Here is a 123,028-nt window from a genome sequence, read left to right as displayed (position 1 = left end):
TACCTGATTGGCTATCATATGCTTGTGCTTGTTCTGAAGATTATCAAGGAAATGGTTTTAGCTGTGTAAAAAAAGGCATGGCATTATTATACTTATTTTCTGCGCTTGGGGACCCAATTATATTGTTTTGTAGTTTTCAAGAACAAATTGTTTTGCTCCCAATAACAAATTCACGCAAAACCATAATACATGCCCATTGCTTTTCCACACTATTAACTTTGATGGAACAGAGAACAACCAAATCCAAACAAAAGACATATATCCAATGTATAAAAGTAAAGGTTATTCTGCTGCAATTTTTATGTATATTTATTTAAAGGTGTATGTCGAACCAATTCTCCTGTTTTGTTTATAAAAATGATTATAAAGCTAGTTAAATGACTTTCAAGTCGAATGTAAGCCATAATAACAATGATGTGTAGATAAAATATATATAAAATGTTGAAAACAATAACTAATAACTAATTAAATGACTTAACTGAGTCAGGGGCTCTCAGGTATTGTATATGTATATCAATTTTCTACTGGCTACAATGCTATTTTAATAAAATTATATTAAAATTGAGAGTAAGATCTTGTGAGCTCCACAACATCCCAAAGTCAGTGGACATTATTTGCTTTTGACTTCTTGTTTTGCGGTTTTGTTCTTGTGTTTGACTAGTAATATCTTAGAAATAAAAGAGAGTCTTTAGCAGAATGGCATATTTTTAAACAATTCTTCACTGATCCTTAAAATAATGTGTTTTTAAAACTACCATTTTAGAAAAGAAAAAAAGCAGCAAACAATACATCATCATCACTGGCAGTATTGTGACCATTATTTTATTGATAATAATTGTTGTATGCATTGTGAAATTCAAAAGACTGCAGAAAACGAAGTCTACAGAAAAATCACTTCCTGAACCTGTTTACACTGATCTTCCCTATGTTACCAATGCATCTGTGATTCACAACCCTGTTACTGATGAAGTATATGAAGATGTGAAAGAATCAATAGAGTTAAAGACACATTACACTGGTTAAGTACCTACTGAAGAAGATGTAACTTACTCTCAATTGACATCAAACAAGAATAAAAAGTCAGAATATTATGAAAACTGATAAAAGAAATTTATTCATGATTTTATATTTTAAAAATCTTTATTAGATAATGTACAGTTTGTACTAATTTTTTATTCTAAATCCTGTTTTTCACTTTTTTAAATAATATATTTTTTACATAGGAATACCTACATAGGAGTTTATAGAGTTTTAATTGTTAATGGTTATGATTATATGATCCTGAAAATATTACGTTTGTTGTTTTAAATGAATTGAGTTTTAAAATGTTTCATTGCTTGTGATTTTTATTCTTTAATATTGCGATTTTTAAAAGGGCTGTCCTTAAAAAATTATTTGTTTTAGTTGTGAATTTAAATTAGGTGTGTGTATTTCAAGTTTTGTTAAAACGTTTTGTTTAAGGTATTGGAAATATCAATTTAGCAAATAGTAGTGTGATACTAATATGTTTTGCCTTAAACTCTGTATCTTTATTTTTGTATGAAAATGTTATAATATCTTTTTTGTAAATTGTAGAAAAGTATGACTTAGATTATGAGAAAAAGAAGCTGTGATGGTGTATATATCTTTATTTATCTTTGCTACATACACTGTCATATCAGTGGCAGGTAGGTCTTTTTAGCTTATTTTAGAGTCAACCATGGGCATGCTTGTTTTCTTACTTTTTTAATATGATTCTTGTAAAATATACATTGTTAATTCTATTTAGTTCTATTTTTGTTCTATTTTTTTTAGCCTTAGTTGCGCCTAGTAATTTCAAAAATGAAAATCAAAGTCAAACAAGCCTTACATTTTCGTGGCAACTTCCATCACGTGCTGCTGGAATAAACATTAACAAGTATTACATAGAATGTTCTAGAAGAAATGACAATGAAATTATATGTGCAGAGTTTTCTGGAAATCTAAGGAGAGGAACAGTCCATGGACTAGCTGTATACAGCAGTTATTCTTGCAAGGTTAAATAGTGTTGCACTGAGTATTATTAATTTTTTCTGTTAAAACTGTGTTTGAACCTTTGTTATTAAAACCACATTGTGTGGAATTCTAGTTTATTAGAAGGTGAAAGGTTTCCACAACACGCCGTGCTTTTAGTTGCAGTGATATGTGATACATGTTGTTTAAAGTATGATTTTTTAGATACAAGCTACATCAACAGGAAATTGGAGTGCGTCAGTTATCCAAAAAACATTGAAAGGAGGTTGGTATGCTTTGTAATATAAATTCTCCTAAATTATGAAAATATATTTGAATTATTTTGTTAATTTTAGCACCATGTTTGCAACCACTTGGGATGGAAAATAATTTAATACCTGATGGTCGATTGACTCCATCTGTTGCTTCTTCAAGTGATATGCAGATTTCTTCTGTCAGATTAAACAGTCCTTCCAAGTGGTGCAGTAGAAACGCTTTCATACAGATTGATTTGGGAATAATTATAACAATTACCGGTCTTGCAATACAGGGTGATACACCAGGTGTGACAAATGTGAACATCACGTATGGTATAAAGAGTCCAAGTGATTTAGTTGAGTTGTGGGAGGAAAGTGAGGGACAAGTAATAAGGGTAAGTTATTTTTCAATTCCAGTTTTATTTGCTTATTTTCACGGAACATTCCTTCTGTTAGTTTGTTTATGTTATTCTATTTTAACAAGGCTTTAATAAAAACAATTAAATTAATCTTTGATGTTTAATGGCAGTGTTTAACATTTATAACCAAAGCTTCCAAAATCAATAATTGCCTTAGAGAATAATTAGGTGTTAAAAGAATTTTAATAACATTAATTGACAAAGTACAGTTGCAGCTGTTAAAATGTAAACTAACCAGGCTCGAAATGGAGAGTAATCATTAAAACAGGCAAATGTTGTCTTGGTTGATCTACGTAGCATAGGTTACACTGTGGACAACAAATTTCAACGCTCATGCTGCTTTATAAGAATTTTCTCCTGGTATTTTTTTTATGGGATTTAAAAATCTAGTGTAATGTTTCCTTGATGATTGGATTATAAAATGATTAATGATACTGATTGTCTTCTTTGCTTTTTTCTAAACATTTTGTGTATAAATTCATTGTAACCTTTTAAAACCTAATTACCTTAACATACGTTGTATTTACGTAAGATAACGATTAACCTATTACTTTTTTGTGCATATTTAATAGAACTTTGCATATCCTGCAAGTAAATACACAAAACGACATTGGTTTGAGCAGGATGCATTTACTGTTCGTCATATTCGTATTTCTCCAGTTGTAACAAACAAAGTTGTGTGTTTGAAAATTGAATTATATGGATGTGCAGAAAGTAAGTTATTGATTTTAATCCTCTACATTTGTTTCAGTTGTCTATTTCCACATACTGTTGACTTTTTTAAACATTTTTCATTTTAAAACAAAATATAGCCCTTTCCAATAAAAGCGAAACATTTCTAGATTGATAATAATAAAGACGAAGTAAACCAATGAATTACTAATATAATAAAAATAGTTAATTTTTGATTTTAATAGTAAAGATTGGATGATTATTACTCATATTGTTGAAGGGCTAGCATAGAAAATTAAATTAAATTAATTTTTTTCTCAAAGAAATCATTCACAATTGATCTTTTTGGTTTTTGTTTATGGGACATTTTTTTCAGACCATTTTTTTTTAAATTTATATGTATGAGCGTTGGTGAATGGATTTTTTTGATATATTTGATTTCTTCTTGTTTGTATATCGCTACTATTTATTTCTGTTTTTCTAAAATCTTGATTTTTGATTGTATTTAGCATGTTCATCTTCAATCCAGTCAATATTATACCCGAAAATCAATGGCACAACTTCGCTGTTGCCACCAAATATTTATTCTTCTCGATCATGGTGTTCATCTACTCAAGGATTTTTACGATATCAGTTTGGTATGAAGATTATGTTAACTGGTATGCTAGTTCAAACTAGTGAAGCAAAATCAATACCTAATTTTAAAGTGCGTTATGGAGATTCTGTGAAGTATTTAAACTTTGTTAAAAGAGGAAAATCTGAAAAGGTATGATGTCAGTTTTTGTAAGAAATGCCTTGGTTAAGATAACTTAGTGCATATTTGATTAGTTTTGGTATTTTTTATTTAACTAACTTTTTTATCAAATTAAATCTAAATTTTTTTTTTGCCTAGGTATGTTTTTTTTTTATTTTGTGAATGCTAACATTCCCATATAAGCAGCATTCGACATCCAGTTCCTAAAATATATAATGATATGTAATTCGAGTGAATTTGTGATTTTTTTGTGGTTTTGAAAAAAACCCGCCAGTATGTAAGTGATTAATATTTGTTGTGCCAGACCAATAAATTCTGTCGTGCTACTTTGCATCATGTTTGAACAATATGCATTAACCAATGCAATTAAGTTTCAATAGAGAAACTTAACAGTGTAACACTCTAAACATTTCCAATTTTGTTCTATTTCTCCATATATATATATATATATATATATATATATATATATATATATATATATATATATATATATATATATATATATATATATATATATATATATATATATATATATATATATATATATATATATATATATATATATATATATATATATATATATATATATATATATATATATATATATATATATATATATATATATATATATATATATATATATATATATATATATATATATATATATATATATATATATATATATATATATATATATATATATATATATATATATATATATATATATATATATATATATATGTATTACCCAAACAGTGAACAATTTATTTGATTTAGCAAAAAATCTGTTTTAATATTATTATTATTATTATCAGTATTGATCGTATGAAGAGTGTTACTTACCATTTTGTTCTTTAGCAGTTTATTGCAAACAGTGCAAATAATTCTGTAATTACACATTGGTTTGACATTCCAATAATATGCAGTATTATTGATATCATCCCTCAACAAGGTGGAGGATGTATGAAGATTGGTTTTACTGGTTGTTTAACAAGTTAGTTGTTTCTGATTAAATAGTTTAAATACACACACTTACAAATTGTATGGATTGTGGATATATAAAGTTTTATAAAATAAGCTCAAACTTCTAAATGCATTTTGTTATGTATAGAGCCTCCACGCCAACTATCTACTTATTACAGAAAGTACTGATGATAAATTTGAAGGGAAACTTTTTTGCTACTATTCTGTTTAGGTTGTATGAATAAACTTGGAGTTGAAAGTGGAAAACCAGGAATAACTTTATCTGCATCTAGTTCCTATTTAAATGGAGATAAAACTTTAAGAACAGCTAATCTGCCAGATAATGCTCGATTAAATAGTCTTAAATATGCCTGGGCAAGAGCAACTGGTAAGTTATTATTTCTTAAGTCACTTCATATTTGGAAGCTTTCTTTTTTTACCATACTTTTTTTGATACATTTTGTTGTTTGTTGTTGATTTTGTATTTCTGTGGTCAGTTTAGAGATCTTGGCAAACAACATCTTTATGTTTAAAATACATTTCAACAGACAAAATGTTTATACATTACATTACTTCTTACCCATTCTTGACAGATAATAATAACTAACATACCTGATTTGTTTTGTTAATTTTAAATTTTTGCTTTTAAATATTTCATGATGGCCAATTTATTTTTTATATACTTTTATATACTGTGTTTAGGTGATCCAAACGTTTGGCTTCAAGTGTGCTTTAACGATACAAAATACATTTTTGGAGTTGCTCTGCAAGGTCTGGGTTATATATGGAATGATAGAATAAAAACCTACAAAATAAAATATGGATATAAAAATGATTCTGTCATTTATGATTACAAAATAAATAATATCGAACATGTGAGTAATGTATTCTGGTTTTAAAGTGCTTAAACTTATTATTTTTTTTGCACAAGTGTATATTTGTTTTAGCCCTGTTTGGTATGGAGAGCTAAAAATAAATTGATTATGTATGTTATAGTGACAAAAGTCATCATATAATCGACCGGAATATTAGTAATTACAGAACTGAATATTTGAATTTTCTATTGTCATGACGTCATAGTTCATTTTGTTACTTGTCAATCCAATTTGTCTTGATTGTGTAGTTACTGATATTAATGCGCATAAATATACCAAGTGTTACTCCGTGACAGCTACCAAGGTTCTCAAATATCGATTTTTTAAAAGGGTTTGAATTCTAATCGATTTTCATTTTCTTCGCAGAGAAATTGTTTGTCTTCATAACACCTGTAAATGTTTCTGATAATATCTTACATTCTTATAGTACTTTTTTTATTGACTAGTACTGTAAATAGTTTTAAAAAAGATAAAAAATGAGAATTTCCAATATGTTACGTTATCACTTCCTGTGATGACATATCAACACAAACATTTTGTCACTAATTAAGTCACAACATATTGATGCTTCTTTGTGCCAAATTTCGCCAATAAAAACCAAACAGATCAAAAGTTACAGTCCGTGAGCAGTTTATGCCCCCATGCTTACATGAATCAAAACGCCCCATACCAAATAGGCTTAAAGAGTTCACTTGGTATAGTTTTGGTTATTCTCCAGGTATTCACAGGGAGCAACAATAGATACAAAACACAACTAGCTACTCTTCCAACTATGTTAAAAGCGAAGTGCGTTAGGTTGCATGAAATGGATTGTAATAATAAAGTAAATGATGATCAAGGATGTGGTGGAAGATTGGAGATTATGGGATGTGATGGAGGTTTGTGTTATATAGTTTATGCTATCTATTTCTATCGTTACATTCGTTTCTTGTGTTTTAACAAGTTTACAAAAATGTTTATTTTGAATATTTGTTTTGTATTTGAACCTGTTTTTAGTATAAGTATCATGTATATATTTTTTCAATCCGTATTATTTCGATTTTAATTATTTCTAAATAAAGAAACATTTGTATATGCATATGCCAGAATATTTACTAAATTAAAAAAATCGCAAAACAGGGGATTTATTGTCTAATCATGTTACAGCCACATGAGGCAGTAACAATTAATAATAGTACCTGTTTACCCCTGTTTGTCTTGCGTATGTCGTATCAATCAAAAAGAAAAAACCAAGTGATATATTATATATTTTGTAGTCGTTTTCTCTGAATTAATTCTAAAAAACGTATTTTATACGAAGCATGGTTGTTCTCTATCTTCCATTTTTGTGTTCTTGGGCAGTGGTTGCTATTTTTATGAAACATCTATCGCATTTCGAATATAATTCCAATCCATAATGTAAACAACAAAGTCTTGTCGAGTATAAAAAATTGGCGTTAGAAATATTTAAAAAAGAAAATCATTTGAAAATATAGAAAATTAATTGGAAATCTATCAGACATTTGTATACATTTTCAACCCAATCTCTTTCGAACGAAGTGAATTTAAGTAATAGAAGTAAAAAAACTGATTGGAATTTTCTTCTGAGAACGCTTAGCTACCTACTGAGAAAGCCAAAAAAAAGCAGGTGTGTTATGAAAAGTATCTTGTCGATAGACGAACTTAAGTTTCCAACGATTTTTTATTCCTTTTAACTTATATCTAATTTCTTGTAGTGTCTGAGCTTCAACAGGTTTGCTTTCGCACATTTTTAATAAGAACATACTCTAAAAAATGGGTCAAACGTTAGGATTATGTCAACACTTGATTGTTTGTTTTAAGTATGAACATTTGTATGATGCACAGATTTTGATATATCAAGTAAACTAAACCTCTTTATTCGTCCAAAGGAACAATTGATCCATTACACGTAGTAGAATTTTTCATTAGCAAATTATAGGAAGTTTTATTTTATTAGGGCGTTATATATTTTTAGGCCATAGTCAGGCTAAAAATATGTTTATAATAATAAGGATAATATTTCTCAACAAGTTAAAAATATTGAGGCTGAAACGAAAAAATACTACCTCTTATTTTGTTCTTCATTTTGCATTTTAATTTTGTTGTTTATTTTTTTTGTGTGTCAGTGGGTTTCACAAACTCAAATTCTGCGTTGTACATTTTTGAAACACTTTGGTCTACTTTACATAGATTTAATGAGAGATACAGTGGATTCTTCCACGGGTATACAGTTATTAATAATAATAATAATAATATCTCACAGAGCAAATCACCACTTTGCTGTGAAAGCACAAACTTTGCCTGTGGATTTTTACTGTTGAAGGACTAGTTTATTTTGCTTTTTAAAACTTCCTTTGAGTGAAGGAAGTTTTATAAAGTTTATAAATTCTATAAAACTGTTTGTCTTAAAACATTTTTATTAACATTTTTGTTGGCTTAAAACAAGCTATGACAATAATAAGTTTGATATTACTACACAAGAAAAAATCAGCGCAAGTTAATTTTTTTACTATTCCTTTTTACAAAGAGCCTAATTATATGACCTCTGAATGACTTATTTAAAAAAAAAAAATAGTGAAAAACGTGGCTAAACTTCTTTTCGGTACGAGTAATTACTTTTCACTGTGATCGATTTTGTTAACATTATTGTGTAGGATATTAGGTGGGATATATGTGAAGTATACCAAGCGACTTAGAAATACTTTTATAATTTCAATACTAAGGAAGTAATAGTAAAAAAAAAATCAACAAAGAGAATAGAACATGTCTTTAGTTGACATGAACAAAAAGTTGACGATACTGAGTTTCATACAGCTTCCCCTAGTTTAAAATGGTTTCTGAGTCAATGCTAAAGATTTTTTTTAAAAAAAAGAAATTCCAATTATCAGCAAGCAGAAATGATATCTAGAAAAAAACAATAAAGCAACAACCTGGCCTCTTTTTATACAAGTTTTACCTAAAGAAACTTGAAATAGATAAAATAATGCTAGTTTGTTTATTTCTACTTAGGTAGTAAGATGATTATTGTACATTTTGTTTGCAAATGTGACCTAAGATACCATGTTTCATTTTAAATCTTAGACAAAAATTTAGTTTAGGTTCATCTTCTTGACAAAATGAACTACCTAGCTATTTTTTAACACACTGAATACAGTGAGTACATTTCAAAACTATCCTATATGCATTTATGAACTTGCAAATATGGCTGACACACTTTATTGTTGTTCTTCCTTTCATGATATTTAGCTAATTGCATTTTCATATTTTTCATATATTTTTTAGAACACTATCAAAAATTACAATAATGTTTGAAAATCTTGTGTTCTAAAACAGGCGTTTGTATCTTTGTTTGTTGCTATAACCAATTTCTTGTTATATTTTCCCTTGAAAAATATTCAAAACTAGCAGTATGCTAGTGAAAAAGTCCACTGAATCTCTCATTGAATCATATAAAGGATACTAAAGTGTTGCAAAAACACAGAACACAGTAATTTGAATTTTTAAAAGTCACATCTGCATTATTCCAAAATACCTACTGAAACAAAGGTCTAAAAATATAAGCGGATAAAAAAAAAGATAATATTATTAAAAAAGCAAAATATCCAACGAAGTTAAAGTTGTCCAACAACCATTAGGTAAAAATTTTGCAGGAATTTATTTTGCGAATTTAGAAAATTACAATTTTTTAAAACGAATTTTTTGCTTTAAATTTTTCTTTGCAATCTAGAAGAAATAAAAATTTTGAGTAAAGTAAATTTGGAGTTCTTAAAATGAAATAAAAGACGGTTTCATTTTTTTAACATCTTCAAATAAATTTCTATCAAAATCCTCTTCGCAGTCTGAATCATCTAAATCTACTCTTGTGATTGTAAATATTCCTCATCTGGTGGTGATTGATCTGCTAATTCATCTCCACCAACAAGAGTTGAAAAGTGGGCAAATAAATCTAATTCTAATTTTTTTGCTTTTTTTTGTTACCTATCACCAACGCATGTGTTAATGTCAGATTCACGCATAAATTTAAATAAAAAGAAAATAGTGGAAATAGATCTAACTGGCTAATGAAATTGAGTATTTTATTCTCTAACTGATTTCGTATTTACCACTTTTTAGTTTAGTTTAGTTATGTTGTCTCGCTCACTAAAAAATGTACTTAAAAATGACCATGTGAAATCGCTGGGAGACTGGGCCCGAAAACGACGGAATTTTTTATATATTTGATGTATAGGGGGACGAGGCGCAGAAATTGTATAGAAATCCTCTATACTCTCCACCATGCTTAAAATACGTATTTTTAGAAATAAGCAATTTGCAAATGCAAAACTGCATTTACAGGTGGAACAGACAATATATCATGAATTTAATAAGAATTAAGCAGATAATTTTGTGTTCTTTTTTTTATATTTTTAAAAAGCCTTTTCTGTTTTAAGATTCATTCTTCAGGTGCGTAAGTTTGAGTGATAAAAGATCTTTCACATTATTTAGTTATCCCCAACAATAGTTTATAATACAAAATATAAAGATTTCAGCTTATACAACAGCTTGCAGTGAAGTCTGATTCTACAAAAATTTGTTCTTTCAGTATATATATTGCATGTGGTCTATTTCCACAAAAGTTTCCACAAAATTTCAAAAAACAGCATTTTGCAACACAAATAATGTAAACTGACAACCATACTATCCTTTCATAGTTTTTTTTAACCCAAAGTCATAAACCAACGTATGTAAATTTCCAATCAATTGTCAAAAACCCCATGTAAAAAATCTTGCATTTTACATATAGCCTGGCAAAAGTTTAACGAGATATAGGAAACAACACAATAAAAAGTAATTTAACACACACACTTTAAATTCTATAAAATTCGTTTCACTTGTCATATTGTGGTCGCCTTGTAAAGTTTATAGGAAATGTGAAAAAACGATTCTCTATGGACTTCAAAAAGTCTTTAAAAAATTTGTAGCTAGCTTGTTCCATCATAATCTGTGCTCAAAGAAGAAGAGAAATTTGACTATAAAGGTAGGTATAGATAGCTAAAAAAAAGAAATAACAACATAACTCATAGGTTAGAGCTAGCTAAGCTGCGGGATGGAGCCTTAAAGCTAACATTAGCTAGCAGCTAACAGTAGCTAAGCCACCCAGTTAAGTATAAAACTGGGGAGACTAAGCTTGGTCTATAGCTAGATACTTATGCTTATTAAAACACATTATTAAGAGAAACAAAAGTAATGTAAAAATGATAAAAGAGAGTTCAACAAGCCAAGGTTTTTCGTTTGTCCACCAAATTAGTTTGTTATCCAGCTAAACAGCTTTAGATAGCATTTTAGGATAAATACAGTAGTTATGCACCAGGGTTCAGGTAAAATATAAAACTTTAACAATTTGGAGCTTTAAGGGATTTTTTTTGAGAATGCGAATGTGATTCTCCTTGACAATTTCTAGTGTACTACATGAAAAAGTAACGCGTTGCTTCGACTACATAAAAACGTAACGTCTAAATATGTTAAAGTTATTACTTTTTCTAAATTCCAATCCACTTGACACTGTGTAGCAAGCATTTTCTACTTCTAACTTTACTTTACTACTTCTAACTCGACTCTTCAGTTTGGAAGTAACTTTTTGTGGCTTTTAATTTTATTTTTCTACTTCTACTTCTTTGCTTGCACTTTTCTTTCTCTGAATCACTTTTTGCACTTTTTTCAAGACGAAGGGACCATTCGTTTGTTGTTGTTTTGTTTTTTGTTCGAGGGTAAACATTTTTCATGAGTTAGCCATTAAAATTATTTCAGCAAATCTAGTTTCTTCATTTTGATCAAGTAAACAAAGTAAACCAGCAGGCAAAATAGACATACTTTTTTCGGTGACTTCAAAGAAGATGTTGGCTACATCAAAGGAAAATAAACACATTCACTTTACCTGTTACAGACAGACACACTCTCCGTATTATTATAAGAGATATGTTTGATATTATTGTTACAATATCAGCACAGGTTAAAATTGTTAATAATAACACTCTAGAACAAAGTGCTTAGCTGCTGCTAAGCTGCTAAACTCTTATTCAGTAACAATGGAATGATTTTTATTGTTATGTATTTTGTTAGCATTGTGAAGGGGTTGCAGTATTGTTATGTAATATGTGGAGTATACCCAGCGACCTATAGATACTTTTCAAATTTTTTAAAGTAAATTAGTGATGGTAAGAAAATCAACCATACAGAATAGGACAGAGTATTTTGTTGATGTGTACAAAAAGTTGTTTGATACCCTCAACCATACTGAATTTGTACCTTAGTTTAAATTTTTTTAAATTCCTAGTAGAGAATTTTTTTCTAAAAAAAAGAAATCAAAATTATTAGCAAGCAGAAAATAATAGCTGGGCATTATGCGTAAGTAGCTCAAAAATGGTAGTATGTTTCACCATGCATGGCATAGTTGATTTTATTTTTATCAAACAACGCAGGAACTATAGTTTTGCAGAAGTTATGTTTGATTTTCAATCCTATTTGCAAAATTAGATTCAACAAAATTGTATTTGAGCGATTAAAAATAAGTTTTTAAAAATAGGCACATGCTAATAAATCGCAAAAATTATTTTCATATATATTTAAGAAAACTATTAAAAATAGCTATAATATTTGAAAATTGTGTATTTAAAACGGGTCTTGGTACCATGTGTTTTGTTAAAAATAATTTCTTGTTATAGTTTTTCTATAACAAGAAATTATGCGAAATTGTGCGAAATACGTATTTATGAAAATACAAAACGGTTTTTGTATTTCTAAAGAACAGCAAATTCAAAGTTTTGAAACAGAACTGTAGATATAAAGAAGTCGATGTAGTTTGTTTAACAAATAATAAAACGAAATCACAGAAGACGAAAAGTCACTGTAGTTTGCTTGAAAGCTATAAAAACACGTCCATGGGCAGCTAAGAAGTCAATGTTGTTCACTTAAAAACTACCAATAAAGAATTATAGAATTGTGAAGTGTTGCTGTAATTTGCTTAAAAACTCTTCTTGAACCTTACTTTTTTTGCCATACTTTTAAAATAATGAGAATACGGCAGCAGAAAGCCTAAAAATTGCAAATATTGTTTTAAGGAAGGAAAACGTGGCTATGGGGAGCTTACAAATTGCCATATTTTATTGATTAATTAAAAAAAAGCAGGTTGTTATAAAATAACCAATATGCCCTGGAGAAATGATTTAGCCGGGAATTTTAAACCCACCATTGACAAAAGCATTGAAAAGTTCAAAGGGTATTATTTTAACTTGGAAAGAGAGCAAATGGTTGCTTGTGGGTATATTCTTTGAAATGTACGAGATTGTATTTGGTTGTAACAACTGCAACATACCAATACTTCATGTGTTTCTTACTTCTTCTTTCTTACTGTAACATCTTATATAATAATAGGAAGTGTTAGTGACGGTCATAGCGAATGTGTTTATTTTCTTTTGAAGTCGCCAAAATTTTCTTTAAAGTCACCGAAAAAATTATGTCCATTTTGCTACTCGGTTTTACTTTGTGTACATCACGTTATAAAAACGACTCAATTTGATTTGCTGAGATAAATTTATTGGCTAACTTTCAAAAACGGTGTCCTCTTGCCACCAAAAAAACACAAAAGAACAATCCCTTTGTCTTGAAAAAAGTTAATAAAATAGTTCAAAAAAGCATATTTAAAAAAAAGCGACCAAGTGAAGAAGTAGAAAGGTGAAGTTGAAAGTGAGAAGTGGAGCTAGAGGTAAAGTTAAAAGTAGAAAATAAAGGCTAGAGTTTAAATTGGATTTAAAATCAATAATAGTAAGAACTTTGATATTTTTAGACTTTTGGTTTTTATGCTGCTTGAGCAAGCAGACTTACATTTTCCAGGAAAAGCTTCTTAACAGCCTGCGTGACATTTATTATGCCTTATGGATGTTCTGTCATGTTATTTTCAGATAAACTTCCTAACGTTGTGATGACGAGAGTAAACAACAGCTTACAATGTGCAGCATATGGTACACATCCAAATATACAATGGAGTGTGAATAACAAAATCATCACAAATGATGGAAATTATACAATTGCTGACAAAAGAAACCAAAATGCAACTACATTATATAAATCATTGCTTACGTTTAAGAAGGATATTAACAATTTTTTAATGAAGTTTGGCAATTGCAATGTTAACGAAAATGGAATGTTTAAGTGTACCAAAGAATATGCATGTGCATATCAGTATATGTATCAAAATACTCTTGTTCCTGTAAAAACAACTGTTAATCTTACATGGTCATTCCCAGGTTTGACATCCTAGATATGCTTAGCTACCAAGAATAACTTATGATCAGGTTCCTACTAATGTGCTTCTTTCATATTTTTCCTATATTCTTATAATAAATATGCCTTATTTTTAGCCCTCAAGACATTTTCAGCTGCTCTTCAGAAAACAACTTCAATTACTTTTTCATGGATCCCAAACGAAAAGAAATATATAACAAAATATAAAATTCAGTGTTGTCGACTTAATTGTAGAGAAATGGTTGTTACATATGATATACCAAAGATAAACACATCTGCAACAGTTAATGAATTAACGTCTTATACAAGTTATGAATGCAAGGTAATTTGTTTTCATTCGTATTAGCATGTCTTATAAGAAAATTTAATTATTGATTTAGGTTGAAAAAATAAAAAAATACCATTCTAGTCAAGACTTTGCGTCACATGGCAGATATAGCGGTACAAGATAAATGTATTTTTATGAGAGTTTGTTAATTCTTTATTAGTTAAATAATTCAACATAGCAGTAGTGGTCTTATTGCCTTCATTTAGTGTTTTTGTACCTATTTTGAATATCAAAAATACAAAATATGCATACAAAGAAGTTTATTGACTTGAAAGTTAATATTGGTTTGTTTAAGATTTATCAGTGGTTAAAAACGTTCATATTCTCTGAAAATGTAGATACACAAATTGCCCAGATAAAAGAGACTATCCAAAATGTGATTCTGTGCTTTTAATTTATCTATGGCATTTCCCTTGTTTTGAGTAATACAAATGCACGGATTTGGATATTGAATATGTACTATATTCAATATCCAAATCCGTGCATTTGACAGAGGTCACTACTCTATTTATGGGTGTGATTCCATTAGCGCTTTTAATTTATCCCCCCCCCTCTCACCTTTCAAAAAGCTCACAGGCAGACATACAACAGTAATCCTAATTTTTCTTTGGTGTGACTGACAACACTTTAACAAATTTTGGTCTACCTAGATTTTTTTAAAAAAAACACAGAAAAACCTGGAAATCAGAAAATTTAGGAAAGCCAAAAATCTTTTTAACACAATCTGTTTTTTAAGAAGAAATATTTTTTAAAAATAGTTGTGGTTTACACAACAATCAGGCAAATTTAGTTAACTTGTACAACATTAACAGTTAGTGAGAAAATTTGCGCTTGTTAAGGTTATTAACATCAAACCCAGGTATTAAATTACGGAAAAAAGAAATTTCTGTTTTTTTAGGCCATTGGTGACATTATCAGGATTTAATTTCTGTATACCTTTGCTACCTATCAAAGTTAATTTTAAAACATGACAAAACAACATTTTATTAATTAAAATAAAAATATTGCACTAAGTTGTTTCAAAATCAGAATGCCAATGAAATTTATATTTAGGTGAAAATTTTCACTGCTTCAGGAGAGACATGGAGTGAGTCAGTTATAGCAACAACATCAAAAGGAGGTTTGTATTTTTTAAATTACTGCAGTTTTTTAAATGCAAAATTTCTTTTTTTTATTTCTTCAACTATGTTAAGGTCCATGCATGCAACCACTTGGAATGGAAAGCAATGTAATACCCGATGACAGATTGAAAACATCTATTTCTACTTCAAATAACGTAAATGTTTCTTTTGCTCGATTGAACAGTGCTTCCGAGTGGTGCAGTGAAAATGCTTTCATCCAGATTGATTTGGGAGGAATAATGACAATTACTGGTCTTGCAATACAAGGTGATACACCAGGTGTGCCAAATGTGAATATAAAGTATGGTGTAAAGAGTCCAAGTGATTTAGTTGATCTTTGGCAAGAAGAGATTGTGAATTACCGTAATGTTAAGAGGGTAAATCTAATCTTTTTATACTTTTATATGTGTGTTACTTATATTTCTAGCATAGCATTTTGTATATGTGGGTTAAAATGTTGTGTACCCTTAAAATTACTTAATTAAGTTAGCCTACCATTCTGAAAAAAAATTCCTTATGTGATTGAGCTCATATGTGCTCTTATTTTGAATCACTTTTTACTGCCCATGGAATTTATCTCTGGAAGTTGAAATGCACAGGAAACTACTCTTCTTGCTAATTAAAGATACTCTTCGATTAAAAATCAACTACCATTGTGACAAAAAATTCATATTTGTAACTAATTTCTATAAAATAAGTAAATAGTTATTTGTTTTCTTACCTAAAACCAACTGAACAACATCTCATTCTTGTTTACAAAAAGAGCATGTGATCTCTCGTTTCCATTGTTTATATGGATGGTGGATGATAGGCACTAACCTAAGGCTAAAATAATATATAGCGTGTGGCGTATTTACCCGTAGCGTGCCGAACTCACCAAAATAGATAAAACGTGGACTAGGTTTATACTTATATTATATGCTTAAAAATCTTACCCCCTGTATTGTGAAAGACCGTTTCAGGAGTGATAAGTATGAATATAAAGTATGATATAAAAGATCCAAGTGTTTTAGTTGAGTTGTGGGAGGAAAATCAGGGAAGTTTCATAAGGGTAAGTTAATTTTTAAATACCATTTTCATTTGGGTACTTGCACAATATAACATACTTTCTTTTATGTCAACAATTAATTCAGATGTATATTACAACCAAATCTTGGTATACGTTACAGAAAATAAAAAAAGATTAGTTTTGTGATGTCATTTGTGAACAGTGAACTAATTATTGTGTGCGCTCTACATGTTATAATCTTACTAGTCGATAAGGCCCGTGGAGAAATCCACTTAGGCAGATGGACAATGGAAAAATAGGTTGTAGAGGTTGAAACGCTGATTAAAATAATGTATAGGAAGATATTTTTTTGAGGAACACCAAAGGAGATATAAGAGTATAAAAATTGTGCTGACGTCAGCAAAGGCTCGTGAAAACACAAAATTGTTTTTAAAAATTTATATACCTGTTGCCTTCCTCGTATAGATTTTGAGACGTTGATCAAGAAAATGTATAGGATCATGTACTTTTGACAAACGGTTACGGAAATATTGTTGTTTAAAGGTTTTTTGATGACGTCATCAACCCATCCATTCCGAAACGGATTCGGAGACCCAGGTTTGGGAAACTTACCCAAATTGGTCTTAGGTGGTCCCTAGTGACCCATGCGGTAAAAAATCATTGACGTCACCACCTCGTTTCCAAGTTATTTGGCCTCAAAGTGTTAAGTGCACTGTAACAGCTTCATTAATTTAATATAGGATATTGACGTTAAAGTAGTGTTATTGACGTCGCGCCATAACCTGAGAAAATTTAACATAATAGACATGCATTTTTCGGTTACTTCAAAGAAAATTTCGGTAAGATCAAAGGAAAATGAACAAATCCACTTTGCCTATTACAGACACACGGAACTGGCGTATTATTATATAGATGTAAAATTTGGTACTTTGGTGATCTCGAAAGAGGAAAACTTAGACGTTGTTTAATGTTGTTCTTAAACATGCTGCTTAGCTATTCTGTATCCTCATTAGGAAGTAAGCTAGCATGTATTAGAATTTTAACTGCATCAATTAACAAAGTACAGTTGTAGCCATTAAAATGTAAACCAACCAGGCTCAAAAGTCGAGTGTGATCATTAAATCAGGCAAATGTTGTCTTAGTTGATCTATGTCAGGCAGGTTATATTGTGGACAACAAATTTTGTTGTCCACAAACTTTTCCTCTGAGTTTTAGTGACGACAGTGCTGTTTTTATTTATTTGTTTTATTTATTAATTTATATATATATTTATTTAGACATCTTCTTCATAACTTTTTTAAATGTATCTGTTACCTTTCCGTGGTATTTGATGGATATCATTATTCTCATATTCACAATTTACCTTTGATTCTCTGCCTCTTTCATTAGGTGTTTAAAAATCAAGGGGAATGTTTCTTTGATATTTGGATTCTAAAATAATAAAGGAAACTGCTTGTTTTGTAATGTCTTCTTCGCTTTTTTTCTAAATTGTAATGAAAAAAAATTTGGTTTGTCCTATATCTCATAAATTAACATGGGAGGCTAAGTTGGCTCACTTAGTCTACAGGGTTAACGATCCTGCTATACCTGATGTTACGAAGAAGCTATATAAGGGGTTTTCATGTCTATCTTTCTTGTTTCCGTGACTTTACATCCACGTTCATTACTCCACTGTCCTCAGGCTGGTCCTGACTTATGGCTGGTCCGAAGCAAATGGCTGGTCCAAAGTGACAACTACCCGTGTAAGGCTGAGTGTTGGAATCCCGTAACACATGTGGAAAGCTACTGCCAGGTTCACAAGTCCTGGCGCTCGGGTGGTTGTCTACTCATATGTATAGTTTTGTATTTGTTTATTTATTTTTATAGTAAATTCTTTGTTGTATTGTTGTCGTTATGTCTGTCTTCTGTTTTCATGTTGTCAGGTTTTGAGTTCTGACCGTTAGTTGTACGTATTGTATTGTGTAGAGAGGGTTGTTTGGTTCAATTACCTTGAATCTACAGATTATCCTTGCAAAAAGGGAGATCTTGCATTGCGTTTTGATCTTTAGAGGGTGTAACCTCTACAATTTTAACTTCAAGGATCGTTAGACCAGTTCCATCATCACAGCTTGCTGTCTTGTTATCTCAAAATTAATCCATATATCTTGCAAGTATGCTAGCATCAACTGTTATGATCTTATCGAATTTTTATGACCACATGTATCTACAGTTGTATTTTTAAAGGGAAAATTTTCCTAAATCCATACATTAATTACTATGACAAGAACTACTTTCCCAATATCTAAAATTAATTTTTTTTTTAAATAAACTTTTGCAATTTTATGATTTATATATAAGTTTCCACTGTAGTCGTAAACAGTTTATACTATTAGTACTTCAGGTAAATTTCTCATTGTTACCTTTATCAAATATATATATAAATATAAATTTATATTATCACAATTTTAAAAACAAATTCCAAGGGAATTAGTCCCTGCGGCTATTTAGGTGTCAGCGGGATGAAAAACCATCCTTTTCCTTAAAGTAAAAGAGGCTATAACTGTAATTTTGTTTGATGAAGTTTCACTATTATTATAGTTCCGTGTTTCTAAAATAAGCCATTTTTTAATGTTGTTGACAGCATATAAATTTTCACAATAAAAAATGTGCAGAAAACAATAAAAGCAATTTTTATTTTAAAACAAGTCAGGTAGATAAGACGTGTACTAGGTTGAGGACTAAATGTTTTATCAGGCCCAGATAAATTTGGCATGTGTTTTTTAAGTACAGTGCAAAATATTCAATCTAAATAAATTCTCTACAAACAATTTTACAGTTGTGTGTAGCACTGATAATGATAATATATTGAAAAGCTTTTGCTGATTTTTTAACTTGTTTTTAACTTGTTTGTTAAATTCGAGATTTTGGGGTTCGTCAAAAATATATTGATTAACCGGTTTTGTAAAAATTATAACAAAATATTGCACAAATTCGAATCTTTAAAATTAAGATACACATGTTTTGATCATGTAAAAATTTGTTTTAGACCAAATCGAATTGGAACGGATGAACAAGTTTGCAGGGTTAGTCAGTCAGCACATAAACAGTTTCAGGCAGCTTAAAACTAGGAAAAATTTAAGGCTTTGTATATTGTAAAATTTTACTATACTTTTGAGGATAGACGTGTAGCAATACACACATGCTAAGTTCACCTTTCGCAAATAATATAATAAAAAGTGAGACTTATATTTTTGGAGATAGTTGGATTTAAGCAAATAAAAAATTATTTATACTTGTAATAAAATAAAATAAAATCCTTTTTTTAAAAATTGTCAAAAAAAGGTTTTCCCTTGTGCAAAGAAATCACTAAAATATGACAATAAAAATGTTAGTTTGGTTAGATGGTAGTGGGTTTGGGTAGGTAAAACAAAAGAGTTGTAGATTATAAACAATATTATTGTAAAGATACATTAACCCCTTTTAACACACCTCAATATATCTGTGTCTGCGTTTGTTATTTTTCATGGGGTCCAGAATAACTCGCATTGTTTATTAGAGAAAGTTGTGATCATTCCAGGGAAAATAGCTGAGTCAGTTTTTTTCTGTATTTATATAATTGGTTATTTTCTTTATTATTGCAACCATTATCCAGGAAAAATGTAGACTGTATATTTATAGAACTTTGCATATCCTGGCAACAAATACACAAAACGGCATTGGTTTTATCAAAATGCATTCACAGCCCGTCATGTCCGCATTTACAAGGAGTCTAGCACAGCCGTGTGTATAAAAGTTGAATTATATGGATGTTCAGAGAGTAAGTAGTTTATTTTATTAACCTTCTGTGTTATAATGCCTTTGATTTGCATTCTTTTATGGTGCCAGGTTTCACAAAACCTAGAGATTTATTTTGCACACAGCTATAAATGCGGCTTGAGTACAGAATCCCTATCTGTATAATGATTTACTCGAATAAATACATAGGCAAACCAGGTGTTTGTTTTAGACTGAATTTTGGAAATTTTTTTAGACCTATAGAGTCTATATATAAATCATGGCTAACAGACAATTCTAGCTGATTTTTCCATACTCTATTTTGTTAGATGACAAGTACTTTATAAGTATTTTTTACATTGCAATTCTATTATATTGGCTTATTTTTGTTTTCTACATTTGCGGTCTTTATTTAGCATGTTCTTCTTCGATGAATCCAGACTTTAATCCAAAAATGAATGATACCACTACAGTGTTGTCACCAAACTTATATTCTTCTAATTCTTGGTGTTCATCAGCTGGAGAGTTCTTAAGATATGATTTTGGCATGGAGGTTACATTTACCGGTATACTTGTTCAAACTAATGCAACAAAACCTGTGCATAATTTTCAAGTGCGATTTGGTAGTAATTTGAAGTCTTTAAGTATTGTCAAAAGCGGAGCATCTAACAAGGTATAATATTTTTTGTAATGGTAACAGTTGTAAAATAATGAAAAAATGCAACTGTTATTCTTAAAAACTTCCTGAAAATATTTCGAATGTAATTGGCTAAGAGGACAGATTAAAATGGTGAAACAGGTGAAAACAAAAGGCTAAAACACTTATCGAAAGATTATCAATTGTTTTTTACTTCACAACATATCAAAGTTAAGGGGTTAATCAAGGAAAATGAATAGAATTAGCTAAGTTCTTATCAGTTTTGAGCTTTTAGTTTTAAGTTGTCACAAGACAGGTTAAATTATTGTTGTATGCGCTCCTTGAAATGCCTTGCGTTTTAACAAAATGTTTTGTTTTAAACATATATATTCAACTTAAAACGTTCAGATTATATTTTTCACATTATTCAACCTTTGCAGGTATTTTACTCTCCTGAAAGCTTGAAACCATATTGTACAAGACAAAGGGTGATAACTAGTACATAAGTTTGCTGTTAAAATTTTTGAACAACGTGTGAGAAATTGAGAGCATGACTAATATTTATACAACTAGCTTTTAAATGCGTAAATGTTATGTTATTCATCATTAACACCATTTTGAGGAGAAATCTATTAGTTTCTTCCTAACTTAGTCTACGTTGTAGAAAATTTAACAAGACCCAGTAAGTTGCTGATCCTGTTTGTGATTAAGTCTTTTTTAAATGATTTTTTTTTATTATGTTATGTTATATTTATGTTATATTTATGGCAGCTTAAAGCATAAAAACAGCTTGAAAAAATAATAATACTATTAATATGTCTTGACGTGCAAGCTTTATTGATACTGTATACAATTTTTTACTTCATATATCTGATGCAAGTAACATAAATCTCCTAAAAAACTTTTTAATTCTAAAATTGTTACATTTTTAGTTTGGCACTTATATGGCCTGAAAAAAACAATTTTAAATTTCTTATTAAATATAATTTGAATGAGAAATTATTGTTACAGCATACTTACCTTAAAATTAATATTTTACTCGGCAACAGGAGATCACTGACAGTCATATAAAAAGTCCTCTTGAGGGTGAACAACATGCATTTTTAAGAGCTATTTCCTTTTTTGAGAGTTCAAGTAAACAATTATAATATATTTTTTGAACTATACGTTGTTTCTACGACTATTTGTGAAGTACGCTGTACAAGATGAACCTGTTTTAAGGTTTTTCAGGACATAGGAGCGACACTTTTCATAATATTAATGTCAAGTTTTTTCGGAATTTAAGAGTTTTTATAATCCATATTACAATTTCAAGGATAACACTTCCTCTACTGTCTTTAGTAAAAATTGTAGAAGTAGACCTTATCAAGTCATAAATCATCATGACCTAGGTGAGAACTGCGCTACTATGATTATATTTTTTAGAAGTGTACATGTTTAGAACATATACATTTCATGCTACAGTCAATACAATTAAAAGAGTAATATTATAACCAAGAAATGACTTCTGATAAGAGAAAAATTGAAATAACATGAAAGGCTGCAATATCCATACAAATTAGAAGTTAAGCACAATAAAAAGAAATCTGCTGCAGAATTAATAACATTTTAAGAAATTTTAATTCCATAGATAATTAATAGGCCATGTATTTATCATTATTTATACACCACAATGTCTTCACACTTGCTAAGCCGTAGCATTACAGGTGTTATTGTAAAAGTGCTTCCTCTTTTATTAGAATCACAATAACTAAACTTATATATCTACAAAACAGTTAAACTTATTTATCTAACTTCTTTATATTTACATCCTGTCATGTGCTGTGGTTACTTATTAAAGCCCAAACTGCTCAAGTCATTTAAGGCCGAGCTTTCTCAATTTTGATTCATTTTCTTATATCTCGGCTTGTATTGACGTTATTCACTTGCGTTTTTTTTGCTGAAAAGATGCTTCTTTCAGATATTGTTTAATGTGGAGTATTATTAAATATCTTCTCTTATATCTGTCTGTTGGAATGATTTACCAAGGCATGTACAGTGCCATGTAATGGATTTAGGCACACTTTCCACTCGGTATAAGCACGTGAATTTGATTTCAAACGAACCGTACCATTCTAGAGCATCTATGGTTAGTCGATCGTCAGCAAAAGGCTTGCAGAAAAACGTTGTAAGCGAACCAACACCTTAAGGAAAAAAACCATGGAGCTTCATGCTTATACCGGTCTTCCAGTGGTTACAATCGTCCGGAATAAGCTTGGCAAAATTATTATGACGGGGTCACCAGACTTCAAAAAGCTGTTATTGGACGGAAACCCACTCGTTGAAGTAGGCCAGCAATTTGTACACAAGTGGGTGGATGAAAATCTATCATTACCGAAAGAGCTGCCAGAAGTAAAATCGGTGTCATCTCCCGTTGTAGATAAACTTCCGGAACAACTACGACATAGTATTCCTGGTGCTGCACAAGCTGTAAAAAATTTAGTCGCCGATTTTGTAGTGGAACAAGGATCAAGTAACGTGAGCACACTCTGGCCAGTGAAAAAAAGGCTACCACAGCCTGCGAAAAAACCTAAAAAGAAGGTGGCATTGGATTGTTCATCGTCAACCAAAACTAAAAGAACTTATGTGCGACAAGCCAAAAAAGTTGACGAAAAGAGGCCACCCTGCATTCCATTTCTACCAAAAAAAAAATTGCGAAAAATGATTGCTGCTTCACATCGTGTGAAAAAAATGGTGGGAACGTGCACACAACGAACGCTGGATAGAGTGTTGTATTTGTAGCAAATTGGTGTGCGACCGTTGCGCAAAGATAAAAAAAATGAGCAAAGAGAACATTGAAAAACTGAAATTTTATTGTGAAATTTGCAAAAAATTATAATATCATATCACGTCTTAACGTAGCTAGAACAGATAGTGGGTCTAAAAGTGCGGCAAATTTTGTGGATAAGAGTTAAAAAGTATACATAAGTAATACCTTGTTGAGACATATGCCCTACAATAGATATATATACTAGTAATTTGTTTTCGTCCTCAGACTTAGATTTACAATACAGTTTCCAATATTTTTTGTGATTTATTAATTAAAAAGACATAGCGTTAATCATTTTGCTCAACAAACTCTTTACGTTCCAGAAAAAAATCGACAAGTGGAGCGTGACTGTCCTTTAAATCATTTAGCAGACTTTGAAAATACTCCTGTGTGTGTTTGCATAAAATTCGCGAAATATAATTGGTTATGTACACTTTTATTGTTTCCTTTGTCTTCCTTCTCACGTCGTTGAGTTCTCTTCTTTCCTCTGGTGTAATATAAACTGCGTGCATCAACTGTTCGTTATTAACAAAAGTTTTTCGCAACCGTGTAAAATTGTTTTATTTTAGCCAGCTTAGTAAAATTAATCAACTCTTGGTCGAGTTGCTTTCTATCAATTGAAACTCTCCATTTGTTTATTTTGTTCGTAAGCTCGTTTGTGATGCCTGTACCCCGAAAAGGAAGAATTTTTAAAATCAACCATTTCGAAATGCTTTGATTTAGGCTCTTGAAGTAGGTCGTAATTTTGGCATACATTTTTCCACATATTTTCCGTTGGAACACCAGACTTCGCAATCCATCCTAAAATAAATTTTATTTTATCATGGGAGCTTTTTGAAAGAAAAGACATGAAATATAATTTTGTTACTTATGGAGAAGTACTTTTCGTAAACTGGTTTAACGTCTTCTTGAATTGTAAACATTTGCATGAGGAAGTGAAATTCTATCAACCGGTAGAATGGGTGCCGTCTTCCCAAAACATATCACTAAACTTGTAAACACCACCTTGGGCAACTTTATATTATTACGCTGTAATGCCATACGAAAATTAATAATAGCAAAGGTATAATTGGTAATCTGACTGCACAAGTAAATATAATTTGGACATGATTCCATTTCGCTTGTAAAACCTCGGAAACCCTCAACACTAAGTTCTGAACATTTGCATGTTTGCAGCTGTGCTCTGACGTACAAAACAATCAACACCCGTAGTGATCCCAAAAAAAAGATTAGCAATAACTCCCACGCCTGATGGTGATCTTTACATTTCTTTGCGACAAACTGTGCACTATCAGTTTTGTATCCCATTAGATGACATAGCTTGCTGAGATAGGGCTCCCAGTTTAATTCGCAGAAAGCTTTGATAGAATTCATTTCAATGTGCCCACCAACAGGTTTTAGTAAAACCCAGTCAAATTCCCGATAATAACCAACAAGTTCATTATGTTTGCTCATACTGTGTTTAACAAAAGTTTCCTTTTTGAAGTGAGACGTGTTACGGATTGAACAAGTGTATGTCTCCTTGATAATGTTAAAACACAATTGAAATGGTAGACCATCACATTCAACTATAAGCCATTGGCGTTTTTTACCACCATACCGTTCTATTCCAGCTTCCTTTCCAATTTTTCTCAAAACTTCTGTACACTTTTGGTATAAATTTGGATTAATGAATTAAAATTTGAATTAACCAACCGTAACTTGTGGAATTTCAGGTTGGTGATTTTATTTTATTTGCTCGTATCTCCTATTCGATTCCTCCGTAGGTTTCTTGTGAAGTTTCTTTGTTTCAACATCAATAAACGGAGGTTTTTTGTTTTGTGGTCTTAGAAGATTTCTTGACGGCTTTAGTTAACTGTAAATGACATATATCACATTTTCGTTTCGTTTTTTGTTAAGGTATCACCAATCCATTTTTTTCACAAGCAATACATATCAGGGATGATTGCCTTTCTATTTTTTCGTCAATAAAATCAGTAACCGATCCTTCTGTGGTTTTTTGTTCAGCTACAACTGATTTGATATTTTTGTCGATTATATGGTATAAGCTGTTGTAGTGTTCTTTGTGTAATTCTAAAAATACTGGATATTTTGCGTCGCTGATCTTTCTAACTAAAGATTTGTCTTCATACCATTGAACTGGTTTAAGATACATTTTTTCTTGAGGGTGACCTGATTTATCAAGAGATATCCATGTATGAGTTGTTATCACCAACAATTTTACTTTGTTTTCAACAGCAACATGCCAGGTCTTTCCAACTTTTTGATTATTATCAAAGGCATGACCTACATCACTGTCAGGTGGAATAACTGGTAAGCTTGCTAAATCTGTCAACCAATTGCTAATTGTGTCATACTGTTCACCACCTGTAGCAGCTCCATTCAGATCAACCACTTGTCTTGATCCTGCTTCGACGTAAGTTTGAAGATTTTTTAAAAAGCTAACAAGTAAACAATATTTCCATAATTGCGCTTGTAAATCCCCTCGATTACTCTTGAAAGAAGATAAACCTGTCTTTTGTTAGGATTAGCAGCTATTCCAAATATTGTTTTTAAATAGGTTACCAAATTTCTGTTACTTTCAACTAACCCTAACCCTAACCCTAAATGGAAAGTGTCATAACTGCTGAGATTGTTTATCTGTTTGTATTTACTATTTAATTCTGATGCATTCTTTTTTACTGCATGGTTTATTTTGTTCCCAACCAAAGAGGATATCAATGTGAGTCGTTCTTCAGTAATATCAGTGAATATTGTTTTAAAGAAATCGTCCAATTCACTATTGGTTTTAAGTTTCCGAAACGCGTCAATTGCATTTAAAAGAGGTCCGTTGTTATCATCTTCATCGTCGCATTTGGCGGATTCTTCTTGAGTGATAGTAATTCTACCTCGACCACGACCAGCCCTAGACACACGTTTCCTCTTTCTTCCTGGCGTTTTAGGTGTTCCATTGCATACTTCACAGTTTTCACAATGTTTTTTGAAGTCTTGAATTGTGGTGTTTGGAGGGAGCTCACACCGTTCTCTTGCTGCGTTTCTTATTCTTATAAGGACTGCCTTGTGTTTATTACATACCTTTGGTGGGTGAATCCCCCCATTCATCCTGGCAAATATCGTAACCAAGTCGTAAAAATTCTTTAGCATAAGCCTCTTTCGGTGCTGGATAATCTGTGTCCTTTAAGATATAATTTCCATATTGTAAGTTTTTTTCATGACTTTCACTCATTATATACCAAAACCATGTACGTTGTTAAAAAAACGCGTATGTAAATCAGTTTACATTCATTGGAGTGAATAGTGTAAGTCTGTTACAATGAAATTGATTTCAGTTCTGATAAATTGATTTGTTTTGCTTGGTTCGTTAGTAAATGTTTGTGATTCTTTAAAAATGGACAAAACAAATGGTTATTCTATATAAAAGATTTGCTTATAAATGTTTGAACTGCGTTTTAAACATTTATAAGCAAATCTTCTTTGGCAATATATACAATCTGTTTTTGGCAATATATACAATGCTGTTTTTGGCAATATATACAATCTGTTTTTGGCAATATATACAATCTGTTTTTGGCAATATATACAATGCTGTTTTTGGCAATATATACAATAACGCTCTTCAACCTGGTGTAGTTTTCATTCCATTTTATTGCTGATTTCGGCAAGTATTCTGTTTTTAAACACGAAATTAGGGGGGAGTGTTTGTAAAATTGAAAACATTGCCATTTTCAGCAATTTTAGCGCGCTGAAAATTGAATCATCAAGTTAAATCATGAAGTTGCAGAAACACGAATCCGTGCTCGAATACATAAAGAGAGTATTGGAATAGTGAAACAAAAAACCCACACAGGAGTTTTGCATAAAATGACATGGGACAAGGAAAACCTACTCAAGGAAATACATTCTAATTTGGATAAAAAAGTAAAAGTTGGAAATTGGTCAGAATTGGCACGAAAATATGGAGTGAAAAATGAAAATGGTTAATACTCAAAAAAAACGGTGGTCAGATAGTGAAGACTTTTTTAATCAGTGAAGGTGTAGACATAATGGAAATGCAATAATTAGAAGGTCAAAAAAAAAAATTTCCTGGCAGTGAAATTTCTATGCCATCGGAATGAGATAAAACGCAAACAATCAGTCCTTGATTGAGTACTATCTTGAAGATTACGAAATTTGTTCAGTAGAACGGATGCACGATCTTTCAGGACATATAAAAAATCTTTTATCCGAATCGACACATCACCTTGACAAAATAGAAAGAAAATTCTTTGAAAATGCATATGAGATTTCATTCGGTGGTAGAGATAACAACAGGACGTGCGATTACAGAAGAGGATTGATTGAATTGGCTGCAACATTGGAAAATAAAATCAGTGAAATCTATAAAAATTTAGTGATTTTTCTCACCTTAATTGAAATCCAACGTATATTATATTCCAATGCACATGACTTTCAAGCATTTCCACCTGCTTAAAGATTTTTTCAAAGATGATTTCATCAATATTACACAAAGTAAATTTTATGGAAAATATTTTCATAACTTGATGATTCATGCTCTTATGCAATATCGAATTATATCAGGGAGCTCCATTAACTGTGAAGACGATGAAAGAATCTTCAACATGTTGAAATCCATCACAGGTAACACCTCATCAAATCATCCAGGCCATATTATAGGAAATTTAATTTTGCGTTAATAAGCGGAACGAGAAGTCAGCAAGAAAGTACCAAGAAAGTCCTACGAGAATGACATTGAGAAAAAATATAAATGTCCAGATATATCACACAAAAATGAAAACACTTACATCACAAAAACTTTCATTGAAAAACACAAAAAATCATGGTTTTGTCACCTTGAAAGAGTGAGTGACTACATATGTTATGGAGAAGGAATATGGTGGAGAGAAGATGATTATGGTATAGAGTTTTTCGATGGCTCTCAAAACAAAGATTTTCATCAAGCAGGTCAAGTTGCACCACTTTCGTTCAACAACACTAAAAGATACTGAAAAAAACGCTGAAAAATATTTGGGAAAAAGTGGCAACAAAGTGAAGTTGTCCTGCCCTCAGTTTCACCTAAAATAAGATTTATTAATTTGGCTTTGAGCAAGGTACGCAAAGAAATTACCATAGAAGCAGAAGAAGATGAGAAGGAAGAGCGTCCTGAAAAAATTATTTTCATGACTGAAAAAGAAACCGACGGAGATAATATTCTTGATGACACACCTTCCCTTACAAACAAGACACCATCACCAACTACAACACCAAAAATAGTAGATTCTGATATAAATCCATCTGCCAGCACGACTGTAGAAAGTCTAAATTCAAGTATGATATCGCATTCGTCGGTTAACACTCTATTGATGTCCTTGTCCATTCAACCACGAAAAGCAGTAAATCTCGAAAGGCACAACCATTTTGTACAAAAGAAAGTCCAATTGTTACCGTAAAAAAAGAAAAGAAAAGAAAAGAAAGAAGGTATTAGGAAGTGGCGAAATGTATGGATTAGACAAAGCGAGAGATCAATTAAAAAGAAACCCAAACAAATGAAATCATGGTATTTACCAAGATAAGTTAGCAAGAATCCAAACTTCGGTGTTAGAAAAGAAACAGAAATCAAAGAAAAAATCAAGTTTATTAGTTTTACCGATACACAAAATTTTGTGGCTCATCAACAATCTTGTTTCATCCAGAAGTTATGCTTATTTCTGTCCTGCTAGCCTCATGAAAACTTCAGAAAAAAAGTCGTTTTATGGAACAAAATGTTGATATTGCATGAGAGTTGTATAAGTGTGTTTTTTTTTTTTTTTTTGCGTTTCCTTTTAGGTTAGAAAAAAGTATATTTTACTTTTTTATATTATACATATATATGTTTTTAACTGTAGCTGAATATCAAAGTAACCAAATTTTTAGGTGTTTCAATTTATAGAGGAGTATGGTTAAGAACTTATATTATTACATTATATAATTAGCTTACTTACTTTTATCTGTATTTTATATAACTAGCCAAATTGTAAAGAGTATTTTAACTGTTGTTAAATTGCTTGGAGGAGGGAGATAATGTAGTGAAGAAATAATAAATGAACAGCGAAAAGCTACCAGCCACAAACAGTGTGCCACTGCCTACAATCTACCATTTTTGTTTACGTGTCTTCTTTCTCGTCAGGTTCAACGAAAACATAAATTAACTTTTTATACGCATGCACGATGATTAATTATTTGCTGATAACTTTTTCGGAAAAAATATTTTGGTAAAAAAAACTAATTTTTTTTTGCCCGGCCTTAAATGACTGGAGCGTAGAAGTGTATTGACGAATCTTGTTTTTCATATTGTTGGAAGCTGGCATCTCATTCTTGTATTCAACGTTTCTGGTGGGAGGTCTGACCTTCGCAATAATCGTCCCATTAATATTATCCTAATGATGATAATGGAATCGTTGATCACCTCTTCCATCACCCAGAGTATCTAAATCAATTTTTAGACAACCAATACGGTTGCCGTTCTAGTATAGACTGACATCTTTACTTAAGTTCTTCTCACAGAACACACTGCTGTCATCTAACTCTCATTCTTTGATGACTCGGGTTCCTAATTTTCACTAAGAAATTTTGCTCATCAAGATTTTTCTCACACACGGCTTGTTTTCCCTCACACGGCTTGTTTTCCCTCCAGGCCTTTAAGTATAATGTCATTTGTCATCTTGCTCTAAATCCGTAACTCTCTATGTTCTTCCTATAGCTATAAGAAGAACATACAGAATTACCGTAATGGTTTGGGTTTGGCTGTTGCCTAGTTACTATGTCAAAATAATTTGATTTTTGGTGTAACATAGAATGATAGAGTATTAAGTAATATATTGTTTTAGACGTTTATTGCGCAGAGAGAAAATAATTCCATAATAACACATTGGTTTGACATTCCATTAATATGCAGCATTATTGATATCATCCCTCAATCTAGTGGAGGATGTATAAAGATTGGTTTTACTGGTTGTTTAACAAGTTAGTTGTTTTTGATTAAATATTTTAAATACACACACTTGGAAAATGTATGGATTGTGGATATGTAAAGTTTTACATAGTTTTGTTAATATATAAAGTCTTCTCATCAACTATCCAGTTATTACAAAAAGTACTGATGATCAATTTGAACAGAACTTTAGTTCCTATTGTGTTTAGGTTGCATGAATAAACTTGGACTTGAAAGGAGAAAACCAGGAATAACTTTATCTGCTTCTGGTTCGTTTTCAAATAATAATTTTCCAGATAAAGCTCGATTAAATAGTCTTAGATATGCCTGGGCAAGACAAGTTGGTATGTTAAAAAAACTAATTACTTTTCGTACTTTCAAAGTCACTTCATATTTGTTAGCTTTTCTGTGATTTTTTTAACATACTTCCTTTTTATATTTTATTGTTGATTTTATATTTCCATGGTGAGTTTCAGATCTTGGTGAACAACAGTTTTGCGTTTCAAATATATTTCAACAGACAAAATGTTATTGCATTACTTCTTACTTATTGTTAACATACCTAAACACGTTTTGTTAATTTTAAATTTTAGTTTTTAATTTTTCATGAAGTAGGATATTTTTTATATTTTTTTATATGTTTAGGTGATCAAACCATTTGGCTTCAGGTGTGCTTTAATGAAACAAAATACATTTTTGGAGTTGCTCTGCAAGGTCTTGGTTATGCATGGAATGACAGAATTGAAACCTACAAAATAAAATATGGATATAAACATGATTCTGTCATATATGGTTACAAAATAAATAATGTTAAACATGTAAGTAAAGTATTCTGATTTTATAATATATTTTAAAAGTGCTTAAAGTTATTTTTTGCACAAGTGTATATTTGCTTTAAAGAGTTTACTTGGTGTAGTTTTAATGTTTCTCCAGGTATTCACAGGGAGCAGCAACAGATACAAAACACAAGTAGCTATTCTTCCAACTATGTTAAAAGCAAACTGTATTAGATTGCATGAAATGAATTGTAATAATAAAGTTAAAAAAAATGGTATTGTGGAGGATCAGGGATGTGGTGGAAGATTAGAAATTATGGGATGTAATGAAGGTTTGTGCAAGACTAAATTTCAATAGTTTTTTTTATGTTTTAACTTTAATTCCTTAACATTTATTCACATCTTCATTTAATAGGTTAGATTTTTTCTGGTATACTTGTTGCATGAAATTAAAACAAAATATATTTTACTTGGCTGAAAGGTTGAAGCCATAATGTACTAGGGACCGTGTAATAACTAGTACATAAGATTGCTTTTAACATGTTTTGCATGACATACAAGAATTTGCGAGCATAACAAATAGTTGTTGCTGACACTAGTCCAAACTTTGTTTTCCAGGCCACATTGCTGTTTCACAACTAAGACCTGATATAGTTATATTTTCAAATAAGCTTAAACGAGTTATAATTATCGAACTCACTTGCCCTTGCGAAGAAAATACAAACTATTGGCACTCCACCAAAGTCACTAAATATTCCAGTGGTTGGCAAGTTGATTTCTTTGTTGTAGAAGTAGGGGCAAGAGCTTATTGCGCGAGAACAACAACGGCGTGTCTGAAAAGGCTGGGTTTTTCCAACAAAATGGCATATTCCACTGCAAAAAACCTTGGTAAAGTTAGTATGACAGCTTCTTTCTGTGTATGGATTGCTCGGGGGTCAAGAGACTGGTCTCAAGACTCCTTAATTAAGGCACCCGGAACGAGTAAGACTCTTCCACCCAAGTCTGTTGCATCTCGTCAAAGTAATCCAGCTCCAGTAAAAGAAATGCCTAAGGGTCGTTTATCAGGTCCACGCACTCCGGTCTCTCTAAAAATCAACCATAACAAAACTAGTGCCAAAACAAAGACAATTTTTATAAATGCAGGTTTTGTCAACAAAGGCAATACGTGCTATGCCAATGTTATTTTGCAAGCACTAAGTACTATTCCATCCCTATTGTCACCAATTATGAGGGCGATTGCTCTTAACATGACCATGTTTAACCGTTCTTTGACCCCCGTTGATGCTTCAAACTTTCTCAAGGCCCTAGAACTTAAGATACACTCTTCTGGAAATACAACTTTCCAATACAATTCTCAGCAAGATGTGGCAGAGATGTTACTTATTGTCTTTGATGAATTAAAAGGGTTTTCGGTAATTGCGTCTCAGAACATCTCGACAGAAGTATCGCTGTAACACCTGTCTCTGTTCTTCAGTTACTGTTGAAAATCAGGACATCCTAACACTGTCACCGTCTTCCAGCGTGCAATTGTCAGTTGGTATATTTTTAGCTTCTGAAAATCTGGAGAATGAAAATAAATGGTTTTGCCCACAAAAATCCCTGCACCAAGAGAGCACTAGGAAAACAAGGATTACGAGGAATAGCGAAATTTTAACCTTGCACCTGAAAAGGCTTGAAACAGATGGAGAACATCTGGTTAAGGACAATAAATTTGTTAAAAGTTTTTCTTCTTCTAATCCTTATCTCAATATGCCGATATCTAGTGACTCGGACACATCTTTTATCGAAAAGTATGCTTTGGTAGCTGTGATAAATCACTCTGGAACATTGAATTCAGGCCACTATTGGGCCCATATCAAAGATCGGTCCACAAACTCTTGGTACCTCTGCAATGATAAGGCAATAAGCAAAGTTGATCCAAGAACGCTCAACAGCACCACATTATATGTTTTCTTTTATACCTGCTGCTAGTTTTTTTTTGTTTGTTCGTTTTTTTTCCTCTTTATAAAATACCTTCGCTGTTGCTTTAAACCTGTACTACCAGGGTCATGGGGGAGGAAAATGTAAATCCGAGCGGTTTTGTATTACCCCAGCTGGTTCATACAAGCCAGTTTACCGTTAATCCCAGAGGGTAAAGAGTTCAGCTCACTCTTCTCTGGTAACTTATAAGAAGCTTAGCAAGGGGGTTTGCTTTTAGCTTGTCTTTGGGTGTAATGACCCCACTTTTTACCCCAGTTCAGTAAGGTGCCCAAGTTTACTAACTTGGTCTTCAGGCTTGACAACCCTGCTTTCCTTAGTCAAAATATCGATAAGCTGGTCCTGTCGTGACAACCTCCTGTGTAAGGCTGAGTCATGGGGCCCTGTAACAAATGTGGAAAGCTACAGCCAGAGTCACAAGTTCTGGCGCACAGGAGGGTCTTATTTAATTCTATTTTATATTAATATATTTTTGACATATACATTTTTCTATTTGTGTTTGATCTGTAACCATTCCGTTTATGTTGTTAGCTCTGTCTTGTGTCGTATTGTTTGTGATAGAAGGATCGCTTTTTCTCTTTACGATTTTCTTAAAGAATAGTTTTAGGTCCAAGTTAGACAGTACTCATGCTTGTAAGAAGCAAGAAAGTGTATTCAGCACCTTCTTCTGGGAGCCTAATCCCAGTTTTGACAACCACCGTCCCTGTAGACAAGATACTTCAGTGCAGCTTGCCGTATTGTAAACATTTTTCATCATACAGCTATCTTTTATTAACGACGTTTTGAGGAGACATCTTTTAGTTTCCTGTATAATTAGTCAGTCTACATTGCCAAAAAAGTACCAAAATCTTGTAAGTTGTTGATCATGTTTCTGAGATTAGTTCTTTTTTTAAAATGATTTTTCATTTATGTTGACTGAATTTAGGCATAATGACAGCATTAGCGTCATAGGGTATAATAACAGTTTACAATCTTCTACTTCATTAATCTAATGCAAAGAACATACAATCTTTTAAAAACTTTTTAATTCTAAAATTGTTAAACTTATTTTTACAATCGATAATAATAGGTTAGATTTTTCTGTTGCATGAATTATCAGACTGCTGCTATTTTTTAAAAAAATTTTGTAAATGTGTTTTTGTAAACGTTAGTTTAAATCAGTCGTTGAACAACCAGACTCTTGGTCTATGGTCTTTTTATTGTCTCAGTCAATAATATGATCATTCTTCCAGCTATGGTCCACCATCTCATTTTTGTCTGTATTTGCGTTGTGTACCGCTTTTTTGTGCTCTTGCGCATGTTGTTTGAGCATTCGTTTCGCCGTCATAAAAAGCGTCACAATCCTTACACTGGATTTTGTAGACAATATTACATTGGCTCTCTAGACATATTTCGTCTTTCGGAGAGCCAAGAATGATTACTATCATTACCTGTCGATGACAGCTGTAGCTGTTAAAAGAAAGCCTAGAATAACTAACAGGTAAGTGGTAATATCAATCTCATCGATGTTTCTGTAAAAAGAAATCCAAAGGGGAAAACTTCTTTTCACTAAATCTTACCATCTGTTTTCCTGCCATGTAAGTACACGAGCCAAAATGCTTACCGCTGAAAAGTAAGCTTTTAGTAAAGATAACGATAACGTCGGATGGAGAGACACAAGGACGAAATAATGCGCGGACCTTAAAGTAGAGCAGGAGCAAAGTTTCCAAAATAAAAGTTCAGTTATTAACTCCGTTTTTTACTCCTTCTAGAAGAAAGGAAAAAAATTAACACCATGTATAATAGATTCAGGCTTGCTGGTCCTTTCGTTTTACCTGCAGGGGTGTCAGTTTTGCCAAAAGGTTATCCAAAGGCCAAATTTTTGGATAATCTTCGGCCTCATTGTAATAAGCTTTGAAACATTGAAACAAGTTATACACAAACTTTGACATGTAGCAGGGATAACATTTAATAATTTGTTCACAAATATGAAATCTTTTGTGTGTTTTATTGACACAATAACTGAATGGTTTAGACAATTCTGTAAACATCAATGCACTGCAGAGTTTTGTTGACTAGAATTTTTTTTAAAGAATTATTAAACTAAAAAAGTGAGCATTGCAAACTATTACGTAAGAATTATTTAAATGCTAGATAAATTGTTGACTGAATCTGAGGGGGTTAAGACAAAATACTAACTAACTATATATAAACTAACTCTATTAACTATATTAACTATAAGAAAGTCTAGAAGGAACTGTTTATTACTTATATCTTAGAAATTATAAAGTGAAGAAAGTCCTGTCCATATTGTACATTTAGGACTGGTTTGAAACCGGCCCTTTGTACATTTGGGAATTCTCTGTACGCAGCATAGGCTAGTTTCTAGAAATAAAATGTTGAGACAGTAAAACAAAATAATTAATAATTACCTGGAAACATCAATTGCTTTAGTTTTGAAAAGGTAGGAACATTATAATAATTTTCTTAATTTTAGTGTACCCATAAAGTAACATAAAAAATACGTAACATGGTGCCCCACGAAAAGGTAAGCCACAGGATTTTGCGCCAACCTTATAAAACACTCAGCTAGTTAAACACATTCCCAAAAGTGCCAACAAACACAGTAATGACAAAAAACAACATGGCGAAGCAGGGAGTAGAACTGATTTAAACAGTACAATGATTTTATAAGACAATTAATTTGAACAGGACAATTAACTCTAACAAGAAAATTACTAAATATGGCAAACATAGCTTTAAGGAGGTCCTCAGTAACTTTCCACACAACACCCATTCTTATATAGACGTATACAATAACTTGCCGCAACACAGCTCACTAACCTTTCAAAAGGTAACAGTAACTTGCTGTCAAACATTGTATCAGTAATATACAATAATAATATTTACAAAACTTGTGGAAAAACAACATTCTTTGTGAAACATCTATTCCCTTTATAAACTTGTTGATAAGTACTGACAACCTTTACCTTTACTGCAGCAAATGACCGTGCTTGGGGAAAAGCAACATACATTTCTCCATTGGTAAAGCAAGTATATACCAACCTTCTCAAAAGTTTGACCCTAACTTTTATTTTTGGTCAATGCATAAGACAATGTTAAAGGAAACTGTGTTCGCTTAATTTGAAAGGGTAGATTCGTATCATTTGGGCAGAGTGAAACTCTTTAATTAAATTAGAACACAATCACCTCTACAAATAACAGTAACAATTACAAAGTTAATAACATTGGTATGGTGGTTACGAACGATTAGTCTTGTACCATTGCAAAGGTCAGCCTTGAGACACAGATTTCTCTAAAGCATTACAACACATCCGATTTTGATGTTGAAGTGGTGTGGTGGCATGCATAAACTCAATAGGGTATAAATCAATTTCCTCTTAGTTGTCTGACACAACGCTTTTTCATTATTTGGAGTTAAGACATCTGCCAAGATTTAAAAGAAATTCTGAAAACACTTGTTCTCCTTATCTAGCTCTCAGTGAGTATGTAGGTGAAAAATGCTAGTCAAGAGCAATAGAGTGGAACTCTTCAAGCAGACTTTTAAAAATTGTGCTCGTCCAGTTCTCTCTACAACTGAAAATACTTAAAGAAAATTCCCTCTCAAAGCAATATCTTTACCAGCGCAAAGTGTGTTGCTATTACATATAACCCTAAACATGTCATCAATCGCCTTAAGAGAATATTTAGTTATCATACCGTAACTATTGACTTTAACATTACTTGTAGAGCCGTCTAAAACAGAGACTGGTAACTTGAAAAGTGAGTGACAGTCCTACCATTTTGTACTAATGTAGCAGCAATACCTGTCCATGCACAAGTAGCAACACACATTCCATAATAATATAATTATATGTAAAAGTTTTACCTGTACCACCTGGTCCAACTAGGAAAACAATTTGTAAAATTATTTTGATTATTATCAAAACATTTAGAATGGAATCTGCTATAGCAAGCTGTTCTTCATTCTACAAAGGCCTGACTTTTGAGCCTATTGTCTCATTTCTTTGAAATTTTGGTAATTCATCATTTTTATTGATACATACGCTTTCAAGTTGATATGTGCCATATAGTTATCAATGTTGACGGGTATTCGATGAATCATCGCCCTAATAATTAAAGAATAAAATTTGGATGCTGGTAATAGGTGGGTAGTGCCCTTATTACCCTTTTCTATGTAAAAAATATATGGCTAGCCGGAAGACGTAGCGTCAAAGCGCGGAATTAAGCTACAAGTAACTGTGTGACCCAATGTTTTATATTCTGTGGAGCACTTCATAAGAGCCGTACAATGTGCCACACAATCAGGTGGAGCACTTTAGTACAGGTATGTTGTAAATCAGTTGAAGCGCCCACACCATTATAGTGTTGCGATTGCAACATATTTTTTTAAAAAATAACTTTACCGCAATGATAGCTAAAGTAAAAATAGAGTTTACAAACCTTTGTTACTCCGTCATAGCAAAAACAATCGGTCAATGCTACTTTATTTTCCAGAATAAGTTTTGGCGCAAATTCCACCTCAATTCAAAATTAATCATGCAACCAGGTTAAACACCTAATTCAGGCAAACAGCTTTACTCACCTGGTGGAACAATCAATAGTTGTCGCAATTCAGGTAAAGAGCTTTAGTACAGGTATGCAGTATGTCGTAAATCGAGTAAAGGGCACACAAGTGTGTTAAGGTGTGAATTGTTTCCATCAAGGTCAGGATCATTTCGATCCGAAATAATACTATAAAACGAATGTTTCATCTCATTTGCATCGCCTGATGATGTAAGGAAGTTCTCTCGAAACCTCGCCAAATGTAAATCTTCAGGTCCACGACATGATAAACAATTATATCAAAATAGAAAATACTGGACTGACAAGTCAAAATATTTTTAGAATGTCTCAGGTGAAATATATATATTTTTAAAAAAATATTACTGAAACTTTATCAAAAACAAAAACATTTACAACCTGTTGCCCCATCAGAGCAAAAACAATGCAACTTTGCTTTTTTCACTTTTTAGTTAAAAGCAGCTACCTCTGTAACTAGATAGACACAACACCATACACAAATGGATAATAGGATACCGAACTGAATATAAACTTTAAAAGAATAGGACTAAGTAAAACTCAGTATAGCTAGCCACAAGCTGGTTCAAAATCTATGTTCATTGTCAAAATTTTAAAATTAGTGATTTAAGATTTATGCGTGGGTAAAATAAACCATAAAAATATGTGCCTTAACATGTGAAAACAAATACTATAAAATTAAGAAAAGCTTATGGAAGACAAAATGGTCAAACAGATCTGAAAACCGGACACTGAAATAGCCTCTGTAAGATGTTTATGTTTATTCGGTTCTGGCGCAATTCCGGAATTAAGCTGCGTAAAACCAACCGGGTTGCGTGATAATTTTCCAGAAAAAGTTACGTGCAACGATTTTAAACATAATACGGCTATTATTAAACACCGTAATGAAATAGCCATCCATGATGAAATAGCTATCTCAAAATCTTTGTTTGTAGCCATAATCTTAAAATTGGTTTGTTTAAGATATGGGGCAATATATTTACCTTTACATGTTACATATTACAAAAAAGTTGAGAATTCTTTTCTTGCAACTTTTGTATTCTCACACTTCACTTCTGTATATTGACACTCCTCTGCAAGTGGCCCAAAACACGTGCTCAACTTACCAACAACTTTATGTTGTGGCAGTTCACAAAGCATGTGCATGAATAAAGTAATATCCCGAGTCAATTTGGCTTAGTAGGAGAGGACTAAACACAATAAATGGCAAAAAGGCCGTCCAGAGTCCTCAAATTTATGGTAGATTCCACAAAGCAAACTGCATGATTATTTTTTAAGAATGTGCTTTGTAAAAATATCAGACTAGTATGTCATTTTTACAAAAACGTGAGTAATCAAAATCCAACTCTAATATTGTGAGCCAAGAAAAGAAGATTCGAGAAAAGAGATTTTATTAAGAAGAGAAGTGAACCATATTTTTTATTAATATTATTTTAAGTATATGTTTTACGTATTACCAAAAAATTGGCTAATTTACACAACATATGGGCCATCGTACAGATGTGATAATAAACACAGGAAAAATAGTTTAGCAATAGGGGAACGCAGGCAACAAAATTTTAAGATTTGCTGATTGGTTGATATATCGATGAATTCGCAGCTTCTTAATCAGAATCAGAATACTAAAACAGAAAAAGAACGAAGTACAAGGGTGTGATATAAACTGTAATTACCGGTTTTAACCCTATTCGGTCCGGGGTTTTTCGAACATACTATGCCCCCCCTCAATAACTTTTCATAGGGTTGTTCAAATTGAATCAAACTTGGAACACTTATAGTACGTCATAAAAGGAACAAAATGGCGCCAAAAAAATTTGCTTGCGTCAGCACATTTTCTTTGACGTCATCAAAAGCTTGAAAATTGTTAAAAATGCCACTATCTGCGTAAAATATAATTACTTTTGTTCTAGAGCGAATTTTTACATTCTGTTTGAAGTTTCTGAAAGCTAAATAAAAGTTATTTAACATATCTTCCGGTTTTTACATGGATCGGATTAAAAATTGCCTAAAATTGCCCGAAAATCCGTTTTTTTCCGATTTTCGGGTAAAATCCGACAAAATCGGGAAATCGGATTAGTCACGTGTTCAAATTATTCAAAATGATTCTTCTTGATGAAACAAAGTTGTGTTGCAAGTTTCAAGTTCTAATGATAATCCTAACAGGAGTTATAATATTTTCCCCATTATAAGGATTTCATAGAGATTTTTAGGGGTAGTTTCGAGTAATGGCCAATATCAAAGCCTCTGAAAGGTATGGAACCTAAAGAATTAGCATGGCAGGTGTCTAATAGATAAATGTTGAAACTCAGTAAGTATCATAGCCATATAACAAAGCAATCTGGAGTTATTAAAAAAAAACCGTCAGGGGGGGGGGGGGGGGGGCGAAATCCGCCCCCCCCCCCCCCCCCCCGGACCATAGCTCGTACATTTTCATTACATGTCCACACAGGTATTTTAAACAAAAGAAAATTACCCTATAAGCAATTTTGCACTGGCTCCGTTTAATTGAATTGTTTGTTTAGGGTCAAAAAAAAGTTTTAAACTTAGTAAGTAGACAAAACAACTATACAAAAGTTGTTTTAACATTATGTAACGTTTAAAGCTTTACATACAATGAAGACATATAAGGTCTCGATAGATGGAAATATTTTACATTGGCAAAATTATTGATGTTAAATGCTTGTTGTTGGTTTCACTTCAGATATATAAATTGGAAATATTAATTGCTCATTTTTGTTTTGCAATTGCATGCTCTCATTTGTATAAAAAAGACACTTTAGGTAACATACAATCAATGAGAGCATAAATTCAGACTAAATACAACTTCAGCAAAAATATACTGACTCAGCTCTATCTAGGGGCTACAACACTCTTGTATCTTTATAACTAGCTAGCTATGTTGCCCACTGTACCTGTTTGTGGTTTAGCTTTTATTCTTATTAACTGCTAACCATGCGAACCTAAAATCTGTAAAAGCTAATAAAGTATGGGATTTAAATTGAAGTCTTGATTGACATAATAAACTTTGTTTTTGCCATTTATTTCTATGATTGAGGCTATGAAAAACAAAACAGAAAAAGAACACATTTCCTTTATTGTGAACGAGGTTGTTGTGTATTATAATACATTTTTTGCTGTGCACTTAATTTCAGCTGTAAGTGAAAGTATTGCTAAGGCTTTCACAGGCAGTATTTTTACTAGTCATAACGCTTGTTTTCGTATTTTATTATGCATATAGTCCAAAAATGGTTTAAATATCTTTTTTAATTTTTAAGCCTGAAAAGGGAATAAATTATTCAGAAGTGAAGGATTTTTATTTTAAAAAGTGATAATTTCTTATTCACATACCACTCCAATTGGGTTATATACAATTTTACTTTTTTCTTTTTTTTAACACGGATAATTAAATATCAACCCCTTTATAAATGTTATCATAAAACTAATTTCAAATAGGCTAATTTGGGGTCTAACTCAACGTGTTTTTATTGTTCATATTTCATCACTCCTTATGTCTTCTCAATAGTCTGAATTTCTTTTGTATAAATATAGTAAGCTTAACCTTCAACAAATTGTTTGAGGGTTAAGAACTTCTCCCAAGGTGTATAATACAACCTAGTATTACGACAATCCTCCTGTTTTAGATAAACTTCCTAATGTTGTGATAAGGAGGGTAAACAACAGCTTACAATGTGCAGCATTTGGTACACATCCAAATATACAATGGAGTGTGAATAACAAAATCATTACAAATGATGGAAATTATACAATTGCTGACAAAAGAAACCAAAATGCAACTACAATATATAAATCGTTTCTAATTTTTAAAAATAATATTGATCAGTTTTTGCTGAGATTTGGCAGATGTAATAAACAAGCAAACGGGAATTTCAAGTGTACTAAAGAATTTGTGTGTGCATATCATTACATCTTTCAAAACTCCTCTGTTCCTGTCAAGACATCTTTCAATCTCACTTGGTCATATCAAGGTATAACCTATATATTCTAGTAGCATGTTACCTCTGAATTGGTTTATTATAAATTAATAAAAATAAAATTTATATAATTGTTTTAGTTGTTTTTATGTTTTCTTAATGTATTAACGTAAAAAAGTGCAGCAAAAATATAATATTTGTTTATTTTAGATTTAGCCGTAAAAAAATTTTCAGTTATCTCACAGAATGCAACTTCAATTTCTTTTTCATGGATACCAATTAAAAATATGCACATAACAAAGTATGAAATTCAATGTTGTCGACAAAATTGTAGAGAAATCGTTTTTACGGACAACATACCAAACACAGCTACGTCTGCTACAGTTTACGAGCTTGCACCCTTTACTACATACAAGTGCAAGGTAAAACTTATTATGGTTACTTAATTTCTGAACAACAAAAAACTAAAAGCACCATGAGATTTCTCATTGTCTATTACAGATCCTTATTTTACAGATTTTTCTGCTTCTTTTGCCCCTCTTTTTATTTTTATGTAAATCTGAACGTTGGTAGTTCGTACAAATCTTAAATATATTTCTTTTGAGGTTGTTGAAAAAGCTACCCAGAAACTTATATATGAGGGATCCAGTGGTATTTTCATTTTCTGGCTTATAGTTACATGGAATTTATCAATGTGTAGAGTGAAAGCTTATGTATATATACCTAGAATTGTGAGATAGTCTTGTGTTTTTTTTTGTATAAAAACGAGCGCGAATTTTGAACATTATATTTAAAGCAATGCAAAACCGATTTCTATATAACTGACATGGATTTCAGAATAAAGGTGCAGAGCAAAGGTGCTTATGGCAAATAAATAGTTTCCAAATCTTAGAGCTGCAATTAGAAGAAAAACGTTTTATAGAGTTGAGAATTTCTTATGTGTAATTTAGGGTGTTTAAACCGATTTGTTTTCCTATTTTTCATTAAAGAGAAAGATGAAAACGAAGTACGAGAAGGGAGTCGTTTGTTTGTAATTACAAATAACATAAACATGCCTTTTATTGTAAAGTAAATGATAAAGTTAGAAAATATAGTAGTGAATGTAAACCTAGTGTTGTAAAAAAATAAGGTATAAATGATGCCGGCTGAAAGATTTTATAAATTATTCCAAACCTCTTTTAATTTTTTTACAACAGCAGAAGTTAAGGATAGGTTAGATATACTGACAGTGTAGGATGGTGTATTAGTTTTTGTAATGAGTTATTTTTACCCTTTTTATATAAATAAAATTACATAATGTCTTATTTTGTGCTTTCATATAGATGCGGTTTCTTTTATTATCACCCAGTACCAGTGGCAATTGGAGTACCGAAATTTCAGTTAAAACTTCTCCGGCAGGTTTGAACATTAACCTTTATTTAAGTTTTGTTTTATTCAGAAAACCTATTGCCGTAGTTAAAAGAAACTACCGGAAATTAATAAATTCACGGAAGCCATAATTTGTGCAGTGTTTTATTTTGTAAATTAAAATTTAGCGTTTATGGTATGTGACTTTTTGTTTTGTGTTAGTGTTTAGAAAGTGGCGGTTAATGACATTTTTTTTCTGTTTTAATTCAATCCTTTATTTGATAACGGTTATTGCCAAAACAAAGTTATAGTAAACACAGCAATATATGGAAAATAGAACTTTAAAACTTAACTAAAAGGTAGCACTTTTATAATAAAATTTAAAAAGGACACAATAAAAATGTATAGCTCCCTTTAGGACCTTGTATGCAAGCCCTGGGATTTGAGAATGGGATTATCAATGATTTACAATTCACATCATCCAAACCCGATGGTGGTTTAAAGGCATCAAATGCTCGTCTTAACAGTGATAAATTTTGGTGCGCAAGTTCAGGCATAATTTGGTTAAAGATTGATCTTGGTCGAGTTATGACAGTTACTGGGATGGCATTACAAGGATACTCATTTGCCATCCATCAAGTCTGGTTCAAATACAGTGTATCTAGTATGAACAACACTGAAATAGTAAAAATGGATGATACCTCGAGTGATACTCGTAGGGTGAGGTTGACATCTATCATAATAAAAATGTGAGATATGTGCCGTGTGAAATGTAAGTCGTGACCATTAAACCTTTTTTTAGACGTATGATTATCCACGAAGCAAATACACAAGACGATACTGGTTTAAAAACAAAGAGATAACATTACGTTATATCGAATTCCATTTTGTTGGAGATAACCAAGCTTGTCTAAAGGTTGAATTGTATGGATGTGCTGAAAGTAAGTAGTAATGTTACTCAGTGTTTTGTTAGGTTTGTCTACTGTCCTAATTTTTGTTACTATTTATTTTCAGCTTGTTCATCTCCTGTCTTTCCTGTGCAATTGAACCTGCCACAATCCAAACCATTTTCACAAATCTGCAGCAAAAACTTATCATACATCCGTTATCATTTTGGGAAAAGGGTTACGTTGACAGGACTTAGGTTAAATAACAACAATTTTAGTGATTTTCACATTAGATATGGGCAGTCACCTAAAAACATGACTGAAATGGAGAAAATTAACCAAACAAAGGTAATGTTTTGGATAATTTACATAAAGTGTTATTTCAACATAATATTGTATTAAGGCTATTATGCAAAATAGCATTTCGTAATAACTGAGGTAAATATCTATACAATATGCTTTAGCTTATTGCCGAACCTATGACCTGAACACAGTAATTTTCATTAATTTTAAAGACTAAAAATTTTAGGTTAGGAATAATAATCAAACAACTTTTTACATCCTTTCTTATTTTTTTTTAATTAAATTGGTAAGAAGCTATTTTTGCAAAGCTTTCATGGTTTGCAGATTAGATAAAATAAACTATGATTGTTTTCCTAACTTTAATTGCAGCATAACCAAATGCGTTGTGGCCTTCAAATATTTAGTTTTTTTAAAAAAGTACAAACACTATGTTTTTGTTTACTTTTGGTAAAATTTGAAAAAAATTATGTCGTTAAATTTTCCAAGAATATTGATGCGAAATTTTTTTCAACATGAAGAAAATGAAGACAATAAAAGATTAGGTTTTATGAATTAATCCTTTAACTATAGGTTAACTTTTGGCTAGTTTATGTTTATAAAAATAATAATTTTTTGCAAATTTCCTCCTTCTACAAGTTTCATTATAGTCGTAGATTTCAAAAAATTATATTGCCATCTTGTGATAGTTGGGTGATAAAGTTTATTATATGTACATCAAATTTCCATTAAATGTTCTGTTTCTTGAATTTTTATATTGATTTTTTCTCTAGTTGTCGCAGCCTAGAAGTGATGATTCAACATTGATGTTTTGGTTTAAGGAAGAAATTATTTGTAAAGTTATTGATATAGTAACATCGTCAACAAACGTGTGTGGAGAAATTCAGTTTATTGGATGTGATAATGGTAATTATTTCACCTGATATTGATGTGTGTTTGTCTAAATTATCTCACATTTTCGTCATATATAATTGTTTAGGTTGTATGCACAAACTTGGTATAGAAGGTAATCATGGTGTTACAATGAGCTCGTCGTCTGTATATAATAATGGAGGTGTAGAAGCAGCAAATGGACCAAAAAATAGCGGTCTTAATAACATGATTGGAGATTGGACAAAATATGAAAATAAAGGTTAATATATTTTTTTGTCTGAATTGGAAACTTTTTTAACTAGCTGTATTTTTATGATGGAAGGTCACAAATCTGCATAATTTAAAGAATAAATTTGAAGAATAAATTGGCCCAATCCTCCTATATTGGTGAAATTCGAACAATTTTGGCAATTGGCAAGTTAGCCTTTTTAAACTTGGTACGGGGGAAGTCTTACTCCCTTTGCGTTTAGTTGTAAGTCATGTTACTTGATGCTAATGATGTCTGTTACAAGACAATAGAAAAGCATGCCTCGAATAATGACTTTCAGTAATACTTTTTGTAGACTTCCACTTCTTTTTTTTAATTACAATATTATTTTTATCCTTTAAAGTCAAACTAAACGATTGTAAAAAATGTTATTGTTTATTTAAAACTTGTAGTGTTTATTTAGTGAATGTTGCATTTAGTCTTCTTTATTATTTCTGATCCAAATAAGCAATTTAAATTAACGAAAAAAGGACAATGTTTTAAGCTGTAAATGGGTGTAATTTCAAAAAACATTAAGACAATGGGAAGTTAGTGGGTTTTGTAGCAAAGGATGATAAACGATCAAACTTAAAATATAGAGCTTGAATAAAGAAAATCAATTATTTGATAAGAAATCAATATAATGATGGTAGCTTTTAAAAATTGTTGTGGAATATGACCTGCTGAAAAGTTTTGTATGTCCATTTCAAAACGATCAAAATAGCTTCTAATGTCGTTCTAATGTTTTGAAGGACAGGTAAGAAGTATAAAAATCGTTGCATTTTGCTCCAGAGGTAGTTTTCTTTTGAAAAATAAGATTGTTTTTAATTGTTGTTTTTGCAGATCATCAACCTTGGATTCAAGTATGCTTTGATTCACAGAAACTCATTAATGCTGTTGCAATACAAGGACAAGGATATTACAATGATGGAAGAGTTTTATCATATTATATATCATATGGATATCAAGGAAACAGAACTTTATATAATTATACTTTGAGCAATAATGTTACGGTATGTGTTTTTCCTGGTTCTGTTTCTACCTTGTATTTAAAATTCAAAATTTTAAACTTATGATTTTACATATGTAATATTGAATAAATTGAATCGATAAATTTGTCTATCGTGTATTTCTGATAAGATTATTAAAATTCTCTGTCTTAATTTTAGATGTCTAGTGGAGCAACAAGTAGATATGGTACAGTAGTAAGAAAATTTCCCGTTCCAATATCTGCTAAATGTGTTCGTTTGCATCCAACATCTTGGAACGAACATGGTTGCAGCATGCGTTGGGAATTGCTTGGCTGTCATAAAGGTTATCATTGCTTTGATACTAACTAGATAGCTTAACTTTAAAACTTTCTGTGCACATTTAATTTTTCCACAAAGGCCTGGTCGAATAATTGGTTGTGCGGAAAAGCCAATTTTTTGCGTTTTGCCCTGCACGGAAATTTGAAATGGAATACTTTTTTAAATTGGACTCAATAATTTTATTACTCCAGAACTGGAAAAATTGGAAAAAGCGAATAATGATACTTAAAGTTTTGTTTTGTTTTTTCTTTACAAAATTATTCATATAGTTTAATATCACCAATAATCACAATATTAGCAGCGTTAATTAATGCAGTTTCAAATGCTAATTAGCCATGCGAACGTTCCGTTTACATAAAAACACAAATAGAACTTTATAAACTTTTAATTTTGACAGTTGTGCAAGACATCGAAGTACTGATATAGCATTTTTGTATATAAGAGCCAAGATGCGCGCAGAAATTAAATACCTGTGTCAGGTACACATGCAACTTAAATCTGAAAATTTCAAGCCTAGAAAATTTTATGAATTAATGTACCGGTTTAGTGTTTGGGTATTTTGTTGTATTTCCCACACAACAGTTAAAAAATGTTGAATATTAAAATAAAAATGAAAGGGAAGTTGCCTAAAATTGGGAAAATTGATACAGCAATAAATTGTCGTATTGTGTTTATCAGATTTATTTTGTAACATATATGTTTGTATTTTAGCTACTCATCCTAAAGTAGAAGTTCTTAAATCAGTTGCAATTGTAAAAAACACAAGTAAATCAATCAAGTGTTTTGTTGAAGCACAACCTGGGTTTCAACAGGAGTGGAATTTTCCTACAGAAGATTTATCTGCTTATCATAGCATGGATATAAATGGGTCTTCCAATAACGTCAATGGTACTTACATCTCCAACTTACAAATTCATCGAAACATGACTGATTGGATTATTAAAAACAATATTTCATGTGACTATAGTAATATCAGTAACACAACATGTTATATAAATTATACTTGTGCTGCATACTACCCTGGTGATTCAACAAACAAGGGACAACAAATTGTGACAGCAAGTTATATTGGTTTTAATGGTATGGTTTTCTAAATTTAATTTTCCTTTTTTCTTATGTTGGCTGCCCTGTGGAACTCAACATAACGTCCTTTTAAAATCTCATTCAGATAAAATATAAAATCCACACTTTATAATTTACTTTGTTAAATAATTATTAAGTTGGTGGTTATATAGGGTAATTTTTTTACGCATGATGAAAGAAAAATTAGTCCCCATGTTAGGTGGGCACAATAATAGTTAATTCACAACATTTGGTTGCTAGAAGTATACTAGTATAGTATGTAAAAATGTTGGTGACATATTGGCAACCAAGTTGAGATCGTGATGGAATGTGTTCCGTTTTTGGAGTATTAGTTACAACAGAGAGAAGAGCCTGGCGTGACTTTATATTCTTTGTAGCAACATTTTTACATACAAAGATAATATTGCTACACATCTGTCAACAAGTCAAAATGTTTCATACCTTTGTTTCAGCAACTGTTAGTCCACCAAATGTAAATGTCATATCTACGAATACCACAGCTACAATTACTATATCTTTTGGACAATCAACTGGTGATTTTCCAACAACTGGGAATAAATTATTGTTTAAAGGAAACACATCCAATATTGGTAGTGCCTCGAATCATTTTCTTGACAAACTAGAACCCTATACAGATTACGTTATAACTGTTTCTAGCTACAATCGGCTAACTGAATCCGCTAGGAAAAATGTATCTTTTAAAACTGCTGAAGGAGGTAAAACATGTTGTTTATTTACATAATTTAGAAAGCATTTTGCTTGCCATAATGTTAGCAAGGATTACGATAATTCTGACTGTTTACATTTATATATTCCAGTTCCATCAATACCTCGAAATGTTACATTAATGCCGAAGTCCAAAGAAGAAATTTTGGTTTCTTGGCTTCAACCTGAACCTGTTGGTGGAGTTATCAGTAAATATGAGATAAAATATAAAGAAAAATACAATTTACAAGCTGTTTTAAATGTTACAAGCATTTCAGAGAATATGTCTTTCACCATTAAAAACTTAAGTAATTTCCAAGAATATGAAGTTCAGGTAATTAGTTCCGTACGTGCCCGTTGTAGCATATACTTCCGTTAATTTATAAAAATTGTGTGGAAGAATTTCAGGTTTGCCTTTTTTTACAGTTTCAATTGTTTTTAATTTTTTTTGGTACAGGTTCGAGCTTACACAAAAGAAAACTTTTTTATTGGACCATGGAGTGATGTTGTAGAAACAAAAACACTGGAAGGAGGTGATTATGTATAGTTCTTTTGTTTATTTATTTATTTTCTTATTTTTGTGTTTTTAATTTATGTTTTGATTTTACATGGTGTTTCCTGAGAGTTTTGGTATTCTATAGTCATAATCTTTTTTTAATTTAGCGTTTTTATTACTTATGTTATTGTTATTTATATTCCATATTATTGTTAAGTCTTGACCCTGGCTTCAAACTCTGTTTACTTCTTAAACCAAAAATCAAATATTGTATTTCTGTTTTATTACCTCTAGTTTGATTATTTAGAGCCCACTGAACCACGAAATATCAGTGTTCAAAAGAAATCACCCACTACAATTTATTTAAATTGGAAAGAACCTTATCAAATAAATGGAATTATAAAAGTTTATAATGTAAGAAATTCTTTTTTCTTATGTGTTGTATGCCATCTCTGGTGAACATATACATATTAACCACTCTTATTCTGTGTAACGTTTCGTTTTAAATTTAGATCAAAATTATTGGTCGAAAGACTTACTACAAAAATTTTGTTCATGATGTCTCAGGCCACACCAATGCTACGTTTTTAACAGTGAAAGATTTATATCCAGGAACAAATTATACAATTCGTATACATGCCACCACTGGTGGTGGAGCAGGCCCATTGTCCAAAGAACAAAAGTTTGAGACTGAATATGATAGTAAGTGACTTTCACTATGCATGGATGTTTCCTTTGTCTAGTTGTTGTGAGAATTCTGTTATTTACAGTTGAGCTTTCTAATTAACACTATACATACTAGTTACTATATATGTATGTGGAATGATTAAGTCGGACAAAAGTGCTTAATATGTGTTTTTGACAAATGGGTTATATTTACAAAACTGCAAGTTTAACGCGGTATGCGATAATCAGTCACGAATGAAATGAACAGAAAAGGTCCACATTGTCACCTCAAAAAGCAAGTTGTTAAGTGCCATCGTGTCAGTAAAAATATTATCAAAAATCATAAAGCAGTACCGCCAGATCACTAATGAAATTAGCTTATTTTAATTACTTTTTGGTTAACAAATTTATTTTGTTAATGTATACAGTATACTCCCGTTAACTCAAACCTCCAACGGAACGGGAAAATTAAGCGAAGGTCCCGTTAAGTTGAACTTTAGGAAAAATAAGATAATAGTTCGAGTTAAGGCGATTTTTCTTTTTTAAAAAAAACTACTAAAGTATCACATTTTGTCAAAGATTACTGATTTTGATAATAATCTTGAATATCCATTTGTTTCAATGTGGAGGTTAACTCATTCTGTACAATTGTGTCAATTTTATGAATACATTGGTGTATGCACTCTCCATTTTCACTGAACAGCATGTACTCGCGCAAGGCCTCCAGTACTCGGCGAACACCATCAGATTTGGGACAACTTGGTTGAATATGTGAAGTATAATTATCGCTTTCTTCCGTTGCATGATCATCTTGATCTAGGATTTCTAATAAAATTTCGTCATTGGTCATAACGGGTTCCGTGTTTATGACAGAGTCATCAGCAGATACAATGTCAGCAGCAGTGATTCCTTCGGGGAAAACTCAGTCACATGAACAGTTAACTTAAAGGATCATCAGCCTCTGACAAAGATTCGGCTTGCTTTTCTTTTTAAATAACCGTTTCTTTTTTAACTTACATCGCATTGCATCCAGTATAGAAAATTTAGGAAGTGGTTTGTTATTCTCTATGGCATCAATTAATTGTCAGACAGACAATGACTTTTAGTAAGCTTTTAGAGATCGTATGACGCCCTGACCCATTGGTTGAAGCTTTGCGTTAGGTGGCAGGAAAATTAAATCGACAGATTCAAGGTCATTAATTGATGGATGGGCCGGACAATTATCAACCACTAGACCAATTTTTTTCCTTCTGCAGTGAAACGTCGATCTATTTCACAGAAACATTCTTCAAACAATATGCTGTCCATCCAGCTTTTGTTTTGACTGCCATAGCGACATGGTAAATGTTTTATATTCTTAAAACATGGTGGGAATTTTGACTTTCAAATGACAAACATTGGCAACATTTCCCCCGCTGCATTAGCCGCTGCAAATCCTGTAAGTCGAAGCTTACTATGCTTACCACCAACGCATCTTTCATCTATGAGGTGTAGAAATTTATCTGTTTGAGCACGATAAAACAAACCAAATTGTCTACATTGTAGATCTGGTTGAGTTCATACTTAGCTAGAACGGTTGGCAGCGTAGTTTCTGCCCAAGACGGAGTCATTTTATCGGTACACGCGTTTCCTTCACCAGAGACCTAGACGAACTGTTAGAAGTGTCCATTGAACCAGATAATCATGTTGACAAGTTTGCTGTAGCTATTATAAAGGACAAAAATGTTATGGGGCATCAAAAAAAAGACAAAACCGGAAGATTTGCAAAGAACGTGTTTTATTTCTTGCGTAGTGACCTATATTCAAATTGTCATGTAAAGATCATTGGAAAAAGGTATAATCTTGGCGATGGAGAAGGTTTGCAAATTCCCTGCACACTACATATATCCGGACAAGTGAAGTTTATATCTATTTTAAAAAGTGAAATAATTAGAATTAAAGAAATTTAATTTTTATCAAAAAAGTTGTTTCTCCTCCCTCCTTTAAAGTTCGAGTTATCTGAAGGAATAGTCCGAAGGGGAACTCGAAAATGGTTTAAGATAGCGAACGTTTTTTATGAGAATGTAATAGGGAATACTTAGGGACCGGGCAAATCAGCTCCAGATAATAAAAGTTCGAGTTGTCCGTTGTTCAAGTTACAGGGAGTCTCCTATATACTATTCACAACTGATAATTCCGTAATAAATTTGTGAAACTTTGGAAATATTTTACCCATGTATATAATTTGAAATATATATTAGTTAATATATATCACATTTTTAATGTGATTTTCACTTTTAACAGGACCATATTCTCCAAGCGTGTCTTTGTTTAAAGATCCAATGATAAAGGAGGTGCTTTCTTTGAGTTCGGTGCAACCATATACTGGACCTATCAGGTAATACTCATGTTACAGCAAGAGGACTTTACTATGCGTGTATTTGCAATGTCTCTAGTTGGCTAAATAAGTAATAAATTGGTTTGATAAGCAGCCTTGTCATTTTGTGGATACTTTCAGTGAACAAACCGAATTGGCTTTTACATAGTTAATTATTTTTCACATATTTAACTTTTGTGGATGGAAAATTTTTGCAAATTGGTTCTCTTGGCTAATTTGGTGAGCATTAATTAAGTTTTACAAATTACAGAAATTCAACCTTAAAAATTTCAAGAATTAAACCTCGAAAGGAATTATTTTATTGTCAAAGAATAAAATTGAAACTACAATAGACCATTCTTAGCCTAAGTTTTTTTAGCGAACTTCAACTTTGACGAGTTTTAATAATCATAATAAAACGCGTATTTTTAGTTCATATGAATTTGCTGTTTCAAGATCAGAATGCATTTTAACTAAAGAGAATTTCACATTGAATCCTGAAGAAGTTGCGCATAACGTTAATGCGACCATTTTTAAAGGAATAGAAAATTCTACTATCCATGATAAAACTGTACACATCCCTTTGATTGGAAATTTCATCTTTTGTTTCCGTGCTGTAGTTACATCAAAGGTAAGGTTTTCATTGTGTTAACATTGACAATGTTTTTGAAAATCGCTTTCCAATCTTTTTATAACGCAAAATCCGTCATGGGAAAATTAAATTAGCATATAATACAATTTCCAGCTAATCAAATTGCATTTAATTACATAAATTGTTCTAGCATAAAAAAATATAAACAAAAGTATTATATAATACAAAATATAGTTTTCAGGGGTGTTTTCTAAGCGCTCTTAAGTTTTTTAGCTTCCATTTAAGCTACTAAGGTATGTATACATAGGACTGATATTACGCCACATGCTAAGCACTAAAAGTAATATATTGTATAATCAGTTTTTGACGCTACTCTACTGTACTAATAGTAAACAATCTGCTACCAGATCTGTTGTGAACACTGTGTTTTTTATTATTATTTAGAATGGTACTAGGCTACGTGGTAATTTTTCAAGCAAAATGATAGGTGATTTGCTTGCTACTCTGTGTTTTTACATTTTGGTTAATGATCTCAAAGCAGTAAACATAAAACCAGCTTTGTTAGCATGTACAACAACGTTACTTGTATTTGATTTAATTTTAGACAGGGTTATTTTTCACCATTTGTTTAGCACCGTAGGAGTCCGCCTTGATTTACTTCTTTCGGTTTTAGTGGGACTTGTTAATATTGTTAGTATATAAAGTGATTTACTTTGGATAAGAATCTATTAAAATTGCATAATAAAGCATGATGTTTAAAAAATTTTAGAACGCAGAGATCTTTTAAAAATTGAGAAAAATAATACAGAGAAGACAGATACTTCAATAACAATTCAAGTATCAAAAGGTCCAAGTAATGTTAAGTATGTCTTTTTGTACCTTTTTTCATCGGGTGGCATTCTTTTTTTCTTGTGAGGTAAATATCCTTTACCTTTCTGAACTACATTTATTCGTTTCAGTCATTCATTGAATTTTCCCAGTTTGTTTGACGTAAGCTGAAGGTGTTTTTTTATGCACAACATTCATGCAATGTCCAAGAACCTGAAAAAGGTTGAGATTCTAGTTAGTTAAAAAACTAATTTTTAACAAAAAGAAAAACTTAAGTAATCTCTTTTTCGCCAGATATATATTAAAAAAACAAAACTTTTCATGTACAATTTTAAATCGACGATGTACTTTACACAAGAAGCTTTGTTTTCTAAAATAAGTGAATTTATTATTAAAAATTTGAATGCTTTTATATTCTGATATTTTTTGATGTTGCTCAATGGAGCATTTTTGAATAACATCCTCTGGTCAAAATCATTAAATAAATTGCCTAAGAAAAGTCTGAACATTCTATTTTGTGGAAGAGTGGACTGTCTAGACCTTTAACGCAATGTATTTTTTATATATCTTTAAAATCGTTTAGGTACTATCAAATAATTGTCGCTGCAGGTAGCATAACCTCACTTGATCCAACTAACTTAGAACCATATAGCGAAAACAATAAAAAACTTTATATCACTGCTGAGTTTCCTGCTGAGAAGTTTAGTGATTATTCCAAGTTCAAAGTAGGAGATGGAAAAATATACAATCAGCAATCTTTTAGAGTGAAGAGAGATTCGACATACAGTTTCACATCATTCGTAAATGTAGAATTGACACGTGGTACTGAGTACTCAATATTGCAAAGGGCATATTATGAGGTATATATAAATGACTTGTATTTTGCATAGGCTTTGAATTTTTGAGCTGTTCGAAAGGTTAATTGTTTAAAAGTAGTACTTTACTTAAAATTAAATGGGAATTAAACTATTTATACATCTTTTCTTAAACCTGTATACAACATGAGAGATTTTAGCATCACAGAATGTGCATGATCAGTTTTATTCAAACTTCACGGTTTCTTAGGGTGAAAGATTCTATTCTACACCTTGGCTATCATCTGTTAAAACTAACGGTATGTTGCCTATTAATTTTCTTGTATTTTATATCCGTAAATTGTTTTACATAAATTATAGTAAGGTATTTTTTAAAAGATTTGATTGAAACAAAATAGGTTTCATTCGAGCAACTAGGCTTTTTAATTACTAAAACGATGTGCAGATATAGTCAAACATCTTAAATTGCAGGGTCCTAAATTTTTATAGAGAATTTACAAGAAAAATAAGTCATTTATATTTGTACAGGTAAATCACCGAAAGGTTCTCCAACTGGTGGCGATTCCTCCAACACAACAACAATTGCTGTTGTAAGTGTAGTAGTTGTGTGCATCATTGTGATCATATTGGCTGCACTTTTTATTATCCGGTAAGTGGTTGAAATAGTAAATTTATAACTATTTGCAAATTCAGGGCGTGTAAATTCACTTGTTTTTATATGGGTGTGTTTTATATATTTCATGATCTAAAAATTACTGCGCTTTCACTTTATGGAATTACCTGTATAATTGAAAATAAATTATAGTTTGCCTATAGTTTTACTAAGCGAATGATGGATTATTGTGCTATTAATGATTAACAGATTTACATAGTCTTATGGTGGGTGTTCTCCTAAGTTTCGATATTCTAGAAGTTATTTCCACAAAAATAGTGTTGTTTAAATTTAATTAATTATTGGACATCTATTTTTACTAGAATTAGACGTCACAACAATGTTCGAGGAAAAAGGGAACATCAAGATTTGTCAATTCTTAGTGACAGCGAAAGATCAACTGGAATGGTAGAAATGGGTGAAGTCAACCTTAGTGCAGATATGGATGAAAAGGCTTGTAAGTAATTGTTTTAGCTGGTAACTATAGTATGCAAATGTACAATTATACGACGATATCCACTTCAAAAGTATTTTAAGAATCAAATTCTTTTAAAAAGCAAATTTAGATTATAAATATAGTTTTTTATACAAATAGTTATATAAATTGTCTCATAATTTTATAAAACCGATTGTTGCATTGTTTACGTATCGAAATGAAATTCACTCAAAGCAATATAATAAGTAGTAGTTGTATCGCGGTGTATGATAAGTTCAATCAAATTAAACACAAAATTCTTCAACGCGCTGTAGATATAACCTCACTAAACTAAAGATACCGAGTTAAACTTAAAATCTGTACGGAATAAAAGAATAATTGAACTGTGAATATTTATGATTGATTGTTAGTTAGTTTTTAATTTTGTTTTTTATGAGGTAAATTATTGAACAAATTTACTGACAAGTTCTCGTTTTTTAAAAAACCAATAAGGAAAAAATATCAGCTTTTTACACTGTAGAATTGAAAAATAAATAAAAATTGCACTCGTTTTTTGGTAAGAAATGAAAATAAAGCATATATTTCGTGTAGATTAGCCAATCACAGTGCGAGAAAAACTCTAACCATATGATAAGACACATAAAAATCATTAAGGAACATGAAATCGTAGTAGAAACCGTTGTATTGTTGGAGTTGGCATAAAATTTGTGTTTTAAAATCTTATGATATTTTATTTCAGCTGATACTATTCTTGACAGAAAACCTCCTACATCAGTTGAATTAGATGCACGTTATCCACCAGTTAACGTTGTTGATTTTCCTATATACTGGGAGAGATTAAAAAAGGACAGCCATGACGCCCTTACGCAAGAATATAAGGTGAGCATAAATTAACTTTTTCTTAAGCGATAGAATGTTATTATCTATAATGAGAAAACCTCTGTTGTCCCTTGGTAATAAAAACGCGCTAAGTGTTTCTTATGAACGCCTAAATTAAGCATTGAGATGTGAACTATTGGCTGATTTTCTCTGTTTTTGAAAAATGATCAAGTAAAAATAACAAAATCAACCTTTTTTATCTGGTAACCATATTGTAATACGCAACAGCTTCTCTTTCTGATAGGATCGATATCTAAAATTATACCATTCACTATGGCTATCTAGAACATTCTATCGCTCCCTATTTCCACTTTTTTTATAGCTCTTTAACGCTTCTTGTCGCTTCTGAAGTTTAAGAGAACATAGTACCTTAAGTTATTTGACATGCAGTTGCCACTATCCACTTAACTTATACTCCAAAATATGATTGCGATAAATTAAATGCTTTTGTGTGATCAGGATTTGAATTCTGGGCAGCAATACAGATGGACGATAGCAAACAAGTCGGAACTAAAACCAAAGAACAGATATGCTAACATTGTTGCATGTACGTATACGCTTTTATTTCTTAAATGGACGTAAAACTGCTTTGATGTTTCTGTTGGCACTTATTAATAATAGTTAATATGTATGGAAAATAAATATAAATTGTCCATTCCATTTGCGTTTGTGGTAAAACAACATAAGTTTTCATTTAGACGACCATTCTAGAGTGCGTTTAAAGAAACCGTTAGCCGATGGTAGCGATTATATCAATGCATCGCACATCCATGTAGGTTTGCACTTTTTAAGGTTCTTCATAATGTTATCTGTGATATCATCATCGCTATCACAGTATTTAATATTCCATTTGCAATTTTGCGCTGAGATGATACAATTGGAATAATTATTCTAAGTGTTTAAGATTGATAGTGAGGTATTTGAAATAGGAAAAATAATCCCTTTTTGTGGTAAATATATTTTTGCGTTTATTAAAATTTCATCTTTCTAGGGTTACTCTACACCAAATATGTATATAGCTTCTCAAGGTATGATTTTTTTTGCCTAGAAGACGTTTAAGAAAAAAACGAATCGTGTAGCCATAAGTTATCAAAGAAGTTGTCAATGCTGATCTTTTAGTTTGCTATTTAAAATATGACGTTGATTTGTTTGGATTGATATATTTTATACTTTCTAATGTCACTAAATATTGACCAATTCCCAATGACTGTAAAACCCGATCTCCAAAACCACGTTTTCACTTTGAAAAAAAAAGATTAAATCGATCGAATCAGTCAACGTCTATTGACAAAAAGTAGGATTGACTCCTACTTTTGCATGAATTGATCTTGATTTGCCAAATTGAAGTCTTACCTTAAGATTTATTGTATTCGACCCAAGAAACATTTTCTTTGACAATAACAAAACATGCACAAAGTAAACACTACGTCATATTTACATAACAGGACCTAATAAAGCCTCGATCGTTGATTTCTGGCAAATGGTGTGGGAACAAGACGTACCTGTTATTGTTATGGCTACAAATTTGGTGGAAAGATCAAAGGTATTGAAATGAATATTTAGGTTGATAAATTTTTGGTGAGTTCTTTTTATCTGTAAAATCAGATTAAAAAAAGATTGGTTAATCTTTAATTTTAATTGTGTGGTTATACATCGAAACTTTGCTTTCTGTGCTTCTATATCCGGTGATAAAATTAAAACGCTTTTGAAGAATAGACTTCTTGAGAAAACTCTGTGTAAACAAAATGATACATTTTAACTTCGTCTTATTTATCTAATCATTTTTTAAATATCAAGGTATCACGTTACCAAGGTTAAAACACTAATATGATTATTTCAGGTTTTAAAATGACGCCTTTTATAAAATGCAAATAACTCCTGGAGACGGCAATTACTAACATTTTCAGTCCTTAGGAAAATGTTAAATATAGAGCAAGTGTTAGATTCTTCAATTTTCTATGCAGTTTAGTTTTATCCTTCAATAGATAAATTTTACATGTAATGTCGTTCTCCTGGGTATAAAATTGTTTCTTAATTTTAGTTGTTAATTAATATTTAGAGAAAATGTGAGCAGTATTGGCCAACATCTGGGACACAGCAATATGGTGATATGCAAGTGACGCTTACTTTTACTGATTCCTTCACGGATGTTGTAGTAAGATCTTTCTCGTTAAAAAAGGTAAGTTTTTAATATCTTATTTATTGAAGGGAACAAATCGGTTAATTGTAAGACAACATTTTCTTCGGGAAATTATTATTTATCAATTAAAATTTTCGGGAAATTATTACTTAGTAAAAATTTGAGGGAATGAAGGTAAAATAGTTTAATGTCTAAAGAGAAATTAACTCGTTTTGATGTTATTCTGAGCAGTTTATCAGATGACAATAAATTCCGACGTTGGAATAGACTTGGCAATTGAAGTTATTGTACAAGTGGAATTATAAATAAATAACGTAAAATGCATATTTTAAAAAAAACACTAACAGTGCGTTTTGACAGCGTTATTTATGCCGATTATGTAGTTTTCTACGATTATTTTGTTGATATTTTGTATAAAAGAAACTCATTTGAACATCCCTTCAAGTAAATAAGACCATTTGTAACTCATTACTAACCAACCTTAGAAACAGACCTTGCGAATTGTTTGTTTTTTTTTTCCATTTTGAAGAAATTTATAAACAACATTACAAAGCTAAACTTCTTTTTAAAAAACAAATGAGCACCAAGGGTTTATCTATTAAGACTACGTGTCTCTATAATGTCCAGATCTTAAATATTATCTAGATTTCATTGCAAAAATTGTCTTGCCCTAGCACGCTGCAAAAATCTTTTGAGATAATGTTTTTTCCTAGATTACACTTTCTCTTGTGTAATTGAGAAAAAATAGGTCTCAAACATGTTAATTTCCGAAATTATTTATCTGACATCATTTTAATTTTTTTAATCTAACATTTTTGCTATAGGCTGGTTCCAAAGAAATACGCGATGTGCAACAGTATCATTACATGAGTTGGCCTGATCATGGTGTTCCTGAATTCCCATCCAATATAATCAATTTGCGACATAAAATTCGGAAAGAGTACCCTATTGAGCAAATGACCAAACCTATTCTGGTGCATTGCAGGTGAATTGAATATTCGACATAGGTTGCCAATCTTCTATGTTTTATTTATGGGTCGTGGAATACTTCCATCAGGCCCAAAACTAACATATTGACTTGGTAAAATGGGTTTCCTGTACATGAAAAAAAACGATAACATATTTAATTATTTCAAATTGATTATGCACTCATTTTCTTTTTAGTGCTGGTGTTGGCAGAACTGGTACATTTATATGCATTGATTCCATGTTACATCTTTCTAAACAGACTAACAAGGTTGACGTGTTCAACTTTGTCAACTTTCTGCGCACAAGAAGGATTCATATGGTGCAGACTGAAGTGAGTTATATTTTGACTTTTGATGATTTTTGGGGGGGGGGGGGAGGGGGCAAACGATATAATATTTTATGTCACTAGTGACCCGAAATTGCAACTCTATTTTTTGTTTGCTCGTTTTAGTTTAACCTTAGACTTAAAAATAATGTTTTTTGTGTGTTATGAAAGTTGTGAAAACAAAATCAGTAACTTATTCATTTACTAAAGAATGAATTAAGTTATTTAGAGAAAATCAGCACAAATAAATTGTTGATACGTTTAGGACCAGTACATGTTTATTTATCATGCGCTATATGAAGCGTTCATATCTGGTATTACTGAGATAAATGCTTCGGATATTAAAATTAAATACAGAAACCTGCTACGTCCTAATCAAGAGAACACAGATAAATCAGGTTTTCAGCTGCAGTACCAGGTATGCATTTTATGTTATCCCACTTCTGTAGTATTTTGTGTAACTTTCAGGCTTCCGCTATTCGTTACTTTTATTATACTTGTATTTTTCCATATATTTGTTAATTGTAGAGACTTGAGATATTGACAGCTCCTCTAGCTGATGAAGATTCAATGTCTGGAAAACGCGACGTAAACAGGGCGAAAAACAGACATTCGTTTATCTTACCACGTAAGATGAATTTGCTATCCTATTTGGCTTATAAGCCCTTTTTAATATGTGGAATTAATTTTTGCATGACAGTTTGGAAACTAGCATCCTTGTTAGGTTTTTGTATTTGGGAATCCGTCTTTGTATTTTGTGTCGTGGTTTATTTGAAAAAGCATGGCTAATAAAAATATAACTGTTTATTGCAACTTTGAATTTTTATTTTGAAAGAGCACAGGACGGAAAACTGTGAATTGTGGTACTTTTTTTGTTATCAAAATTAATACTGGAGCGGCGAAGTCCAGCTTTTGTGTATTGTTGTCATCATGCGGAGTTACCTTATTCTGCTTAGTAACGTGTAAAACAGATATTACCGTTTTTTTTATCATTTCCACACAGGTGACGATTACAGGGTAATGTTGACACACACATCTTATTACGAGGAAGGTGCCGAATATATAAATGCAGTTTATGTAGATGTAAGTATATTCTTTTTTTACATGCTAATTTTTTTACTCATTAGTAACAGAAAAAAAATCAGGATTTTAATAAATGATCGGTGATCAAGAAATAGTTTCTGAAATGTCCCAATGTAATCAGACAGATCATTTCTTATTAATTTGAACTTGATTCGTTAATCATTATTTTATCCAACACACCCATCAAAGTGTAATGAAAAAAATTCTAAATTTAAGATATTAAAAGCTTTTTATGTTGCTTTTTTTGGAATAATCAGGAATGTTAGAGTAATCAGGGCTGTAGTCAATAAGTGGTAGTGGATCAGTGGGTGAGGAGCGCCCCTTAAAAATGTATCAAACGCGCCATTTAGATTAAAACACAGAAAAAGAAAACAATTAGTGTATTAACCTCTTTCTATTTGTGCTGCTATCATCGACGGTACTGCGTAGGGATTCTTAGTGTCTTTTAAGTTTTCATCTGAGCTACGATAAAACTGGCTTGGGTTTAATCCAATGAGCTTCCGTACTAACAACGAGCGTTCTACCACAAGGCTACCGGTCGTTTTTTTCATTTTTAAATTGATTTTGTAATTCCACAGCTTGGAGTGCATTTTAACCAATCTAGTGGGCTGGAATTTTAAAGTTTGACTACTGGTCGGTGCGCCATAAACATTTTTAAGCCTTTTTAGTCATACGATAAAAAGGTCCATAAATTTACAATCCCACCACTTCAACTGAGAAGTTAGTTATTTTTAAGTACATTTAAAACTGCATGTTATCTGTATTTTTTTACTTTTCGATTTTTTAGGGTTACAAACAGAAAGACGCCTTTATTGCAACAAATCATCCATTGCCTGAGACAATTGGTGACTTCTGGGCAATGATTTATCAAAAGAAAATCAGTGCAGTGGTCATGTTAAACAATTTCTACGAAGATGATGAGGTTAGAACGTTTTGGTATCCTTTAACGCGTGTGCATGCGATTGAACTAGTTTCGTTATCATAATAATAACAAATGCTAAAATGAGATGGTAGCTATTTGATTATTGCCGTGCAAAGAGAGAAATTGTCCTGTTTATTGAACTATTAAACTGTGTTTTGTAATTGTTTAATTAACAAAAAGTTCTTTAAATTGTTTCGTTCGTTTAGTTTTACAAAAACGGCAACACTATGACTGACTAAATATTTCCTTTTTCTCAGGGATATCCACAGTTATGGCCAGCGTGTGGTGAAACTGCGACTTACAAAAATATAACTGTGCAAATGCTGTCTGAAGAGAGTGATTATAAAGTTGCTACTTTCAAGTTTGCTTTGACGGATGACAAGGTTAGCGATAATGATGTTTATTGCGAGGTGTTCTGAATTACCTTCATGTAGTGTAGCTATTTTTTGTTTGCTCAATGCATAGCAGGTGTGTATGTGGGTTCATGAACCTTCTTTGTTAGTTCGTATTTCATACGTATGTAAAATGCAAATGACTCAAACTCATTTGTTGTTAAACAATATATTATTTCAGAACTGTTGCCAAATAACCCATGCTGGCAATAATGTAAACAAGTGATTTGAGGTAAAGTATCTACTACACCTAATAAGTCTGTTTGTTTTTCCTAGGAGGATTCCGAAGAGGTAGAGTGCATTATCTTCCAATTTTTACTTTGGCCAAACCACGAGGTTCCATCTGATGTGGCTGCAATGGTGAACTTCTTAAGTACAGTGGAGAAGCATCAATATAAATATGAAGAGAATTCGCTCGTTGTCATGTGCAGGTAATTCTTAAATAAGTTTATTTTTGAGTGTTTGACGCGATTGGTGTATTCACAAAAAAATGACAGGTGACCATTTTGCAATTTCTTGCAGCTAACACCTTAACTCTAAACTACATTTTAAAGATAATTTTGTCGTAAGTACACTGTTTAACATTGTTATATACTTTAACTGCGCAATGTGATTGATTGCAACTTACGTCACATCAGGCAATATTCTCTGGTACTGCCCGCTACCATGGGAACTGTATTTAAACTTTAAATGTAGTGACATGAAATAAAAACACGTGAAAAAAGTTAACAAATGCAAACCAGAAGTTAACAGTTGCTACTGTACTTTTAATTAATTATGTTTGTAACTACTGCATAATATCATCATAATGGTAACATAATATTTGCTAATGAATCAGGGAAAAGTTTATTACTATTTTTACCATTTTAATCTAATCTAAGCCATATTTGCCATTCTTTTGCGGGAATAATTTTTGCAAACGTATAACCTTTGTTTTAGTGATGGTGCATCTCGCACTGGTACATTCATTGCCATATCAATATTTATGGAACAATTAAAACTTGAACAGTTAGTTGATGTTTTTCAAGCAATCAAAAAGATCAGATCAGTTCGTCCTCAGTTTGTAGGCAACGACGTAAGTGGTTTTTTATCTTAGTAGCGTTACACATTGCAGATAGAAATCTTAACGAGACGGAGATGTATCGTTTTTAAGTATAATTTTCAAAACCGGCTTTGACATAAGTGGGAAGTGAAACTTGACAAAGTTTAATTTCTTACCGCAGTAAACGGCAGTGTGAATACATGTTTAAATTCAGGGCATAAGGGGGGGTGTGGTGAATGGCTGAAGACTTTTTCGGCATACGCAGTGATCGAAAACAGAATATCACTCCGAAATGAATACCCATGACACAGACCTAAGAAACAGTCTGAGCCAAGGTGACATCACTTTAGGTCGCGTCTAAACGGCGTCTACAGTCAAAAGGCTGATATCTACTTTGTTACGCTATTAATATCTGTTTACCTTAAGAGGCCATTTTGTTTCGCTACTTTTGTTTACACCATCGATTCGGTTTTGTGGAAACAGACAACTTATTTGATATGAACTACCCTTCGAAACAATCTTTATTCAAATTGAGTGAACATGATCTTAGCTAATTACGGCTTAATCGGTAAAAGAAAAAACGAACTTTTTAGCCACAAAAATTGAACTAAATAAAAGTATAGCATTTTTTCTCAAAGCCAGATAATTTTTTTCTCTGTGAGAAGACTTGACTTTAAACCTACCACTATTTAAAAACTTATGGTACGAAAACAAACCGTTTAAATCTACTTCACATTGTCTAGTGTTGTCAGTTATCTGTTTAAACCTTTTTAAAATTATTTATTACTAACTACTATTTTAAAAATTATTTTATGACTTCAAAGAATATAAAAAAAGAAATACAATGAAGTTTTCTTTTCTTATTAGTGAGATGTTTTTCTTTTTGTCTTAGAAACAATACAAATTTTGTTATGATGTTTTGTTGGCATACATGGACTCCTTCAGTACATATTCCAACTACACAGATTAAAATACATGATAAAGAAAAAAAGAATTCCAGCTTTTTTAAACTATTCACGGAAAGTTATTATAAATTATTTTTAAAGTACATACATATATATATTTTTAATTTCATGATTTGGTTAATATTTTTATATAGATTATTATTAGGTTATTTTGACAAATTTTGTTTTTGAGCTATTTTTTACGTTGTATATTCAATTTAACACATGCACATGAGCATATACTTGATACACCACATACACTACGTGCATACTATAAAAACATTCGGAATTTTGCAACCGTTTATAAAAATGTAAAGGTGGATAAAATGTACGAAAAGTTGCACCATTGTTGAAAGTTCAACCATAAAAAGTAGTAAATCTACCACGTAAAACACGTAGTAGATTTAAGGGCGATGGTTGTTGCGAATCAGGCTGGGTTTTTTAAGTTTTTAAGATGTCACTTAATGATTTAGAATTCATCGCTATTTCCTTGTCTCTTGCTTCCACTGTTAACTAACATACGCAGCTGATTGGTTGTAAATTGATGTTGTATCTACTATGATGTTGTAAATTATCCTTTTAAAGCGAATATGAAAATGTTTTAAAGTTTTAGATGGCCAAAATTATTAATACAAGTACAACTGTTCTAAATAAAACATTCAATATAATAATCCTGAATTGGATGAAACAAACACGCCTAGAACTATTTTGGCAGATCACATTAAAAATGTGTTTTGCTTATAATCATTTCGCTTTAAAAATCTTATTGCCTTTAAATTCTGTAAAATAGTAATGTTGAATCTTCACAGTCTTGGTCAATGATTCCACTAGAACCTGGAAATGAACTTTACCTAAATTTTTACTAATTGGATTTTGCAGAACAAGTTGATTCTCTGCAGTGTATCACAAATGGGTAATATGAATTTCAAATAATCTGTTTTTATCCGCTTTAAAAGTAGAACTGAACGAAAAACATTTGGTATTGATCAACCAATCAGTCCTACTTTTGGTGACATGACTTTTTTTATTGTTATATCTTTTATCTTGTATTTGATAATAGATTAACATAAAGTACAAATTTGAATATATATGAAATTTTATAAATAAAAAGGAGTTAAGTTTGGTATATTTTTAATTTGAATTTTAGTTAACGTTTTATGAGAGATTTATTATAAGAATTTATAGTTGATTAAAAATGATTTTTATATACTATATATTGTCGAAATATTATTTTAGATTATTTTAGATTAAATATATTTTTGTCTGTTATTGAGTTTTAATTATAAACAGAATATTTATCCGCTAATTCAATTTTGCCACTTTAAAGGTTTCTGAGCGATAAAATGTTTGTAAAGTTTTACCCTAAGCGTAGGCGTAATTTAAAAATAATATTCTTTTAGTTTTTCTCAGTGTATTTAAGCACCAATGGGAAGCGGGAGTGTAGGGTATTTTCTTAACTACGGTTAATAAAACGGTCCTTAATTCTGTTTTAAACTAAGTGATAATCTGTTCTGAATATTATGCAAGAATTGGGAATAAGTTTAAAATTAGTAAATTTCAACGTATAAAATGGTTCGACTTGGTCAGCAGTCGATAACCAACTTTTTTGTGAATATGATTTTTTAGTAATAAAGCAATAAAGGAAAGTACATGAAGAAGCTTGCATAATGTTTGTAGTCAGAAATTGTCGGGGGAAGACAATTTCGTGTTTTTTTTATTTTGTACACAAGACAAGACGAGATTGGATGAAAACATGACGTCAGAATAATTACAAGTCAAAAGTTCTTGTTGAGAAACATGTTTTATCTTCTTTATCTAAAGAGAAAATCAACATGATTCTAAACTTTAGGATGGGAGCTAAAAAACAAAATTTTACTATTTTTTCAGTATCAGATCAACACTATCAATTTTACTCAATATTGATGTTGGTGAAGAATGCAGTAAATTTAGAAAGTATTTACACCTATAATTTTTTTCTGAGCTTTATAAAGCTTTTCTTCTCATACACTAAACCTGCTTAATTTCATGTTCTATCGACAAACACATTCGAATTTAAGTTTAGTCGAAAGAAGATAGATGTTGTCAAAGACGCAAAGACAGAATCGGTGAAAGTAAATAAAGTGCATTTGCCAGTGGTAAGAGTTTGTTATTTTTTTTAGATTTATATTTGTTTGGTTTGTAAAGGACTCTATTATAATTATCAGCAACTGTCAAGAGAGTTTCTAAAGTATTTTTTCTAGTTGCATATTTCTTAAAAATATGTTATTTTGGGCGATTTTGAGTTGTAATTCAGGGTGCATTGACAATGTAAAATTTTTTGTCGAATCATCCTGTCAGTGAAGAAACGTTTATTGTCTTAAAGAACATGCATCACAAAATATCAATATTTAGGCTTTTACGGGCATGTATTATATGTTTTTGTCTATATTGATCAGAAAAGGGTTCGGAAGGCGGGGTTATTTTAACCAAAACGCACTCCTTAGATATCTGTTCGAACCCCCGTCTCGAAAGAAAATAGCTGTTCGTCGCAGTTTTTGTTGAAATATTGTTAAAATGTCGCGATTTGAGCCAATCGAAAAGCTGCGATGTATATAATTACGTTGCCGGAATCGTTCTCAAGCTTTGTTGATGTTACCCGAGAGTCATAGTCCTGACATTTGTGGATGAAATCATAATGTTTTTAGAACATACTACTACTGTTTTTGGAATATATTTTAAATTAATTCCATTGGTGCGACCACCGGCTCACAGTTTAACAGAACGGCATTTAGTTGCAACTATATGCTAGTGTTATATATGGTTAGGTAGCTATATTTTCTATTTCATTATAAACTTGAGCAGAAATCTAAAACTAATAGTTTAATTAGAAGGCAGCATTCTAAAAGCATGTAAAAATGAATTAATTTTTGTTCTACGCCTTTGGCCGGTAGAACTATAAAATGGGCTACTTTTTATGTCGCCGTTTTTACTACCGAGACTAATGAAGCACGGAAGGATACCAGTCTAGTGTTGCGTTACGGAAATTATTAGTTTTTAAATGTTATAACAGACTACTCCGTTGCACAAGGTACAAAAACCTATTTTTTTTACAAATAAATCATTTGACATTATTATTTTATGTTCAGTTGGTTTCGCTAGTACCAAACTACAATGGTCGTTTGTTAACTTTTAAGTGATCTGAAATTTTACGAAGCTAGATTTGTATTTCGTACAACACAAGTTACAACAGGCTAAAATTCGTTTTAAAAAACAAAATGAATCAAAAATAGTTTTGTTTTTATTGATTTCTACGTTTCATTTAGATTTTAAAAAAGCAGTGTTTACAAATTTGAACTCATTTTTCTACTACTTTCATATTTTTCACACAATCCGCAGGAATGTGTGTTTGGTTAAGCCTTTCTTCGTCTCGGAATAAAAAATGAACTCGTTGGTGAATAATTTACGCCGAGCCAGTTCATGTGCGAGATTACATTAGAAACTAGCTAAGGCGGTAAAATTTTTATTTATAAAGCGGGTTGACATTAATTTTTAAAGGAATGTCTTAAGATCTAGTGCTCATAATGTTGTATTTATTATAGTGTAGTTAAGTCTAGCTTAAGATAAACGTATTTCATATTCTGGTACAAGTTACCGACTCACACCTTAGTTGGCTAGCGTTTGGAAACGAAACTTCAGGAACGAAAAGTTGTTTAATGGCGCGCCGTTTATTCATTTTTGTGCAAAAGACGCATATATCGCTTTCTGTACAAAAGTTTGACTGATTTCTTCTGCCATTATAAGTCTTATCCCACATATGATGGATGGTTACTGGTTACTTGTAGTGAATTTTAATGTATGTGTTTAGTCCTTATCTTAGTCTTTCAACTATGGTTTTACATTGATTTAATATCATTTTGGAGCTTAAAACAAATTGATTGCATCAATTATAGCTGGCTATATAGCTAAATTAGATCCATTTTGGAAATTCATTCTGCAGACATTGATTCTATTTTTTTATGATGACACGACAATTTGAAATTTGTCATTTCAGATGATTCTTCATCCCAAAAGTCTTGACATCAATCAAATATAATTATAAACACAAGCTTTCACTTTATTATAGACAACAACATCATTGGTTACATCACAAATTTATCGCCAATGAAGTCCAGAATTTTGCATTTGTTAAGTTGTTGAGATTTTTCAAATCAAAGAGAAATTAGCTGCGTATGAGCTTTTATATTATTTAGTATGTATATGTAGAGCCTAGCGTATCTCACATTGGAAAAAAATACATCACAGAATTAAGACGTAAATCACGAAATTAGGACGTTTGAGCTAGTTTATCTTTTATTCAACCAGGAGAAATTTCCACTTTGTTTACTTGCATTTTTGCGAAGTTATTTTAAGGAATAAAAACCGTGAGGGTGCTAAGCCGCATACACCGTGAAAAGTGCGGACGTTTTCTGGCGAGTTCGGCGCTTTGAAAAAAATTCAGGTATTCGTCTGAAAAAACCCACATAGAACCGAACAATGTCCGAACAAAAAAAAAGATTCACCACAAAAACACTCAATGATTCACCACAAATTATTTAAAAAAGTATAAAAATTAAAATGAACTAACTATGTGCTAGCGAAGTGCTTAAAAGAACTGTTTTTGATGGTTTTTATTAAGATTTACTTGATAAATTACTTGAACTTTATTAACTCCTTTCTCTTCAAGCACATACTTTTAACTGTCGTCTGCCATGTTTATGTTGCAAGGTGTTGCATTTTGGGAATGCTCTAGGCGTGTTTGGGAGAGTGTGGGCGGTCTTGGCGGACAACCGTCAATTTAATTCGAAAAGTCGCACGAGGTCGCCCTTATATATGCGGGCGATTGCGGCTTATTGGCACCCTCGTTTAAAATCATGAAGTTATGTGGCGAGATGAGTCACCAGATCATCGCTGGAGTAATAAAAGGATGGTAGAGGACATATATTTTGTCAATTTTAAAAAATGCAATAAATATAAGAAAGTAAAACAGTGTGGTTTCCTAATATATTTTTGTATATATGTTAAATATACATAATATTGTTAAAGAGAATTATGAGAATAGCTATCAGCTCCATTTTCTCAGTTTTAACATTTATTTTTGTATTAAATAACACAATTTTTGAGGATTGAAGTCCCAAATACCTGTACTTTTTTTCCTGATGTTACTTCTACTCCGATATATTTGTGAAGATTTTTGAGAATCACATCGAAGCTGCTACTTTTTATAAATTCCTTGTCTTTCATAAGTTATATTTTTTCTCATTTGCCAATTTGTTACTTAAAATTGCAGTAATATGATGTGCTGATGGTACAAACAGGACTTGTCTATTGGATTTTACAAGAATCAATTTTTCGCATGCCCAGTGTTGTATCTTTGTTTTTATCATATAGGTACTTATGTATGTAGTTAAAGGGGCTACGGAACGGCTGTTGGTTTTCGACTTTAGCGATTTGCACGAAAGTCGAGCTGGAGCCGGCGAAATCCGGCATGTATGTAATTTACAGACTCGAACATATAGATATATTTATATGTTCGATATAATTTTTATCTTCTCCAGCCTTGGTCATGTTTTCATCCAGAATGAGTCTTGCTAAAATATTTCTTTATAATATACTTTTCGAAAAAAAATATTGAACCAGGCGCAAAGTGCGCTGGTCTGTTAATTGCGCAAAGCGCGTTTGCCGGATTTATAATATGCGCGCGGGATTTGCGGAATGTGATCATTTTAACCGGTTCGTAGTCCCTTTAATTGTGTATTCTTTTTTTATTCATTGTTTTTGAAAACAATTTACCCAATAGAACATTTCCACAAAATCGTAGATAGTTGAAAACCCTCTTGTTTCAACTGACAGAAGGTCAGAATAGCCTTCTGGCAGTTGTGAGTGTTTAAGCCGTCCCACTTTCTTGCATAGGCAGATTTTAACCAAGTTCTAATTGATTTATTGGGATTGGATTGTGTGTTCAAACCGACAGGTTTTCTTGTTCATTTTTATTTTGCTGTGCCAGTTGAAATAATTAATTATTAATAACGTGAGCATTTTTCTGCACAGTTACTTAAGGCAAATACTCCCCCGTAGAGGACACAAATCAGTAATAATACGCCGTAGAATTTCCTGCCGAAACGGCTGGTTTTTTGGTCATAATTTTGTAACAATATTTTGAAACGTTTACAGCAACTTATTGGAGCTTTCATGAAATTTTAATCTGCCGCTATTTTACCTAAACGAAGTAATAAAATGGACCTGTCTTTTTATTATAAGCGAGTTTGTGAATTAATTTTACAAAGATTTGTTACATGATTTTCCTGTATTTAGCGCCTAACCCATTATGCCTCATAAATAACTATCAAATGTTTGCGTTTTTGCTATGACGTGGTAGCAACAGGTTGTATTGCCTGAGCTTTTATTTCAGCGTAAATTTGCGGAAAAGTTATTTTTTTAAAACATGTTGCACCCAAAACACGCCTTCGTAAATGGTGACTCTACTTACTTCAACTGTATAGGTTTCCATTCAGTTCTTTTTTTCCATTTTTTTTACCTGTTGTAACGCTTGATATCATAATCACTACTGATATTCAGTATTCTTCTATTGATATCATTTAGTCATTTAGTTCAAACGTACAAAGTCCTGCAAATGAAACTGTTCCTGATAGTGACAGGGTAACATGTGTATCAACTTCTGGTATATTATTACATCTGGGTATAATGTTTTCTCTTTATAATCCCTAATTTCATTTTTTTGGTTTCCCTTCTCTTAAAGGTATTACTTTCGTGCCAAACATACCGCGTCGTACAGACACTATATGATGTGCGTTAGCTAAGGTAGGCTCATCTTTTACACAACTCTGTCGAAGTAGCTAAATCAGTGAAGTTTTCTGTGAACAGCAGCCAATGATTTTTCATATGGTTGTTTGAGGTCATCTTGTGGACTCTTACGTTCATCAAATGTTCCAATTACAGAGATTGTAGAAAGTCAAAAGAAGATTCATCTGAAAAATAATGTACACATTGTTCAAAATTTACTACAATTACATGGGTTTCACCATAAGGGAAGATATATGGGCAGAAAGAATTTGACAAAAATTGGCCAACCTAAATTGCTATCAAAGAAGATTTTTTCTCTATTTGGCAAATAAGACTTTTGTTAAAATCGCTTTCCTTAAGGTACATTCTACACAAAATTTGGACATGCCTAATTTGACTGTCATAATAGATGCCTGTAAGCATGACATCTCATGGCATCGTTAAGTTGTGGTATAATACCAATATTTTGATAGGGTAAAATCTGATCAGTAAAAAGAATATACTAATACTAAGAAGTGCTTTTTGTTTTATAAAACTAATTTTATACGAACACTAGGCTCGGGTGTTGCTACAAAGAAAGACGAAATCGTCCCGAAAAAGGCTTAAAGACTAAAAACAGCCAGCTAGAGTTCAGTTTTTTTTTGTTTTAATGAAACGTTCTCCAAAAAAAATAGGCCCCACAGCGTGCATTTCTGTTTGAAGTTTTTAGAAGACGGTGAATCAAATTTCACATAGTCAGCCATAGGCTAAAAATGTGAAAATATATTACCTTATATTTTTAAGCATCATTATTTGGTGATGAGTTTCTCACAGAAGAAAGAGTTTGAGCATCGCCATCCAAACAAATAGCCATTAAGTACGTTTTTCAGGAAAATCTATAATCTACAACATCAAGTGAATTTATTAGTAGATACAACCTTGTCCTTTCTGTTTACTTCTTCAAGTTTACATAATTAAGTGTCTCTTCACTGAAATCTCCAGGATCTACCGACAAATTTCCTTTTAAATCATACTTTGATTATCCACCATGAAACACATTTATTTCTTTAACTGGCTGCAAACTGTCAATGTGATCAAATTTTATTTCCCTCACTCTTTCACCAGATTACACTCTAGTCAATAACTTTGAGCTCAATAACCTTTTCTACACTTTTTCATGCGCCATGGTTATTTGCATTGACTTTTCATTGCGAACAACCAAAGAAGGAGTGCCAACATGCACAAATTAACTAGAATTTTGTTTTAATTAAATGCTATTTTGTCTGGCAAAATTGAACCTTAACTGTCTCTTTTCAGGTCTGCTGCAAGTCCTAGATAAAAAATGCCCACGTCACGAAGAGAAAACGGGTGGTAAAGTTGAACTTTTAAAATCGTGTGCTTTTGCAATGGCTAATCGTGACTAAACAGTGCCGTAACCACAATCTTAATATTGGGGGGGGGGGGGGGGGGGGGGGATTATATAGAAAAATTAGATATATGAATCCGCTTTATATAGTGACTGCAGGGGCGCCAGATGGGAAATACATCTCTAGATTGGCGGAAAATGCCTTTCTAGACGTCAACGATCACATGGTTCAATGTTAAAAGTCACGATGAATGTTTCTAATTTAGAAAAGCTGCATTGTTTAACTGGCATCAAAATTTAGATAAAAATTCCCATCAAAAATCAAAAGATAAAAAGAGATACATATTTACATTACACGACTACAATAATATAAAAAATGATAAGAACAATAGAAATTTTAAGGGTGCTGGCACTTTTTAGAAAATTTACATCCCATTTGGATCAGTGATGTTGACCATGACTAGAACAAATGTTTTATGTTTTTCATTTCTCTCTGGCTCTCTCTCTTTCTCTTTCTCTCTTCCTTTCTTTTCTTTCCTTATTTCTCTCTTTCTTTTTTTTTTTTTTTTTTTTAGAAGGAAAATTATTGGGGGGGGGGGGGGGGTGGCCTGTGCCCCTCTGCCCCCGGTCGTTACGGCACTGCTAAATAATAAGAAAAATTACAAAACAAAACATTCATTCAGCGATGGCGTCCTCAGACAGCGACATAGTTTCTTTATGCGCTTTTGATGATATTTGCGAAGATAGCTCTGATAGTTCCGTTGCTAGTAATAAAGATTATTTGTGTGGATATGTTGGAGAGCCCCAATATAGCAAAGAAGAACTGAAGAAAAGAAAGTTTTCTTCTAGCAGTGACGATAGCGACGATAAAGAGGTGTTTAAATCAAGTAGGACAGAAAATCTGCATTGGTGAAAATGTACGTTTTGTACGATTATTCCAACATTTATAGAATGTAAATGCTGCACGGAATTCGAAACTTCACTTTGTGATAAACTTGATTCTGGATGCATAACAAAACATCGCGACTTTGACACATTATGTCTCAATATATCCGTTCTAGAAACTTCTTTCATCACACACCATCGATATAATATATACAACTTCGCATTTTCCATCCACAACTGAAATATTATTAGGTCTGAAAGACAAATATAAAACAACCAAACAAGTCGCATAGGACAGATATTTATCCTTTCTTAATTTATTCGCTCGAGTTATTAAGAAAAAATCCAAATGCCTTGATTCAGAAGATATAATAAAAATATACAAATAAAGAATATAAATGTCAAATAAAAGACAAATCTAAGTAAACGCACTAAGTATAAGAAATCAACAATATTTCTGCGTTTCAGACATCCTTCTGTCGTGCTGCACTCTTTCAATATAAACATTTGACTTTGTGTTTTGTGTGTTTCAGCCGCTCTCGTACTTGTGATGTCATTGCCGAATGACTTTGCAACCTCATATCTCCCTCAAAAATAAATAAAATTGCATAATGTTTTGGGAACATTTTTGTTTTTATGGTATGAGTGAAATTATAATAAAAAATCAGAAAAGTCAATTTTGACCTCAATTCTCCTTTAAAACCAATTATTAACAATATAATTAACAATCTCATGGTAAAAAACCTCAAATACACTATCAATGTTGTATTGAATTTCCCAAAGATTTACTTTCTCTGTGCAAACATAGAACAGATAATCATATACCAACTCATTTCAACTACCATACCGTTAATACTAGATTTAATCGAAGAACATAAAAGACATTGTATAAATTTAATTACGTCGAACTTCTAAAATCGTGTGTTCTTACTACAATGGTTAATCATGAGTAAAAAATAAGGGAAAACAAATTTAGTGCACATTCTAAAAAGAAATTGTGCAAACAACATTGAATAAAAAAAATCCCAAAACCAATTTTAACAATTTTGTGCTCAAAGCTTAAAGTACAAAGTTGTTGCTTTTATCTCGCAAAAGATTTAACATCCTCTCTTAAAATTATGGCTGACGGTTAAATATTAAAATTTTTCAAATATTAGACCCCGATTACCTTAACATTTTTAGTAAATTTTTTAATCGATTTTTCAATAGACACCAAAAAAGGGTTTTTTTAAAAATATTCAAGCAGATCATATGCCATACGAATTCTTAAAATTTCTTTACAAATAATTATTTTCATACTTAAGGTTCTTTATTTCCTGTCGCTTAAGGCACCATTTCATTATGCAAAAAGAAACCATTATTTTTTCATTTTTTATGACATTCAACCCAACACATGTAGGGCATTGCCCTTGTTCAGCACTGCGCTCGCCGCCTATACTCCAGCAAAAATAGTGCTTAGATTTGGCAAAATATGGTCAAAATTTCTTTTTAAATATATTGGAATTCTTCTTTTCTTTCTCCAATAACTTGTAATTCCAAGTTGGATTTTTCAACATTGAAAATAATTATTTTAATTGCGCGATATACACACCTTAGGAAATACCGTCAGCTGTAACGAATTTGAAGTTCAATAAAGCATTGACGTCATTGTAATTTTAATCCAACTTAAATCGAAAATTTCGTAATATTATATCGACGATTCGATCATTCTGAGGCCACATTGTATACTGTATCCATATGTAAAGGTAAACAGTAAACATATATAGTCAACTTCTAAATTTCCTGTCTTTTGTTATTTGATTGTAAATTTGAAAATACAATGTCTCCGGTTTATTACTTGCTGTTTAAATGGAAAAGAAGCATGGAAAATATAGCCCATACGAAGAAATGGGTTAGATATTTCCGGATAATCGATGTGTAAAATTTCGATTTCTTCTGAGTTAAATTGATGCTGCACAAACTCATTTATGTACTGGTTTGCAATACTGTTTATTAAAATCACCGAATGATGGTCAAAACAGTCGTCTTTCCTGAGGAACGCACAACTTCCCAACATGTCGATAATTGCTTTTTTCGATTTCACAAAAAAGTCAAAATTATCAAAATGGCAAAGACGTACCCCATGATACCGGTTGAACCAATTCATGAAATGTTGGAAGTGCATCGTTTCTTTTGTTGAACAAGCACTGGCTAATTCAAAAAACGTTTCTTTCTCCATATACTCTCCAATGTTATTCCAATCAATATAATCTGCTTTCAATGACTGGATATGATTTATTGCTTGTTTGTTTTCCAACTGAACGTCCATTACACTCAACGTGATTTCTACTTTACTTTCTGCTACCAATTTCGCCAACTGCTCCAGTTTCGATTTGTAGTGCTGTGTTACACATTCAATGAAATTGATTTCAGAAGAAAGTTCCTTTTCCTTAAGACTAAAGGAGTTGAAAAAATATGCTTCTGAAAGAAGATATTCTTCAAATACTGGGGTGAGCGAAAACATTGTGACATTACCATAGATTTGCAAATCCAATTGACCAAATATTTGACCAGTTAATTGGTATCGACAAAATTCAACGCGATCTTGCTTTTTAATGAGATTCGCGTTCGCATTGAGTGACTTTCTTGTTAAATAGCCCTGCTTCCATTTTAGTCTTGCTTTATTCAAGGATAAATGAGCAACTTTCCAATGATCTATCAAATCCCTCACTTCTTGTGGTTGACTTGACGTGACTACATTTCCACACGCGCTGTGAAAATCTTTTGATGTTTTTTTTTACTCCAGCCTGTGGAAAACCAAACTTCCAGAATAGAATTAACATCCTTCTTCATTTTCATCATTTCGTAGATAATCAAGGAACGCGCCACACATATTTCAGACTGCTCAAATCCGTACACATTTACTTTATCACCATTACCAATAAATTCTCCCATCAGGCACTCGAGTAAGTCAACATGACCAATGAAAACATACGTCTTTCCAAATTTGAAGGTTGTTTTTGCTGCAGGCGTATTTCGAAATATTTGATAAAGTTAAGACAACACAAAAAAAAACTTCATGAACTTCACTCGTTGCCGTGTTATAACTTTATCGGTTGACATAAACTTTTCGTTTTTTGTAAACAAATATGGACGCCTTGCTGAAACAACTCGTGCGTGTTTAAGCAAGTTGATGAATATATTAATCTGGTAGAATATATTAAGTTTGGTAGTAATGGCCTTGTTATCTTTAAGGTAAATATCAACTAGAAATTAAAAAAAGGTTGCGAAGCATTCTCGCATGCTGCAAACAAAATTTGTTTATTAAAAAACAGAGGCTAGAATGTTTGCGGCGATATAAACCTTGAAAGTGTTAGCACCCCTCTGCGTGTCGTAAGTGGAAAGCTGACCCGGTTGGGTGGGCTGAAAATAATCACGAAATTTTATATTTATAAAATATAAAATTTCTAAAACATAAAATCTAAAGGAAATTTAAATAACAGGGTTCTTTTCAAAAAATGTAGTCCATGAAAAAGCTACAAATTTGGTGATAATGTTATTCTTCTGGAGCGTTTTTATATATTTATTGTTTCCATATGCACATAATATTAAATATTATTTTCATCAATAGTTGACAAAAAATCTAACCTTTAATATTTCTCGGCATCACAGTACAGAAAAAAATGCTTTCTACAAATAAAATAATTTTGATCATGTTCAAAAATAGAGTGAGTCAGCTCGGTTAGCTGTGTGTTCATATGGAAAAATTCCATCCCGCCTTGCCGAGATGTCGGTGGAAAAAACCAAGATCTCGGCAAGACGGCTGGCCCGCATCTCATGTGAACACATGCATTTTTTATAAAGTTTTATAAAGCATGGCGAGATCTCGCCTAAGTGAGGCAGCCCATATTAATTTTCAGGCGTTGGATGGAGTGAACGACTTTCTGAATAAATGGAACAATAAAATACTGGAGCACATCGTAGTCTAGGCAAGATGAGTCCTTTCAAAGTTTTTAGTCGAAAATAAAACCTTACCATATGTTTTAACAACGATTGCTTGTTGGATACAGAAAAGTCAAAAACAATAAGAGAGATTTTCTTCCAAGAAAACGCAAGAAAACATGGTTCTTCGCAACAAACCTTCTGACCATAGGATCAACGAAAATGTATTGATAACAAATATGTAAGAAAATAAGGTCAAGCAGCGTTCATGCATGTGTTGTGAAACAAAGAAAAGGTGATCGCTATAAAGTTAAGTACGATAAAAATGGTATAACTCAACTGAGATGGTTTCCTGTTAGTCAAGTAACATCCAAAACTAAAAATATCGAGAATGAAAAACAAGCAGTAAAAAAAAGCTAAGACACGTAAAGTTTTTAAAACTAATTTCCATTTGTGGCCAAAAATGAAAGTAGAAAACGCAGAGAAAGAACACGTCTTTTCCAATACAGCAACAACGAACCATAACGCTAGCAAATCTTATAATCTTAGAAAAACTTAAATTTCTACGTACAATAATCGGGATGTAAGATACTGATTGTACTTGCAGAAGCGACCCATCTGAACAAAGAAAGTTCCACAGGAAGAAGAATAACTTTAGAACACTGAACCAAGTCCCCAGTGGCAGAGGATTACGCTTAGTAGAAGTAGAGGGTGACTGTTTTTCTCGAGTGATTGCGCACCAAATTTACGGCGATAGCAAACTTTACAAATCTGTAAGGGTTAAAACAGTCGAGCAAGTGATGAACAAACCAACTTTATTCAACCAATTTATAGAAGAAGGCCAGTTTGATGAATTTGTCGCCACGCTATCAACGAATCGTGAATGGGCCGATAATTTAGCCATACAAGCAGTCGCTGACGCATATGGAATTCTATTTAAAATAATTAATTCCAATCAAGTACAATATGGTACAAGAATAATCAATCTACGCGGTGTCGAAAACCCTCATAGGCATCTAGTTATAGCTCATATTGCATCTTATGTCGACGAAGTTGGATTTTCCCTCTCCAAAACTGCAGCGTGGGTGGAACAGTTAACACGAAATCTTTGACAAACACATGCTCTATTGATGGACCATTATCTCGGTTAATGTAGTTTTTATATTACTTTCCACAATTGATGGCTGCAGTAAAGTCGCATGAATTGTCTGTTTTAAATAACGTTTACCTTCTATGTCAAGCGGTTAAAAGCGCAGAAGGAAAATGTTGTTGTTAAAAACGTTTTCAGGATTTCACGTGATATTTCAAACTACCATGAAAGTCGGATTGGCAAGAACAAAACTCGTAAAATTGAAATTTAAAACATCATGCACAAATCCGAAATGCTAACCGAAAAAATTTAAAGGCACCAGCGGGTAATCTGGTTGAAAAACATTTTTAGTATTTCACGTAATAAAGCACAACTGAAATGGAAGAAAAACTAATGACCACAAACCGACTTTGAATGAAAAATTTAATAGTGCTCAAAAAAGAAAAACTAAATGCAAACGTCTTCCAAAAAAAGAGCTTCATCCAAATGTATCACATTTTTCTTAGTAGGCAATTTTGTATGGTTTATTAAATTTACTTTTAAACTATTCATATTTATTTAGGAAACAAATGAGAGATTGGCTACCCGTGCTTTTAAAGTATATTGAGTTCGATCGAAGTAGAGAACACAAATACAATGATGGAAAGACATACCTAGCCAAGCTGGAGGAGGACATACAAGAAAAAGGTTTAAAGGAACCATTGATTCTTGCCGGGAGCAAAAAAACTTTGCGTGCGTATCTTACGGAGGGGAACCATTTCATGATATGTTTGGAAAAACTCAACGTTCATTGAGTGAAAATATGCTATATGTCTTGGAACAATGATTACTGTTGCGAGTATTTTTTTAAACCTGGAGTTATCAACAACTTTCCCAAGAAAAAAATTGCAAGTTTGATATTTTGTTCAAACAATTTCTTTAACCCTTTTCTAATTTATTCGTCTTTATCTATAACCGGAAGTTTATATGTTAATATAAAATTAACAGATTTCTGAACTTTCATGCAGGATTGATACAGTTTTGAAAAATATATACACCAAGAGCTTTCGGATTCTTCTGCATATTCTCAGGAACGTGTAATAGCTGTATTCACTTGTTGTCGCATAACATGTTTATACGGAACAACATTTTATTTTGTTTGTTATCTTTTATTAATTTCATATAATAGGTACACTTTTATGTAAATATTTCCATCTAAGAAAACAAAGCTCTCTTTACTTGCTTAAACTTGCTTCCTTGATCTGTCTGTGTATAATTTGGACGGCCAAAAAAAACGAAAGATATGTTGAACGGGGCCCACTATTTCTGTCGGTTCTTTATTAACGAGAGGTGTAAAAAAAGAAATCAAAAAAAGACATCCATAGCTGCTAGAACATATGAGAAGGTTCTACTATTGAAACGGGATGTCGATGCAGAAATGTCCACTAGGTCAACTTGCAATCTCTCCATTGGTTGTTCACTAGGTCAACTTGCAATCTCTCCATTGGTTGTTCACTAGGTCAACTTGCAATCTCTCCATTGGTTGTTCTGCATCGATCAACTCGTCCTTGTTGGTAATTTTCGGCTTTAGTTTGAAGTGTTTCTCCTTATTATTGATCCATGCTTAAATACGATGACATGACATTCCAGCATATAGAGATTTCACTCTGTTTTCACCTTTGAAATTGTTGTGGGAATGTTCCATGATCACAGGAAACCTCCGATTGTTCAGGTACGATAACGGTTCCGAGAGTGGTGCTGCAAAATATCTAAAAAGGTAAAAAAACATTTCTAATTAGCGACATGGAATTTCCAAGTAAGGACACTTTTGAGAAAAAAAAAGGAATTGCACTTTGCAAGATATGAAAGTATTAACAATATAAACACCCACAATTTCTTCATGTCCTGAGATCGGATCCTTTTGCTATTGATATCGGTTAGATTTGAGAAGACGATAAACACGCTTACTTCTTGCATCGTTGCCGATCCTCATCCCAATTTTAACATAGCAGATGTAAACAAATACTGATTTCAAAAATGATAAATTCAATTCACCTAGTAACTTGAATAATACGTAGATACAAATTCTTGTCATTTTATACTACTGAACAAATTTGTGACAAATATTTCTTAAGTTCGAAGAAGTATAATGAAGGTTATAAAATGATGTTACTACTATAGTACGTAAATTATTATCTTAATGAAAGAGCTTATTTTTGATGTTTACTGGTAAGTACATCTAAAACCTACTTATTTTCACTTCTTACAGCCATGAAAAATCTGTAACATGGTTGCCAGGAAGGTACATATAGATACTTAGTTGTGAAATAGAGTTATTTCTTTGTTATCTTAGCAGATTTTATGATTTAGAAATCTATAATTTTTTTCTCTCGCTTAAACTTTATTTTGTTGCTGCCACAAAATAATTTTTTGTTCGCCTCTCCGTTAACAACCGGTATATTTACTCTCCTACTTTGCTCTCCCCCGTTGAGCTATCATGGCCACTGACTGATATTAAATGGACATAGAAAGTAAAAGTTACTACTGAGTTATTCGAAGAGATTAAATGTATGTTTATGATTCATACCAGAGAAAAAAAGAAAAGAAAGCAAAATAATATTTAAAATAAAGTGAAAGTCGTGTCCGCAAAAAATAATATCTCTTATGTACACAGGAATGCGAACGAAGCTATTATAAAGTAAATCTGAAGATAGAAAGAAGAAAAGTTGGGAAAGGTGAACATTACTTTTTTGCTTGTTTCAGTAGACTTTTTATGTCTTTTGATATCATATTTTGCCAACAACAGTTCAAAACTACGCTTTTAATTATCTACAGGGACAAGTGAAAGGCATACTTTGTCATTATTAGAATCTATAGCTTATAATGTGCTAAAGTATAAAATAGGTGGGAAAGCTGTTGTGAGAATGTGAATGGAAGTGGGTGCATATAACTTAGCAGTGAACCGTGTGTTTTTCTCTTACCTCGTTCCCAGGGTCCTTTCCTCTATTTTAATGCCTCGGGCATACGTGTATAAACCGTCCAAATCGCCCAGAAAGACTTTTAGCACACAAAGTTTCTGTTGTTTAAAGTTAAAGCCATGAGCGTTTTTGATTTAGAAGGTGTGTAAAACACTACCTTCTGTTGTCCATCGGAACCACGTGGAAGCAAAAACACGGACTGGACGCAGAATGAAACCTTTAATGACCAACTTGAAACATGGCCCTGGATGCACCTGGACTTATCGATAAAATTTCACTCAACCATGATCCCAGAGCAATAGCGTTCTTTAAAATGAGGATAAAACGCGTACATGATACGAAAAGCTAATTAGTCCAAGAAAAACGACGACAACAACAACACGTGTTTCATTTAATCTCGTCCCCAGAGCTTCTTTTTCTCTCTTTCTGATACCACAGATCAAAAAGCAAATAAGAGGCCTTGGAGACGAGATTGGTGTTTTATTCTCAAAATATCAAAAGGAACGCTAGATGACCTGTGATCGAGGTTCAACATACGGCGAGCAGGAAATAGCGTGCGGTACAAAACAGAAGCCCGTAACTTCCCGCCATGTCGTATCACAGTATATTTAAAAGCTCTAAACTTACCGTTAAACAAGAGCAGCCTAGTTAACTAAGCTTTTTTCTTCCAGTTGATAAAATGAGTTGCTCTTAAACAATAGCTTGGACGCGAACGAATGACTCAGCGTAAACCCCGAGTTTAAATATAACAATGTGACTAATCGTTTCGGAGGCCATTTTAATTTATCTGTGAGTTCTTTACCAAGGTTCGTCACATCTTACTATGGTAAAAACTTTAATAGTTTACTAATGTTTGTTAGGGTGAGTGAAACCACTCGCTGGAATATTCGGATGAAAAGGGCTTTCCCCGACGTGGACCACGTGAGCAAAGAACAATAGAATTAGCCAATAAAAAAGCGCAGAAAAATCGTTTGAGACCCAGCGTAATTTTTTCCACCTTAACTACTCCGATTTCCCGGTGGTAAGAAAAATTACGCTGGGTCTCCTGGCTACCTCTAATGCTCAAACGAAGGGACCACCAGGTGAACTGCTGAGATTAAAAATTGTCTTAGGATTTTTGCCAGTGTTGATCAAAAATCTGGTGAAAGGTGCTTCTTGCATATTACAACTGGTTTTGAAAGAGGCATCGACTTTGTTAATGAGTCCACGCAGCTTGTTGATCTTACCTGTTTAAACCTTTTAACTCTACTTTATTGATTGCAAAAAGTTTGTTGCGTTTGTTACGACAACTTACTCTTTTTTATACGCACGCAAACTTTCTTTTTCTGGAAACTATAAAAAATGGAGGCTTTTGACGTGAAAGCATGTTGTAAACACAAAAAAATGTTTTATTATTACTAATTTTAAATATTAAATTACAAATTATTACCATAATATAAACAGGATAAGATGTACTTTTTATTAAAGTGGGAGGTAAGATTGTTGAAAGCAGCAGTGGAAAGAATCGCTATGCGAAAAGTAGAATCCATTCCGACTTTTCGGCTTTAAAATGCAACCAATCAATATGCATTAAAATGTAAACAAAAATTATATTTGAACACGCTTTTTAAATTTATTTGAAACAAGATTCACATTCGTGTAAGCCGCATTCACATGTACGTAAATTTTTACGTAAGGGATTGCGTGTTCATTCATTCTCTTACGTTCGCAAAATCTTTGCGTACATGTGACATGGTTAACAGAAAGTACATAAACCCTGAGTTTCGTAAGTGCTTACGGAGATTATTTTACGAACAAAAACTATTTTTTGTAAGAAATTGCACGGAAACCAAAAGAAGGGGAAAAAATTTGCGCAATAGCGTTTGATTTCACTTTCGAACGTCTACAATTTAAAACCTTCAATCGAAACAAAAACAAAATATAATCAAAATATATTCCCATAGCAAGGGAAGTGCTTTCCACTGTTGTTTTTAATGCACTGTTCTATTTAACAACAGCCACGCAGATTCCTACAGAAAAGAGATCAGGAAGAATATCTGGAAGGCATAATTTTCTTTTAAGATGTGCTTCATTTGTTTTTCTTTGATGACAGAACGCTCTCCGTCTTAAAAAGACCATAAAGTAAGAAGTAAATTTAGATAAGTTATGTCTTAGAGACAAAAGTTGATGTGACATGTAAACAAAGGGAAAGATTTTTTACGTCATATTCTCACGGCATGGTGTTTTCCTTAATTAGGCCGACCAATAGCAGAATTAAAAAAATTTTCGGATTAATTCACCCTCCGAAGTAGAGTAACTTATGAAACCAAGCTGCTGCGATCTTTTTTTTTCGTCCTGATTTTCAACTATGCGGCGTATGTGAAAAATGAGACCCGATACACTGGGTTAAAGCCCATAACCCGATACTCTGCAAGACTCAAGATCTAGATGTCGATACTCGAGATCCTGAACATATATACTGCTTTTAAGGAAGAGTTTTCTGAAAAATAGTCCATAGAAGTGAGTGAATCCAAAAGTGTCTACTATGCAATATTGTTCTTGTTTGTGCACTCATAATAAGGATAGCATTGTGTAGCTATGAAGAAAATATAAATAAACAATAAAAAGTCTCTCTTGGAGATATTGGGAAATTCCCTTTGTCAGAAATTCAGTTATTCAAAAACAAAGTCGGAAAGGACAAACAAAAATCAGTACAAGTGTATCAAAGATTTCTGTGATCTTGTTCTACTTAGCTGATTGCACGGCTTTTTGTTTGCTTGCCTGTTCAGTCAAATCATTACTTCTTGTTTTTGACTTTCGATGAAAACGAGGGTTGTTGTTTTGGTTTTCAAAAAAACTGCGAGTCGAAGATAGCGATTTGAGAAGGAGTTAGCGATGGAAACGAATATATTTTCTTTCTATGCACGGAGACCAGATAATATTCTTCCTGCGACGATATAATACATAAGAGAGATTTGTTTCGCTTTTGTTGCGAAGAAAGCATATCTTTTATTGCAGCATGGTTTAGTATCACATTCAAATAAGGATGAATTTTCAAAAAATATAATCGTACAGCTTTTCTTGCGGACAGGAACGGAAAAAAAATTATAAAAACAAAGGAATAATTAGTAGTCCCTAAAACGTGAGTATATTTTTTGTCCCGTTCCGCTGGAATCCATTTTGTTACCACGTAAAAACTCAACTTTATACGCACATCTAAACACACCCACCATCCCGGATGGCCTGCTGTAATAATATCTAGCTCGGTAAAACTAAGGAATTGCTTGTATTTTGTTCCACATGTTATATTCTTAAGGTTTTTGTTGCTTCATTATTGATCATTTATTTAACTTTTTTTTAGATTTCCACCTCAATTTAAGTAAAGAAATGTATTGTGACGCTGTACGGCCTCCAACCGAGCTATCCATTTTTACGGCAACGATTTCGTCCATCATCACTCTTCTGTCAGTTATCGGAAATGGAATCATTATATTCGTGGTCATACGAGATCCGCTGCAGAACCTAAGAACTCCTTTTAACTTTTTTCTCGTAAATCTGGCATTTAGTGATTTGATAATTGGCTTAATAACATCGCCATTGTCTGTTTACGGGCATGCGCGAGAGAGTGTTGGCAAGTTAAATGAAGACATCAAAATTATGTTTCAACTGCCATATTTTGTATCGATTACCGCAAGCATTTTAAATCTTGGAGTTTTATGCGCAGACCGATTCACTGCCATAATATATCCTATAAAGCATAGAATCCATTTTAGTTTGAAAAAATGTGTTTTTATAGCCATTGGTATTTGGTTGTTTTCGGTAACCGTACCTTTTATCTACTTCAAGGTTGGTTTCGTTGAATACTTGCTAATATATGCAAACACGTGCGTTCTATTGGCTTTCATTTTTATGTGTTTGACATACGTTAAGGTTTATAATTTCTTACAGCAAAAAACCACAGAGCTCCGTCTTCTGATGACGACAGAAGAATCATCGGACGAAAAATTCCGTCTTAAAAGATTACTAATGGAGAAGAAGGTTACGAGAGCTTTCCTGGTGATTCTCGTATTGTTTATATGTACATACTTGCCGGCTTCTATTATGATATACATTATTTATTTTTGCCAGCACTGCGATTGCACGTTCATTCATATCCTGAGAGATCTGGAAATAGTTTTCATTTTGTCCAATAGCTGCATGAATCCCTTCGTATGTACAATACGATTGGTTAATTTTAAAAAATCAATTAAAGCATTGTTTTCGTCTGAAGTGAATGAAACACCTTGTTCAAACAAAACTTAAATTGTAATATCACATGAAGAGCGTTTTTATCTGGAAATTGGTAAAAAAACTTGGAATAATTGTAAATTTATTTTTAAAGCCGTATTGAAAATTCTTTCATAATTTGCGATTACCAACTCATAAAAAATTGACCACAAACAAACTTACTTTATACCGCTGTCTGAGTAGGCCTACCTTTTACAGAGCACGCCATCATTTTTTTGCTCGCAAACATAATTGGAATAGGTCGTTTATTTATTTTCCTGGTTTATACTGACTGTATGTACCTTTAGGAGACTTCCAAGACTGCCGGGAAGATATATTCTTTTTTTACCAATAGCGTTTCAATTGACGTTTGTTTGATATGCATCAATCTTGTTTTGCTCAAAAATCCTGGAAATAAAAGTAATCTTTAGAAGTTTTTGAGATCAGCTATTTGCAGAGCCCCTAAATTTTACATTAGATATTCAAGACCTTTAACTACACCAATCAGACTCAGTGATTGTTCATCTTATGTCTTCTCTTTGGTCAAGGAAAAAATGTTGGCACTCATCGACAGGGCAATATAGAACAACATTAAAAAGAGTTCTTCTTGCTATAATTTTTTTTATATTTCTGATTAGCATCCGGGTTTAATATGCTTGACCTGAGAGGATACTTTCGCGGGCCAAAACTTTCGCTTTTTTTTTCCTTATTTGCAAAAGCTGTTGCCTTTGGAAATTTCAAAACTGCAAAACGCGAAAGTGTTTCACGCAAAATCATAGTCAATTTAAGAAACGCAAAAGTTTTTTACGCAAAAAAATCTTTTTTTTTCAAGCAAATTTAAGGCCTCTCCCTGAAATTCACATGGATGGATATTATTTTTTTTTTTTCTCATTCGCAAATTTTTCACGCAAAAATAACCTTTTTCTTCGATTCGCAAATATTTTTCTTAAAATTTGCTGTGAAAACTGAGAAACGCGAAAGGTTACTCCATAAATTTTAGCTTTTTATTTATACGCGAAAGTTTCTGCCCTTGAAGTAGATTTGGCGTTAATCTCGTCCCTAGGAATTCTTAGTTTCTTTATACTTATTCTGAAGAAAAACCTAATACGCCGGGGTAGGTGACTGGTTTGTCTCCACAAAACACGTGTGTGATAAAATTTATAGGGGTTACAAAATGGTGCTACGGACGAAAACAACATCTTAAATCATCGGAAATATCATATTTGGCATCCAAATATAACTAAAAATGACAAAAAATTTATTCTCCCTTTATATATTAAATATCCATAGATTGTTCGATATAAGTACTTACCTTGTTTTTACCTTAAACTTTCTAATAAAATAAACGTTAAACCTTTGGCACTAGTTATCTAGCTATATCCTTCGAAATTTTTGCACATAATTATTGCACATAAAGTCAATCAAAGCAACAACAATTACTTTAAAATATTGTAGAGGCATTAATTACCTTCTTAAAGCTACAATCTTGAACAAAATATGTATGGACTTTTTAATTTTCCCCTTCCCCCCCAAATTCAAGGTTGAATTTTGAAGATCAATCACTGTTTTGGCTCCAACACTGAGCTTGGGGGAAGGGGGAGTTAAAATTTAATACTTGTCCACTAATTGATGTCCAAGATTGTAGTAACATAGCATTTTTTAATAAATACAGCTTCTCATGTTGTCTCTGTTCCCTCGTCAAAACAAACTTTATATTTACTAATATTTAGTATATTTTACAGACCGTAGCTGTTTTTTACCTGGCAAAAAGGAGATCTTTTATTCCAAGTAATTTTTTTTCACAGGCTTACGTTTCATTAGAGTTTATTCCAAATTGTTTAATTGTTTCTTTTCGTTCGGGAGGCTTACCATTACATAAAATTCCGTATGTATTTTCTAGCTTGTGTTTATTGATCATTTGTGATGTGCCAAAAAGTATACTGTATGTTTTAGTTGCATTTAATGTAAGGTTCCATTATGTGACCAAGTTACTCATGACATTGAGATCATGAGATCAGTTTCAGAGATATCATTGACATAGTTGTATCTTTGTATGTTAAAGTATGATTCTGGAAAATGGTAGACATGTCAAGTACATGGAGGTTATTAGGTCTGGACCTAATATACTGCCCTGGTGGCACTCCAAAGAAAATCGACTTGGGCGTTGATTATATTATCACGAATTCGAACGTACTGTGTGCGTTCAGGAAGATAACTTTGAATGACACGAAGAAATTCGTTGGATAGACCAAAGTTTCTTAAAAAGATTTGGATAATTGACTTCATCAAAAGCTTTGTAATATTCGCTAATAAAGCCTATTTTATCTTTACGCATTTCTTCAACAATGTCATCTTTGAATGCAAATAACAATATAGTAGATGAATGTTCCTTTCGGACACCTGGTTGTGAGGTTGTATATAAAAAAGCATTTTCTTCAGCAAACTTGATCAATTGAGTTAACGAAATAAGTTCATAAACCTTTGACAACGACGGTAATGTAAATGTTGGACGAATGTTTGGTAGTTTATAGGATTATCTACTTTCGGAATAGAAATCTCGCGATAGTCGTAAACATCTATACTAGTACTCGGTAATAAAAACGAAATCATTCCATTCTGATAGTTGGTGCTCAGCCTTAATTAGCAATTCACTTTTTTCACTATCCACATAACTCAATTGATAGAATGTCCCCAGAAGTCACGAAGCATGTTGTTTTGTCAGATGTCTCAAAATCTCAATATGACTAATATGTTTTCTAACTTTGTACTCGAGTGTCTTCTTTGATGTAACATCCAACTCCACCACATCAGGACTTTCATTTTTTATATTAAAAACTTTAACCTTGAACTTGAGCGTAGTTTATTTGCTGTTTAATGTTCTTTAACCATGCTTCGAAAATAGTAAAAAAAAAAATTCATACCGTTTAACAAAAAACACGCAATGTGTGTGTCCTGTTTGACGTGTTCTTTTCGAACGCGACAAATATTTTTTTTTTTGTAAAACACGACCCCTGGCTTCACGTGACAAGACGAGATTGGTTAAAAACATTCGAAATAATCTATTATCGAATCATCGTTAACATTTTTATCATTAAAAATGTTAACAACTAAAAGATTTTTTTAGAGGCAGGTAGCGTATGTTCTCGCGAAGTCATTTTACTGCAAGAAAACCTCCTTATTTTAAATCATTTTCGCGACGTTCCAGTCTTGTGTGCATTAAATTATTAACATCTAAAGCACACGTTAAAATTACAAAAATATTCAACTCAAATAATTACAACCGACGAAAATGATACAGAATTACAGATTTCTGATAAAAAAAAAAACAGAAGTATGTCATATTCTTCTTCGTGTTTATGTTTTGTTCATATGACATTCAAATCATTTAAGACCCCCTCGCACATGTAGATATGAAACTTTCGAATAAGCTAAGACTCTGTTTACGTTTACAGCGAGCCAAAACAATGCAAAAAACTGCTTGTGTCATATAAAGTTATAGATACAGTTGCGATGTTCGCGATATAGATGGGAAATACCCGAAGAGACCAAAAAAACGTTCGAGTTAAGGAGATATTCGGGTTATAGGGGCTCGAGTAATAGAGAGATTTTTATGAGAGTTTATTAGGAAATTCCTACCGTGCCATCGAAATCGTTTGAGTTAAGAAGAGATTCGAGTTACAGGGGTTTAAGTTATAGAGAGTCTACTGTATATGTTTCTCATCATTTTAAGGTTGAGAGATCATTAGAACACAGGTGTTAAATAACACTGAGTTGTACCTTTATTTTTTTATCAATGTCAAATAAATAAACTATTTTCTTAATGATTCTTAGTATTTATTTAAAAATGCAAGATACTGTTAAAAATACACAAATAGTAAAGACAGTGGATATTTCCCTCAAAATATTATTTTGAAGAATGTTTTTAAGAAAGTTGTATAATCAAGAGCTGATGACCCAAAAATGTAAGAAGTGTTCTTTCTTTTACATACATGACTAATCGCATTTTCTTTGCTAACAAAACCATAAAAATAGACTTATTCCGGCGAAGTAATTTTTACACCTTTAAGAAAGAAATTTTGCCTTGGTCGGAAGAATATTTGGAGAATTTTTGTCAAAATTGTCAAACCGCCAAATTTTCTTTCCACCAACTTTTCTTCCCGTAATGTAAAAAGCTGCTTCTTTTATAAAAATCCCACAAAGCCACATAATGTATATACATGATGCACGAAAATATAAAAAGTAAAGTTACATCGCTGTGGTACACAAATAAAACAATTTGATAGGTGAAGCATAACTAAATACCTTGTTCTGACAACCTTTTTTTATATGAATTAAAATTGGCAAAATTTGATTAGAAAATTAAAGCCGTGCTAAATTTAAAAGAACTAAAGATAAAAACAGGAACACCAGTACAAAACTGTAATACTAATGATAGATGAGGGAGTTTCATTATTTTAATCAAGGGTGGCCGATAAGTCATATGTGCTTTCTTTTGGGGAGAATTTTACCTTTAAGAACGTTTTTAAGTAATATTTTCCAATTAAACTTTTCAAGAAATGCGGGAATTTTGGAGAAAAATGTTTCATTTGTAATATTTCTCTAACTCGGCATAATGGTACTAGGCAAATTGCTCCCAGGAGAATTGTTCCTATTTTGGTCATTTTATATTTTAAGTCATTTCCAGCTGTGTTATAAAACTAGTTTGATGCTACAAATTATCGAAGCAAACTAACTAATTTCTGATAGCAATGAAAGAAACGAATTCGCTGTAAAGCGATACAAAGTGAAGTATATGTAACAAAGGTATTTCAAAATTAATTTAAATGCTAAACTAAAAACAATATACATATAATATACATAGTATTAAAAAGCCTACGATACGCTGAATTCTGGTGTTGCTGTCAAGATATCGTCCTTGTCAAGATGGAGCAGGATGTCCTTGAAGATACTACTGAAGTACCGAAACACGTACAATAGCCTCTTCTTTTTTTATAACACCCAAAAATGTCCAGAAATTGGGGTGACAAGATGTCCCTGAAGGCTTCGGTGCCATCCCTAAACGCTTAGCTGAGATTATATTATCAGGCAGAAACTATTATTTATTCCGATTCTCTTTTTTAGAATTTCTGTTTCCTAACTAGGCTGTGAAGTTACATTTGTTTTCTGTAATACCTACACCATTAGAGGGTGATAACTGTAGCGGACCACTTGTATGTGGTTTCAGACGGTGGTTTTTGTTCATGTTTTTTTCATTCATGCTGGCAGGTTTCTGTTACATCATCCTGAAGTTCAATGACCTATGACTTACCTTACACTGTCCACTTCGTTAAGTAATATATTATGGAAAGTGTTAGTATATACATAAAGTTTTTGTCTGATATTTATCGCGGCAACACTGATGTATTTTCTTACGAATCGTACCACCCTTATTTCCAGGGTTTATACATGTAAATCCAAATGGTGTTTTATTATAGCGAGAAAAACAGGGGAAATGACTACCTCAGCGGCCCTTTTAAAGCCGGCCCTAAGTTGGCGTTATTTTTGCGATAGGTGGGAGAAAGGGCCAGCGTAAATGGGGCCGGCTTTAAAAAGCGCGCCCATTTTCATTAGAAAATAAGATAAAGCGGCGTTAATTTACAAAATGTTGTATTTCTCTTAACTCGACAAAAGAACACGAAATTGAAAATTTTCGATTATCTGATATCAAAGAATAACTGCGTTTTCATTGTTCGTTTCCTAATATGCTCCGTCCAATTCCATGAAACAAAGCGTATTGATGTCCTTTTAAAGTGCAAGGGTTTTAAAGGTAATCTTTGAAATCGGCGTAAATATGGCCGGTGTTTTTGATTAAAATGTTTTAATTTTATTCTCTTAACTAGCTTTCACACACGCAACGTTTTCTTTCGCTGCATGTAACTTTGCTGCTGCTGCAATCTTTTTATCATACATAAGAATAGTGTTTTACAAGTGTTTGCTATTTAGGATGCAAGCAAAATTTCAAGATGATCATATTTTCTAAGCATATTCTTAATTTTTTGTCTAATTTCATCTTGGATATTATATAGTATAATTCTTACAAAGAAGAGAAGAGTGTATTGATTCTCATGGTATTGTACAGTTAGTCAATTAATTCTTTTTTAAGGTTGTTGTGATAGTCGAATAATATTTCCTTTGTTGTCAGGGAAGAAAAAACCTCAATTGATTGACTGCGATTGGTTTACATCCGACATGGATAATTTATTCACGCGTCATAATATATGTAACGATTTACTATAAATATATATCTCTACTGCATCTTTCTTTCTCTTACTTTCGATAGAAACGTGTAGTGAATCGAAATTTTCAAAAGTTCTTTTTTTATCGATTTCGTCCGACATTAAAATCAAACTCTAAATCCTTCCCCGTCAGTATCTAGTATGATCACATCCTTTTTACCCAAACTAAACCAGCCCTCAGGCAATAGAATAAACGCATAGGGAAACCGTAATTATTTGCAGATTGTTTTTTATAGCCTATTCAAGTATCGATTTTTCCGTCCGACACTTTCTTAATAAAAAAATAGCCCCTCAAAGAGATTGACTAGAAAAACGGTGAGCCAAATAGTAAATATTTTTAATGAAAGATGTTATTTTGGCAGATTTCCAATGTTGACATTTTAATGGTAAAGATGGTCTGGTAGATGCTCGATATGTGGTCTTTTAAAGATACCGACGACATTTTGCAGGAAGATGAATTTTTTGTCGACCTTTAGGCCACTGTTTTGTTTCAAACTTGAGTTCTGGTCGCACATGTTTTATTTAAACCCAATGCAACCCGATGTACAACAAAATGGAGCAGTGTAAAAACATGTTTGCAGCTTTCACTGTAACCAGCAATACTACCACATTCACCAGTTAAATCTTCATGATTATCCATGTTCATACACACCCAGGTTTTATAAGGAGTTTCATTAACCCGTGTTTGTGGTATAACATCTCCACGTACAAAACAACGCAGATACCTTTCAGATATTATTGGTATAAATTTTGGCGCGTATAAATTTGAACATTTATTAAATTTTCTCCCTCATTCAAAGCTTTGACAGCTAGACTTTTCTGTGCATACTTTGGTAGTGATATCAGGATAGTACACGTATTCAGTTATCCATCCAGTGGTTATCTGTTCTGGAAAGGGTATTTTGATATATGCGACAGTTAATTTAGACACCCGTCAGTTTTGAATATCTACTTGTTTTCTTTCCAACGATGAAGATACTAGGAGATTAAACAATTCTGCTGCTAGCACTTTCTTGATTAAATCAGCTTTAAGTACCCCTTAAAGGCTAACAAATAACTCCTTAAGTTTTCAACACTCCACTTGTTTAATTCTTCTTGTGACTACACCATTGTTAGACAGTTTCTTGCCAATGTTAACAGTAACTACACGATACCCTGATTTTTCCATACTGCATTGCGAAGTCATAAATTTAAAAATGGTAGCATTATCAGTAAAAAGGTCTATTCGCGAAACTAAATCCGCCTGAAATTTTTTGGAAATCGTAAATTCGTGAAATTAAATGCTCGCAAAATTTTGGAAATTATAAGATCGCGACGGAAACAAAGACGACAGTGACGAAGAGGAATGGGTCAAAGAAAATAAACAGTAACAAGATAGAAATATTTTTGAGGTTTCTATAATATTGAAATGTGTTTCAAATTTAAGACAAGTAAAAGCACAGGCGAAATTTGTAGAAGGGCTAAATTCGCGAAATTAAATCGTCACGAAATATAATTTTTTTGACATCGCGAAAAATTTGTCCGGTTAGGGTACACAATACATCTTGGGCGCTGTTTTTTCAGACATACGATTTTCTTCATCACAGAGATGATATCTAAAAATCTGGTATTGTTTCAAATTGTCCTTTATTTTTTTTGCTTTTTTTTTGCATTTTTGCGTCCTCAGTCCCAATTTTAAAATATTTGGTTTACTTTAAGGGCAGAAATTTTCGCGGGCAGAATTTTTTTGCGAGGATAAAAAATCGGGAATTTCGCGGAGTTAATTTTCGCGAATTCTACTTCTGGAACAAATTTTACAGAAAAACTTTCGCAAATTTTTTAAAATCTTCATTTTTGGGAACAAAAACTTTTGCGAATGACAATGAATTTCAATGAAAACAAATTGATTTTAAATCGATTCACAATATATATACTGAACCTGTGGAAGAAAAACTGATGGGAAAACTTATTTTCAATTTTGTGATGACACTTCCTCTGTTAACTAGTATGCCCGCCACACCGTTGACGAAAAACAAGAGAAAGAAAAGGTCAACTTCAGGAGTAAAGATATTCGTGAAATGTTTTTGAGCGGCAAAAAAAAAGAGAGTGCAGCAGGAAAATTGTATTGTTATCGAGTAATTCTTGATATAAGAAAACAATCAAATATTATACAGAAAAAATTCATCAAATTATTGTCTCACTCTTCTCTTTTTGTCTTGAAATTGAAATTCTTTTTTTTTTTTTGATTTTTAGCTGATTTTCCCCACATTGAGTCGGGCTTTGGAGCCATTTTCAAAGTTAGAGTTAAAACTCTAAGCCATTTTTCAGGCTGATTATTTTTTCGTTGTTATTCTATTACTTCTACCCTTGTCCTCGGAGCCTCCGTTATTTTTCGGCTTTTAAAACTTAGAAAAAACTTTCGCGATTTTTAGAAAAAGTTAATTTTCGCGAAAATAAATTTCGCGAATTTCAGGTTAAATTTATTGCCGGGCAGGAAAAAGAGGCCAAAATTTCTGCTCTTAAAGTAAAACAAAATACCGTAAAATAAAAAAATCAAGCACACCTGATTATAAGCGCACCTGTTGTTAAGCGCACCAAATTCTTACCAAGATTTTATTCCCGTTTATAAGCGCACCCTCAGATAAGCGCATATAGGAAAAAGAGATATAGAATACAACGTTTGTTTCACTTAAAACGCGGGATTTTTTTCGCTTCTTTAATTTTGTTACGGGTGTAGTTTTCCTATCTTTAGATTAACGATATAATAGCTTAAGATTTGTATTTTATTTTTGCAAAAAACTGTAAATTCTTCAACGACAAAAAAGTAAAGGGAAAAAAAATATGAATTTTTGCAGCACGAAGACCATATGTTGTTAAGCTTGGTTCTCACCTGGCACTAAAGAGCACCAACGAGCGATATCTCGTATTTTTTTTCATAAGTCAGAATCAGCTTCAACGCTCCTTAGTGCCCATTGTCACTCATTAGGGCTGTTTCTCGAGCACTAACGAGCTAACTAAGGCTTAGTGCTGTTATCAAAAATTTTTGATAACAGCACTAAAATTCTGGTGCTCGTTGGATTGTTTTCTTCTAAGATCATAGGTGCCGACATTCGTGCAGAAGTATTTTGTACAGAACATGATTTCCAAATGATGAATTAATTGTGAACTGCGAATTTATTCTACGTTCCATGCTCAATTATATTAAGTATTGTTCTCTTATAGTGTGGATCACTTTAAAACAGATTTTCCGGTACTCCGCTCTTTAGTGCCAGGTGAAAACCAAGCCTTAATATTCCAGGCTTAGAAGACTACATTATGCCAAATCCAAAAAGCGAATTTTCTTTTTTTCCTTGCACTTTTTTATACTCGTCAATAAGCGCACCCGTCAATAAGCGCACCCTCCTCAGGTAAGTGCATCAAAAACTTGCTATCGCCACTAATAAGCGCCGCGCTTAATTTCGGCATTTTACGGTAATTTAAGGAAAAATAAAAAGGGTTTCGAATATCTAACAATTTTCTGGCCTAGTTCACTAAGCTTTTTCGGGAATATCAAATTCAGTTTCTCTCAAACGAAAGCTTAGATGCAAATGTCGGAGCATACCTTTAATTACAAACTACTTAATAACAAAACCTGAAAAACAATCAACCAATAGGCACAAGGTCGGCGTGGTCACATCTTTAACCTTTTAAATAATAGAATAATTTATTATAATTGTTCGGGTGAGTGAGGCTATTCGCGCTTAAAAAAAAAAGATTTTCCGATATTGACCACGTGAGCAAAGAATAATAGAATTAGCCATGCAAAAAATCGTTTCAGACCTAGTGTAATTTTTCCCACCTTAACCCGATTTCCTGGTGATAAGAAAATTATGCTGGGTCTCCTGACTAACAGTTTCTTCGCGCAGAGCATATCGATGATTTTTTGAGTAAAAATTCAACTATATACAATGGATTCTAAGCTAACCTAAGTAGCCCTGGGGACGAGGTTGGTATATGCGTAAAGAATATCAATTCATTTCACCTATTCTTTTTAAATAATAAATACATGGATTTCTTTAATAATAAATTCTATCGGTACATTATTACCGAAATATACAAAATAATATACAAAATTGCGCATAAAAATATTTTTCGCACATATAATTTTTACAACTTTAGCAAAAAAAATATTTGAAAAAGTTTAAAACGAGACACTGTGAACGCAGTAAAACCACGTGACTTTGACCATGCATCTTGTTGTGAATGAAAAATGAAACGAAACACGGCACAATCGAACATGACGAAAATAAATCGAATAAAAATTGTTTTTTTATAACAACGTCTAAATAACTTAGTTTAAATTTAAATATTTTTTGCTACAAATATTTTCATATATATAAAATTATGTACATTATAAGAAATTATAAAACATATTATAAAAATAATAAAATGTGATAACGAATTCTTTTATCGTCTAAAAAGAAAAGATCACATTACTTAAACAAATTCTGAATTAAATTGTTTAAGAATGACAATATCAATGCAAGAAAATTCCACTCTCATAAATATACAAATTACGAAGTACCTTACCTGCGAAATGGATTGTCATTTTTCCAATCGAAAAAAATTCTTTCGTTAGATATTTATTTCTTCCTAGCCTAAAAAAATAATATTTTTATTAGTCCCACGATCGCAAATTTTACGCAAAATATGTTTTTTAATTCCCAGCACTCCAAATATATAATTTCCAATCAATAATTTTTATTAAATTTGTATTATTTTATTTTTACAATTAATTCAACAGCATGTTTTCCAACAATCTAAATGTTGCTAGTTTTTACACAAAAGTATAAAACGGTCTGGGAACGAAATTGTAATTTTTGATTCTTTCGTAAATTGTTATTTAAAATAAATATTTTTTAGTCATTATGTATTTGCATCATCTATCAAACCTTTTAGTTATATAAAACAAATATTAACAACTAATTATTAACTAATTTTTATTATATTCCTTTAACATTAAAATTAAAATTATTAAACTAATCACTTCAACAAAGATATACTTCCCAAATTTATCGCTGGCAAAATTTCTTCTACTTTAAATACATTAATTTTTAATTACTTTATTTTCAACAATAACCTCGCATGCAAATTAAAATATATTATAAATTTGGTCTTACATTATTTCGTTTATTAATATTTAACATGTTTATTTATATTCATTTCGTTTATCATCAACTTAATTAATTTTTTATTTCCGCACGGAACTTAAAAAATAAAATTCTTAAACTAAAACCTTTTTTAAAAATAAATATCCCTTTTTATTATCAAATAAAAAATAATTATACATTTATTCTTCTTTCTAATTTATTAAATCAACTTAATAACTTACTTCGTATTCTTTTATTTTCCGTCTTATTATTTCCCGGTTTTGTTCATTCATCAATACTCCAGCACGATCATAAGCTGTTTTTCCATCTATATCTTCGATCGTCACATCAATATTTTCATAACGTAACAAAACATCAACACATGAGATGTGACCATCATATGCAGCCCAATGTAATGGTGTGAAGTTGAGAACATCTACACGGTTGATGTTTGTTACATCATGTCGACATAACATATCTAATATTGTGTGACGATCTTCAATTGCAGCCCAATGATAACTGTTTCGTTTCCCACTATCTTTCGCCCAAACATCACTCCCATATGAGATGAGTATTTCCACCATTGATGTATTGTTGGTGTTCCATACTGTCCACAACAATGGTGTGTGTTCATATTCATCTCTCATGTGAACGATGTTTGGATGAATGGATAGTAATTTTTTCAATTTGTTGATATCGTTAGATTTAATAATTTCTACGATATCTAAAAATAAAAAAATAAATTAATAAAAAATATAAATTTATAAATTAATGAAACATGATAACGAAAAACTTATGACATCATTAAATACTTTTTTTTATTGTAAAACATTTTCTAATGTATTAAACATAAAAAAGTAATTGTGAAAACGCAGAAACAAAAAATATAGTAATAATTTATTTTTATTCAAGTTAATATGTTGACGTCATCATGTATAGGATAATTTGCATCAGGAGGAAATTGTTTTACTTGTATGAACCACGGAAATGTTTCAGTTAAAGTCGAGACCCTAAAATTTTTCGCCTGTTAAAATAATTTCACATGACATTTTCAATTGAAATCTCGGAAGTAAATATAGGTATTCCTACAATTACTACGATAACATAATGCGTTTTTATAAACCAACCTAGTCTAGCACTTTCGTCCCCGGGGATTTTTTTATCTATTTCTTATGCGGGAAAAGAACGAACAGGTAAAATCCCTGGAGAATAGGATGGCTAGCTGTTTATTTCATGACTTATTTAGCCTTTTTCAAAACAAGGGGGAAAATGTACCAAATATTATTATTGCCTAGTGTAGCACTCTCGTCCCCAGGGATGTTTTATAGCGAAAAGGCAAAAATATCTGATAACGAGGGTGGCTAGTATGCTTATTCCATGACTCTATTTGGCTTCTTAAGAACAAAAGAGAAACTTTACCAAATATCAATATTGCCTAGTCTAGCACTCTCGATTCCAGGGATTTTTTATCTATATGGCATGTGGGAAGACGGCGATGAATCCCTAAAACCGAGGCTGGCTAGTATGCTTATTCCATGACTTTATTTAGTTTCTTACGAACAAAGAAAAAACTTCACTAAATATTAATACTGAACTTCTACTTTTTATTTTGCACTCCTTGTGCTTACCTAACAAATGAACAAATAACGCTTTCTTCAGATTGTATGGAGAAAAGTGCAGGATAAAGGTAGAAAATAATCTCAAGCACGCAAAAAGAGTTTCTTAGTTTTTTCAGTAAAAATTGTAAAAATAAATTAAAGTTACACAGCTCTTAGTAAATACTCCGTTAATTGTGAACAGACTTCTCATGAATAAAAATAATGTATAATAAAAAATAGCTGCTGCTTTTATCAAAATTAAAATTTCTCTCACCTCACACGACCAGTTTCTATCAACATTATTTGCTGAATGAAACATATTCGTTTTGGTTGAGTATGATATAGTGATAAAAATAGAACGACTGTACTCAATATATTCGATTTCGTCTGCACGAATATTTCAAAGATGTTTCTCTGACACGCGATGGGTTAAAACTGCGCGGGTTTCTTTATAAGAACAATTTTTAAAGAACATGAGACTTAGGTATTGCAAAAATTGAAAATAAAATGAGAACAGCTTCAGGCTATTGGTAAAACAAAACTAACCGACTTAAATTTTACCATGAAATGACTTGTTGATTTGCTTGTAATTGTGTTTTTTCTCATGATTTCTATTAGGAAGAATTTTCAATTATGAGCAACTTAAAAAAGAGGTTATTCATTACTATATTGTAACTAACTTAAAACCTAACTTAATTATTTTTATGAACAATTTGATGTGAGTTAAATTATTCACCTCCTAATGCAGAATTTACATGCACATGCAACCGATGCAACTGGATACAGTAGCTAATTATTTTCTCCACTAATGTCCAGATTGGTATAATAGCGATAATTCTTCTATTCTTGGTCGGAACGTTTACAATGAAATGTCTTTTCGATAAGTATGATTTTAAACCGACCGCGGTTTCTTGTTTGTTTTGATTGTGCTTGGAAAAATTCGCTTCGGTGTAAAGTAGAAACAGTTCTTACTATTTAGCGGCGAAATATTTTGATGTAAACTTTTAACTAATCAGACTGCAATATTCAGTGTTTATTCTTAAAAAAAACACATTACTTTCAAGAATTCAAAATAATTGTCTTGTTTTTAATACCCACAAGACCGCTTAAATACAGTATCTTAAATTCGCCAAACGTTTTTTGTTTCCCGTTAAAATCAAAAAAATATTTCGCTGCTAATTTGCCGCCCAATTCGGTTTGTCGGTCAAGGTAGGTCTCAAAAGGACGTTCTCCCTTTGCATACACGTGTTGAGTTGTCCGGTACTGACACGCAAAGTACAATCTTCTTTTGCGAAGTTTGCATCTGAGTTTAAAAATAAAATTTTATCTTGGATATCTATAGAAATCCCTTGTTCCAAATTTGTGTGCCATTACGTTAGATAAAAAATTATAAACAGGTTTAATTAAAGAATTTCACACCACATAACGTGTCTTTGAAATTTACGAAAAATATAAACTACACTCAGCCAGGAGACTTTTATTTAATTTTACTTAAGGTGTTTCACCCTAAATTACGCTGGGTCTCACACGATTTTTCTGGCATCATAATACTGACTGCGCTCTTTGATTGATTAATTCTATTGTTCTTCGCTCACGTGATCAATATAGGGAAATATTTTGTTTTAGGCGCAAATGACCTCACTCACCCGAACAAATATAATTAATTTTTGTAATATTTAGGATGTTAACCACGCCAGCTTTGTGCTCATGGCTTGATTGTAATGACGAGTTTGCTGTGAGGGGGAATTGAATTTTAGGGAATTGCTCTTATTTACTTTTAAATTATTAATAATTTGTGCTAAATATATGATTTGAATAAATCGAGCAACCACGAGATAATAAAACTAATGGCAATATTTGAACAAAATTTCTTCTATCGACAATGATGAAAAGTATGGGTTAATATGGAAAATATGGAAAATATACTTTATTAATACCAAGTGAGGTTTCGTATCACTTTTATTGACACCCTTCTGTAACAGGCCAAGTTGAATTATCGATTTTTACGAAATTCGTACGAAATTATTATGTGGGATAAGTTTTATATTTTCTTGTCATGTATTCTTGTATAACAAAGAAAAACACACTGATTGGTTTTTTCTTATCGCAAAATATGGTTTATACGAAGGGATGCGTGATCTAATGTTGTTCGGTTTTCTGTTATCTTAAATAGCTGCGGCTTATATGAAATGGGGTTATATGCGGGAAATACGGTATGCATTTTTTCATACGAAACAGAATTTTATTGCTTTGTGTTGTTTAAGCTGTGTATTAGCCATAAAAATATTGAAGAATAAAAAAGTGTTTACTGCGATCTGATAGCTGTTAAAAATTAAATAGAATTTACTTCAGTAAAGATAAAAAAATAGACTTGAGTTATTAGGAAACTAGGGTTATTAGGAAAATTGCATCCCATTTGTATCATTTTTGCACTCAAATTGGGCTATTAAAAAAGATTTATCTACTTTTATCGGAGCGTTCCAATGATGTAATCGATAACTTACATTATCGTATCTCATTTTTAAATATTTCACAAGTTCACATTCCCTGATGAGGAAATTGGGAAAACTTGAAACTAATAATTTTCTTCATCGAAAAAATAAACTTCATATATACGAAATGTCAGCAATTTATAAGAGATTTTAGAAAAATGTCAAGTTTAAGTGGTCGATCAGAGTTACTTTCAATTCTCAAAATATTTTATACCTATTATTATCAATTATTTGTTTAGTCATTGTCAAGGAATAATATAAATAGTATCATGTCAGAAACAAGCGAGTTTAGTTTAGTCTATGACACAACAGCAACAGCAGTGCGCCACATTTTAACGACTCTGGTGTTTTGGTACTGCGAAACCCACTTTTAAGAAATATATCACCAATATGCAAAGTAGCTTTATTTCAACTTGATAACACTCAGTTTTTCTTACTTAATGTCATATGACCAAAAAGCAAAACGTTGTTAAAATTTTATAAAAAAGTCAATAACGTCTAATAACCTCTTACGTTTTTGGTAAAGGTCTGTTTTAAAAGCAAGACCAGATGGAAAAAATTAGCGAAAAATTTTTTCTTAAAAGGTTCTAGGACTAAACTCGTTTCAGACAATAGTGCCATTAAATTTACTTTGCGTTTCCCATGGTATAAGTACAGTAAACATAAAAGTAAACATAAATGTACTTTGAAACAAATTAAATGTTTAACAAAAAATCAGAATCATTTTATTCTTTTAATATGGGTAGCGACATTAAATAAGCAATAATTATAAATTTTCATGATTTTTAACATCTAGTTTTAACGAAATTTTTAAAATAAATATTACTTTCTCCAAACCACACAATTAGTCAACACTCCTGAAATTATTTCTGCCTATTTTTTCACACTAATGTTTTTTATATGTCTTTTAATTTTGACAAAGAGTCTCGTGGTGATTTTCTTGCCTAAAAATATGCTGATAACGATAACTATTTCTCTTACCTTTAAATCTGACACCCTTAACGTTTGGAAGTCTAAAAAAATTGAGCATGTTTTAATATTTCTCAAGAATGACATACTTCTCAACACATGGCTACAAAATGTTTTAAATAGGACTTGAATATAATCTTACTTGTGACGATAAGACACAATGCTGTCATCAGATACACCAAGATGATTTTTAGCAACTACACAAAACTTGCACGATTTACCAATTTCCATGTCATCAACGATGTATTGATTGCAAGAAATGTCATTTGCTAAGTTATTCCAGGTTAAACTATTACTTTCTTGTCTACTAACGGTGTACTTATCAGCGTCCTGTTGCCATCTCAATATACATGATGTACTTGACAAATATGAGCAAATTATATTGCTCACTTTTCCAGGAGGATAAAGGCTAAAATTATTAATATTGCATTTATATCATATTTTTTAACAAAACTAATGACTTTTACTTAATAAAATAAATTAAAAGATGATCAAAATTTTGTCTATTAATTTTTTGTTATTTTCATGCTTAGCAGCAGGTTAACATTTTTAACATCAGAAAACTCCTACAATGTTTTTATTAAGTACAGAATAGGCCCTGATACACATGTCGTGATTTTTTTGCCTCTCTAGAACAAATTTCACAAAAGAAAGGAGAGAGGATTGTGAATGATCACACTCATCTCTCCTTTGAGAACTATTCAAAAGAGAATTTGTTCTCTATTGTTTAAAAATTTTACTTACTTTTTCCTAACGATCTCATGCGCATTTAGGCGTTCATCCGTTGCCTGAAAACCAACATGTTCCAAATCTTTTATCATTTTTTTGAATTTCCAATATTGTGGTTTTATGTTAAAAACTATTTTATTGTTACTTTTCATAGACTTTGTGAACGGTATTTCTGTATCTTCATCGTTTGAGACTTCTACATTGTATTCAACCAAATGTTCAGTTAACAGTTTACTGATGATATGACCAGTTGATGATTTTACTGTATCCGATTGGTAGACGTTGGACGCTGAAACAAGGACCAGATTTTGTGTTGCTCTGGACATTGCTTCTAACGTCAAATGTTTTAACTTGCAATCATTGCTTTCAATTATACAGATGCATTCGGCTGCTTCAACTCCACGACTTCCCTCAATAGTAGTGAGCAGGTTATAATTTTGACTCTGCAAGGGATTTTTAACTATGATATCATCACAATTTAAAACTTTCCAGTCAGTGTACTTGTCGTAGTGAAGAAAATCAATTTTTAACAGTTTTAGTAATCTGTAAAAAATATCCTTTTGAGGGAATGTGTTATATATGAACAAACGTTTAGTGGCATGATGTAAACATACATCTTGTAAAACAAGCGCTAACATTGGTATAAACTCTTTGTCTGTTGTTGGAGTATTTGCCGGATGTATCAATAACGGTTTTGTTCCTTCGATATTATGACCGATTGAATACGCTGTATTGAATTTTAATGAAGTATCAATTCTAACATTACCCGAAAGATCCCCATCTTGTATTGAAGCTGCAACGACATCAATATCAACCGGTGTTTCAAATACTTCTTCTTCTCCTTTTATTATCGGCGTGGCATTGCTACTGGTAGTTTGTCCTTGTTCTTGTTGTTGTCGTGGTGGTGGTGGTTGCTGCAGCTGCTGCTGTTGTTGTCGCCGTTGTTGTTGTGGTTGTTTCAGTTGTTGCCAAAATTTGGAAAGGAGATTCTTTTTTTTTTCGATTTTTGTTTTGGTGGATATTGCATCTTTTGATTCCTGATCGGGAAGCTTAATTGTTACCTTGTCTTGTTCTACTTCATTTTCAAAAGCCTTTAAAAACTGAAAGATTATCCGGGTTGTTCTCATTGCTCTGTTAAGTTTTAATACTTTCATTCCTGTTTCTTCATACTTGTACTTGTCATGTATTGTGACTTTTTGGTGTGAAATTAATGTTCTATGTTTCTCAATGGATTGTGGGAAAAAAATGATGAAGGAGTTATTTAATTTTCCTTCAGTCTCCAGATAGTGTTTAAGCAAAGATGATTCTTCCTTGTTCAATAACTCTCCATTTAATTCATCAATTATTAGATGCAGGTTTTGGTCAACATGTTTCTTAACCAATGACTCTATTAACTGGTATGGTGTTGGCACTTCATTCATTTTCAAATCCTGAGCTAACTCGACATTATCCTTTACAACAACTTCGACAGCGGCTTTGTAATTAAATCTTTTAGTATGATTGACAATATCCCGTTTCAGCAATGTGTTGCCGTCCCAAACTACGTAGTATATGATCGATCTATTCTCAGAGCGCTCGTAAGCAATTTCCAAATGTGCTAAAGCTAGCACTGTCTTACCACTGCCTAAGGGACCGATTATAATTTTTTTTAAAGAGTTGTTGTATAAATGACGGAGTTGCTGTGGAGAAAGTATTAACGAGCTTATTTGTTCGTGGACGTTTTTACTGAGTGAAGGAACAGAATAGAGTGCTTTTCTTGTAGCCATAAAACACATGACTTTACCGACTATGTTGATATACCGTTCCTTGTTATCCTGAACTTTATTTTGTGCTTGTGAGCTTTGCAAAATATTTGAAAAGAACTTCATCATATTTCTATCCTCAGCCAAAGTTTTCTTGGAGAGTAGGTTGCAGTCTACACAAAGGTGGATATTTTTGATATCTTCGAAATGTGGTGCAGCTACAACATTAACCATTTTCAGGTGACCATTTTTAAGATATTTTTTAGTGATGATAGATAGCTCCTTCAAGTCCTCTTCGCCCGCTTTGACTTCATCTTGTATTCTAACTGCGTCGGTTGTTTCTGTGTATCTAATGTTGACGATATAATTTGGCAACACAAGTAGAATTCTTTTGTTATCAGTAATTGTGCTTTCCAAACTCAAAGAAAATTCTTTATCCAGTTTTAGAAATCGAATATGTTCCTTCGTGTTATAATGCGTAAATATTGTAAACAAATGTTGTAATTCGATTATAACATCCTTTATCTTTTGTGCGAATAAGGAATGTGTGACGTTTTGCATTGGAGGTGGAAATTGGAGTGGTTCTTCCATGCATTTACCATTGACGGTGAAATAACGCTGGATGTAATCTCTTTCAAATGCTTCGTACTCCTTAGGTTCCATTGTTTGCAGGCTACCACCACATATAAATTCAATATCTGCTTCTTCTCTTTCTGCTCCTACAATGCATTTTATCTGTTCAGATATTCTTCTACTGTTGTGCGTTGTTACATCAAAATGGCTGGTTTCACACATATGCGCTTGGACCAATTTAATATCTAATTAAAAAAGTTATTTTAGTTTGCAACATTTCTACACAACCAATTTTAATCCAAAGTAATGTACAAAACAACGCGCTAGAGTCGTCAAAGTTTTGGTGTAGAATACAAAACGTTATTTTTTAAGAATCTTTGCAATAATTTTTATATATTTTTGCGTTCGCATAGCCAAAGTAAAACTTTTGTCGAGATAAGTGGCTTGCATCGTTAAAATGATTGCTATTCTAATAAAATCTTGACAATGTTTTTCATGGTTCGAATAATATTTTAAATAAACCCTTACATTTGCTTGTAAATATAGCTTTCCAAACTTGTTTTACTTGTGCTCTGCCCTTGTGCACATCCACATTAGTTAGTAATGTATTTTTTGTGTTCTATTTTTATTTTCATTGTTCCAACTCCTTATTTATTTTTTTCGAAGAAAAATAGCGCCTTGAACTTTTTCTGGATAGAATACGTCATCTAAACTTACTCACCTTCAATTGAAATCAAATGAGTTTTACTTTCACTGTCAACTAACGTAATGGATAACCCATTGATAGATTCAGCATTGATAGATTTGTGATTGTAAATAAGCAGTAATAGTTTTCCTTCTTTTTCTTCTACAAAATAATCGTCGCCGAAATTAAGTTCTTTTGATTGTCTTGTAAAATTTTTAGTAATAATAGTGTGTATACTTTGTGCAGACCAGTTGAAGCAGTCATCATCAAATTTTATTACAAAATCTCCTTGAAAATTTTTTAGTAGCATATAACTAAAATAAGGATTAAAATATAAATTAGAATAGAACCGTAATTTCTTTCTAAATCAATAGTGTTTAAATGACAAGTTTTTGAACAACACGATGACAACAAAGGACTTTACTGTTCCCATTCCGTCTTTCAATCTTTCATAATCATTTTGAATGTTCCTAACTCCGTTTTTTTTTTTTTTTACATCAACTTGAATATAAATAAGTCCATTCTTTAAGTTATTTAGATTTTACTTAATGTTGTCTTTGTTTTTATTTACTTTACATTTTTGTATTTCAATCAGTGCTGTCATAATTTCAATCTGATGTACTCTTATTGCTGATGACTCTCCTATGCATTGAAATCATTACAGAAAAGTGATTTAGTTACACCAAGATAAAGTGGAATTTAATTGAATGGTAACTTATTTACTTTACCATATTTGCCTTTTATGTTAAGTTGACAGAATCAATTTAATGATAGAACAATATAGAAAAAGAATTACACACCTGGGTTGTTCTTTTATAGTTTCTTCCAACTGAGAACTCTTCTGATCACATGATGATGAAGAAATAGTTTGCTTTACTATTTCCACTTCGGCTGCTAATCGATTATAATTCTCTTTATTCTCTTTAATACCATCTTCGTTTTGCAGAATATTGTCTTTATTTGCTTTAATGTCACCTTGATTTTGTCTAATACCATCTTCGTTTTGCTGAATATTGTCTTCATTTGCTTTGATGTCATCTTGATTTTGTTTAATACCATCTTCGTTTTGCTGAATATTGTCTTCATTTGCTTTGATGTCATCTTGATTTTGTTTAATACCATCTTCGTTTTGATGAATATTGTCTTTATTTGCTTTGATGTCATCTTGATTTTGTTTAATACCATCTTCGTTTTGCTGAATACTGTCTTTATTTGCTTTAATGTCACCTTGATTTTGTTTAATACCACCTTCGTTTTGATGAATATTGTCTTTATTTGCTTTGATGTCATCTTGATTTTGTTTAATACCATCTTCGTTTTGCTGAATATTGTCTTCATTTGCTTTAATGTCACCTTGATTTTGTTTAATACCATCTTCGTTTTGCTGAATATTGTCTTTATTTGCTTTGATGTCATCTTTATTTTGTTTAATACCATCTTCGTTTTGCTGAATATTGTCTTTATTTGCTTTAATGTCACCTTGATTTTGTTTAATACCATCTTCGTTTTGCAGAATATTGTCTTTATTTGCTTTAATGTCACCTTGATTTTGTTTAATACCATCTTCGTTTTGCTGAATATTGTCTTCATTTGCTTTGATGTCATCTTGATTTTGTTTAATACCATCTTCGTTTTGCTGAATATTGTCTTCATTTGCTTTGATGTCATCTTGATTTTGTTTAATACCATCTTCGTTTTGATGAATATTGTCTTTATTTGCTTTGATGTCATCTTGATTTTGTTTAATACCATCTTCGTTTTGCTGAATACTGTCTTTATTTGCTTTAATGTCACCTTGATTTTGTTTAATACCACCTTCGTTTTGATGAATATTGTCTTTATTTGCTTTGATGTCATCTTGATTTTGTTTAATACCATCTTCGTTTTGCTGAATATTGTCTTCATTTGCTTTAATGTCACCTTGATTTTGTTTAATACCATCTTCGTTTTGCTGAATATTGTCTTTATTTGCTTTGATGTCATCTTTATTTTGTTTAATACCATCTTCGTTTTGCTGAATATTGTCTTCATTTGCTTTGATGTCATCTTGATTTTGTTTAATACCATCTTCGTTTTGCTGAATATTGTCTTCATTTGCTTTAATGTCACCTTGATTTTGTTTAATACCACCTTCGTTTTGATGAATATTGTCTTTATTTGCTTTGATGTCATCTTGATTTTGTTTAATACCATCTTCGTTTTGCTGAATATTGTCTTTATTTGCTTTGATGTCATCTTGATTTTGTTTAATACCATCTTCGTTTTGCTGAATACTATCTTTATTTGCTTTGATGTCATCTTTATTTTGTTTAATACCATCTTCGTTTTGCAGAATATTGTCTTTATTTGCTTTAATGTCACCTTGATTTTGTTTAATACCATCTTCGTTTTGCTGAATATTGTCTTTATTTGCTTTGATGTCATCTTGATTTTGTTTAATACCATCTTCGTTTTGCTGAATACTGTCTTTATTATTGTTAACATTGAAATTTAAAATTTCAGTATCTGCTTTCATAATTTCGATCTTAAATAAGTCTAAGTCATTCAAGCAACCAGATTTCAAATCTTTAATTTTTGTTATGTCGTATCCGAGTCTTCTTAATATACCTTCTATGGCATTCCATAGCTGATTATATTGTGCTGAACTCATTGCTCTTCCATGCATAACATTATTGCGCTCATTTCTGATTCGAATGATGTCAGCACCGACACTGAAATCATTTGGTTGCGGTGTTCTGGTCCTCCACCCACCAATTGGTGCTTGTATACCGTGACAACAATTAATTAGAACGTCACATAAAATAGTGATGTCAAACAATTCCGAATTTGTTTCCCTATCTTGCGGAAAAACGATTTCCAGCTGATCTCTTTTCAGATGGTTTAAATGTTTCTTATATTTTTTTAATGACAGATATAATTGTTTCTTATCCCTTGGCATGTTACCACGGGCAGGATCATGAAAAATTTCACGTAAGTGGTCACAACATTCATTGAGAAGTGTGACCAATTTAATTTGATATTCATTGTTAGTGATCAATGCGTGGTGAGAAGATCCTGTTGGAGGTACTGCCGTTGCCATGACTATAATATATATAAGATAATTTCAATTTCAAATCAAGAAGTATCAATAGAAGTTATAATTTTGATACTGGTTATCAACAAAATTTCTACAAGTTCATGGAAACTCGACTGTCGCAACAAAGTCGATAGAGCTACATTGCATTTGTTATTTTGTGTCCTGTAGCAACAGTACATCAATTATTTAAAACAACAAGAGAAAAGGAGATCATATAAAACGAGTACTTTACAACTTAAGACTTCACAAGTTTAATTTTTAAGATATATTTCCATTGGATCTGTATAACTGAACTATGATTTGTTTGAAAAAACGGACTTCGAGCTCCAGGTGCGAAGTCCGTTTTTTGTGTTTTGCTCCACTCTCCCTCCTTTTTACTTCTTCATACAGAATAAAAACTGTCTCGTCTTTTTGTTAGCATCCATTTGTCACCGCAGTCTTTTTACGCAACTTTATCAGTCAGTAAAACAGCCCAAGGCAGTTGCAAAATGTACATAAACTTAAATTCCAACATAGTGCGAGTACTATGATTACCGTAGTGTCATTTGATAAAAAAAACACAAGTTTTTTTTATTTATTGACTCTCGCCATCTATTTGAGTATATCATAATACGGTACAATAATACTATTTAAGAGTTATTATACTGTTTGCATTTCGTGTTTCCGCAACACGACTTTTTTCTCGCGCGCAAACAGACAGATAGAATACGGCATTTATTAAAGAGATCAAAGAATGTTTACATAAATGTCTGTGGTCTGGTGAGTACTCTTTACAGATGACGCATGTGATCAAAATAAATCTTCGCAAGTAAACCATATATAAATATTTGTGTTAAAAAAAACTTATGGACAGTTAACCTGAAATAGCTGACTGGTAAATGATAAAAAATGATCATAAAGCAAAATAAATTCAAAACTAGCCTTATTTAAACAGAAGTTCCGCAAAAACTTTCCGAAAGGTTTTTACGCATAATAATGATGCATTTAAGTTCTTAACCTGGCATTTAATGCTTGTTCAGTAATGGTTTATCCCGTTTCGACGCAGAGGTGGTACTTTATTTAACCCCGAGTTTTGACGCAGGGTCTGCTGGCTTGTATGTGATATAAAAATTGGTAATTTGCTTGCTAAGACAAACTGGAATTGGTGTATTAATATAATAGACGAATCTGTTAAACACGTGGGTGAATCGACTTACAGAAACTTTTTTAATGTGTTGCTTCTTTGTTAATTTTAGTATCATAATATAGATGATAAAAAGACTTAAACAGAACAGGCGACACCAACGACTTAATTCAATGTGAATATGTCCCAACATAAATTTGTAACAAAGCATTTACATTCATTTTAGCTACACAACCCGCCATTGAGATTAAATTGGCAGAAAATGAAATTCCTAGCAAGTGAAATGACTTTAATTTTGTCACGTGATTTGTTCTACCCAATCAAGAATGTAAATGGAAGTTTTTAGGGGGATGTTTTATATAGTCGCTTTTGTAGAAGAAATATTTTTACATACAAAAAATAACACGCAATTATATCTAATTACAGATAAGGTCCTTCTACATACACATAATTACAAACATATATTTTATGGAATATATGGGTTTATCCACGGGCTACCGACTAATTTATATTATTAATACCCGTCTACATGTGACTGTAACGCAAAATAGTACCGTAAGTAGCAAGACGCACGCAAAGCGGTGTAAAAAGAACAAAAAAAACCCGTGGATTTTCTAACGGGTCATGGACTAGTTTTTAATAGTCTCTTCCACGAAGAGGTTTTCGGTAAACAATAAAAGTGATGTCAGAAAGATACAAGATGCCCCGGGGACGAGGTTTCGTCTGGTCAGGAGGTTTTATATTTAATGTTTTTTATTATAAGTAGCTTTAAAAAAAGAAGTTATTTTTTCTTCTTAAAGCTCGTGCCCAGGGATTTTTTCTTCCACCGGCGCTGCAGTTTTTGGCGTCAGATATACAAAGAGACAACATATCCTGGGATTGAGGTTGAGGAACCTATCTGCACAAGAAATTACGGTTCGAAGTCCAACTAACTTAACTTACATAAAGGCTGAAATGCACGATTGTATTTTAATGTCTTTTATTTATTTCCATTTCAACATTTCACGTCAATAAATTAATACACATCTATTTTTATTTAATTACTCTCATTCTCCAATCACTATCACTTTCGTGTACCTGACCACATGATATGTTCAAAGTTCATATCGCTCTACTTACGTAAGCAACACAATTCATAATGGCTGTAATTAGAACCCACTCCTCCATATTATCACAACACCTTCATTCCCAACTTTATATTAGACACCCCTAAAGTTTTACACTGCGATACACGCCCGAGCGTTTTTAAAGCATTGTAGTATATGTATGGAATTCCTTTATATTAGTACTAAAAATATTAGTACTAAAAACGTCAACGAAGGAGAGTTTTTGTTACAAAACTGTATTTTGGAATGCAAATATTTTCAAGTATTTATTTATTTAATTACACACATCTTGTCACGAGAAGAACATGAGTCATCATTTTTTACTTTTTTACACTCTCTTGCCAAGTTCTATACTTCACCAAAGTTTTTGTCATCAACTCCACTTTTATTGCACATTTAAGGTTACATCATTACCAATTTCTAATTTTTTTTGCAATCTATATTTTTAGTAGCCATCGCCGTCAACCTCGTTCAAGGGCCTCTAATTGCTGTCCCTGACTGTGAGAAGAAGAAATATTGTCGGATGAGGTTGATTTTACTCAATTAGCATTTATTTTATATGAAACATGTTTATAGGAAACTCACATATGAGTCTCTGTATTAAAAAAATTAAGAACATTTGCTACTAGATTGCTGTGATTAATTTTAAAATAAAAGGTTAAGAAAAACCTGAGTCAGACTGACAATTCTTACATCAACATTCTATCTGTTTTATAGATGACAAAAATGCAAGTGAACAAACTTAATGCAAGAAAGCAAAATAAAAAGACAAGGAAATAAGGAAACCAAAAAAACACAACATGAAAAACAGACAACAGCAGTATAAAATCGAAAATATCACTTCAATAATATTTCAAAAAAAAAATTACTAAAAAAAATGAAGAAGTGACTAAACTCACCAGTGTAACAGATTTCTTTTATATATATATGTAATTATATGTCCTGTCCTGATATTCTTTCAACGTTAAATGCTGTTCGGCTAAAAAAAACAAAAAAGAAACTTTAAAGAAACAAGGAGACTTAACATCGAAATTATCAGTCAATAAGATTTTATCAAAATAGATGAAGAACAACTGACTAAACTCACCCGTGAAACAGATTTTATATATAAATATTTGTATATAAATATATATTTATCTTTTTTTAAAAAATGTGCTGACGTTAAAAGTTGTTGAACTTTCTTCGCTGAAATCTAAAAGTTTATGACAAACCAACCCTAAACTATATTATGTTGTCTTATTGGTAATCGTCATGCAACATTGATTACATATATAATTATTCTTTTGTTCAACATAAAACAAATTATTTATATAGTCATGGTGTAATATAAAAAGTATTGTAATAATAATAACCAATCATATTTCTTTTCGTGTTTACGTAAGCGTATTTTCTCTCTCTAAACGACGTAAATCTAATCACATGACTACTAAGTTGCTTAGAACTTTCACAAGAAATTCTTTCTCATGCTATTCTTTAACTAGAACACAACAAACTTTAACTGCGTCCTACAGGACTGAACTATGATCTGAGCGACGCGTCGGTTTACGTGAATGTCTCGGGGCGAGAAACACGGCGAAAGGTGTTTGTGTGCCCGCGAACAGGAAAATATACCAGCAGGTAGCAGTCACTGATGCTTACTGCCCTTGTTCTGTTAATAATCCATGGGAGTAGCTCATTTTGACCCAGTTGTAAATAAAAGAAGTGCTGCAATGAACAGTTCTGGTAAGTTAATAAATAAGGTAGCATTTGCTTATTTGTATAAAATCTCGCTAGTATTAGTAGAGAACGATCTCGTATGTCGTTTGCAAGTAGCAAAAGAAAACGATGTAGTAATGTTACGCACACATTTGGCAGTCAATTATGTCCGATGGTTGTCATGGGACTATACTCGTCTATGTGTACAAGTGAAAACATGATTGTAGCATATGTTGTCATTATATAGTAGACATTAATCACTGAGCATGGCAGTAAACATAGATGTGTCAAAGCGGTAGGTTAGAGTAAAAGCAATACCAAGATTCTTTTCAGGAATATATAGACTGCGGGCAGGTGACACCGGTTTTTACCTCAAAGGTGCACTAAAATACCATTCTATTGACTAAACAAGGGCTTAATTTCTTTTTTGCGAGGTTAGTAAAATATTCGCAAAAAAGGATGTACGATGGAAGTGCTTTTTCATTTTCTTGACGAGAAAAAACGGAGATAGTCGTGTTACTATTCTTCTCCGTTTGTTTATTAATTTTCCAAATTTAGAGTTTTAAATTCCAGCTAAACAATAACAAACAAGCATCAATTCCGTTATGTTTATACCTTTTTCCAATTGTTGTTTCAAAACTTATTTTTTCATTATATATATTTATTTTTGCTTAATTGATTGCTAAAGCAACAAACTTTGTGGAATGTATTTACAAGAAAAGGAACAAAAGTGGTTGCTATGTTGATATTGAAAACAAAATTAGATACATACAAATAAATAATTTTGTTGATGTCTATGTTAGAGTGCTATGGTTAGAGATTATCAAACTGTTATTACAACTCCACAAAAAGGATTAACGAAAATTATGAAACCGGAGATTTAGTACCACGAATTAAAATATTCTTGTGTTCACGGTGAAAGAAAACTCAAAGGAAGAGGTTCTTGACAACGAGCTGTTCAGTATATGTTTTGTTTATATTAATTACCAACCTCGTTTCCAGACCTTTTTATAACTTTGTTCTACTAACTGAAAAACTTAAGCAAGACTGCAAGTTTTCACTTCATTAGCGAGTAGATGAATCTGGACAATTTTAAGAAGTCATAGAAATTCACGCATAATCACGAATTAAATGCGGTGGGCAATTCTCATCTACCTAACGATTATCAATAGTCATATAGTTTCATTAAATATGTAAAAAGATAAGAATCTTAGTATAAATTATTGTTTGCATTTTTTTTTATTACTTCTGGAAGCTCTACAGGCTTACTTAATCAGAAGAAACTAAATGACAGTAAGAAAATGAATCTTGGAGTATAATTATCATGATGCATTTCAATATCATTTTTTAGATAACAAATCAAAGTTGGACGCAAAATGCGCTGTTTTGAAATTTGCCCTGTCGTTTGTCCCAGGATTTATGAAAATTAATTCAACAGTTGAAGGGTTGAAATAAATCCGACAAAATAGGTATCTATGTAATGTGTTAAGTAAGCTAAGATGTTTTCCCGCCACATTCCAGTTAATTTAACTTTACTTTTCTACCAACTTCGTCCTTAGGGGGTTTTTCTTGTTTGATATCCACACCGTTAAGTAAGCGCTAGCGGCTATGACATAGGCAACAGAACCTAGGGACGAGAATTCTTTTCTATATTTTAAGAATCAGTTTAAAACAAAACTTTGCTTTCATTTTGGTACATGGAAAAAACAGTGAAATATCGATCCTGTTTTCAAACTAATCTTAGACTTAACAAGAATGCGTCACGAGAAAAAGATCAGAATTCCTACATTCATAGCAGGAGCAAATTAATTGGCAGTTCGCTTACACTTTTTTTTGGAAGGGATGTACTTTATTTTATACTATTTCAGCCTTCAATGTCTTGTTGTGTTCTTCAGAAAAATTGCAAAATCCATTTTCATAATTTAATGCCAGTTGCGAAACTCATTTTCAAAGTTATTGTTAGTTCTATACTACGTTATTTTGTTTTTATTATCTATGAAGAAATTCTGACTAAGAATTTCCTTAACATGTTCTTTATTTTTGACACAATCTTCATCTCAAAGTGTTTTAATACAACCTTCTTATCAAAATATTATCTTTTTTTGTTTATGAAAAGCAAAACAAATATTCCGTGAAGCGTGTATTTTGTGTATAACTTTTAGTTTTATAAACAACCCAAAAATTTTGCTGATCCTAAACTGTTCCTCACTTGTTTCTTCTTGACTATCTATCTACAAACGAAAGACGGCAGACCATTTGGAACCATGCCACAAGTCAGTCCGACCTTCATCGTCACAGAGAATACTGCGAGAAGAGTGCGCACCCATGCAAGTTAAATAAAACCAGAACATGGGAGAGGTTAGGTGCTGTGAAATTAACTTTTTAGACGAATGTTCCTATAAACAATTATCATACCGAGGAGTGTGCTTGGGATGGGTCGTTAGCTTAATTATTTGTTTTATATAATATTTTTAACTCTTTTTACTTTCGTCTGCCTGACCACATGATATGTTTAAAGTTCATATCGCTTTACTTACGTAAAAGCCCATAATGACTGTAATTGAATATGTTTTGTTTTTAGTTTCGTGTATTAGACCACGATATTGTCTATGCGTAAAATCATCTAGCGCAAACACACTCCTTCGTAAAATTCAAAAATAATAAATCTTTTTTAGTACACACATATTTTGTATTCATCTGTCAGAAAACTTACCTTATTGTTTTCATTGCACGCTCGCTTCTATTATTTAGGCTTCTTTATGATTGAATCCAAGTCCCCAATCTCTGTAATTAAAAGAAAACAATCCATCACTATTACTTTTTTTCGGTTACCCTGACAACTTATCGCTATCACTTTCGTCTACTTGACCATATAATGACGTATATTCATTATACGCATTGTGATCAAATGTTTATTTGATCACAATGACACTAGCCATTTAAACATTTACGGTTTCAAGCTTTTTTAATTTTCTGATACATGGGATAAAAAATAATATTAAATAATATACGTTAATGATATAATACAAATTTTTAATTTTCAATAGAAGTACGTGCTCTTTCTTCGTATATGCTAAGAAAGGAGAAGTTTGGAATGCAAATAAGTTCAAGTGTTTATTTATTTAGTTACACATCTTGTCATAACCATTGTCATAAGATGACAATAAGTCATCATTTTTTAATTTTTCACACTATCTTACACAACGTTTTTGTCATCAACTAATTTTTTTTGGAACGTATGTGAAAATACAGTACCAGTGTTTTAACTCTGCTCCCCTCCATAACTTTTAATAGGCTTTTCCAAGTGCGACTAAACTTGATACAAAATGGATGCAGTGGTACCTGCTTTAAATTTAATTCCTTTAATTTTTAATGATAGGCAAACTCGTTATTTAAATTATTTTTTCTTTTTTAATTTTCGAAGAAAATCCGAAAAAATCGGGAAGTCGGGTTAATAAATACAAAACAAAATTATTCCCCTTGACGAAATATAGTTGTGTTAAGAGTTTAATGTTTTTAAGATAAGAATTTCTTTTAAATATAAGGGGTATTTTTGAGTAATAGCCAATACATACCACTCTGAGAGGGTTAAAAAGGTTTTTTGGTACTCCGTTTTTGCTAAGCAATAAATAGGGCGACTTTTTGTTTGAAATTTATATCTATTCAAGTGTTTATTTGTTTAATTGCACACAGCTTATCATAAGATGGCATAAGTCAGTTCTTGTACTTTCTGTATCGATTTCTCTTATCAAAATCTATACTTGACAGAACTTTCGCTATTTTATTGAAACTTGCCATTTCATTTTCCAATATCCTATAATTACAGTTTCTATAACCCGTCATGACAACAACAATGACAATAAGTTTGTACTTTTGTTTTATTTTCAACGTCAACTTAGACCAAACAGACTAAGCATAAACAAAATAGAACAAAATTCAATGCAAATAAAAGAAGTTGTCTGGAATGTAAACATATATAAGTGTTGATTTGCTTTCTTACGTAACATTTGTCATGAGATAATGACAACACAATTACTGTACTTTGTACCTAGTACTCTTCTCACGAACTAAGTTTATAATTCACTTTCCGTATTGCTTTGGAGTTTTAAAAAGATAGGAAAATCGCTTAAACTTTCTTGTTGGATATCCATAGCTCAAAAGATTATTTAAGACATCAGATGCTCTTACGTTTTTAAACTTATCCACAAACTTGTAAGACTGGAAAGTATCAAAAATTATATTCAGGTTTAAACTAAAGACAAACAAACAAACAAACGAAGAGAAAAAGAAAGAAAAATAAAAATAATAAATTGGTAAACTTGCCTTTTTTTGACTTGTCTTTTATTTCAAAAATCTGTATGGCTTTCCTCACTGAATGGTAAAGTTTTTTTCTAACAATTGACCAACCCCGTCTGATTTTATAGATTGTCACGAGTTCTATGATTGGTTTCATAAAAAGCCATCTCTTTGTTCACAATTTTATAAAAACATTCCCTATTAACGTAATACAAAACCAATTGTGAATGTGATAACCAATCAAATCCATTTTCATATTTACGGTAGCCGTTTATTATTGTAAACAGAGATCACATGATTACAGCATTTTTTTTAGCTCTGCTATGATTAAGATTACCATGGTACATTATCCGTTATTATATCTTTTGTTAACTTACCTTATCGATAAGGAAAGGTGGTTAAAAAGTGACCACATGTTTGCTAGGCAACCATTGTTTTTTCCGGTTCTTATTTGGCATTTCTTATTTTCTGCCCAATTTTTTTTGCCTAATTTTCAATTCAGTATCTACATGTGAAACCACAACAGCAATAAAAAAAACATAAAAAACAGATTGGTATCAGTCTCTGTGCTAACTAACGTGACCAGTGAGTGTAGTTGAGCAGAGGGAAATGGAAGCGGAAAATATGTTTAAATGAAAGAAAAAGAAAAATTAATTATTAAAATTGACAGATTTATAGACAGACTTCTTTGTCCTCTTCTTTAAACATCTTATAGAGGAAAAAGGCATTGGAAATTCAAACTTTTGTTTTGTTTTAAAAAAGCGTGAATCGTCATTCATATTTTTATTCATATAACTTAACGCAACAAGATGGAAAGAAATATCACAATTGTAAACACGACATATATGTTAACATTCCATGTATTTTGAAATGGTCTTAGCTGTCAAATTTAGAAAAACATTTAATATGTGTGTAATCTCTATAAATCTAGGAAACCAGCGCATAAAAGATCCGTTTTTTAAGTTGTACAAAGTTAAACACTTTGAAAAGCTTTATTAGCCAGAATCACACTGAGTAGTATGGAAAAATATGCTGCCTACAAGTTACCGTCCCTTAGCTTTAATTGGAAGTCTCATTAAAATCAAGTTGTTGTTAGAAACAGTGACGCATTTAGTTGTCATTCAATATGAACACTCAAACTTCTAAATACATCTGTCAGATTGTTTCAAAAATACATTATAGGGTGTTTATTTTGTAAAATTCCTTGCAATAATAACCTAAGAATCTGAAAGTAAAAGTTTCAAAAGCCTCTTCAACTTTTGTCTTGTTTAACCCTGTTATCTCTTGTTTAATCCTGTTTTGTCTTGTTTAACACTTTTTTGTCTTGTTAAACCCTGACTGGTGCATTAAGATATATAGGAGAGACAGAGACCTTTTTGTTTGTCTCTTAATAATATATGTTTTGCAAATGTTATGATTTCGGTGTTTCGATTTACTTTCAAAACTTGAGTAAACTTCTTTCCAGTTACTTTATTCAAAAATTTCAAAGATATAAACTTTTAAATACCTTTTTGCGTGAACAAAATCTTAAGAACTTTTCTTAGAACCAAATATAAATGAACGAACCAGACCCGAAATTAATTTAAGAAAAAAAGCGATACCTAAAATGTAGACATGATTATTCTGGTCGAATAATAATTTGCTAATGACGTCATTGCAAAAGTGCCGACGTAACCTTAACTTTAACTGCATTTCCTCTTTTCTACAGACTGTTAATAAGATTTGGGAAAAATCCAACAACTGATAGCAACTATATTTTTTTTCATTAGGTTGCGAAACATAACGGTGTGTTAATCAAGGCAAAGCTGTTTAGCTATAATTTTCTGGTTGTCACAAAAAAACAGTAGTTGTACAAGACACATTATATTATATGTGAGAACCAATTATGTAGGAACATTAGGTTTTAAATCTTGCCAAAAATAAGGACCGATCAAAAGGGTACGAAACAGCTCAAGTAAGATCTCCGTCATTAATGTCACTCTCCATCCTTTCACATACTTAATATAATTGTTTAATCACCAGGCCACTCAGAAGGTTGAGCTACAAGAAATTATTTTTTAAGAAAGAAGCAATCTAGCTTAGGTCGAAAAACTTTAGAGTTTTAATAGGAAAATTGACATAAAGACACCGTAATTGTTAAAAAACATATTCGGATAGTCATTATATCATAAGTTCTTTTTTTACAAAACTATTTAACTATTAATATTAGACATAAAAGCAAATTAAATTGTCTATAATAAGTTCATAACAAACAAAGTCTGCATTTTGGAAACATAATAGGTCAAACAAAAATCAAAATCTCAACCTCAAAAGAATCAAATTCACAATACCTTTCAATGTATAACAATAATGTTAAATTTTAATGACATCATTTAGAAATGCAGTATCAACATGGCACAGTAAGTTTTGTTGAACGCTGGTAGTGCCGTCGAATATGGACTTCTTTTTTCATAATATGTCCCCTGGTGGGGTGATAGTAGACTGCCGTTGACTAGAAAATTCTTAGTCCATTATTTGCGACATGGCTAGCGTGCAGAGCTTTTTTTGACTTGTGTAAAAAAACTTCGAATAGGCTTCACCGCCTGACAACTGGGGGTTTAGGGGCGTTGTGAGCCCCAAACGAATTCAGTGCGGCGCCCTGGAAGCCAACGGCCTTTAACGCCCTTAAACGGCTGAAATAGCTTTAAATAATCTCTCAGACTCATCTTTGCTAAGTAGGTGTAAGGTGGGTTTTTTAATTTTTTAGCTGACAAAGATTATATTTTGAAATGTTTTTTGTACAACTTGAGTAATTTAATTCATTTTTTTAAAAAATTTGATGTCATGCGTTATTACTTTTAGGGAATTTATGTACGGCGACATTTAAACAACAGATAATAATATACAAGATTTATATTTTTATCAAGACTGCTACACTTTTAATCATCGTTCAGGATATCTAACATTTTAAGTCTTTTTAGATATTTTATTGCCAGCATATCGATTACGTCATCTAAATTTATTTTCATCTTGTTGTGGATATTTAGCAACACCAAGCCATTAAATCGATCCTGAACAAAAGTTTTAAAATTATAATTAAATGAACTTAATGTGGTGTTTCACAATCAAAACAGATAACTCAATAAATTAAGATACACGACAAGATTAAAAATGTTGCATTCTCCTTACTACGCAATGTTATATTGTAGAAACATACCTGGGCCATCGAGCTTCTTAAATATGTCTTTACTCGTCGTAACGATGATATAGATCTCTCACCCAAGAACCTGTCGTTACTGGCACTACAGCAAGAATATGTAAAATCTTGAAGATATTTGGGTACAACATAAAAATATGGCAGCTAATGCATTATTAATTATTTCTAAGAAATAAAGCTGAATGTTTACTTCCAATGTTCAGAACTTTTTCTTTTAAAAACACAAGCAATAAATTACTTCTTAGCTACCTCTTAGGCGCGTAATCACCCTTATCGAAAAAAAATTAACATATACATTTTATTTATTTATTTCAAAGTTCAGACGGAGTTATGGCTTTCCTGAAAATTTGAGGATGTAAAAGGTATAAGAAATCGAAATAATGGTACTTCAATATCTTAATTTCATTGTTGTTTTTTTCAGCCGCCATATTTAACGATTTTGTTGATCTCTTATTCTTGTCTAATAAGCGGGCCGTCACAAAATGTTCGTGTGAAACCGTAGGTAAACAAACGGCCTTAACTTTAAATGAGCTCTGAGATGGAGTTTGATAAAATCACAATATGGTAGGCTCCGAATCACAATGCTGTTCTTTTTGGCTTGTTTTGTCTTTGCAAAAAGTAGAAAGAAATTTTAATTCTGTTTAAAAAAGTGGCCGCGCGTAAAAACATCCGTATCACTTTCTCCACTCAGATTTAATTTTCTTCTATTCTATTCGTCATTGTTTTTGGAGACCAGACAAAACAAAACAGAAAGAAGAAATCACAGCATTGCCTCGTAGTTATTAATTATGATAATTAATGCTTATAACGCTCTCTCTTTTTTTATTATCATGACCGGGATTACTGCATATTATAAGCCAAAATACCCAACGGGGGAGAATTCTTATTGTGATAGTTGAAGATAGTTGAAGCACTATGGAGATAATTAAATTTAGAGCATCAAAGGGGAAATTCTGAAAATTTAGTTATTCTAGTAGTCTAGATCTGATAATGTCTCCATAAAGAAACGACTAACTGTTTGAACAAAGGAAAATAATCAAAAGGTGAGACAGCTAGCGAGGCGAAGCTGTCTTCGGAAACAGAAACAAGAGGTGGTCAGTGTTGCAAAGAAGTCTGATTTCAGTAAGTTAGAACGTTTAAATAATAAAGAATAACACAGAAACTTCGATTGATTTATCTGATTTATTATGTTCGGAATTTTTTGGATACATTAATAAAATCATTACGATGGAAACACAGCTACGGAGACACTCCCACATGCATTATTTTTTCTGTAATGTCATGAATCCAGCAACCATGTTATAGATTTTGCCGTACGTTTATTATCGCATGATTCGTGCAATGAAATGCAATGGCGGTTCTGTAGGCGAAGAGAAATTGGGGTTTATTTCTATGAAACATTTGAACATGTTCTGGTTGTCAGTTTTCAATAAAATCTTCAGGATAATGTTTTCTTATGTATATCTTTCATTTTGTACAATAAAATAGGCACTCCTAAAAAAAGTTGCCTACAGGGTGATTACTTTAAACCTTTGTCAATTAAATTCATTGTTGCTGACGTTTTGTCTTTTTCCAATGTGGCAGGAGATATATACAAAGCGGTTTGGCTCAAATAACCCAAATGGCGTTTTTCTAACCTCACCCATTCTTGACTACTAATGGTGATTCATTCGCTCGTATATTCTGTACTTGTTCTTGGGGTAATCAACCCATTATCATAACTTCCATGGATATCATCTATATCATGAGGGTATACGGTTTCAATATTTTTTCCAATAACTATTGCAAGAGCAAGCATATCCATTAAAGAGCAGAATCTTGTATTCTTAGGATTAAAAATGGCTTCCTTGGTAACACATGATATTCTATCTAAGCTTTTATTTCCTGTAAATTCATCAGCAACTTCATGAGGAAATATTGATTCAAAAAGTCCTCTTTCAATACGAGGAAAGTTCTCCATAATTTTTTTATCAACATTATGTGAAGCATAAAAGTTTGAATGTAAACGCAGCTCAATCAAATCGACAGCTCGAAGTAGATAGCAAAGGCTCTGGAATTATATAAACAATTGCCGTTTCCAGTAGATCTAAATAATAATGTTGTTTCTATTATTTATAGACGATACTTAGCTACAAAGTTTTCTGCAAAAACATAATGTTAAAATGAAAAAATAAAACAAAAAAATAAACTATAATAACTAAGTCTCGCTGTATATATTATTGATTAGACCATAGTTAATAGAAAAAACACTGATTAGGAAGACCGGCAAACTTCATAGAATTTTTAAACGATGTTTATATGTACGTCACGTGACAACTGAATAGCCTAAATAGGCTATGAAGGCCAAATTAGGCGAAATTTATCTCCTAACTATACGATGGTTCCTATGGCTCACTTCTCTTCCAAATCAAAAACACTTCTCTTCTATATAACGAAACATTTCTCTTCTGTATTTTGACACTTCTCTTCAGTACTTTGACACTTCCCTTCTGCACTTAACACTTCTCTGCATGTGGCTCTTTACAACTTGCATTCTAAAATCTGGTCCGCAATTTTACATCATTGGTCCGTAGTTTTAACCTTTTGTGAGGTTTATTACATGGGACCAGTCCCCTCGCCATGTGACATATTTTTTTCAACCGTCGTCAAACAAGCATGAAACCATCAGCCACAAGGTCTTCGTTGTCTTGTGTAACTAACACAAGTCATGCTAGCAGTAGTGATAGAACATCA

General features: G+C 31.9%; 3 protein-coding genes and 1 long non-coding RNA gene across 8 annotated transcripts; 3 read left to right on the top strand and 1 right to left on the bottom strand.

The window, feature by feature from the left end:
* Positions 1–1,556: 1,556 nt before the first annotated feature.
* Positions 1,557–65,639, top strand: LOC130629666 (uncharacterized). 2 transcript variants are annotated; one of them, XM_057442947.1, is made up of 60 exons: positions 1,557–1,667; positions 1,795–2,015; positions 2,197–2,257; positions 2,328–2,623; positions 3,220–3,361; positions 3,829–4,085; positions 4,935–5,067; positions 5,269–5,424; positions 5,739–5,911; positions 6,630–6,789; positions 13,849–14,193; positions 14,308–14,513; positions 15,573–15,639; positions 15,713–16,017; positions 20,307–20,445; positions 20,819–21,075; positions 30,712–30,847; positions 31,025–31,159; positions 31,461–31,633; positions 31,749–31,923; positions 41,791–42,135; positions 42,292–42,503; positions 43,404–43,479; positions 43,847–44,148; positions 44,231–44,369; positions 44,443–44,663; positions 45,389–45,521; positions 45,595–45,747; positions 46,579–46,748; positions 46,905–47,049; positions 47,757–48,125; positions 48,581–48,844; positions 48,947–49,167; positions 49,291–49,366; positions 49,637–49,743; positions 49,842–50,031; positions 52,279–52,372; positions 52,784–52,982; positions 53,388–53,430; positions 53,713–53,806; positions 54,355–54,631; positions 54,837–54,885; positions 55,115–55,235; positions 55,562–55,695; positions 56,414–56,553; positions 57,013–57,100; positions 57,252–57,325; positions 57,545–57,581; positions 57,999–58,096; positions 58,613–58,732; positions 59,518–59,678; positions 59,858–59,993; positions 60,253–60,405; positions 60,516–60,615; positions 60,991–61,070; positions 61,858–61,992; positions 62,250–62,375; positions 62,661–62,815; positions 63,324–63,459; positions 64,319–65,639. In XM_057442947.1, the coding sequence occupies exons 1-60, from the start codon at positions 1,613–1,615 to the stop codon at positions 64,394–64,396; spliced, it is 9,543 nt and encodes a 3,180-aa protein (XP_057298930.1). In that variant the 5' UTR covers positions 1,557–1,612; the 3' UTR covers positions 64,397–65,639. The 2 variants fall into 2 exon arrangements, with proteins under 2 accessions (XP_057298930.1, XP_057298929.1); XM_057442946.1 differs by having other exon boundaries at positions 4,932–5,067.
* A 15,288-nt stretch (positions 65,640–80,927) lies between these two features.
* Positions 80,928–87,615, top strand: LOC130629665 (neuropeptide Y receptor type 4-like). 3 transcript variants are annotated; one of them, XM_057442943.1, is made up of 2 exons: positions 80,928–81,144; positions 84,728–87,615. In XM_057442943.1, exon 2 carries the CDS (start codon positions 84,754–84,756, stop codon positions 85,666–85,668), a length of 915 nt encoding a protein of 304 aa, XP_057298926.1. In that variant the 5' UTR covers positions 80,928–81,144; positions 84,728–84,753; the 3' UTR covers positions 85,669–87,615. The 3 variants fall into 3 exon arrangements, with proteins under 3 accessions (XP_057298926.1, XP_057298928.1, XP_057298927.1); XM_057442945.1 differs by lacking the exon at positions 80,928–81,144 and adding an exon at positions 83,228–83,508; XM_057442944.1 differs by lacking the exon at positions 80,928–81,144 and adding an exon at positions 84,073–84,508.
* An 8,282-nt stretch (positions 87,616–95,897) lies between these two features.
* On the bottom strand, positions 95,898–115,589 carry LOC130629663 (uncharacterized). 2 transcript variants are annotated; one of them, XM_057442942.1, is made up of 10 exons: positions 115,517–115,589; positions 112,008–112,087; positions 106,604–108,884; positions 105,840–106,117; positions 102,819–105,363; positions 102,217–102,483; positions 102,087–102,118; positions 97,258–97,739; positions 96,456–96,523; positions 95,898–96,339 (listed from the first exon to the last, which is right to left on the bottom strand). In XM_057442942.1, the coding sequence occupies exons 3-9, from the start codon at positions 108,880–108,882 to the stop codon at positions 96,509–96,511; spliced, it is 5,898 nt and encodes a 1,965-aa protein (XP_057298925.1). In that variant the 5' UTR covers positions 108,883–108,884; positions 112,008–112,087; positions 115,517–115,589; the 3' UTR covers positions 95,898–96,339; positions 96,456–96,508. The 2 variants fall into 2 exon arrangements, with proteins under 2 accessions (XP_057298925.1, XP_057298924.1); XM_057442941.1 differs by lacking the exon at positions 115,517–115,589 and adding an exon at positions 112,196–112,330.
* LOC130629664 (uncharacterized) lies at positions 112,631–118,131 on the top strand. Its single transcript, XR_008982001.1, has 2 exons — positions 112,631–112,830; positions 114,155–118,131. It is a non-coding gene; the product is annotated as an uncharacterized LOC130629664 (long non-coding RNA).
* Positions 118,132–123,028: the final 4,897 nt, after the last annotated feature.

The sequence above is a fragment of the Hydractinia symbiolongicarpus genome, chromosome 2 (assembly GCF_029227915.1).
Source record: "Hydractinia symbiolongicarpus strain clone_291-10 chromosome 2, HSymV2.1, whole genome shotgun sequence".
NCBI lineage: Eukaryota > Metazoa > Cnidaria > Hydrozoa > Anthoathecata > Hydractiniidae > Hydractinia > Hydractinia symbiolongicarpus.
Note: the sequence above shows the minus strand (reverse complement) of the source record. Positions and strands in the feature narration are given on the sequence as shown.

Excerpts from the sequence above, each read along its gene's own strand:
- LOC130629666 (XM_057442946.1), top strand. The coding sequence starts at position 1,613 with ATGGTGTATATATCTTTATTTATCTTTGCTACATACACTGTCATATCA. Across the intron at positions 2,258-2,327 it reads CCAAAAAACATTGAAAGGAG|CACCATGTTTGCAACCACTT; the intron begins GTTGGTATGCTT and ends TGTTAATTTTAG. Across the intron at positions 50,032-52,278 it reads GTTTGAGACTGAATATGATA|GACCATATTCTCCAAGCGTG; the intron begins GTAAGTGACTTT and ends CACTTTTAACAG.
- LOC130629665 (XM_057442943.1), top strand. The coding sequence starts at position 84,754 with ATGTATTGTGACGCTGTACGGCCTCCAACCGAGCTATCCATTTTTACG.
- LOC130629663 (XM_057442942.1), bottom strand. The coding sequence starts at position 108,882 with ATGGCAACGGCAGTACCTCCAACAGGATCTTCTCACCACGCATTGATC. Across the intron at positions 106,118-106,603 it reads ACTATAAAAGAACAACCCAG|TTATATGCTACTAAAAAATT; the intron begins GTGTGTAATTCT and ends TCCTTATTTTAG. Across the intron at positions 97,740-102,086 it reads TAAGGGTGTCAGATTTAAAG|ATATCGTAGAAATTATTAAA; the intron begins GTAAGAGAAATA and ends TTTTATTTTTAG.